This window comes from Vicugna pacos, chromosome 25 (assembly GCF_048564905.1).
Source record: "Vicugna pacos chromosome 25, VicPac4, whole genome shotgun sequence".
In the NCBI taxonomy this organism is placed as follows: Eukaryota; Metazoa; Chordata; class Mammalia; order Artiodactyla; family Camelidae; genus Vicugna; species Vicugna pacos.
The window spans coordinates 32,240,752-32,362,647 of record NC_133011.1 but is presented as its reverse complement, the minus strand read 5'-3'; the positions used below and the strand labels follow the sequence as shown (position 1 = coordinate 32,362,647).

Genomic DNA, 121,896 nt, shown 5'->3' with positions numbered 1-121,896 from the left:
AGCACTGAGACTGATGCAGACTTGGCAACGGAGCTTCACAGGCACACACCGGCCGCTGCGTCTTAGCTCCGCCGCACCGTGACTGCAGTTACGGATCTCATGCTGCCACGTGTGTGAGGGTGAATCCACCTGGCAGCTTGATTTCCACTAAAGCCCTTCATTATTAACTAAAGCAAAATAGTGAGTAAGGTTAATAAATGCAATGGCTATTATAAAAATGTACTTATACAGAAGTAATTTGATTATATTTTATTGCTTACATATGAATTGCACAGTGAATTTTTACATTTCAAAAATAACTCACTTCATTACATTTAGTACATATATTGGCAGGAATAAAACAAGTCAGTTCCATTTTCAGACAGGAAGAAGAGAAATACCGTGAGGAGGGGGAATTTAACTGCTGGTATAGTATTACGATTTTAAAAGATAATGAGTTCAGAAGTATTAAAGAGTATGTGAGAGTGTGTGTGTGTGTGTGTGTGTACACGTACATTCAGGTTAACTCCAATGACTCTATATAAGCAAAGACAACACAACACAAGTATAGGAGGAACATTTAAATGTTAACTACTCAATGTCAAGGAAAAAATGAATGCTATAAGCAACAGTGTACAGCAAAAAGAGAATGACTAATCGTTTTTATTGAGTTTTAAATATCTACAAAAATACAGCAATACAGTGAACTTCAACAAATCCTAGACTTTCAGTATCCAAACTGGCTGTAACACAGTGTGCACACCTATTACCTGCAGGGTCTGCTGCCATCTCCTGGAAGGGACAACAAACCAAAGAAAAGACGCACCATTTCTTGGCAATCACTGTGAACAAGACCAGCTCAGTACTCTAGGATATACAGAAGTCTACCGTGATTTAAAAACAACAACTACAACAAGAAACCCCCCCACAAAACCCAAATCAACCGTTACAAACAGAACAAGAGAAAGGTGTGATGTACACTAACTGAGATGCTTTTCCTTTACATGCTATACATGCATTTTTAAATCACAGAGACACAAATTTTGTAGAGCAAAGTTTGTTTTGCATGAGTGCAAATGAATATATATCTTCTTTTCTTATACTATTAAATTATATATATTTTTCATACAAAAGCACACAGTGTTAATCTATAAAATGACATCCAAGTGGATGATGATTGTTTTTGCATGTCCCCCTGCTTAGATTCTTTAAATGCACGATCAAAAGTTAGTATCTTTCTTTAAAAATACAGAGGAAAAAAAAGGAAATTAAAAAACATAAAACTTGGCCTATTAAATGGTGAAATATTTTATCCGATCAAGAGGCAAAGTTACGGTGACAGCGGCAGTGGGGCCACTAACCTCCGCAGGGGCGACTGCAGCACTACTCGGAGAACAATGCCCCGCCTATCCACGCTGAATAAACCGCCCAGGACGTCTGAGCATCGCTTCATAGGTTTAAAAGGCTAGGATCTTTTGCAAGATGTTTCAAGACAGCAGTACTTTGGTTTAAATTTTTTAAAAAATCTCGAGTATGCTTGTTCTACTATTATTTCCTTACTTCTCTGTTTCTACTAAGGTACACAAAGTAATAACATGCCATTCTTCACTGCAATTTTTCAAACAAAAGCAAAAGCTAAAAACTGAACTGTCTTTTGGGCTACAATGTTTGATATGTGTATTGTTTTATGTAAAAAGGAATCAAATCTGAAAAGGTAGTAGAATTATAAACAGATTGTTTTATAAAAATGTCCTAAGAGAATTTTATAAGAGTTGCAAAGAAAGTTGTTCATTTTTGCCGTGTGGTGGAATTCACTAAAATGTACCTAATTTTAAGAAACCACTGTAAGTCTGTCAGCACGTGTAATCGTGGTAGCTTAAATCAACCCAAGCTTAAACGATGATCTTTAGCACACTTGATTGCTAAAACCATAGGCACTCTTTTCAAATGTAATATCACAAATCCTGAACAGAGATGCATACAAGCTACAGTTCAAATCTTACAAATTAAAAGCCCATTTGGGGCACTTTTTGACTATGAGGACTTAAAACAGTGCACAATATAAAAATGTTAATTAATGTGCTCTTTATAGAAATCAAAAGGTACACATTCTTCACAGGTGAACTGGTAGCCATTTTAAATCTCGTTTTTTTCTATACTAAATATATAGCTCATTTAATTAATGGAGCCACAGCAAAATAGTACTATAATTTCAAAGCACAGTCTGTAAACTAATACATCTCATGATGTAGAAAATATTGCACAGTTCGGTACTCCAAGAGCAAGCCCTAAGACTCTCAAGTAGAATGGTCAAACTTTTGGCAGAAAACACAGTATTACAAGAACTAGACACTTTAAAGTATGGCGACTTTAGGGTCACAGTCTAGGAATATTACTCAGTAAATGTCATTACCATGAACAAGTTGAGGAATGAATGTCACTGTTACAGCAAACGGACAGATGTCTATCACAACATCTAAAACGTGGGGACAAAAAGCCACACAACAGATTTGCAGCCCCAAGGATTTAGAATATATTTGTATGTTTTTCCTTCTGCAGACAAAGAAACACAAAAGCAATTATAATTCTAAGCAGTTGTGTAGTTAGTTTAAGAATTATAATAGACACTTCATACATCTTCAACCCGCTAAAGGCTTAATTTTTAAATTACATTTTTGGGAAAAATGTTAAATATATTACATAACAATGAAATAATGTGAGACAAATACAAGTTCAATTTTAAAAGCCATCAGGAACCTCAAAACAAATGAACATGGCATAAATTTATCTTCAAAGGTACTCTAAATCATATAATATAGTTGCAAAATCTCTAATCTGGTATGCCAAGCATTTGGTTAAAGATACGTTCCATTACTATTTTCAAGAAGTATGTTAACACACATTAAGTAAACCCTGAAAACTCAGCGTGGCCCTAACTTTCAGGCTTTATGCTGAGGTCTTCTGGAGCCACTCAGTACACACATAGATCCGGAAACTTCATCTCGTAGACCGGGACAGACTGGTATTGGGTGTGCCCAGAAGTAATGGTCAGTGTTCCTGATGGACTGGGAGGAGGGCTGTAAAGGAAGAACAAGGCATTGTCGACAGGCGCGCTGAAAAGCTGTGAGGCCCTGGAGGCTCACTAACAAGTCTGTGTAACTTCTCTGCATCACGCGAAGTGCCCAGAACTACTGCTCCCTAGCCAGCAACCTTGGATAAGTCACCCAACTTCGATGTGCATCTGTTTCTACACTTGTAAAGTAAACATAATCACTGTGCACTTCTTAGGTCTGCTGTAAATATTAAATGAAAGAATGCACTTAGCACAGTGCCTAGAACACCGTAAATGTTCAATACGTATTTGCAGTAAGGTTCAATGAATACAAACTATCAGTTACAGTACCAGTAAGACAGAACTAAGTCATAATCCTTATTCTAAAATATTAACTCCATATAGTCATGACAGTGTGATTAAATGTAATGTGGTGTTCTCTAGCAACATTTCTTTCAAAAACATGAGTTATGGATTTGAATTTTTATTATTTCCACTCACTAGCTGGATAAACTTCAGCAAGTTACTTTACTTCTCTAAGCCTCAGTGTCTTTACCTGGAAAATGAAAAGGAACAGGATCTACCTAACTTTTCAGAACTGTGGTGAGGATTAGCAAACACAACAGAAATAAAGTAGGTGACACAGACCAAGCGCACAGCAGATGTCCACTATCACAGCTAACAGGCATCAGAGAAGTCGTGGATGGGGAAGGCTGCCCGCCACCGCAGTTCTGCAGGATCAAGCCATCAGCCACTGCAGTCAGCCCCAGTGGTGCACCAGGAGGGGGATTCAGGATGGAGAAAAACAGGAAGCGTTCTGTGCTTTGGCTACTGGCCCTAGACAGCTAAGATGCACATCTAAGGAGTAATTTCGATGAACCCAGATCCTTGCACTTTCCCATACACAGAAAAGCACTAAAATCATCAACCCGAGATGGCTGTTCTTTGTGATTAGCAGTCATCTTCTGATGTGTGACTACATGTTTTCTCCCCAGCCCCAGACACCTATACATCCTGGCTCCTCCCTTGCTTCTTGGGAGCAGTTCCTCAAAGTGATCTGCAAGGTTGTCCCTCAGGTCGTAGTTCTCAGTAAGGCCCCCAAATAAAACTTAACTTGCAACTTTCAGGTTGTGCGTAAAGCCCACGCCCAGCAACTCCCTCTGAATCTAAGGTGCAACATAGTACTGCCTGCTGTGGTCTGATTCTCTGTTCTGAATTTTTGTAAATGAGTGGTCCTCAACTTAGACAGTGGTGGCAGGAATGGTGCAAATGCCCAGGACAAGATGTTATACTGATGAAAACATGCCCTGCATATGAAGGCAGAAAAGATTGGAAGAAAAGCATCTAAACTAGAGCATCCACCTGCTTACTCTGTTGTCCATGGGGACTGAGGCACAACAGGCTCAGCTAATCATGTTGAAATATAAAAGATACAGCTGACGGAGAAAAAGTGCCAGAAGCACAGCCTCCATCTACGGCTCCTCTACTGTGCCACCTCACACACAGACCAGTCTCCACACCGAAGTCAATGTAAGAGCACACAGAAATTCTTTCCTTCACAGGAACCTGGAGATCATCTCTCCCTCTGTCACGCGCTTCATCACTTAATAAACCAATGCTAGACACCATATGTTTTTGGAGCATAAAATACAACTGTCCAACGGTATCCATGGGAAACCGGTTCCAGGGCTCCCTGTGGATACTAAAATCCGTGGATGCTCAAGTCCCGTATACAAAATGGAGCAGTGTTGGCACACGACCTGCACACATCCTCTCTCATACTTTAAATCACCTCTAGATTACACATGATAACTAACACAAAGTAAATGCCATGTAAAATAGTTGTAAATACAACGGAAGTGCTATGTAAATAGTTACCAGCAAGCAGCAAATTCAAGTTTTGATTTTGGGGACTTTCTGGAATTTTGTTTTGATCCACAGTTGGTTGAATCTGTGAATGCAGATCCCACGGGTACAGAGGGCCGACTGTAACTAACAACAGCACTCAGAGGAAGATGACTTGGGAAAACTCAAGGAAATTTTAATAATTCAAGTGAGCCATATGCACAGGTAGAATCGTTACTGCCCTGGAAAGAACTACGAGGTTGAACCACATAAAACTGTAGTGTTTGCAGGTCAAAATGGTTAAAACGTGTGAGAAATTAACTTGTTAAATATATCATTAGAATGACAGTCTTCCAAATTACTCAAATGTCCTTTCAGGACCATTTTGAAGGAACAAAATGATCTGCAAAATGAAAGCTAGAAAAGCTGGAAGCCCCCTGGGTAAGAAATGGTATCATTTCCAGTAAGCAGAATAACTTCAAGGACAAAGGCGCCTATCTGATCTTGCGTTTACCCTAAATGAAAAGCACAATTACTTGAGCAGCCACAAATGTACAGGGGTCTAACAGTTTCTATTTTGCTGTTTTATTGCTCTTCTAGGATCAAATCCCTTACCGTATGGTGAGTTCCAATATTTGAGCCAGTCTATCATGAAGCAAATTTGCCTACAAAGGAGAAAAAAAATGTTAAAAACGGATTAATTTTTTTCCCAAATATCAGTATGAAATAATGTAAGTGCAATTTACAGGACAAAGTAAAACTGTAACTATTCAGCTGATGGTGCAGAATGCTTCAATGCTTTGGTTTTATCTGTCTCAAACACTGGAACTTAATGTAAAGATTCTCTTCTCTTTCTTTCCTAGTCTCACTGGTAAAAACAAATCAACAGACATACAAAACAAAATACCCACAGCAAAATCACTGAAAATCACTGCAAAAGAAGTTTCAAAGCAACAACAATCATTAATATTTAGTTTGGGATCTGCCATCCCCATCGGCTTACGTTACACACAGAAAATCATTCAGGCTTCATAGCTACGCCTTCAGAGCTTTTAGTCCCTACCTGATCCATTACCTTGTGTTCCGCTGATTTGCCTAAAGCTTGAAGACTACCAACCAATTACCAAGAAAGTTTCTGCAAAATGAAACCCCACCCCCACCCCCTCACCATGTGTTCACTTACTTTGGATTCACACTGTGCTGCTATTTCTTCAAAAGGTGCTTTCTGGAATTTCTCTATGACTAGACGCCTCTTTTCCTTTTCCTGTTCTTCCATTCCACTGGTATCTACAGACATGTTTAAAATGATCCATTAAAAGTAATAGAGAATTTCATAGAACCTGGCTAATGTCCGTAAGAGCAAATGACCTATAAATCAAAAATAAGGATAATTTATAGGACCACTTGTATAGGGAAAAAAGCAAAAGGTGTAACATCCTTGAAATGTCTTAGTTAAGGCTAGAAAGCGCACATACAAACAATGTAAAACCTACACAGCGCAGACTCCCTCCGTCTCTCTCACCAAAAAAACGGGAGCAGGACAACTTCCAACAAGTCAGACAACTTGAAGGCCCTTCTTGAAGGATGATTCTTTTACTAATAGACATGTCTGTGTGTGTATGGGGTATTAAAAGTCTGCTAAACTTGATAATGAATGGCATAACCAAAATACAGATATAATCATTTGGAACCAACTTGCTTTAGCCATTTCCATTTATCTTCCACAATTTAAAAAGGGATTTTTAAATTTATCTTAAGATGATCTGTGGTCTAGCCAAAGTTTGTCAGAAAGTAAAATAATTAATGTCTATCTTTTTGATACCACTAATATAATAACTATGTCTATTTGCTTAGGAATATGAAAAGGCAGATAATTAACGGCTCATTTATTGATGGTCTGCTACATAACAACTTGGTGATTCTTTTTTTTTTCTTCTGGTCAAGAATTTCAAAAGATGAAATGCACTCTGTTCAAGGTCCTTCAAGCAAAGCTCCTCTTCAGGTGGACAAACTGTAACAATTAGCTAGTTCTGAAAAGTGGAAATAGCAGGTAGAAAGGAAATATGTGTTATTTTTTTCCTCTGAAATTGTGGCAGGTTAACAAAGTTGCAGCATTTATGTATTTTTTCTGAATACAGAATTATGATCATATCTCTAGTGTTCACTAGACCAGGGTCACAAGCTCCAATGTGCCAGAGGCCAGGCAGGAAACATAAATGTTTAAAGCAGGTCCGTAAAAGCAGTAGGAAATGAGGAGACCTGGGCAAGCTGCGCATACATCGCTACATCGCTGGGCTCTATTCAGCTTCTGAAAATAACACTTCAACCTGCAGGCAGCAAGTTTGTTTTCCATGCATGAGTCCCGCATTTCTCAAACCTTCTGGTTTCAAGACTCCTTTACACTAGAACAAATAACTGAGAAAGCCGAATAGCTTCATTTAGTGTATAATAGAGCCTTCGATATTTTCTACAACTACAACATAAAAATGAGAAACTTTCAAAATTTTCACTAAATTAAAAAAAAATAAAACCATTATATGTTAACATAAATAGTATTTGTTTAATGAAAAAAAACCTGTATTTTCTAAAATGAAAAATTTAGTGAACAGAATGGCACTGTTTAATATTTTCACAAATTCTTTAATGTCTGGCTTAATAGAAGGCAGCTGGATACTATCTGCAAATGCGTTCAGTCCACTGCAGTATGTTATTCTGGTTGACGTAGATTAAAAAAATCTAAGCTCACACAGCTATGTATTGGGAAAGCGTAATTCAGTAGCCTTTTCGCAAAACATGGCTATTTCCTCTTGGACACGACAACAAAACACGGCCAGCGGTACTTTAACAGCTGCAATATGGAATTTGAGACCCTATTAATACACTTTCTGTAACTGGTTACACTAACATCTACTGATCTGTTTCACAGTTTACGTAGAGCTTTCCTCACGCATGATTTTGTAACATCATCCAATGATCGCTTAGAATACTGCTCCACTGACTGACGCAGATCCTCTAAACGTAGATATTTCATTGTAAAATACTCTAAAAATCACATCTGTTAGTTTACCACAGATCTCATTAGAAAGGTCCTTAAATAAATATTGGGGAACTCTCAAACTCACAGTGGCAGATACAAGTTTCAAAATTCTAATTTTGTTCAAAAGTGCTAATTTTATCATTGGGAGCAAATACTGTCAGTGTGGCTTTTTTCACTTTAAGTGACAGCTTCACTTCATTGTCTATCAAGTACCACAAGTTTTCTGCCTTTTTTATTTTTTAAAGTAAAAATGGTGTTCCTTGTAAAAATTAACTAGTTCTGATTGTAAATAAAAGCAATCAAAGGGACGCTTTAAGTGTATTTCTCAAGGACATGCATTTGTGGGTTGAGATTTAATAGCTTAATCATTTATACTGACTCATCATGGACATTCTTAAGAGATATCCTGCTTTCTAAAAAAAACTGAGGGTGCGTGGTGCTGCAGAACATGGGGACCACCAGTAGAGTTTGATGCCACTGCTTTCATTCATGTTAAACAATGCAGTAAAAAGGTAAATAATGTCTTAGTATTATGTTAAAAATAGTTTTTGACTTGAAGGATCCCTTGAAAGAGTTGCCGCGGGGGCTCCAGGTGTCCAAAGGCATACTTTGTGAACCACTGCCAGACTGTAAATTCCTCAACATGCCATTAATTTTTCTACTATTTTTTATTGTTTTTTGGTTGGGGGAGGTATCATGCCATTAATTTTTAAATGTCTCAAAGTATCTTGGACATAATAGGTGTTCAAAGGTTTCTTACTAAATTCAACTAATTTAATTTTGGCAAATTTGGTATTACATTACAATAATGGATTAAGCTGAAAAAGGTCAGATTTCATTTCATATATGATGGGTACTAGAGTGCTTCACTTCCGTTGACAGTGATATTCTTATTCTAATATTTCCTAAAAATTGAGAGCTAATTCCCACTGTTGTGAAAGTCAATTTCCACCCTCTACTGCTTCACCAATTAGAAATGAACTGTGATCAAGGCATCGTTAGCCTAGTAGTAGTTTTAGTAATTTATATTAATACTTACTCGAAGAAATCATTTTAAAATTTTTAAAAGGGGCAAATTATATAAGATAAAATTTATTTCCATGAAGGTGAAAGGAGAAAAAAAAATCAGAGTAATATTTTAGGAAAAGATAAGTGAAAAGATTACAGAGTCAGCCAGTCCTGGGTATGAAGTTTGGGTCCAGCATTTACTAGCTATGTGATCTCAGGAGAGTTTGTTACTTTCTCTGCCTCAATGTTCTCCCTGATAAAACAGCAAGGATTAACGTGATGCTCTATCAGGCCTGCTGACGATTTTAGCCAGCTCCTTTCTCTTACACCAGTAGAAACACACTTCTAATTACACTACTATATGCCTGTTAAAAAATCACTTTATGTAATTCTCTCAGAATTTCTCAGAATTGAAAAGGGAACCCTCCGACACTGCTGGTGGGAATGCAGGTTGGTGCAGCCACTGTGGAAAACAGGATGGAGATTCCTCAAAAGACTAGGAATAGACTTACTATATGACCCAGGAATCCCACTCCTGGGCATACATCCAGAAGGAACCCTACTTCAAAATGACCCCTGCACCCCAATGTTCATAGCAGCACTATTTACAATAGCCAAGACATGGAAACAGCATAAATGTCCATCAACAGATGACTGGATAAAGAAGATGTGGTATATTTATACAATAGAATACTATTCAGCCATAAAAACCAACAACATAACACCATTTGCAGCAACATGGATGTTCCTGGAGAATGTCATTCTAATTGACAAAAAGCCAGAAAGAGAAAGAAAAATACCATATGAGATCACTATATGTGGAATCTAAAAAATCAAAAACAAAACAAAAAACATAAATACAGGACAGAAACAGACTCACAGACATAGAATACAAACTTGTGGTTCCCAAGGGGGCGGAGGGTGGGAAGGGACAGATGGGATTTCAAAACGTAGGATAAACAAAATTACACTGTAGAGCACAGGGAAATATATACAAGATCTTGTGGTAGCTCACAGAGAAAAAAAAATGTGACAATGAATGTATGTATGCTCATGTATAATTGAAAAATTGTGCTCTAATTGGAACTTGACACAACATTGTACAATGACTATTACTCAATAAAAAAAAGTTAAAAAAAAGAATTTCTCAGAATTTTCATCCACCCATCTCCCAGAAGAGGAAATACACTGACTATTTCTCATAAATCCATGCAGCCTGAATGCTGGCCACCAAATAAGGGTGGCATCAAAATACGTGATGCTATGCTTTCACAGTTCTAGAAAAGTCAGTCCATACAAAGGAAAATAATTGTCTACAACAAGACAGGACAATTACAAAAGCCTAAAGAATGTAACTAAATAAATCAATTATATATGTATATAGAAATCAACAGTATACATATTTGCCATGCTGCCTCTCTTCATTCTGGCATCTAAACAAGTACTAAGATAAAGATGAGCTAGCAAAACTTTAGCAGAGTTAACAGGCAAACAATAAAAATCTCACCAATCGCTTTCTTTAATGCTTCAAAGGTGATTTCTTCAGTGTTACTAACCTAGAGAAAAGTGATTTTAAGTAAAATAAAAGTTAGGAAAGGTCAATATAAATGACACCTTCACCTAGTTACAAGCCATCTAATAACTTTCACAAATGTTTTCTCTTCTTTGCGTTGGCTGTATTTTTGATTCTACTCCATGGTTATCAGATAATCTCCTCTTTTTCACTGGCTTTAACAATGGCTTACTGCGGCGGTTCCCCAAACAAGTCCACAGACCGGCATTACACTGGTGGCACTAGCATCCTCTAAGGCAATCCAATCAGCACTCAAGGCACAGATTACATATACACGCAGTTTCAGCTATGTGATAAATACTCCACATACTTTTTACACCCTTTAAAAGTTTGGTACCACATACGTTTTACAAATCAAAAATTAAGTTAAAATAAAATTAAAAGCAAGAATCACTCCTTTTGGAAGTGTTTAATGAGTACAGCTGACAGACATCTTAAAATAATCATACTCTGGATCTTTTAAGGTCGATCACCAAGTCTTGTTCTCTAGAAATACCCTTTAACTTGAGGTTTTCAAATCTCTCTCTTGCTTTGGGACATGTAAAAGGCATGAAATCAACTGCTATATAAAAAGTCAGTAATATTTTCTGTGGCACTAGAACATTTTCAGAAGGAATAATGTATGTGATTACACTAATATCTCTGGATAAAAGTAAAGAAACGATACACGAGTACTTGCCTGGGACTTCGGTCATTCCTAATTTTAGCTCATGAGCTTCTCTCTTGCTAAGTCTAAGGCAGTAAGACTAGTGAAGCCAAAAGACTTCATGCTTTGCACTTAGCTTCTCTGCAATACAAAGGCTTTAGCTGGAAATCAGGCAGCAAGGGTTCCACTACCTCAGTTTCTCTACTGAGGGTTCATATTTCTAGTTAAAGTCAGATTAAACCTGGGACTCTTCAGTTGCTCTGTTCTAGATATTTGGAGCAGATACACAAGATTAGGCCCTGGCTGGTTGATTATTTGCACCTAGAAGCAATCTAGTACTTCAAAGAAAAGCCCACTGGGGTTCTTACAGCTGGTTAAGAGCTTTAGTCCTCTGAGAAACAACTATAGTGCAAAAGAAAGAACACTGGAGAAGAAAGCAAGCCGGAATTCTTGTTACATATAATTTTTACTTATTACCTGTTTAATCCTGGCTAACTGAAAAGCTAACACATTTTATCTGATAATTCTTCTCTGTTTGTTCTTGTTTTCCTTAATTTGGATTATTATGATGCAATTTCCTAGCATCAAAAACATACAAGTCATTCTGTTCCTTCCTTTTTTTACCTCCTTCCCCTAAATCCCTTTCAGTCACTTGCTGGTCCAACCCATCCCCCACCTAGAACAGGGAACGCCTGCTCTCCCGCCCCTCGCCGCCCCATCTCCAGCCTGGCTGCTCTGGACCCTCGCTACCTCTCGTGCAGACTGTCACAAGCACCTCCTAACTGGCCTCTCTGCCTCCAGTCTCTTCTTTCCACTTTGGCCTAGTGACACTTCCGAGATTCTGTTCATGAAGGCACGGCTCCGATAATGACACTGCCCAAATTTCCGTGTTTCCCCACTTCCTACCAAAGTATACACAAAGCCCTCACTCAGCCTGGTGATAAAACCTTCTATAACTTGGCTTCAATCCTGTTTCCCACTCTTTCCTTTTGTGAATCCTATTTTTTTTGAAAGAGGAATTTCTTTTTACTAATGTTTAATGACTCATATTTTTCATACAAAGTAGTTGTTAAATACAAGCCACCTACTTCATTTGGTGCTCAAGCAAACTATAATCTGTTCCAAATCTATAGAAAACGTTGGCTGCGCTGGAGTTATGGAGAAACGGAGCAAAGGCATGATCCTAGAGGAGTGTCAACATTGCTTTTACTTTTTATGACTTTTGCCTTATGCGTGATCTACAGCTCTTACCCAGACTGTACCACACCCTTGGTCTTGCATAAAATCTACTGTTTATCTTTTTCTCACCAGACTAGCGGTACTGCCACTTGCACGGACACTTTGGTAATTTTACAGCACCTAGCACAGCAGGTTCTGACTAACATTAACTTGACGTGAGACATCCCGCTTTGTTAGCACACATACGGGTTTCTTCAGTTGTACTTGGGAAAAAGGCAGGAATAAATATGTGTAAAACAAAGATCTGTTATTTGTCCGAGAATAAATGACAATCCTTTTCAGCCAACAAGTGACTTCATTTTATATAAAAATTTAATATGTACTCAAAATTTAATATATATAGCCTCCTATCCATTCCCCCTAAGTCAAGCATTGACTATTACCTTTCAGAGAGAAGAACTGAGTCATGGTTTCAGGTTCTACTCACATCCACCATGCTACCAGCCAGGTCGCCGGTGCTCAGAGGGCACCAGAGATCAGACGCATGCCTGTGGCGCTTTATTCTGTCAGTCAAGCTGATTAGCTGATTATTTAATTTCAAGAGGCAGAGATGCCTCTATTTTACCCTTTATATTCTCAAAGACCTTAATCAAATTTAGGTATCTTTACACGTATATAGCGCAATTTTTAGGGAAACTCCACTAAGTGATTCACGGTGGAATAGAATTTGAATTGCAAATGTTAGAACTGACATACCTCAAGTGGAACAGGTATTTTAATAGGACATGGTAATAAGCTAAGCTATATCTAAGGAAAATGAAAATTTTGCTATGAGCGCCATCTAAACAATTTTCTTTTTTTAAAAGTTACAGGCTCTAAAAGCAGGTACCAGATATACCTGCAGACTATGTGGGATTATGTATATACAATTTCAAATAATTTTGATGAAATAATGTTTTTTCAGATGATAAACTTTCTTATTTGATTCATTGTTAGCAAACACACTTACTCTTACTTTGACATTTGTTATACCATTAACTGGTGAATACCTAATTGATGAGAATTTCTCCTGTCCATGCAATGAAGTTAGTTTTAGCCTAAAAGGTACTGTTATTCTGTCTTCTGGCATTTGAACAATCACTCCTAATATGCAAAATCAGGTTCCATCATAGTAAATGAGTTTGAAACTCCAATGTGCTCAAGTAAGTCTTATACCAAACTACATTTAACTTTCCAAATACTCAGCGTGCGGCATATTTAACTGAGGATTTACAGTTATAGCAAAGAGGAAACAATCAGATCTTTAACAAGTTAACAAATGTTTTAATGGACTTAAATGTAAAATTCATGTTCAAGAATCTTCCTCCTACATTGTCTTCATGCAAATGGTTTTTTCAGATCATTTTATCAAAAGACTGATTCTTCGCAACAGTTTGAAGTGTTACATACGCACTTTTAAAAGAAATGAAAATGGTTAACAAAAGATGAATGGAAAAATACCAGCTAATAAAGCAGACTGCACTCCTGACAAGTATAACCTAAGGCTTTGGATGAATTTCTCCCCTCAAAGGTAACAGCAGGAAATTTATGATCATTAAAAGACAGAGTTAGCAAAATATCCTCCCTGCTAGTAAGGAGTGTATAAACTAAAATGGCTTTGAAGAGGTAAAATGTAGGAATGATGATTTTTCTTGAGCCTTAAACTGGCAAGAAACTTTAAACCAACCTTAAAGCCCTAAGTCCCAAAATGAACACCAACTGCCTGTTCGACCATTCTGATGCTCTGCAGACAAGTTCTTAGTAAAACCGACTAATTCTACATAATAGGGAGTTAAATAGCATCAAAGATATGAATTAACTGGCTGTACCTTGGCCGCCAAATAGTTTTAATTCCTTAAGACAAATTAACTGACGGGGATTGGAAGTAGGAGGGAGAAAGGAGGCTGAGAAAGCATGAATTCAGACAATTTCCTTCCCCTTTTCTTATGTGGATATGCTTTTAATTATTTACATCGCACCAGTGAGAAATAATGAAATACCTAGCAAAGCAAACAATGTTAGGTAAACCACAAGGAGGAGGCTGACTTGACATCCTGGCATTTCGGCACTTTTACTTGATTATCAAAAAATTCTCTGCTGATGTGTGTGAATAAGTCCTAGAGAACACTGGCTGCTTTTTCTTCCTGCTTTTACCTTCCTGTAACTCAGGAGGGTACACTCTTGTGCTCTATTGAAAAGAGGAGAACATTAAATCTATGATGTTTCAAATAACTCCTGAAAGCATACATAGGTCATTGACTCAGCTTAACCTACACTAACTGCATTGCATTTACTATCACAGATGAGTAAAACATTTTTAAAAACCTTCATAGGTGAAATTTTGAAATTCTCTAAAAGTAGTGAGCATTCGGCTTCACATGAGAGTGTATAATTCCATTTATTCTCACAACTTATGTTTCATAAATCTTTAAAAACAAACAGGATCTGGAAGGCCTACTCATTTAATAACAGGCCTTGTGCAACATTTCTTTCTTATAAAAAAATCTTACAAAAAAACTTACTTTGTTCTATGATTCCTTTTACTACACTGAATTACAGTGTGAAATCTAGTGACATAACACATAATAATCAAGTTTCTGTATCTTTAGAGGTGCCTGAAATGAGTTCAGTAAAGTAAATTATACGTAAGTTCAAGGCTAAATCAGATTAATTTCTACTAACAATTTTGTTGATTTGGGGGTAGATCAGAGCTGTATTTGCTCCTGTTTAAAAGACTGTTGGGGGGGTGGTTCTTATAAGTTGATCTCAAGACAGTATCCTGTCACAGACTTTCAGCAACTTACCACATCATCAGAAGGAATGCTGTTGGGTAAAATATCCACCTGGATGGATACGGTATCCACAATACTTTTTCTTCTAGAAAGTCGATCTTCATCTAAAATAAACAAAATTTTCCCCATTATTTGCTAGTTAGAAATTGTATGTCATTTACAAATCCTTTATTTCAGATTTCAAAAATTTCAGGAAATTAAGGCAGACTGTCCTTTTTACTCTTACAAAATATATAAAGCAGTCTGTTCTCAGACTTTAAAATTTTGTGAAGCAGATAAAAAAATAAAATTGACGGGTGAACTCAGTTTAATACAGGTGACACTTCAACAACAGGGAGGTTAGGGGTGCCAACACCCGCACAGTCAGAAAATCAGCATATGAGTCAGCCCCCGTATCCCTGGTTCCACATCCACGGAGTCAGCCAACCACAGATCACATAGCACGAGCCGTAGTACGTACTGAAAAAAATCCTGTCTATGTGGACACGCCAAGTTCAAGCCTGCATTGTTCAAGGGTCAACAGGTGCTTTTTATTTTCCAAAAACGGGCACTTAGAATAGCAACATCAACTACTATTACCTAATACTTTAATAGAAAACAATAGTCAAAGTAACATCAAAATGATGAATTATGTAATTTAAATTGAACATATATATTCAGTTTAAATGAAAACTCACAATATTGCCCATATACCTCTCATTTTTCCACAAAACAGTGAATGCTGTCAACTAACTACAGTTTTATAGTAACAGTTTAGGAACCAATGTCTAAAAGTGTTCACTGTGCATTAAAATTTATGGGTTGAAAGAACTTGCTGCTTCAGCTAACAGCTCCCTCTCCACCATTTCCAGTCATTAGACTCCACCGGCTCTTTATCTTTCGCTTTATAATCCAACCACCTGTCCAGAAAAACTTCTTCTTCACTTCAGTGCTCCAACTGATCTACTCTTTTTCTCACTGTTGCAAACTTGTTTACCTGTTTGGTCTGAATTGCTCTGACCTTTAATTACCTACTCTTCTTAACCCCTGCAATTATAATCCTGCCCCAACCACTCTTTTTAAAGTGTTTTTTTCATAAAACTCCACTGTCTTCCTAATCACTAAATTCAACAGCTATTCCTCAGTGTATTTTGTGCTTAACCATCTCATGAAGATTTGAATTTTTTGATTAAAATCTCCTTCCATATGTTCTTTCTTACTTCTGCTTTCTACTGCAGCATGTCAACATCCAACAAATCCATTAAGTGAACAGAGGCATGTCAGGTGTTAGAGACAGATTGCTGAGGTACTCCATGCCCTCACAGAGCGTACAGTCCAATGGGGAAGACAGAAACAAACAAATGACTGCACAAATAATAAAGTATGACGGAGAAGTACAGAATGCTAGGAGGCCATCTTAATAATCAAGGCTACACCAGAAGAAAGGAAGCCACTCTGCATATCCCAATACAAGGATCATTCAGACCATGGTTAGATTATTAAGATGTATATAACTTCAGTCAGCCCTCAGTAGCCATGGTTCTGCGTCCATGGATTCAACCAACTGCAGCTCATACAGCACTGCGGTATGTATGTACTGAAAAAAAAATCTGCTGATAGGTGGACCTATGCAGTTCAAACCTCTGGTTGTTCACGGGTCAGCTGCACTGTGATTTTATTCCACTGAAGGGGTGAAGAATGAACTAAAAGAAGGCCAGCATAAAGAGACTGGTTTGTTTCTTACTGACTACTCCTCTCCTCCAAGGTGGCCTTCCATGGCAGTAATTAATGCTGTTAACCAGATACGGCAGTTTACCCTCTTTCTGGGCATGCAGTAGGACTGCAATTCCTGGTCTCTCTGTGGTTAGGAGGGACTGTGTAACCAGTTCTGGCCAATAAACTATGGGCATGTTGCAGAGAGGGGGTTGTCCCATCAGTTTTAACTCCAGAATATGGATGACAGGAAGTCACACACAGTTGGAGCAAAAAATAAATCTTTACTGTTCCAAACCACTAAAAACCTGTTATGCTCTCACAGCATAACTTGGCCAGGGTTTCTCAGCCTTGGCACTACCGGCATTTTGGGTCAGATGACTGTCGTTCTGGACGCTCCTCTGTGCGTCGCAGGGTATTCAGCAGCCTCTCTGACTTCTGCCCACTAGACACCAGGAGGCCTGCCCCAGCGGTGACAACGAAAAATGTCTCCAGGGTCAACAAACGTTCCCTGGGGTGGGCAAAACCACCCACGGTTGAGAACCCCTGACCCGGTCCATCCTGACTGATAACAGACCTTTCTAGAATTTTCCCTGTATGCCACCACCTCATTATAAGCTTCTTAAACAGCAAAACACGAACCACATCACTCACCCAAGCAATTCTGCCCATTGCTTGATGAAGTAAAAAGGTGTTCTGGGCTCTCCAGTCAAATCTTACCAACAGCAACTTCAACTGTCCCCTGATCCATCTGGTGTTCAAGGTAGATGTGCCCATTCTCCCGTCTCTGAGCGCGCTGTGGCACACCTGCCTCACATGCTTCTTTACAAAGAGAAACTCCTACTGGAAACACTTTTTATTACCTGCCCTTCTTTACATCCTCCCCACCATCCAGATTTTTATCTTTCAAGCCCTAGTTAAATATTATCTCATTTCCTTTCAATCTTAAATATTACTCTAATTTTACTTATCCTTCTTTCTTCCAGCTACAAAAATTTACTATCAGTTATGGTCCCTTATCACTCTTCAGTCATTTTTACCCTTCAGTCATCTACAGGGTCTTGAACTACAGACATGAAAATTAACGTCTTCTCCCCCAACTATGCAAGAAATCCAGTGATCAACTCTGTGTTCTGCATCTGTCATACATGAGTTACTCAGGTTCTGCTGTATGAAGGCTGGAGGTACCCAACAAATACATACCCACCTGTGACAGGTTACCGCATACTGTTCTGCTGTAGTTTTCAGGTTGAAAATATTTTACCTTCTGCACATGGCTATTCCGGAGCTAACCTAGACACTGTATTCTTCCTGTTTTTTCTTCACGATCATATCCGTTAATATAAACCACCAAACGTAGTGACCAAACATCAACAGAACTGCTACAAAATAGCATGTGGGCATCACTGCTGACTTGCTTCTACCCCCTAGGCAGGCCGACATTCAAGGTTTCACCAAAACCAAAATGAGGAATAAACAGCAGCCTGTTTCTCACCGAAAAACCCACCCAAGAATTTCTAGGTTAATATACAAAAGAGTCAAATTGAAGCCTAAGATAAAAATAAAAAGGAAAAGAGCGGTATAGAGGCAGGAGAGGGATCACTGAGGGCCAAAAATCAACAGAAGGGAGGCACAGTGGGCAGAGATTTAAGAAAGACTAGAAGTTTTAGTATATGTGTTGCCAAAGAAGCACAAGGAAGACTAGACATTTTAAAAGGGAAGAAACTGAAATTCAATAGGAAACTCTAACACTATATTCTCAGAAAGTTCTTTCTTTTGGCCTATAGAGCAGCCTATCTATGGAAAAGCCCAGACACAGCTATAATCAGGCATCTTGTACATCTACACAAAAGTAAGGTTTCCAAAACTGAGCTTACAGATGATAACTCCCCTGTGTGCATGGGCTGTCCATGTCTGTCCCTGACCTGCTTCTCAAAGTCTGCTGGAATGCAGCGTCACTGCAGCCTCGGTGGACTGCACCGTCCTGCCAGCTGGAGAGAGCCCTGACGCCATCTCAGTGTCTGACGCACGCACCCCCTTGCTTCCCTTCCCCAAGTTGGTTTGGGGCAGTCCCTGAGACTGCTCACTATGCCCTTTCCATTTTCCCATCCTTCCTCCTTCTCTTCTTCCTATAATCTTCTGTTCACAATGGTAAGCATCGTTTCTTCTTTTTGTTTTTAATTAGAACCTGGATTTGGGAGGCAATACTTGGAGAGAGCAAGGCCTAACTTCCTTCAGTGATGCTCTGCTGCCCCCTGGTGCATCTGTATATAAAGTATAACTGCATTCAGATGGAGACAACAGTCTGAATACAAGCACAACACAGAACTACATTAAATTACTCAGGGAACTTACTTAATTGTATATAATAAATCACCAATGTAATTAGGGTTACTATACCACCGAGGTTCAATTAAAAAGCTAACTGGGGCAGAATGAAATCTCACAGGTAATTTATCTACACGAAATTTAAAACGTCAGCCTAATGCTGACACTGCTTATATAGATATACTTTTTTGGTCCCATAGTAAAAAAATTTCATCCAGAGCTAATCATATTTATAAAATAAAAACAACCTAAAATCATTGTCACCACGGAATAAAAAGTCAGTGTAATATAAAAGACAATCCTTTATTTTTAAAACAAAACGGCTACCAGGAGAGATGGGAAGTATTCATGAAAACTTTTACAAGCAGATATTGGTTAGAAAACAATAAAAGCTTTGATAAAGTGGATAAAGGCACCCATGTGTTGTCAGTTCTTTTAAACAATAAAACAAATTAACAAAAATTCACAATGCCAACTGGAAAATTAGGACATCGAAAAAGTACTAATGCCATTCTTATATTTATATGGCATTTTGTAGTTTTTAAAAGTACTTTCATGTATATATCCCATTTGAGCAAAACGGCTTACGGGCCATGGCCTTTGCTTGACATATGAGGACATGGGGTCGCTGAGAGATGAAGGGGTTATGCTCAAGGCCACACACTAAGGCAGAACACAGCCATTCTATTTTCTTCCTCTTCACTTCCTCCTGTTGAGAAGCCACCCTCCCTGAAAGCTTTTGCAAAATTCCCTATACTGCTAATTTCAAAGTCTCTTTATAACCTCTAAACTCTCACCCCAAACCCAGCTCTGACCCCTGAGCGTCTACAGGGCGCCTTAGCTGGACGCTCCACTGTTTGTTCAAGACACTCAGCAAGAGGCTGAGCTCCCAAACTAGCCCCTCTTCGCTATTTATTTCTGTTAATACAAACTTCATCCTTCTATCATCCAAGCTTCAAAGCGACGTGCAGACAGCTACATTTGAAATACGTACTTTCTTCTTCACTTAAACCCAGTCACACTACCTATCCCTCCTAAAACAAAAACAAAAATGACAAAAACTGAGGAAACGAAGCAGCAGGCAAGCTCTGCTCTTCCTCCTGGTGCTGCGCCAAGCACCCAAGTGTCCAAGGTAGAACTCTAGACAAAATCTTTGGCTTTCTCCTTGTGCCCCCATATAATCAACTGCTTACAGATTCTCTCCTGCAAATTTTCTGGAGTCCACCCACTTTACTGTATTCTCACTGGTACCTCCTTAGTACAGGCCACTGTCATGTCTCCGGGGCATCACTGAAGAGCACTCTAAATGGCTGTCCCATCTTCAGTTTGCTAAATCACAACCAGAGTAATATTTCAAAATGCAACTCTTTATCACGCCATCCACCTGTTTAACATCATTCAGTGACTCCCTGCTGCTTTCAGAATAGTTTGAACAATTAACTTGGTTTTACAACTCCCAACCCTACTCCTCCAATTCTCTCCAAGGAGACTACATACGAACTCCTTGAAAAATCATGTTCTTGCCTACCTCTGCTCCCTCACACACGCCGCTAACTTCTGCATGAAACACAGTTCACTTGCCTAACACCTGCTTCAGGCTCAGCTTAGAAATTTTTTCCTCTGGAAGACATTCCTGTTCTACCAGACGTGGGCCAAATACTCTCCAAGGTGCTACCTGAGGGCCCCAAGCCTCTCTGATAGTACCTTTTAAGGCATATTGCGACTGTCCAGTTAAGGGTCCTATTAGAGACAAGCTGTATAATGAATTACCTTCTTTCCTGTGCATCCCCATCTTGGGAGACTGAGAAAGAAGTCACTCAAACCATCTTCTGTATTTTGTGGTCCAGATGAGGACCCTGGTTAGGGAAGATTACAAGCTTTGTGACAGAGGAGCCTCTACCTGTCCTGTTCATTCTTGCTGCTGTCCGCAGCAGCTGGCGCACTGTAAATACTCAGTAAATACTGTGCCCTCACAGAGGAGCACCTAGCACACACCTAGACACATACTGTTCAAAGTCTAGGTTAATTCGAGACAAAAGAAAAAGGCAATAGTCAGCTAACATTTATTGATCACTTACTGCATGTCAGTCACCAATACTTCAATAAGCTTTAGGCAGACCATTCTTTTCTCCTTACAACAAGTTACCATTATACTTCAACTGTCTGTCTGTCTTCCCCACCAGATTTTAATCCTTGAGGATTGGGGCTGAATCTTAACATCCTTCTACCCCTAAAAGTCATAAAAGTGCCTGATACATACTCAGTAACGTTTGTGGACTACATGAAAACATACATCTGGATCAATGTGGACGACTGAACGACCTCTGAGCACATGAAAAACAGTTGGCAAAGTCAATTTACTAAGTGCCTAACTGAACAGGCGTGACAGTGCATTCTCTTAATTCTAATCGAATTATTTAAGTTCAGCCTCACTATCCCCATTTGTAACAAAGATAAAGCTACCTTCCTCACCAAACTGTTTTGCAGATTAACTGGGAACACGAATACAAAGTGCTTATCACAGTGACTGGCACACAGTTAGTGATAAATAAAGGGCAGCCACTATTTTGATGATGATGATGGGTACACGCATGATAGAACAAACTAAATATTTCACCTTTTTCTTTTATATTAAAAGAATATACTGTCCTTAAATCCCCCTTTAAAAAATGAGTACCTATTGGCTATACAGCAAAAGGAAAATTTAATAACCGATTCTGACTCTTTCTGCATTAAGGCAGGACACACATGTCACAGACTGGTTCTGAACTATTAGCCTTTATAAAGCAGAAAAATCTTATTCATACGGAGGGATTTCTGTACAGTTATATAATTAAGTCTATGCTGAAATATTCAGAATTCTCCAGTCAAGGACAGAGAGGCATTAAGAAAGAGAACACATCTTTTGCAGAGGTGAAAGGAAATGGAAAGAGCAAACCACCTGTTAAAAAAAAAGAAGTATCATAATTTTCATTGTTCAGAGTTATAGAAACAGGCTAAAAGGAAATAACAAGGGGCGAAACTAAACTACAGCTACGGGGAAGGCAGAGCAAAATGACAACTGAACTTACGACTATGAAATACACAGGCCATGGCTCCGTTTTCTAGAGGGCAAATTGTACTCAGCTATTTTCCTAGAGGACAGGTGAGGGAAAGGGCAGGCCAAACCGACACTTGGATTTACCTTTGTACTTGTGCCTGGGTTTATGAGGTTTTTTGCCTGAAGGAAAGAGAGCTAAATCCAAATTATAAGAATGAAATACTTTAAAAGTTGTTTTAAAAGTTCTTTTAAAGTACAAAGCTCTACTAATGTTTTATTCTTAGCACTTTCATTTCCCCAAGGAACTCATGAAGACAAGAATTTTCTACAGTATGGAATTTAAAAGAAAATGCAAAAGCTTTCATTAACATCTTGGACTACTATGAATAACTATTACTGCAATAAATAGATATATTTTGGATCTGTGTTATGAAAAAGATAGTTATTTACAAAGATTATGCTACTTTCAGTGATTAATCCAGAAAACTACCTAACATCAAACAGTTCTCTTATAGAAGTATCGCCAAAGGAAGAACTAGCTCTTCTACAACATTTAATATTTATACAGTCATCAAATGAAAATGAATGTGTGAGACAGAAATTATTTTAGTTTTTAAAGTAAAAATGGAATGCAAGACATCATGCAGTTTTGCCTCGAAACAAACAGAATTATTTCAGGCAATGCAAAGAAGAGAAATAAATACATAATACACAAAGGAAAACATATTCTTAACTCAAAAAGTTGCAGGTTTCTTTACATAGCAAATAGTCTGACAAAAATTACCTAATTCACTGAGCTCAAAAGTCACAAATCACTAGCCAATTTTCACCAGTATCACTAAGGTAAACACATATTGCTTGAAGAGCAGAGATCTCATTTTGCTTCTTAAAGTTAGTATTATTTAGGATAATAATATATTAAGGATAATAATAATAATCACTTGAGGATTCAATTTGCTCATGATAAAATCACATATATGTCTTAAGATTTACTAAAAGTTTTCAAGAGCAAAATTTTAAAATAGAAGTAAACTCTCTTAAGCATTCGAAGGAGCTGTGATATAGTGCGTATACAAACATAATTAATTTTCACTGATAACTGGGCTAACAGAAAAATTACTGAAACACAATCACTAGGGTAAGAGTTCTAATCACCCTCCTCTTACCTGTTACTTGTGGCACATATGGCACTGACAGCCTCTCAACACTGTAGCCACTTCCTCCTAGAGACTCTGCAATTTTGTTGGTCAGGAAGTACACATTTTTGTCATGCTTCTCTAAAGATTTTGGAAGCCTGTCAAGTTGATAAAAACAAAAGTCATTCAGTATTATTTAAAGTACTGAGCAAAAATAAGTTAACATGTAAACAATCTAGACCAAGGCCTAAATATAAATATAAATGCAACTGAAACTGTAATGAGTATATTTTAGGTGGCTAATTTGAGCTCTTTGAAAACACATGGCATGTGGACCCATATATTAATATTAGCATTCTGCTGCAGTTCTCTCCCCAGTAATGCTCCAGTGGTGGTCAGTCTTACATTATTCTCCTGGTATTCACACAGTAAATGATGAAGAGGGCTAAATTCAGCTGTCACTTACATGCTAATTAAAAATCCACTGAGAGAAGAAAATAAAAATGGAGCTCACTGACTGATAACGAAGAAGATGTGAGTCAACTAAGTGATAGGGGGCACTTGTCCAAACACACAGGGTCTCATGTTCCTTTCAAACTGCTTAGTATTATCTCACACTGATGCTTTCAACACTAAACTGCTTTTACAGACCAAAAGTTTGAATAAAGTATTTTTCGTATATATTTTTGTTTGGACAGCAAGAAAAAAAATGCAGGTTTTAACATGATTTTCCTCATTACATTCTTTCTCCCATAATTTTAATATTGTTATCTATTACTGAGAGTCTTAAACAGGATATTGTACTCGCTTATGTAGCAGAACATGCTATATTTAAGAGAGGTATCTCTGTATTAAAAATAAGTAAGATAAATTTTTTGATCAAAGATCGACTATGTGTGCATTAGTTTATGTTTATAACGTACAAGAACTTTTAGAGCAAGAGAACAAAGTTAGAGAAATTAAATGACAGAAACATAAAATGATGAGTATGATAAAATACCAGAAACTTATTCTAACAATATTTTACTCCTTTGTAATCATCAGTGATTCGTTTCTCAAGTCAGTGCCCCTTCCTTAAAATGCAAAGCATTAACATACATGCACTTATCTCTGAAAATATGCTCTGGTAGAAAATAAGGGGCTTCCATAGTTCGAATTTCAATAACCTGAAAAATATCCAAAAACAAAAAACAAAATAAAAATGAAAAACCTCACCCACCAGGACCTTGCCATAAAAATTTAGAAAACTAAAAACACAGAAACAAAAACTAAGTATTTATAAGAAATACCTTCACTTTGTTTTGGAATTTAAGCTATGTTTAGAGCCCAAACACAGAGTTCATTTTGTTCTCACATTTACTATTTTAAAAAGTCAGCAGGTGACAAAATCACAAAGATACGATAATACAGGTTTAAGAGAAGATGACACATTACACTTGACTAAATCTACTATAAAGGGATTAGAAGATGCACTTTCTCAAATGCCGTTTGTTGGAAATCCCTTCCCAGGCACGAGGCTCCCCCCCACCCCCCAGCACTACCTTGTGCAGCACTCAGTCCCAATGCAATTGTAAGGTCTGGCTCCTCCACTCACCTGGGAGCAACTTAGAGGGCGACCCTGCTTTCACAGTATTTGTACCTCTAATGGCAGATGTCAAATATTCACTCAAGCATTTGTTTAATGAGTGAATGAGTTTTATTATTTAGAATGCACTAAACCCCTACATTTTAGCAAGGACTGAGATGTGCTTCCGATTTCATGAAAATGAGGTTCTTCCTGAAAGATGTCTTTAAAGAATAAAAATTACAGTGGACTTTTTCTGCCAGGTAAGTTAGGGGCTCTGAAGTGTATATTAAATCATGCAAGTAACTATTTAACGAGTTACTGCTGAAAAAGCTAAGTACAGTTGAATGATGTAGGACAAATTTCTGAAAGGCACATTAATTATTCAACTTTTGAGATCTAACTCAAGTAGATTGGCTTAAAACAGTAACAACAGTAACAATAACAAAAATAGCATAATTAAACAAAAACTTAGATACTAAGATTCACAACGGTTTAAAAGGAAAACAATTATATAAGAAATCACACGAAGTACCTAAAAGAAAATCACATATTCTACTCAACCATTACATAAAAAAAATTCTACTACAACAGGCATCAAAGGAAATATAAACACTAGTCATAGTTCTAGGTGGAGTTTCAATTTAGTCATTAAATGAAGAAGTCATGCATACTTTTACAGCATTATCTTAACCATTATCTACATAAACATCAAAATTAAAAATAATTAACACTGGAAGAAAATCCGCCATTTTTGTGTAAGAATCAAATTCAAGGACTTTCTTAAATACATTACCTTGCTAACGTGCTGGCAGAACGCAGGCACAGCTATCATCTGACTTACAAAGTTGAGGTATGCCGCGACCAGCGCCATGATCCCACACCGATGGAACATCGGCAAATTATCCTCGTTAATAATTGCACTGTCCTTTAATTAAAAAGACAAAAAACAAACACAGCTCACAGATCAAGGCCTTACAGTCCACTAGCATCTTCTCTACGATTATATTAGAAAACTGCACGTATTTTGGAATGCTAAGAAAAATGTCACCTTAGAAGAAGCTTTCTTTTAAAAAAATTCTGAAAGAATGCCCATTAACAAGAGACTGAAGTCTCTCAACTCAAATAGCTCTTCCTTAGAATAGCCTTTCCTAAAGGTGGTGGGGAGCAGGGGGTGTGTGGCAGAATATATGTATCAGATATATAAAAATAAACATATATACATATTCTCATTGCATACTGTCCTGTTATTATGTAACACTTAAACTTTAAACAGCTACATATATGTAATTCTTATTATTTAATGGCTATCTTCAGCACTAGACTGAAAGGATGGGCACCAGGACCATGTTGTCTTTTTCATCACAGTACTCCTATGGCCTTGAACAGTATTTAGCACACAGTCAATACTTATTCAACATTCGTTAAAAGATTAAATGAATGTGATCATAACCTTAAGTATTTTCGATTTAAAACTAGACACCTCACTTTTAAAATTCATGTCTCTGAATAAAGGCAATAATACTTTAAAGGTGGTGTCTAATTCATAAAAAGATGCTTTCTTAAATGAAAGGTTATGAAAGCATACCTGTAAAGCAATGGCTAATCGAATGAGATCAATGACCACTTCTTCATTGGCCAATTCAATAGTTATAAGAGCAAGAGAAGTATAAAGCAGCTCATAGTTTTTCTGAACATTGTCTTCCTCTTTACAGCCCAAATATATATGCCGATATAGTTGCTGCCCATTCTGAAAAGGGAAATGACAGAGGAAAAAGACTATTTTGCTTAAGAGTAGCAAGGCAGATTTTACACGTATATATAACCTCTTACAAAGTAGCTATCTTATTACATAGCTTGACATGGAAGAGATTAAAACTGATAATTGTATGGTCAAATTGTATTCCAATTATTAACATCAACAAATATACTAATATATAACTACAAACTAACACTGAAGACAAACTTGAACAAAAACTGCAAGTAAGAAACAGTTCCAGCGTAAACAATGAAAATGTTTTTAATAATCATTTGAAAAGGGCACATTACAGACTGATTTGAGAAAAACTGAAATGAATGGCAGAAGGATGGGAACCTTGGCAATGATAAAGAGTATCTAGTTGAGGGGAAGTGTACTCAGGTTTTCTTCCCTCCTGGTGAGGTGGGCTAGGAGCTGACCAAGCAGGAGAACCTGCAGGTCTGCACACTTTAGTACAAAGTGACAAAGGCACGTCTAAAGCCATCGGTAGGGGAGAGGCTGCAGACAAACCTTGAGGATTTCAAGAGGCTTCCCGTCAAACCAAACTAATCTACATACGTCAACAAAGAACATAAAGCCTTGCTGTCTAAAGCACTCCTGGGTATGGTTCCACCTGCCAAAATAAGATAGGTTTCCCCACTTCAAGTGTGGGGATTAACTCAGCGTGTTGCCTGGTCCTCAGCGTGAACTGTGAGCTGCAATGACTGGGAAACCTGAACGACCACCACGCTTCCTCCCCACTCCTCGCTGCTGCCCCGCCCGGCGTGATGTCACTCCTCAGCCTCAGCGCTGAAAGGCCAGAGCTCCCCAGGTGGCTGCAATGAGCGGCCTGGGGAGGAACAGGGCCCGCTCAATCCCAGGTGGAGGCGCTTGAGCTGAACACGCCACACCTGTTTCTCATAAGGTTCGTCGGATTCCTCACTTCAGAGGAAAGAACTGGGAAGACCAGCAGTCTTCTGCAGCCAGCCTGTCTGCAAAAGGTACGCATTTGCTCTGTTCTCTGTTTAAACGCACCAGGGGCCCATCCAGGTAAGGGGCCCGGGTCCTCCAGCTGTGCCAGTGGCTGGCGGGTTAGGTCTGTTTAGGTCTGTGGTTCCGTATTAGCAAGTGAGCAAGTGGTTGTTTTTGAGCTACAGGCACAGAGCTCTGCTCTCCTGAGTCCTCTTTATTTCTGAAGGTGATGTTTTGGTTTCCATCCTTCTGAATCCAGAGTTTGTCTTTCTCCCAAACGATTCTATGCTTTGGTGTGTATAACAACAGGCTGTGTACCGGGCCCTCGCCAATCCAGGAGTATTCTTAAATCCTGTGTTCCTAACGGCGCTAACCACCATTAAAGCGGTGCTTACGCAGGTCGGCGTTTAGACTTTGGTTCTTTACGTAATACAAGTTTATTATAAAAAAAATTATCTAATACATACACACCATATTAGATAAAATTAAAATCTAACATTATGTACTATAATAATATAGTGTAAATAGGTCTAACGACTTCAAAAAGCGGTTGGGCGTTATCTGGTAAGTCTGAAGAGTGTGTAAGCTATTAGTCAGCGGTCCCTCCTCTGCAGGTGTCAGGGAAGTGGGAGTTATATGCAGCCAACACATGTGCAAGAATGTTTCTAGCAGTGCTGTTCACCAACAGCCCCGAGCTGGAAATAATTCACGTCCGCCCGCAGAATGGGTATCTGAGGTGTATTTATGTCATAAAATACTATAAAGCTACACATATGAAGAATTTCACCAAAATAAAGCTAAATGCAAGAAAGAAAACATAAAAGAATATATAAGGTATGGGTCCTTTCACACAAAATACAAAAACTGCCGATACTACCCTGTTTTGTTTAGGGATACAGGATGTAACCCCAGGCGGCAGAACTGCAGGGGGAAAAGGCCAGGAGTAAAAGCTATAAAAGCAGGAACAGAGATTACCTGTTGGGGAGACGGAGCTGCAAACAAGACGGGCATGCGGGACGCTGTTAGTTGTGCTGTTGTTCACGGTAAAGTAACTAAAGCAGTAATGCCTGTATGTATAAATGTATCTCATAATAAGAAGCACTTTTTTCTCGCATATTCCTTAACTGATAAGACGTTAACAAGAGCTCTTTCACATGGGAACACTCTGCCAGGAAACTAGCTCTCGGAGAGCAGCCCCAGCAGGCGGGGCATGAGGTGCTGAGTGGAAACAGCTGTTTTCTCTTGTCTGGAATTACAGCTTCATTAGGCTATTAGGGATGAAGGGGCACTTCCCATGCAAACTGCAAGGGCGTCCTTTCCTGGGACAATTCCCCAAACTCAGACCCAGCGTGTAAGATGTCTCCAAAACACTCAGATGGAGTGGTTTCAAGCTGCGTAGTCTTCTGAGACATGGCTGCCTGCACACAATGCTGGCATCGCAAAGCCGAAGGTACCGTCCGTTCTAAACTGAAAGCTTTTTTTAACCAAAGGGCAGCCCGTGGTCCCCTGGCTATAAACCTAAGTTTTTTTTTTTTTTAGGTCTTTGTTGAAACTTCCATAAATGGCTAAAGTTGCATATAAAAAACAAGCAACATTTTGGCTGATAAAATAAATTGGAAAGTAAACGAAAAAGAGTGCTCCATTGTAAAAACAAAATTTGATAAAGGAAAAAAATGTAAAGATTGCTCCTAAAGAAAAATATACTAAAGAAATGGTTTATACTAATGATAACTTACCTGGCTAACAAGCATTTGTTATTTTAAATTACAAAATGGAAGCAAAATGAATTCAGAGAACAGTTTAAGGAGTCAAAGTTTAACATGGAATAATAGTTTAACCTTTCAGTTAAACCACTCTTTCAAACTGATTAGCTAGTAAAATTAAGCATGAAGAAGGATTATTTCTATCATATTAGATAAAATAAAATCAGTCCAGTCCCAAAGTTCAGGAATGCTTAATGTCATTATGTTAAAAAAATTTAATTATCAGTGAATTTTCAAAATTCATTCTGTCAATGATGATTAAAAACTCCTCATTTATGGGGAATAACTTCTTTGATTAACCAGATGGTATAAAATCCAAAAAAAAATCAAAGTTGGAAAGAATGCCCTTGCCCTATTATTAACCACTTTTTTCATATACAATACAGCTAAACTTGAAGAATTTTTTATTCACATTAATTTAGTAACAGTGATAGTTTGTAAATTATTTTTCAAATGAAATTTTTAACTTGAAACAGAGCAATCATTATTGATGGATAAGGACGGCAAAATAAAAGATGGTGACAGGAAGAAAGCACGTCTGACAAAGAGCCAAAAAAGAACATGGATTCTAGACACCTGCACCTGTCTTCCTAGGGGTTCTCTCTCTGTTGTTCTCTGTGCCTTTAAAGAGCAAGGCTCACCATTTACCCACCCAAACTGTGACTATACTGAGGACAGTCAGCACATATGTCATGTCTACTGTTGTCTCTTTCAGTGTTGAGCTCACTATCTGGCAAATACTAGGTGCTCAAGCTTTGGTTGAAGAATAACTGCACAGAAAGTTTATTTAACATGCTAAATAACTCTGGGTGCCATAATTTTCTAAATTTAACCCTCTGCCAACAGACCTAGAAAACTTAAGGAATCATAATGAAAATCTAGCTAAATACTACTTGCATGAGCAGAGATCCTGCCTACCTCACCTTTATAGCCCAAATCATGCAACAAACAATGCCCAATACACAATAAATACTCATTACATGAATTTATTCAATGGTGGTAAGTATTTTCAAAATCTTGACGCTCTATATTATTAAAGAGTCATTAAAAGTAGAATCAGTATGTGTTCTGGGGGCGGGGAGGAGTGCAGAGCAGAAATTACAGAGACATTTTACTTAAAGGAAGAAATTTAGAACTATTAAGCAGTCCCATCGTTTAAACGCAGGCTGGAGGAGGAGCATGAGGGATGCTGTGGTAACGTCAGGGAGGCTGCAAATGGCGGTTTCAGAGTTCAACTCCAAAATTCTGTTTTCATTCTAAGGTTACAGATCAATAGAAAACTACCTAATAATTCAAATGGTTATAACTTAAGTCATGCATTATTTTTCAGAAGATGATCTTACCTTTTTCATAAAACTTGTGTCTTGTCTACATATTTTTTCTCTTTTAATTTTTAGGTCAGCCACATCTGGTATTATTCTAGAGATAATCAATATATCACTTTTAATTGAGCAGCGTATTTAGTTATAATATCATGTCTTAAATGACAAATCACAGCTATACTTAGGAGTTTGACACTCATTTCAATAAGCATTTTAACTAAGCCTATGTCAGCCTAAATAAGTAATGATACTACTAAATTGCCGAGTTTAATTAAGCAGACCTGCATAATCTTGACTCATGTCATTCCTAAGTTTAAAGCAAAATCAAAATTCATGTAACTACTGATTACTAGCAGATAAGATGTCTTATACTGTATTAACACCCTTGAACATTTGCTATCTTAAAATATATTCATAATTAAATTGTTGCAATACCAATTAAATAAAATTCTGGACTAATACAACTTGAAAATCCTAGATTTAAAAAATTATAATACTCAAATACATTAATGTAGAAATCTGAAAGGGTTATCATTTGGCCTATTTCCAAATGGGGCATTACCTGATCCCCCGAAGCTTTGCCCTATTGTCATGGCGATCCATGAGATTATGCATTACTTCCAATACTAACTGTCTCAGTTCATAGTCTTCCATGAGGGAAGGTGACAATAAAGGATCCAGAAAAGACCCCGGCAGTGCAGTAACAATCGTCTTTGCTTTGTATCCAGAGGTTACCTGATTATAGGGAGGAAAAACAAAGAAACAAAGAAAAAAAATTTTGTCATAAGTCCTTCTTTGGTAAAATTCTCAAACTGTTTTACAAGAACTATAAACTTTGGGAAACAAGTATGAACACAAGCCTGAAGGGAAAACTACAAGGAAATTTTTAAGATAATGAGGATTTTACTGAATTTACAAAAACATCATTCATTAAGTTAATAAAACAAGTAACTGCATGTATTCGCTGTATGTCAGGCATGAATCTAAGCACTATGTGTGTATTAACTTTATCCTCACCATATTCCTGGGAAGCTAGGCATTAGTGAACCCCCATTATGTAAAAGAAAACTGAGGCCCAGGCCAAGAATGTATGGGATAGGTAGTCAGTACTAAATGGATTTAAGGAGATTAGGCAGCAAATAACACAGGTAAGACCTAAAAATTTTAAACTGGCAAATAATTTTTTTATTTTACATTAAGCAGTTTAGGTTAACAGAAAAGCATTATCATTTTGGAAAGCTGTATTTCATTTGTTATTTGATTTAACATTTCTAAGTGTATTCTTACCTTCTGAAGTTGGAGTTTTTAAACAGTATACACTTAAATGCTATTAAATAGTTTAACTATACCATGTAGACATTCATTTAGTTGACTATGTGGAACAATTAGGATTAGAGACAAAGCTATTTACTCAGGAAATTTATTTAATAAAAAGGCTTAGGGCCAAATGAAACTTCAGGTGGGTAATATCTATTTACACTTAGACGTTCCAAGTATTTTTGTAATCCTAACATTTATATTTGAATACATTACAGGAGAAAGGTGATTTTGTAAGTGAGCAGGGGAACTAGTGGATAATTGCTACTCACCCAGAAAAATTAGAAATATGTCCATATCTCACAACACATACAAAAATCAATAAGCTTCAGACCAAAGTTACAGTTGAGAAAAGCCAAACTTCAAAAACTTTTGTTAAGAAGACATAAACAAATACGTTTGTATCACAGAGCAGGCAAAACCTTCTCAAACAAGATACAAATAAAAAAGCACAAAACACACAGGAAAAAAACGATAAATCTGGCTGTGTCTGAGCCCAGGCATCTTCATCTACAAAATGGCAACACTCTCTGCCCTCTGCATGTTTCACCACCATTATGAGGGTCAAACAGGATGACAGCTGAACTGAGGAACAAACAGTAAAAGTAAAAGAAAATGAAAAGCATAATATTTAAGTATATAAACCACGGAGAAAACCTTAACATAAGTAGTAGTACCTTATAATACAACAAAAAGAAGCTGATAACGAGAAGCTACTCTTTAACCTCTTCAGTAATTTGTGTGTTCTTTACCGTCTTAAATTCCTTACCATAAGTAAAGATCTCAGCAACATTATCTGAATCCGCCTGGTTCCCAAATCCCTAAAACATACAAAATACTGGTATTACCTCTTAATAGCAATTAATATTTTTATTATATCACTTATGTATATTACTTACTGATTTTAAAACTCTATTCATATTAGCTAAATAGGTTTTATTTTCATACTAGCTAAAGTCATGGCTCACTTTATACTCTAAATTTCATATGAATTAAAGGGTTATATGTAAAATAAATCAAATTCAAACAAACAAAAAATTAAGCTATTGGCTCTCAAAGGGAATAGACCTCTGCATGTAATGACATAAAAAGTCAATTGTATGAATATATGACAAAACAACCTCAATGAAAAGACACTATAAATTGAAGAATACATCTATTGCAAATATAATTGACAAACATAATATCTATTTAATATGTATTATTAAGTATGAAACAACATGCCTAAATAATTCTTATATAAATAATCCTTCAAAAAGGAATTAACAAGTGAAAAAAGGTTGTCTAATTAATGGTGAAAGAAAAATATAAATCAAAGAAGACCATTATTTCCTATTAAATTAGCAACACAAAAATATTTACAAACTAAAGGTTTAGTATGTTGTAAAATCAAGTCAAAGCTATAAAATGAGGGGGCCAAAACATCTGATCTTTAAAATCACTTTCAGTTCTAGAATTCTAGAAATAAGTCAACATTTCTGCTACCCTGACAGACTTGCAGCTGTACCCTAAATATGTATATTTATAGAAAATGCACAGGCTAAATTAAATAAACCTTCCACCTAGTCAATATAAGAAAATTTGAGAATTTTTGATACACTGAAAACTGATTCTAAAAGCATGCAATGTTGCTTAGCAACCTAGTGCCAAAAAACACCACAGAACTTTTATTATTGTTGATTAAAAAGACAAAACATTTCATAGATTTAAGATGAAATTTAATCCAAGATTAAGTTCAACTTTATTTAGTTTGAGAACATAGGAAAACCACATACCCTAGTTGACTGATATCCAAAGTATGGGTGGACGTTCCAAAAACAGGTACTTTCCCCATAATGAACATCATGATTTCTGATCTCTGATAATCTGGTAGGTTACTTCCAAAAAATCCTGTAAAAATAACAAGGTAAGTTTAAAATAAATTTTACAAACTGAAAGATTTATTTTTCCATATAATACAAAGTCATAATGTATTTTTAACCAAAGCTTTCAACATGTGGTAAAACACTGTCTCTGCACTACATTTAACTCTAAAGATATTATAATTTCTTTGGCAAAAATCATTTCATGATGCACAATATGTGTTTAATGGACTAATACTTAGATAAAGTAATAAATGTTTGAAATTTTTTTGCGTACAGTTGACAGTGGCAAATCACCATCAATTTGAACTGACTGGAGTTTTAGAAAAAGGAAAAAAAAATTTTTTGGTAGTATTTCTGATGAAACTCGTATTCATATACTGTGAGCCTAAATTCTTGTTCTAGCAAGGAAGTCAATAATTAGGCCACTACTTTGACTTTACCAGGATTGCTAAAACATTCTAAAATGTCATTATAATGAGCCAGGTTTACAGTCCAACCCTTTGAGTTAATTCAATATATATAACTTCAACTTATTTACCATTTATCTGTCAGTTTTTCTCAGGCACTCTTGGGTTTCATGGATATTTTAAATTTATCTGCTGTAGTTTCTGGCGGATTACTTCCTGCTAATAGAAGACTTATGACGTTTAATTATCACTTACTCAAACTTTAAACTTTGTTGTTTCTTTGAAAGATCAGAACAGATATTAAATCATGGCTATTTTTGTTCATTTCTTAAAATGCAATGTAATCATTACAGAAACCTAAGCTTTTAAGAGTAAATCAGGTTTTCAATTTAATTCTTCAGCTTCTATTATTGGAGTTAATAATCTATTTATATAAATTCAATTTGTTATTTATCATTTTGACTGGATCTAGGGGTAAAACTCATTTCCCTTCTTCATATAGTCTAGCAATTAAAAATCTTATGATCTTAATATTACCTGATCAGCATAAGGTATATTATCTCAGCCAACACTTAAGGAGCACATATTTATGGGGTAAGAAACCACTTTGTATTTGGAGCCTCATAACAAACAATAGTACCTTATGCATCTAGGTTCACTACTGTCAGCATCAGTTTCCTCTCGTGGAAATGAGAATAAGAGAGGTTAAGAAATCACAAGAAATTACATAGCTAACATTAAGGCCTGAGGTGAGATCTATTCACTTCCAAAGCCTATGCTATTATTACTCTCAAGTTCCTCCCTATAAGGTAATTCTCAACTTTCAATAACACAATTAGATATGATCCTGAACTAGACACTGATTTTCTGTTCCAAGCAAGTCAGTTGTTACCAAAGGACACAGTTCCCGACAGGATCAACTCTGAGGACCTTTGGGAAAATAACTCAATCTCTATACCCACTGTCTGTATTTGAATTGCTGAACAGAAATGCTAATGAGCCTCCCCAAAAGAACAGAGCAGGGAGCTAGTTCTTGATTTAAAAGAAAGAACTTGGCCAACAGCCTTCTATCTTAAAGTGCAAAGCTACAGCAGACCTGTTCCACGTCCCAGGAATATTCACATGATCTGATAACTACATAAGACTGAGAGCTTTTGAAAGAAAATATTGAGGAAAGCAGAAGTGTGATTTAAATAAAAGTCTTACTCCCTGTCCCACTCTGCACTTCTGTTCTCTCATGTTCTAATCTACACATGTTATTCTGAATGTGTTATATCACAGGAATATTGCTAAAGTCTGCTGTGTATACATTTTATAACAACATACTAGAGAAACAATAAATATTCTAGAGTGAAACAGTAACACTGAATTAATTAGAAGTCACTAAAGCACTTAAAATTAATTCTGTGAAAACAAGATTAGCTGATTTGATGTATCATCTTAAAATATCACAGACACACTGAGCCATTGCCCTAATAAGGACAATTTCTATGCACACAATGAGACTGTAACTAGGTGAAACAGAGTTATTGCCCGAGGCAGATCAACCAAATGCATCCACAGGCAGGAATCACACGTGCATCACAAAGCCAAGCATAGGGCCTCGTGTCAGTTCAGTATGTTCAATAAACGGGTGTTGAATACGGATGCATAATGCATGTACGCACATCCACAACACTTTAGAAATAAACAAGGAGAAACTTGGTGTCAAATATTCCAAAGGACTAGCCCACAGGGAGGATACTGCCCAGATAAAAGGCATAAACTGAGCTCCAGAATAAATTTATATGACTCTCTTATTAGCAGAAACTACTAGTAACCATTAGAAATTAGGTACTAAGTCCCAGGAATACAATTCAATTTGGAAATTATCCTTGAAATCATGTAGTAACATTAAAATATGATCTGGATATTCTAAAGAAGATATTGGAAGAGGAAGATATTGGTTAAAGTAGGAAGAGTTTGCTTGCTTTAAGCTGTATTTATTTATATACTCTTAGATAATTTCACTTCCCAAAAAATTCTCATGGCTTTTTTTTTTTAAAGGAAGCTCTTTACCCTTTTACACTTTGTGTATAAAAAAGAAAAAAAAATTAAAAAAGCATAGGATATTGAAGCCCAAGTGTCAGTACTCAGATCCTGGTCTCTAATTCATTCACCACTAAAAGGAACCGCAGCTTCCTGGAGAAATGACTGATTCCAGGGCTAGGGCAGGAAGTATAAAATGAGCCTGAGTAATGAATAAGTCTGTGCTCAAAAGAAATGGGCAGATATTACAAACATATAGAAAATGGGGGCTCCCACTAACCAAATCTGGGACAATTTGAGCACCAAAATAATCATAATTTAATAAGTACAGAATAAAATTATGAAGACAAAAATATAAATCCATGAGCTTATACCAAGGTATTTAAATGGATAAATACACAGACAGGGAAGAAAAGGGGCTCTTCCTTACAACAGAACACCGAGTGCCGAGTGACAGCTGCGGAGGGAGCGCCAACTTTGAAAACCATCACTTTGCACCATGATGGTACAGGCTGGTTCAGGTAACAATTATGAATGGTTGCTAAATGCAGGAGGAAGTTTGGATGGAGAGCAGACTATCTGCATGGTCTGAAAGTACATACTCAGAGATTGCTTGTTGTTTGCAAGGGAAAAATTGAAACTGTGCAGCAGAGAAATAGAACACTTTGCTCAAAATGAGCATCGTCAAAAGAAGCAGATGTACACTGTGTATCTCTGTAGGTGATAATCTGAGAACACTACCACTTAGGTAGTATCCAGCCAGGAATGCATCACCTGAATTTCATCATGGGAAACACCACATAAACCTATGTGAGGACATTTTTTTTTTAAATGAGGGGTCAGGGGAACTATACTCTTAAGAAATGCCCATATCATAAAAGAAATATTCCAAACTAAAGGAACTAAAAAATTTCACAACTAAACGCAATATATGATCCTAGATTGGATCCTGAACCTAAGGAAAAACATACTATAAAGGACATTATTAGGTCAAATGACAAAACTGGAAAATGAAACTTTGATTAAAGTACTGCATCAATGTTATATATACTGCTTTTGATAACTGTACTCTGGTTACATAAGAAAGTATCTCTATTCTTTAGAAAAACGCTCTGCAGTAAAGGGCCATGATGTATATGCACTTACTATCCAGTGGTTAGGAAAGAAGTGTAGATGTATACATGTACGTATCTGTCTTTCTCTATGTATCTATTTATAGATGCACATGTATGTATATATACACATATACATGTATGTATGCATACACACACAGAGAAACAGAGTAAGGGAAGGAGAAAGACAGAGTCAGAGAAAGGAAATGATGAAGTCAACAGCATAAAATATTAACAGATGAATCTGGGTGGAGAGTGTAAACAATGATCTTTGTTGTATTCTTACGTTTGTTAATTTTCCAAATACAAAGTTTTTTTTTTAAGTCTAAGCTATTACTCACCTTTGACTAATGTACCGTAAGAGTCAGTACCTTCCAGGAAGGCTTTTTAAATCACTGTTTTACATAATAATTTGAGAAGTGAAACATCCTCACCTATTGTTTGGATGATGGCATTCTGCACGATCTTCTCATCGTTGTCTTTGGAACTTGTGTTGAAGTTGGCACTACCTGAAGATCCTCCCTGTAAATCATTCGCCTCAAATTCAACACTGAGACGCAGATGCTTCAACAGGGTGTTAAAGACTTCCAGCACTGTGGGTCCTGCAAATGAACCCTGATGTGAGCAGATACATTTTTCCAGTATTACATACTCAAAACCAATTCTCCTATTTCTCAACAGAGATTGCTGGATATTTTCTAAGTAGTTGAAAATACTTAATAATTTAAGAACTAAGCAGTTCATTAAAAAGTAAATGAGAAATTCCTAAACAAGAAAGTGTCCAAGCTAGTCCAGTACACATTTACTGGGCATCTCTGAGCAACGCACTGTTTGAATCTCTGGTAAAAACCACACATAATGTGTATATTCATATCAAGATTACCAAAAACTTTCCATCTATCTAATCTCGTCTACCAAAATAACATGTACTGGGATAGGATAACCTGACTGTTGGGTCAGAATCCATAGAACTATAATAATATAGTTCATTGTAGCATAAGAAATTTACTTTGCATCTTTTGGGGATGAAGAAGGAAGAATTTTGCCTCAATTATTAGACAGAAACTAGCCAATTTATGAACTTCAGGTTGACTACATTTGCTCTCTGTTTTCATTCCTATAAACACTCTGCACATGTTTCTGTCACTGCACCTATCACACTATATTTCAATCAGTTTTTTTTTTAAATTTCTGCCTTCTATTCTAGATAACAAGCTTCTCCAGGACAGGTAGCTATGTTCAAATACTTCTTTGAATGCATAGAACTTAACACACAGTACCTGACACATAACAGACCTTATTAAGGGAAGTGATTCAATCGATGTGTCACCTGTGTCTCATTTCATATTTCAAATTATATAACTCTCCAACTCAATGACCTGCTTCCACCTCTTTAAGTTAGGAGTAATGAAAAGTCCATATCCAAAATTCCCACTCTCATTTGACACTGAATGAATACCAGAATATTTCATTAGCTAATATACAGTTCCACTATGATTCTGAATAAAATATTAACTGATCCTGAAGCAAAGAAACCATAATAAGACTTTCCTCCTAACGTCAGTAATTTTATTATGGATCCTTCTGTTATTCTAATCACATGTGAGTAAAAAATCATGGTGTCTGACCTGTCCCTTCTCCTTGTGACCCCCTACAGTCAGTCAGTTATCAAACCCTTGATGATTTTACATTCCCATCCCTACTGCTGCCATCAAGGTCAAGTTCTTTCCTTAATTTCAATACAACGACCTGTTACTTCTAATGTGTCCTGCATTTTGCAGCAGAATGAATTCCCCTATGGCACATTTCTGATGAGGATTACAGTAAATCTTTAAAGAGTGTCAGTCAGCTGCAGAATTACACCCATGGCCTGGCCACAGCTTGAACTTCAAAGCCATTTCTCTGGCTCCCTCCAAACGGACACCACATGTCCCAGCCAAATGGGATACATACTATACATTTCTTATATCTGAACCCTCCCAAGTGTTTAGCATTATAATCCGTATTCAAAAATCTTTATTAGAAAAAAGGGGGAAGGAAAGGAGATTGATTTGAAGGGATATGTTTAACTGTACATTGAAGAAGTTTGAGAATAGTCATGTGAACCCAACTTTCAAGAGAAATTGTAGCATATTAAAAAATGTCAAATATTTTTAAAGAGTTTTCCATACATTTCTATACCTACTGAAAAAAAAAATTCTGACACAGTTTAATGAATTAAGAAAAATTTTTTCTGGCTGGTACTCACCTATGGAACCTTTAGCAGCAATGGCAACAGCCTCTAATAGAACCTGAATAATGCCTGCTCGGACTCGTGGAGAATCCTTTTTACGAGCATCAAGGTGTCCTAGAATCTCCTGGATCACATGGTGAGAATACTGAGCCTAAAAGAAACAAAATAGTACAAAAATATATGCACAATTATATGCATCCTGGCTGAATTCATAAGAATGATAAACTGTGTGACACTTAAACATCCAATTATAGGAGACTGGTACTCATGTCATGGAACAATATGTAGCCTTAAAAGCCATTCTTTTTAAGAATAAATAGGAATACCTGAGAATATTTCACTCTGGATACGCTGAGTGAAAAAAGCAAGTTGCAAAACACTATGTTAAATAAAATTCAATCTGTTTTTTTAAAAAGTATATAAGACTATAATTATATATGCCTTATTAATAACAGCCATCTCTGAGAGGAAGATTTATGAGAAGTTTTTATTCTCTTTATACTTCTCTAATTCCACAATGAACATTTACACACTCTTATAATTTGATAATAGGACAAAATGTTGTTAAAAAACATATTATGACATTTATAGTACTTCTCTCTTAACCAAACTAGACAAGTATTATTTCTTATTATGGACATCTAACAATGCTGAATAGTCAAACTCCATCTAATCAAGAGCTACTACAAAATGAAAATCTTAACAATGTGTACCTTGTTTTGATGAAATTTGAATCAAGAAGATATCAAATGATTTTCAATTTATAAAGGTAATTTCATCATATATAAATACATTTGGTCAATTACAGTAAATGACATTGGGATATAACTCTAAAAAAGCATAGCTATTAAAATATTTAATTCACCTCCAGTGAATAATCTTTTTTCTTTTTATTGATGAATAGTTGATTTACAGTATTGGATCGGTTTCAGGTGTGCAGCAAAGTGATTCAGTTTCATGTATATATATATATGTTATTTTCTATTATACAGTATTATAAGGTATTAAATATACTGTGTTACCATGCAGTAAATCCTTGTTGCTTGTCTACTTTACGCATAGTAGTTTGTATCTGTTAACCAACAACTATACCCATGAGTCATGAGTGGGTCTACCACCAAACTGGGGGGAAAAATACCTGTGGCCTTAAACTTCCCTGTCCTGTTTGCCTTTGAATAGGCCCTGCTGCCCTGTTTTCAGGCCAGTTACCTTTCTCTCCTTCGGAATGGGTGGTTTTATATTAATAAGCAGTGTCAAAACACACAGTGGCTACTCCACTCAAAAACAAAAACTTTCCTTCCATTTCTATCAACATAAACAATTAAATACCCAGGTGTTTCTGGCATTTCTGTCATAACACGTCTACTTTTATAACAACCCAAGGTAAAAACTAAGTTTGCATTTTCATCTTTAATTTCCGCTTCATTTAAAGCTATGTTAAAATAGAGGAAAGTCAGACACACACGCACACACATGTACTTGCACACGCAACCTGCAACTGAACTTCTTGACCAGGAAGCTGTGTGCTTCTGATATGTGAACTTTAGGCAAATAGAGTATGTCTTATGAACAGGATGACAATTTGGTTTATTGTCCAAACCAGGACACTTCAGAGTGAGTTAGAGTGCCGTTAAAAATTACATAAAGCAGCGCTATCCTAAGCAAACTGCAGCACATGTCCACAACAACTCAAGAACAATGTTAGGTATAAAAACAGAACACGGAGTGAAGGGAAGAGAACTGCAAAGTGTTACACTGCATACTGTACATTTTTAAATTCAGATCTACAGAGGTATCATTACCTATGCAAAACTTCACCCTTAACTTTAAAGCAATACTGATGTCTGAATAGCTGTAAGAAGCAGCATAATACAGTGATTAAGTAGGTAATCCCTGGAGTCCAGTTTCAAATTCTGACTCTGTTGCTTAATAGCTTATAGATTAAGAGAGAGTGACAATCTCTCTGCACCTCAGCTTTCCTCATCTGCAATATTTAGAAAAATAACAATAGTTATAGGATTGTTGTGGCAATTACATGAGCTGCTTTGTGTAAAGCACCTAAAATTATGTCTATCATATGAAATGTGCTCAATAACCAGCTATTATTACTACTACCATTTAATTGATGACTCCTGGGATTACATATTGCTGTAACACGAACATAATAATGACAGAAAACATATTCAGAAGTAACCAGGTGTCAGGTACTGTTCTAAGCATTTTACATGTATTATCACATCTTATCCCCACAAATAGTTCTAGGAGGTAGACTAAATTCAATCACACTGTGCACTGCACAATACAAATGAGGCAGGTTTTAAAAGGCTAAGTAACTTGCCCAAGGTCATGCAGAAACACTAATGAGGGCCTAGCTGTGAATCCCAGTCTGACTGCAGCCCAGCTCTTGATCGCAACACCTTATTACTTTAACAAATCAATTTAGTGCAAGAGGTAAGCTTAAAACGAAATTATTTTCCCTTTACCACAAATGCCCTATATATTTGAAACCGTCTAAAACTGTGTCTGTGTAATCCCTCAAGGATGTAAGTCCCAGGCGGAGATAGCTACTTTAATGTTCTATGGAGAGAGGTTGAAATATTACATATGAATGATTCTCATGTCAACTTTATGGTAAATGGCAACTAAAACAATCAAATCTATCAGAAGTTCTGATTGTATCAGGATCGTCTTATTAAACAGAAACTGCCATTCCAGTAGGTGCTACCATGTAGTTTTTGATTAATGTACTACGTAAAACACGTAAAAGCTCCTTCTAAGTAATGCTGTGGACCAGAAGTCGTTTCTTAAACATTTAATCCATAAATATTTGATTCCTTCAGCTTCTTCAACTTTGTAATTCATTTTACTTCTTGCAAAAAATAATTTTATCTAGTAATTAAATCTGACTGAGGAGGGCCAATGAAGAAATACAAGGCTACTGAAGACCAGGGAAACCGCCTTAATTATGTTCACAGATTGCCAGATTAACTTCTCATCTACTAAACTGAAATTAAATGAAAAGATCTTAAAAGTTCTTATCAAAGGAAAAAAAATACGTAACTATGTGAAGTGATGGATCTTGAGTAAACCTATGGTAATCATTTTGCAGTATATACGTGCATCAGTAATGCTGCACATCTTAAACTTACACAATGTTGTATGTCAAATACATCTCAATAAAACTGGAAAAATACTTAAAAATGACCCTTCCACATCCAAACCAGCTTCATAATAACTTACCATTTACTGAAAACCTACATTATGCTCGGCATGCTGTACTAAAATTTAATGTTTAATTTAGACCAAAAGTTCTAGACTAGAATGACCAGAATTTCAATTCTGACTTTACTTTCTACCTGTGTACCCTTGAGTGAGGTACCTGGCCTCTCTAACGGTCAGTTCTGAACTGTAAAAGGGGACAACAGCAACGTCGGGATTAAATGAGAGGAAGCAGGCAAGGCTACCAGCACAGTCAGAGGCACAGCAGCACCAGATAAACGGCAGCTTCTATTTCAAGGTAAAAATGAACCATTCAATGCACGCAGCGAAGTTCCCTTTTCAGAGAGGAGGAAACTGAAGCTGAGAGAGGCTAAATAATTTGCACAAGTTCTATACGACTGGTAAACAGCACCTCTAGGTTGCAAATCCTGGGATGACCTATACGAAAGCCACGCTGCTTCTCACTCCTTTTCTCCTTTATATTAATGAAGACTTTTTAAGGCATTAAAAATGTAGATGGTATTAAAAAAACCCAAAAAACCTAAAAGCCCACTTGAATTATGAGCTAACTGGGTCTGTTCACGTTTCAAGGGAAACCAAGGCTGTCCTCTGTAGTAAAGAATGCCTCATCATAAGGTTCTCTACAAACTAGAGGAGTTAACACATGCACTGCCGCATGGTAAATACCCAATAAATGTACCAGCTGTATTCTGCTATAAAAATATCAATTCTAATATCAGTTTATCAGAAAAATATAAATACACAATAAATGTATTTAATAAATGAACAATAAAGAGCATCATAAAATCATTTAGTGCTTTTTATTGGATGTATTTTCATCTTGGCAAAGAAGAATATAAGTGGTAATAAAGATAAGTGAGATAAAGAACTAAGTTACAAGCATATTTTATATCCTACAGTGTAGTGTACTTCTGTCTGAGGACATGCTTATTGATACAGAACCAAAATTTCTTATATAAATCCTTACCTGAATGGAATACATTATAATTTTAAAGCAGTGAACTGCAAATTCATTGGGATCCCATAATTTGTGATGATCTAAATGCCTGTAATTAATAATAAGAAAATTACTCTAAGAATTCCTTATTTTATTACACTTTCTCCTCTAGAACCTTCAACAATATGCAAAACCTAACAATCAAATGAATATTATCTAAAAGAAAGTCCATGTTTCCATTTTCAGAACTATGATACATATTTCCCCCAACTGCCAGATCCTTTCATAAAACAACAATAAAAGGCTAAAATATATTTATGGATGATTTTTAAATACTTAGATGAGCCGGCAAGAAAGGAAAGTCTCTCAATCCAAACTCTGTAAGAAGGCGAGAACCTGGAGAGGTAAATGCACACTGAAGCCAACACCTGTCTTAGGCACATCTGCAGACTCTGGCAGCCGTAGCTAGTGGTCTAAAGGGTGGTATACACAGGAGACTGGAGAGAGGCAAAGCTTAGGGTCCACCTAGGAAAGCTGGCTATCAGATCAAAAATACCTGCATCAATGTAAGACCTCTAAAAGATGACACCCTGAGTGAATCTGGGGGGATGTTCTATTTGTAGAAGGCCGTCAAGAAGCTTGTCTGTAGTTGGTCTTGGCTCCGTGGGTACCATAAAAATGAAGTCTCTCTGGAGAATTCACCACACACCCAGAAACCCAGGCTCTCACTTTGGCTTGACAGAATTCACAAGTATCTGTGTGGCTCAAAAAAACTAAAGATAAGAATGTAGTTCAAAGTGGTGCCTGGATGACACTGAATCTGTGCAGTCAAAAATCAGAAAATCCACATATGACTTCATAGCCAGCCCTCCGGATCCATAGCTACTCCATATCCATGGTTCCACGGTATCCACAGACCTGCATTTGGATCATGCAGTACGTACTGTAGTTTGTATTTATTGAAAAAAATCTGCATATTATTTCAAACACGTACTGTTCGAGGGTCAAGTGTATATTATAATTACGGTGAATGTCAATTATCCATCAAGTTTCTAAGGACTAGGACAGTTTTATTCATGTATATATTCCCCAAAATAGCTGGTACCTTACTTGCAGGGGACATTTAATATTTTATTAGCTAATTAACTTAGTAACTTATATAATTAACTATTGAACTAACATTTAATTAAATTAGCTAACACACACATGATCAACATATAATCCCATTAAGTTCTACAAAGAAAAGAATATGGCCCACTTTCAAGGTATTCAAGTAACCAAGTGTGGCTAAACTTGGTAGCTTCTTCCTTCTAGACCAGCTCTTTAGATTTTTAAGGCTTTATAGATTATCTCTTGGTTAATAAGAATATTAAGATAAAAACTGGAATTCTGATATTAAATCAGCATGTCTGGACACTAAAAAAACAGATCTGCCTTTAGTTTTATTTGACATAATTTTGATTTCTTCTTAGTAGCATTTTCATAAGCCCGCAGTCTTTATTTAAATAGTAGATCTCAATTTTTGGTGGTGGTGGGGGAAATCCCTTTGAAAATATAATTCCTTGATTCTTAATTTTCTTGTAACTAAAGGTCAACTTTGAACTCAAATATTTGCCCTAAATAAAGAATTCTGGATATTACATTTAGTCTACTATATACATGCCATAAAGATATTATTACACTCAGGAAGGAAAAAGGACAAGGCAAACGATTAACAAAAGAAAAACTAACAAAAATATCCAGAAATTACACAGAATATTGTATAGATCTATCATCTCAAGACTGCGTTAGAACTGAGAGGCTTGACCAGGTTTGAGAGACGTCTACGTGGAGAAACTCAAAAGTTCACAGATGTATTTTGCTTGAAGGGCAGCATATAAGTACCAACAAGATATTTAATATTCCTGCTCTGATCAGTCACTTGGTATAAGATGAAATTTTCTCAGAGAAGTGAATGTGATCTAAGGCAGTCCAGCCCTGGCAAAAAGCAAGCTAAGAAACAGAAGCCAGGGAACAGGAGGAATGGACCACAGAAGTTCATAAAATGAGATCTCTCATACCTGGACGCTCTGTTTCGGTATTTTACTGGTTATATGCACTTCAGGTGTGAGTATAAATTCTAGTTAAATGATGCACATGATATCAAGGACATGACTGTACTTCATATTTAAGGGGGAAAAGAGCTAGTAAAGTGGTTGAGCCAGTGCTCAGACGGATGCGGTCTGACTCAATTCTGTACTCTTCCCACAATGCTAAAGTGGTTCCATTAGTAACTCACTCACGTAGGTAAGGGTATTTGTCCTCTGTAAGCAAATTAAAACAGAATTAGACAGCACAGTCGCAAGTAACCAGGAAAACACCAACTACTTACGCAAAAACTGGTCTCACAGCATTATTCATGTTCCCAAAAGTTGCCCGGCCCAGCAGTTCTCTGAAGCAGTTTTCAGCCAGCACAGCGGGATTCTCCTCTTTGTCAGTGGCTGAAGGAGAAGGAGGAGGGCCTATGCGACTAAAAAAGACAGAGAAAAAGACAAACGAATGAAAAGAATTCTGACACTAGTTTCACCAGTTAAACAGAAAAAATGTTAGCATGACATTTTCTTTTTATCCCAAAATAACTTTAAAGCTTAATTCTAAGTTCATGAATTCAATACCAGTAAAGTTAATCACATAATCTTTCAAAATGGGAGAAATTCAGTTACATAACTTGTTTCTAACTAATAGAATGTCCTTTCTAAAAGCAAAATACTCAGCAGTTGCTATTCTGTTAACTTCCTACAACTTCTCTATATTTATAGCAAAATCCTAGTAAGGACATGGTGTCCAAAGATCATCCAGATTAACTGTCAGGGAGCAAAAATAAAATAAAGTAAAAAACTACGGCACAGTCTGAGTAAAAAGTAAAAATTTAAAAGCTAATTCAGAAACTTGTATAAGTAGATGCCTTCAGTAGATACTATTCATATTTTAAAACATCATTTTAGACTAATGTATTCATGTACAATAATGACAAAGTGCTTATCTGTGGCACTGGGATAAGACCATCAGAAAACACAGTTCCTTATCTGGCAACCAATGGTATCAGCATCCCTGCATCCCACCTGTGCTCATCCTGTACCTCCACTGCCGTAATTATGGGGAATCAGTTCTTAGCTAGCGAGGTACCTTTAGAGGAGTAAATATTTCAGACAGGAAAACTAACCTCAGCCACAATGCCAAGAATAGGAAAAATATGGTAAGTGCTAAAATATATCAAGTTTCACACTTTAGAAAAGGTTTCCAAAACTGGGAATAGTCAATTCCAAGGAGTCAAGCATAAATACTTTCTGTAATTGCCATAAATTAAGATAAACATATTAGGTACTTGTGGAGTTACAAAAAAATGTCATCTTTTCACCTCTAGACCACTTTTATTTTGATATTGCACAGATAACCATCAAAATCGTAAGTAAAGTTTAAAAAATTTTAGAACTACAGAATCAAATATCTTTTAAATTTGTGTTTGGATCTCCCTCTTTAAACTGCAAGAATCAGGAAGATCAAGATAATAAGCTAACATGGAGAATACTGGGTCTAAAATTTGATTGCATAGTATCTCTGTGTAAGGCAACAGAAATGTGGGAAGAAAGCATGCTATGGCATTTGAAAAAGCAGAATGAAGCACAGAATTCTAAGTTGAACGGGATACTCGTAGGGGGAGGGGCATCAGCATATACTCCAAACCAATATTCTATGCCAAAATATCTTAGAAGAATAAATAGGCAACAAATAGCCTAATATTTTTGTTGAAAAATATATATATTGAATATTATTATTTTGATTAGTACTAACTCTATGAAAAGGCATGTTGCATCTCTAAAGCATAGTAAAAGTTCGGTTATACTCTCTAATTCTTACACTTGCAACTTTAAGTAGTATTAATTCAAATAGTAATTTGGATGCTCAATAATAAGCAGCAAGTAAAGTGAAAATTTGTTCTGAAAGAAATAAAATCTTTAGGGTCAGAGTAAGAATCTGTGGGCTACTAAGCCTAATGTGATCACTAAAAGGTGAACAATTTTTTCAGAAAGGACACATACTTAAACTCACTCAAGTCCACAAGACTATTATATACAGACTACTAGAGCCAAAAAATTCTTATCCTAGCCAGCAAACACATACACAAAAGTAACACAGCCCCAACCCTGGTATCCTTATCCAATACCTGTCAACCTCTTCTGTCTTCTGCATGTTAAACAGCAGGGATGGAACAATTTTATCCATGTGCTGGGGTTCCCAAATGGTAGCCCGAAGTTCATCATTAACTGTTTTGCGAACCACGCCTTGAATACCTCTGATTCCAGCAATTCGGATTCTGTGGAAAAAAGAAGAAAAATTGAGTCACAAAGTTACTTAAACAATTCTGCTTGCTTAGCTAAGAGAATGGATGCCAAACAAATACTGTTATCTCAAGTCAATAAAATAAAAATAACACAAAATAAATACAAGAAACTAAAATCTCAAAAACCTAAGATGGACAGAGATATGGCAATTCCAACAGAGGCTTACTTTTAATACCACCTTTTAAAATCAGCATTTAAAGTTAAAAAGGACTGTAAAATATAGAAATATCTGGTCTACCAGTTTTCAATAAAATAATTTAATCAAAAGAATTAGGTTCTCCTAAGAGGATGATAATAATTCAAAATAATGTGAACCAGGTTCTCTCCCATTTCTTGCCTAGAAGTCTCAGAAGCTGAGTGAAAACAGGATTTCACTGCTCCTGAACACCCTTAATACTTCCTTAGACTTTTCATTCTTTGTTTCTCCCTGAGAACCTCTTACTTCCCTTAGTCCCCCCAAATTGAAGACTAAGCTGGATGCTTTAAAGGGATGACAAATAAGAACTATCAAAATGAATTGCAGATAACCTCAGTCCTATACATACATACACATCTGTGTGTACTGACATAGACACATTACTGTGTGCATATGGGACTTAAAACAGATGGAAAGATAGATCATGCTCTTGCACTAGAAGAACCAATATTGTTAAAACAACCATAGTATCCAAGGCAATCTATACATTCAATGCAATCCCTATTCATTACAAATGGCATTTTACACAGAGCTGAAACAAAAAAAAAATTAAATTTGTATGGAAACACAAAAGACCCCGAATAGCCTAAACAATCTTGAGAAAGAACAAAGCTGGGGGAATCACGTTCCTTGACTTCAGACTATCCTATAAAGCTACAGTAATCAAAGCAGTATGGTACAGGCACTAAAACAGACACATAGATCAATGGAACAGGACAGAAAGCCCAGAAATAAAACCACACATTTATGGTCAATTAATCTACAATAAAGGAGGCAAGAGTATACAATGGAGAAAAGACAGTCTCTTCAATAAGTGATGCTAGGAAAACTGGACAGCTACATGTAAAAGAATGAAACTAGAACATTCTCTAACACCATATACAAACATAAACTCAATGTGGATTAAAGACCTAAATGTAAAACCAGATACCATAAAATCATAGAGGAAAACACAAGCAGGACACTCTTTGACATAAATCGCAGCAATTACTTCCATCCTAGAGTGATGGAAATAAAAACAAAAATAAACAAATGGGACCTAATTAAGAGTTTTGCATAGCAATGGAAACCATAAACAAACGAAAAAAAGAACCTACAGAATGGGAGAAAGTATTTGCAAATGATGGAACTGACAAAAGATTAATTTTCAAACTATACAAACAGCTCATACAGCTCAATACCAAAAAAGCAACTCAATCAAAACATGGGCAGAAGACCTAAATAGACATTTCTCCAAAGAAGACATACAGATGATTAACAGGCACAAGAAAAGATGCTCAATATCATTAATTATTACTAATTATTATTAATGCAAGTCAAAACTACAATAAGATATCACCTCACAGCAGTCAACAGAGGCATCAAAAAGTCTACAAATAATAAATGCTGGAGAGGGTATGGAGAAAAGGGAACCCCTAAACTGTTGGTAGGAATGTAGTTTGCTGCAGCCATTATGGAAAACAGTATGGAGATTCCTCAAAAGACTAAAGATAGAGTTATGATCCTGTAATCCCACTTCTGGGCATATAGCTGGAAAGAACTCTAATTTGAAAAGATAATATTCATACTACCATTATCTACAATACCCAAGACATGGAAGCAAACTAAATGTCTATCAACAGATGAATGAATAAAGAAAATGTTGTGTGTGTGTGTATATATATATATGTATGTATACACACACGTGTGCACACACAGAGAATGGAATACTACTCAGCCATAAAAAAGAATGAAATCCTGCCATTTGCAGCAACAAGAATGGACTTAGAGATTATCACAGTCAGTGAAGTTAAGTGAGACAGAGAAAGACAAATATCATATGATATCATTTATATGTGGAATCTAAAAAAATGATACAAATGAATTTATTTAAACAAAACAGAAATGGATTCACAGACATAGAAAACAAACTTATGGTTACCAAAGGGGAAATCAAGGAACGAGGGGAGGGTTAAATTTGGAGTTTGGGATTAACACGTACATATTACTACATGTAAAAGAGATAAACAAATACCTACTGCATAGCAGAGGGAAATATATTCAACATCTCGTAATAACTATAATGAAAAAGAATCTGGAAAGGAATATATATGTGTGTATAACTTAATCACTTTCCTGTACACCTTAAACTAACACAGCACTGTAAATTAACTATATTTCAATTACAAAAAAAGTTATTAAAAAAAAGCTTATTCAGCTTACCCTGCACTGTTTCCAAAAGCTATAAATAGGTTTAGAGAATGGAAGATATGGGCGAGTGGGTGATATTGCTTTACAAACCCATGGGGAAATCATGCAGGCAGTCAGGAGTGGCAGATGGAGAACGGGATGCGGCAGTAATATGACTCTGAACAGGTGAGAAAGTGAACTAGGGGACAAGACAAATTCTGCCTTTTACAAAGCTATGTCTATTCATGCTTCTTTTTAAAACATAAAGAAAGTCTTGAGAGACTCCTCTGCAGCTATCACAAGTGGGCAAACCTAACATCACTACAAAGGTGGTATCTGCAAGTCAAATATTTTAAGACAATTGTAACAGTTATCAGCCCCATTTCCTACTGGCCATGCCCCCTAAGCTTTCTTTGATAGTGTATTGCTAAAAATAAAGGGGTTGATAATAAGTATGTAAGTCAGAATCTAAAAGGGAATATAAATATTCCTGAAGAAAACCAAAAAGGCTTTTATTTAAGGCAAAGAAGGAAAAAAAAAATTAAGCCCTCTAAGTATCTTAAAGCATTTTAGTTTACTCATTAGTTTTATAGTGATTCAAATGAAATGCTACTTTGAAATATTAATTTTCATATAATAATAGAAAGTCCCAGATTTAAGAAAAGTACTATGAAACCTTTCATTTACGTATAGACATTTTCAAGTTTCTTTTTGTGAACATTAACGAAAAATGTTGTCAAAATATGTTCAGAAGACAAGATCTTTCACTAGGGGGCGCTAAATACCTAAAAATCAGATACCTATGTAACGTTGAATTTTTAAAATGCATCCTTTCATAAATTCCACCATACTATAAACATTTTTCATCTACACTGGTTTATATGTGAAATTCACCTCAACCAAAAATTGGGAAATCCCTATGTGTAGTTTATCAATCTTTATAATACTAAAATAAAACTACTACCTTCTGGATATTTTCTACATTTTAAAAGAAAAAAAAAACGTTACAACCTTAAAAAAAAAACAAACCTGCCACCTTATTTAGTTAATCTTTATACCTCTTTGCCCCATTAACAAGTTATTGCCAATCTCTGAGAACAGGGAACAGTTTCATAAAACATTTTTTGAATATCCTTTAGGGAGAAAAAGAGATTTTAGCAGCGATTGGGAGAAACAGGAAGTTTATTATTATAAGACAGTTATAGTTATCTCTATCTTTCTAAGGCTTCACGCTTATAATAAGGCAATAACAGCAAGATTCTAAGTGTCCTGTATCATACCAAGGACAAATTACACTAAGAGCATCTCAGAAAGAAATAAATCATATCTGAAAACTATTAAATTACCTCTCAGCTTTCTTTCTCCAAATTAATTTTTGCACTTGTTTTTGTTTGTAAACCAACACTGTAGCTTGCATATTAAAAGCTAATTAGTTACATTTCTGTATATTCCCTTATTTTAAAAGAAAAATAAAAATTACAAAACTTGCTAAATCTTGACTATCAACTGCCCACGACAACTCTCTGAATTCAGGTTAGTTTCTTTTTAAGTATATTATGATAAAGCTCAGACTACTTTCTACGTTTACCAGGGTCACTTTGAGTTTAATTTTTAACTTTTAAATAGATGTCAATCTATTGACTGTGTTTGCAGATAAGTATTTGATTCCAGATTATAACTAGGATATATCCAGAAACGTTTAAAAATGCTCAAATCAGTTGTCATGACAACCTCAGATAAACCATAATCCAGTAATATTCATTCACTCATTCATTCATTCATTCAATTTACATACGTATTCATTCAGAAAGTGCTTACTGACAGCCAGCTGTGTGCCCAGCACTATTAAAAGTGCTAGTGACACAGGAGTCCTCAAAACAAAGCCCTTGCTCTCCAGGAGTTTATTCCAGAGGAGAGAAAACAGAAAATGAGAAATGAGAAGATAAAGCTTAACTGGGGGTGGATGGGAGGGTTGATATTTTTAAATAAAAGGTGGCCAGGGTAGAACTCTCGTGGTAAGGTGACATTTAAGCAGAAATCTGAACAAAGAAGCCAGCTGGGTATCTGAGGAGTTATTCCAGACAGAGAGACCACTCAGTCCAAAGGCCTGGGGAGAAGTGTGCCTGACGCGTTCAAGAAGCAGCAAGGAGACCACGTGGCTGGATTAGAGGGAAAGGAAGAAATGATAGGATGACAGGATCTAACACTCAGGTCAGGTGAGCATAGAGGGGCATTCTGGGTTACAGTGAAGACACCAGGTTTTATTCTGAGTGAGTCAAGAAACCACTCTCAATTTTGCTGCTTTAGTCGGTTCTTCTAAGAGCAATGAAAAATTGTACACTGGGAATAAAGCACATATTTTCCCATCTCCTTTGGTAACCATTATGTAATATATAAACACAGTATTCATCAATAAATCACTCTATGACTGTAAATCATAAAGTAAAATTATACGTACTCTGTTCGAGTTTCTGGATCAGTATGACAGGAATGACACATGGCACTGAAGCGAGACACAAAAAAATCATAACGTCTATGATAGGACGGTGTGTCTTCTTCAATATTTGCAAATTTGACAAACTAAAAAGAAAAACAGATTATCATCTTTTTGAAAATGTGGAACAAATACATTTACTTTCATTCATTATTTGTTATGTTGACAAGAAATAGTCAAATAAAAAGCAAATGAAATGTGAAATATCATAAATGTCACATACATACAAAAAGGGAATTTTTAATCATGAACTTTACAAGGTCAAGGATACAGCATTGTAAATGTTAAATGTAACTTTCTGATGGAGTTTCTTTTGAGTGAGCGAGCCCACTCTCTAGAAGGAAAGGCCTCACTCTCAAGCTCTTCTGCATTTCCTGGGTGCCGACAGTGCTTCAGTGATAACCTCAGGCCCAAACCTGCAGGGAGTTTTACTTCTTAAATCATGGGGGGAAAAAGAAAAACTTCACACTTATGGCCAACTGAGTTTTTCTGTCGCTCCATATGATTGGTAATATCACAGGTTTCACGAGTAGCAACAAAAAAAGCTAGAGATGAAACGCTCTAATCATCGACATCTGTACTGGCCGTCCACATGCCCTGACCAGGGCACCTGCCTTTACCAGGTAAAGACACTCTAAGAAGAGTTAATCCTAGTATGCTAATTAAACTTAAAATTAGTTACAGAATAGTTTTACTCACAGAATTTGTTCCGAGAACTTGAAGCTTCGGCTCCCCTGATTCCAGCAGCTTTGCTACCATATGAAGAAAGCTTTCTACAAATGGCTTGATGCTTTGCGAATGGCAGGCCATGAGAAGTTGGTCCAATGCCTCCATAGCAATTAAAACATACCTAAGTGTAAGAGAACAATCAGGTCAAAGCGTCTCTAGCTCCCTTAATTCTCCTAAATGCTTTCCCTGGAATCATTAAAATAAGTTTATTTAAGTGCATATAGAAAGGCAAATACAGTGCCTTCTAAGTGAAATCCTAACCCTCACACAACACTAGGGATCTTAAAACAAAATGACTCTCATGTGGGAGTACACAAAAACTACACTGTACGACTCCCATTTCCTCCTTCTCACAAAAAACTGCTTCACAGAGTCTCTAACATTACCTTTGTTTATATTTTTCTTTGTAGACATGAATACTTTCCATTTCCTAACTTTTAATCATACTTCTTTGCATCTGACTCAAAATAGTTATTATTTAAAAAGTGCCTAAAGAGGCAGCCCAGCTTCGCGAAGGCTCTCAGCGCGCCGCGGCCCGCAGGCACCCGGCACGCGCCCGCCCCCACCCCGCCGCCACGATGCCCAAGAGGAAGGTCAGTTCCGCCAAGGGGGCGGCGAAGGAGGAGCCCAAGAGGAGATCGGCGAGGTTGTCAGCTAAACCTGCTCCTGCAAAAGTGGAAACGAAGCCAAAAAAGGCGGCAGGAAAGGATAAATCTTCAGACAAAAAAGTGCAAACAAAAGGGAAAAGGGGAGCAAAGGGAAAACAGGCCGAAGTGGCTAACCAAGAGCCTAAAGAAGATTTACCTGCAGAAAACGGAGAAACTAAAAATGAGGAGCGCCCAGCCTCTGATGACGCAGGAGAGAAAGAAGCCGAGTCTGATTAATAGCATACACCTAGTCTTATCAGTGGTCCCTGTCTCCCTTCTTGTACAATCCAGAGGAATATTTTTACCAACTATTTTGTAAATGCAAGTTTTTTAGTAGCTCTAGAAACATTTTTAAGAAGGAGGGAATCCCACCTCATCCCATTTTTTAAGTGTAAATGCTTTTTTTTTAAGAGGTGAAATCATTTGCTGGTTGTTTATTTTTTGATACAACCAGAAAATAGTGGGATATTGAATATGGGAGGCTTTGATTGTCTTCAGTGTCAGCTTAACATTCCATAGATGGGGGTAGTTTTTATATCCTGTAATACAGAGAGCATAATTAAATCGCAATTTGGAGTCAGTTGTGCATTTAATGTCTTGAACACTTTAAATTACTTCTCTTCCCATGTTGTTTTTGGTAGAATTGTTTCCTAAAGCAAACCACTCCTTGATCTTGGCTCTCCTCGTCGGAATTTTGTGCACTCTGTAACATTTTTGGTTGTGGTAGTCCAGTTTCCTAGTAACTTTGTTAATGTGCTATGAACGATTGAAAATTTGAGTGTGTAGTGTATATGATATTAAATTGTGAATTGGTGGGACTTACGATGTAACAGCATATCAACATTGGATGATACTGGTACTTGATATCCTGTTAAGGAAAATTTGTTTCCAAATTTTCAGCTGGAAAGTCACTGGAATAACTGTTTGGAAAAGAATCACAACTACATGAGTATTTTAGATTTTTGGTATGTGTGTTAAGAATTGTGTACAAATTGAAATGTCTGTACTGATCCTCAAAACAACCAATAAAATCTCAGTTGTGAAAGAATTTCTTGAAGCACAAAAAAAAAAAAGTGCCTAAATTTCCAACATCATCTATTTGTATTTGTAAATACGCGTATATAAGAGTATCAGCAACATTATGAGGGAAGGCATCATAAATTCTACCTTGTGATCATCAGATTTTAAAGCTTGTACTAAAAATTAAAATTCAGATGTTAGATAACTTTGTTTCAACAATCAACTATAAAAATATTTGTATAAAGGCTCACTAAAACACTCTGAATGGTAATGCGGAAGTAGAGAAAGTCAATATATTGCTTGAAGAGCAGAACAGTCTAAGAAGCGGCAATATGGGAAAGTATTTATAAACCAAACCGCAAAGCGACTACTGTTCAGGCACAGAGAGTGGATTAAGACAGTAGGTTTACTTATAGGTAGATGTGTAGCTAGCACAGTTCAAATCAGCATGCTTCCATCTTCTGAACCTTACTATCTGAGCCTAACATAGTTCTCTTTTATTGGTCCTCTGATAGGTTAAAACTGGAGCTCTATTAAAAATCAGTTGGTTAACAGAATCTGTTTGTTTTTAATTTAGAGATTGATTTTTAAATTACAGTATTGCACTGACAGACTAAGGGAATCAATTTCTACTATTTCCATTAGGGAAGTCTCAAAAATTAATGGGTGCTTAAACAACTCTCTTAACTAACATGAGTTTATTCTTAAGTCTGACTGCCAGGGAAGGGATAACAGCTATAGCACCTGCCTGGAATCCCACATTTCCTTGTATAATATTACAATGTTTTATTCTCCACATATTACCTTTGCCTGACTAGATAGCAAGATAATTTAAAGGATGATTTAGCTTAAGAAGAATTTTCCAGAGATACACTATAGCAGCAGTTAGTTTCCTTACCCAGAACGATGTCTGACAACATCCCTGCTCAACCTTTCGGCCAGGTAAGAACCAATTCGATCCAGCTTCTCTGGAGCAGATACTGCATAGAATGTCAGTTTCTCCATGTCAGCTTTAACAAGGCCATCCTAAAAGGAAAAAGAACAAGTGGAATAGGGTATATTTATATCTATATTTTCACGCTTATTTTTTGCATTTCTAAGTGTTTCCCCTTTTTTGATTGGTGATTAATCCACATTTATGCTAAACCCTCTTGGGTATAGCCTCTTTGGTGCTAATATTCACCATTCTGGATATGCAGAATTTTCAAAAAGTTAAAGAAAAGTTCCATTTAGGGAAAGCATTTAAATATACCTTCATAAGTAACAGATTACTCTAACACCATCCTTTATAGAAAAATAGTTCAATTCAGTGCAAGCAGTTAGGGAACAGGACCTAATTTTAGTATTTGTAAGAAATGGTTTGGTTATTTTTTCCTCTCAGTAGAGCACTCCTTGAAGGAAGGGACTGTGACATACAGACCCCTGTATTTGGGCATCTACTGTTGGATGCATTTTGCATATAACATAAGATTTTTTGTTTGTTTAATAAGTTAAAAATAAGAAATATAGTCAGTTGGGTTTATGGGTGCCATATGTATGCAAGGTTCATGTAACTCTTTTCTTTTTCTTAAATCTTATTTTACAGACTGCTATTTAAATAAATATTATCTAAGTACTTGGCAAAAATAAAGATTCTTTCTGTAACCATTCTCTAATTTACCTGCAATCACTCCCATGATCAAAAGCATTCAAAGCTCCCTCACTGCCTGTAAGTCAAAGTAGATGCCTTGTCTGTCATTCACACTCCTCCATAATCTGGCCTCCGTCTTATCTCCAGGAACCATATGTTCCAAACTCCTCAAGGAAGTGATCTAAATATTCAGTCTATTAAATGATATTTCTGAAATTTTAAACCGGACACTGTGCACGAGTGTCACCTACCACACTGCAGTGAGGCTGCAGGAACCTTCACTTGAAGGCTCTGGACCTCAAACGTGCCTCTCACTTCACCATGCCTTACCTCTCACTGGCAACAAAGAGACTAATCTCTGCTTCTCCAGATGGGGGACATCTTTCAAAGCTCAGCACATCTCATTTCTCCTGAGAAAGCTTCACAGAGATTGTCAACCCACAGCGATACCTCTCTGACTGAAGGGCAGGAACTTCACCATCTGTTTTACTTAACATTTTACCTTCTGATCTATGCATTGTGATTTAATATTTAGTATGCTTTTGCTTTATAGCAATCAATGGGTGGAAAGTTCCTTAAAGGCAAGTATCATATCTTATGGCATTTTATATGCCATAAATTATACAGGCTATCTGGCAGCCAATATCTTTAATCAGTTAGCCTCCTCTAAACAGCTGAATTTTTAAATCAGGTTTGATTAAAAAAGAGATCTACTGCCCCCTTCTCCTTGGGAAAGGTAATCCTCTGCCAAAAATAAAAAATAAAAATGAAGTGCATCTCATAAATTAATGTTAAGGTAATCAAAAGGTCTCTACAGTTGGCTACATTTTATAATAAGGCAAATTCTGGAAATCAAACCTATTTAACACTTTTTTTTTGTCCCTATCTATTGACTAGACTGAGTCTTAGAAAATTTAAGACAGTGTCAAATCAAAATCATTCAAATCCAGCTACGTTGAAACCAGTAATCTTCCACAATGAAGTAACTTATAAAAAATTTAAAAAAACATTTAAGTAAAAAGAGAACAAACTCTGCCTGGAATATTCTACTTCTTCTTCTCAATTCTCTTCTGCAAACTGTGTTGCCAACCCTATTTATTCTTTGGATCTTAGCCTAGATGTCATTTCCTTTAAGCTTTTCTTCTCCCAAGCCCAAATCAGGTTATCATTCCCACCTACCCTAGCAGTGGCCTGCACTCTCTTTCTCTATCACAGCATTCTGGCACACAATACTGTAACTGCCAATTTACTTGTCTATGGGCTTGGTGAGAGCAGAAGACCATGTCTGTATTCACAGTTCTATTCTTGGCATTTCGTACAAATAATCTGGCATTAGTTCATAATGTTTGATAAGTATTACTTAAATTTAGGAACTATCTAGACTAAAGAGCATCATCTGTCCATCATCCCACATTCATGCCTAGACTAAGAAAAGGATCTGAAAATCAGACAAGCAAGCATGGTCGTTTAAAAGTAAAAAAGGGAAGTATAAAAATAGTAAGGTACATGGTAAGATATGGGGGTAAAAGTAGAGAAATGAAATTAGGGAAACCTTAGGGAGGTCAGCAGGGGGGAAGAATGGGTCAGCAAAGAGAAGGATCAGTAGATGTAGGTCAAATTACTTTTGGATCTTCAGGGAATATGTTGTCCACCAGGCGTTTGTAGCGAGGACGCAAAGCAGAACAGCAACAATACACTCCTGTTCAGAAAGAATAAAGTCACAGAGTACAGGCATTATTCACACTGTAAACTGACCCAGAAGTTCACGTTTCTGAATATTTACGGGATACTTAAAATAAAGGGAAGAAGTTCAAATGGCCACAAATAGAAAAAGGTGTGCAAACACAATTATTAAGAAATGAAAATGTTAAAGTTTTCCTCCCCTCCCCAAAGACACCAGGTAACACGAGTGAATTACTCCAAATCTGCAAACCTAATTGTTCTGGGGTGTGTGTACACACACACACACACACACACACACAGAGCCTACCAAACTGACGCTATAGAGCAAATACATAATTGACACCCCACTTACCTCCTTTCTGATCTCACCTCCTGCTACTCTCTACATCTCCCTACCCTTAACCTACCACTCTTCCTGCCTGGCCCAATCCACTCAGCTCCAGCTACAATGGTCTTAAAGTGGCAGTTCGCTCATAGTATAGCTGGTGAAAACAGTTAACACATGTATCTACATGATACATCGTATGAGGAACACAACAGAGGGAGAATCAACCTCTGTTGAGGTTGGAGTCCAGGAATTTCAAAACATGCTCAAAGGCTGCCCTATGTATTTTCAGTTGTTGACACATTGGAAAGAGTCATGAATTTGGATACAGAAGACCTGGGTTCATTCCAATTCCTTCACCTCAGTGGCAGCATGATCTTGGGTGGCACATTGGCTCCCTGGAAAGAACTACGTAAGTGGAAGGGCTCTGTTGTCTTGTCCTGCAGACTAGTAACTTAATGGGAATGTTGCTCTTGAGCCATTATAAAATTATTCCCATGATTTATGAAACTGGGGTATGGGTATCTCCATTTGTATGTATTTAGAAAGCAAAATATGGTATGAGAACATGTAAGCTAGAAGTTCAGAGAACTCAGATCTAAGCAGATTTCTACTACCATTTTCTCAAGTAATGTTATTCAAGAGACAACTTCTCCAGCTATCACTTTGCTCATGAAGTACACGTCACTCAGCCATGCAGTCATATACATGTCAGCTGAGTGCCCAGCAGGCCAAAACATGTAGGACTGTATCCAGATTTGCAGTAAAATGGAGCCATTAAGTACTGATAAAAACAAGACAGAACTAAGATGTGTACAGCATTGTTAGTGATTGTAAAGCACTCTGCATACATTATTTAACACTTCCAGCAAGGTACTATTATCATTACCACTTTACAAGAATGGAAACTAGCAGAACTGACCGAGTAACTTACACAACAGCAATAGCTGGGTGAGAATCCAATGTTTTGACTCTGAAACCTCATGTTCTTTACACAAAACCACAGATATTAGTGGTCAAATCAATCAACATCTACATATTTCATCTGCACCTACTATGTCCCTAACACCATGCTAGATGCAAGAAAGTATAAAAGATAGTGAATAGTTCAGCAGTATATACTTACGCACTATATGCTGATAATATGAACCATTATCCATTGTTCAGGATGTTTTCTACTTTAACAGAAGAAAAAAATTCCAAAGAGTCCATTAGGGGATTTTTTTCAGACTAACACCAAAATAACTGAACTCTTTTTAAAGTCCAAAAGCAAAACACAGGCCTGACTATTAGAAAGAAAAACAAGGGTAAGAGCAAAGTAAGCAGAAGTCGTATCTCTGTGTCAACTATTTCTAATATAAAAAGACTTCAGATGAATGTTAATACACTGAAATAAATTAAAATCAAATATGTACCAAGTGATTAACTTATTCAGGGCACTGAGCTAGGTATTGCAATGATGAGAGAAGCTTATAACCTGATAAGAAGATTAAGATGAATACTTTGCTAACACTAATGCAAAGCCAAATATAGTAAATTCAGATTGCTATTATGACAGAGATTGGCAATGGAATTGAAAAACAAGTCCCAGGGCTTCAAGTTTTCTGTCAGAATGATAAATTACCTAATTTTCAATAGGTAAGAAAAGATTCCTTAATAAGCTATTAAGCTTCACTTACACTGACACCTTCTGATATTATGCACTGCTTTTACAGTTTAAAGAGGCTTCAGAAAAATGGGGACTTGGAATACACATAATATCCAGTTCCCACTTCCAGGAAGCTTAGGTCTACTGGGGGAGACAAATGAGTGAAAACACAAAATGCCCAGCAGGTAGCAAGGGGCTAAAGGGCAGGGGCCCTGGAGTTGGACAGACCTGCGGTGAACCCAAGGTTTCTCACTGCCCTGCTAGGTGCGCAGGTCACTTCCTCGTATCTAACCTGTTTCCTCATCACGTAAATGGGTGTAATAATGCCTCTTCATATTTACTGGGAAAATTAAATTAGATGTCAAGTTCTTATTAAGGGTATATATCATATAGTAAGCATTCAATGAAACGGTAGTTATTATTAGTAATGCTCTTAAAGTACTATAATCAGGGTAAGGAGAGGTGCTTGAGATAGTACTCCTAACAGCACGGAAACCTCTGCTGTGAACGAACCGTCTAAAATTCAAACAAATCTCACATACGCTTCACGACAAGCTTTTGGTGACAGTATCGGCACCAGCGGGGTAGCACTATATTCTGAACATCACGTGTGCAGCACTATACTAAGCACTTTACCACCTTATTAATTTACTCCTACAGCAACCCTCTGAGGTGGTTATTATCAGCTTTGTTCGATCAAGGAGGAAACAGAGGCTTAGGACGGCCCATTTGTCCCACATCATACAGCTGGTAAGCTGAGATTCCAACCAGATCTGATGACTTTAAAGAGTAACTACCATGCTAGATTCAAGTGCCAGACAATTTCTAAATTACTTTAAACATTTTAGCTTTCCACAAACCATGACCAATAAACATGACTGTAGGAATTAGTCTGACGAACAGATGAGGAATGTGCTGCCATGGAGGGAAATTAATGGTTAAGTGAGTTTCTCCAAAAGGTCCAAAGCAAAACAAAAACGCCTTCTTGATCACTTACTGTACAAGAAAAGCTACCAACTATAAAGAAGATAGATGAAGTCAAGTTTAAGAACTTCAATATAAAATGATAACATACTGAAAGCAGTGTAAGGTTAAAATGACTGGCAACAGCAACCACAAAAGTCGTAACTCTATCGGCTATTTTAAGTAAGAGGATACTGTACTTATAAACATCACGAGAACAAGTAAAACAAAATCACTGGACCTACTCAGGCACAGAAATGTGGGTGACTCCCTTGCTGAAGTCAATTCATAGGGCTTTTCAAGTTCAGCTGCCGGTACCTGAACATAGTCCTTCATGTTGTAAGAGACGCTTTTCTCGTTCTCGTTGGTCTTCCTACTCGTAGATCCTTTCACCTACTGTTCAGGAAGTGCCAGTTCACTTTACTTGTAATTAATTAGCAGAGAGTACTAATGTAACTTACCTAACTTGCTGTGGACATCAAATATAAAGCTATCAAGAACCTGATATTATCCATATCAAATTCTGCTGGCAAGGCCAAATAGCTTAAACAAGATACTATGAAAGTATTGCATTGCTAGTTTCATAGAGATTTGCATAGTTTAAATAAGAAACTTATAATTTATATCTTTTTTCCTTAAAGCATTCCTTTAATTCCTCCTCATCCTAGCTTTCTGATTTCTTCCCAAAAAACCCTCACTTTTCAACCTCTTCCTGACTTTCTCATTTCCAAAGGAAAAAAGGGCTAAGCAGATCACAGAAAGACTCGAGCAACTGGCCAGTCTGAACAGTATGAATTCTTCCTTTAAATTTAATCCTAACACATACTGAAGAAGGTAATCCACTATTCTCCTGTAGCATGTGGAATTCAGAGTCCTACTTACAATATAGCAGGAGAAGAAACAGGAAGTACCAAGCAGGTAACTAAACTATGGGAAAATGGAACAAGGGCATAGCTGGAAAGAAAAACTATAACTAAAAAAAGTGCCAAGCTGCGTATTACGGTAGTGTGCAGACAGGCTCACGGGGTAATCTGTTCAGTAAGGCTCTCTGAGCCTCAGTCAGTAAAGAGAAAAATCCTTCTACCAATCTCTCAGGGTTCAGGGTACTAAATTAATGTAAAAATTACCTGAGCTGTAGAAGCTACTCTAAAAACTGTGTGTGTGTGTGGTGCGCATGCTTCTAAAATTAACCATTTCTTCTTTAAAGACACACAAGACAATCCAATTTCTTCTCCTTAGCTCCCCTAATACCATTCTCATGTGGATTCACCAGTGTCTTCTAGTCCTCACCTCAGGCAGCAGTGAGATGTATTGACCTCTAGCAGCCTCCTTCTTTGATAGGAAGGTGTTAGAACTAATTTCCAAACCGTCCTGACCCAAGAGGCATTCACAGAAGGACCTGAGCAGCTGCACAGAAAACCTCAGGGCTGAGCTGACAGTGGCATGTATGAGGTGCATGGGCACCCAAGGGTGCTGGGAGATCTCTGCTTAATGGGGCCAATATTCTAAGTGGTTGCTCTGCCAGTGAGTACTTCTAGTTTGTGATGACATTTGCTTTCCTATGCAGCTCTATAAATTCGAGGGTTTGAATAATTACTAAAGACCCCTTTTAAAATAAGCTACTTATACTTTCAACTAACTGTATCACTCAGTGATAATTTAAATCTAACTAGAAATATTAATGTATCCATTATTAAACTATTAATGGCTTTATTATTAAACACCACCATGGCACTGGGTTCTGGAGATAAAACTATCCTCTAAAACAAAAACAGTACATTACCATCACTGCCACTGAAGCTGAAGAATGCTTAGATCTTATAATGGGAACCAACTGTATGACTTTAAATTAGGTTTGTTTCATGATCTGTTAAAGGAGAAAATAAGAGTATCTATACCTCCTACATAACAATTACATTATCTCAGTTAATTCTCACATGTAATGTATTAGGAATTCACGGGCATATTTAGGACTTACTAAATTTCATCCTTCAATGGGAATGGCTAAGATTACTGCATCTTGGTCCTTGTGCCATCACTGTATATTTCTATCATAGCACCTCTAACAAATTATTGTATTTATTTATATACACATCTATTTTTCCTACCAGAATATGACAGCGTGGTTTTTCTGTTAGAAGATTTTAAAAATTCATCACTTCAATACCTCTAGCTATGTGGTATCCAAAGCCCTTTACAAAAGACTCAGCATCACATATATATTCTCTTCAAGGTTAAAATTAAGTCTAGTTACTCAGTCAGTGAGTGTCAGAACAAGACTTCAGACAATTGCCAGATTTAGTCATATTACAGTCCCGCTCACATATACCCCTCCTGAGTACCACACACATGTATACTATATTTAAAGGCTATACTACGTGTGTTATTCCTACACTTCAACGTGTGTACAAGGAGCTGTGTTAAGAACTATAGAGTATGCAGAATAGATAAACAAGATTACACTGTATAGCACAGGGAAATATATACAAGATCTTGTGGTAGCTCACAGTGAAAAAGAATGCGACAATGAATATATGTATGTTCATGTATAACTGAAAAATTGTGCTCTACACTGGAAATTGACACAACATTGTAAACCGACTATAAAAACAATAAAAGTAAATCAATAAAAAAGAACTATAGAAGATCAAAAAGGTGGCTATTTACTTGAAAAGACAAAGTTTAAAAATTAAATTTTAAAACAAGAGTTGGACAACAGTTGAAGACAATGGGGTATCCAATGTCAAATGGACCACAGGGCCACAAGGGCCACAGAAGTTCAGAGAGGAAAGCGCTTCCTTCCAGCTAGAGTGAAGAGAAACTTTACGAAAGACATGGGGCTTGAGCTGAGGGCCTTCCTGAATGAAGAATGAGTAGACTGAACTCTAACGATACACTGAAGACAGTGAAGGACAATTACAGGCAGATGGAAGAGGCAAGAATCACTATGGAGAATGGCATATGAAAAAACCAAAATGGGTTTTCTAGTGACCCAGAGCTTAGAAAAAGGACAGTAGGAGGTGGCACAAAGGAAGCATCAAAAGGGTCTGCTGACTAATTAATCAGATAGAGGTCAAAGAAAAACGGGAACAAAACAGTCTTATCTTCAGGAAAGTGTTCCTTTTAAAAGGATTTTAATCCATTAGAGGAGTATTTTATTACATGGTTCTTTCCGCATGCAATTCTACACCTTTTCTCCTTTCGTTCTCAATTTCACTACTTGTTCTTTACTCCCAAGCACATCAACCTTACAGAAAAGAGGACAATAAAGGCAATAAACAGAATTAAAGCTCTAATTCTTTTTTAGAAGAGGGTCTTCCCAGTGCATTGCAATACTTGGCTCTACAAAAGATATAATGCAGACAAAACTCTGGTATGCTTTTTAAAACTACTCCGAGGTAATGTCTGTAAGAAAAATACAGCTTTTTTTCCGAGTTAATTAGTGATCAGTCTATACTCAACACCTCTTTTTTCCCTACTATTACAATATTTAAAGAAAAAACATATGTTAGACATTGTCCTACTTGTAAATAGTCAATTTACAGATGTCTACTAGACTTTATTGCATACGATCATACTAAACCGAAAAAATTAAGTATTACCCAGCAGAGTTACCCAAGGATAAGAGCAATAATATACTGAATAATCCTGACTTTAAAAAAATATAATCCTGGAAGGCTGCATTCGAAAACCTTTTGGAATCATCATACAGAAAAAAACTACTACAAATATTAAAATCAGGAAATACAGTTCCCTACTTATTTCATCTGATGTTGGCTTAGTTTGCAAAACAAACAAGAAATGACCCAGTAGATGACACAGAAACCAGAGCTGCAACCAGGAAAGAAAAGTACTCACATCCCTGTCCCTACTAGAGTCGGGACACGGCACACGGTTCTTCCCTGCTTCTAAGACTGTGTGACTGGACTCAGCTGCCACAGGACTTCTTCACATGTGCTCAGCTGGCAGCTTGGAAGGGAGCACAGCCCTCCTGTGTCCCCATCTCCGGAGGTAAGAAATTAGATGGGACAGAACTGAAAATGGCAATAGTATGCGATTCCCTTTTTTGTTTAATATATAGAATAGTGATTAAATATCCTCTACAATCATGTCAATAGTACTGTTAAGAATTACAAAAGGATTCACATTTTCTCCATGTGTAATTATTTAAAAAAAAAAAGCATGAAGCAGGTGAGCAAAAACTTTCTTCCTGAATCCAAACCATGGTACTGATTATTATATTGCTAATTACTTTGCACAATTAATATTTTTCAGGGAAGGACAGAATTATGCAGTGGTCAAAGATAAATTTAAGAATCATGATTAAGAGAGGAAAAAATAGAAGAGCATAAGGCAAATCAGACTATGCAGAATTTATAATGGAACTGAGAAGGTAAAATGCTAAAGCACTAATGTGTTTTAAGAGTCCTATTTAAAATACAGCCTAACAAAAACTCTGACAAAAAATCCTCTAATCTTTAATAGGAGATTTAATACTCAACTAGGGAAGCAGCTGGCAAAGTAATTGAGGGCTCTGACAGTTTCCATCTCTGGAGTATATTTCAACAAATCAATCTTTGGAGCTTTCTACAAATACCTATTTTCCAATTCTCAGAGCGAATCTTGGTAAATATGTAATTCAACAGAGCTAGTCAAAAAGTACAGGAGTATCTTACTTTAAGAAGAAAATGTGTTCTTCAAAGATAAACAAAAATTAAGATCCATGTATACATAAATGACTAGGAACAGTTTCCTTTAATATGGAAAAGAACATAAGAAGTTGAACTTACAACCTTCCCTTCAGTGAGAACTTCTTGTAAAGAACCCTTAACGTGAACAAATGTTCATGGAAAACCATGGAATACTGTTTATGTTTCTGAAAATTGTTTTTGTTATATCAATGCCTACACATAAGCTAATGTTCCAAGAATTCTCTCACACGTTTACAATCCACTTTAAAAGGGTAAAAAATTCTTGAGACAGTTGAAACCTTCTATAGTTCAAATATGAGATTTAAGTTAAAAATTCCACATAAGAAAACACAAACATTTTCAATAAAAATAAAGATGCTACTAGTGCTACTTGTCAGAGGACACCAAAACTTCAAGGTCTAGGAATCCTCACATTAGAAATCAAAATACAGAAACAGCCATTAACATTAACACAACAAAAGATGAGCCTGCAAAGCCCCAGAAGGTTCTCTATGGACAAATGAAGGCAAGAACTCAATCTGCATATCACTGATTCAGAGGGCTCTAAGGCCCAGGGGTGTTTAGTAACTTAGTGTCTCCAGGGTGACCGAAGCCACTATCAATAATTATGCTAGGACCAAAGGAACAAATCTTGGCGGTCCCAGGCAACCCAGGACCTAGCCTTATTCTACTTACTCTTAGACTGAGTACTGGGACACGTCTGAAGGCATCAAACAAAGCAGGCAAGTTTTCAACTATAGTTACAAAATGAAGAAAAGCAGCAACAATCCAGCCAAGGAAGATAAAGAGAAAGGTAAGGGGAAAAAAGAAACACAGAACACTGGTAAAAGTAAAAATAACAGTAACTGAGGGGTTTACCTGGCTTTAATTTTTCTGCTGTATAATAACTACAATCTACAAACTACAACTGGGTATATCAAATAACGCAATAATTTTTGTTATTAGCTGGTAAATTCTCTATATGCTTGTAATTAAATATTTTATAAAATGCCTACTACACTCAAGGTACTACGCTAGGGACTGTGAGATGTGTGAGTAATTCACAAAACTGGTTCCTAACATCAAGACCTTTAAAATAGAACAAGATTATAAGAAATCAATGTTACGGAAAACAAGAGAAGTATTCCCTTATGAAAAGTAAAAGACAGATGCAAATGAAACCATGACAAGTAACTGAATTCACCCTCAGTCTCCAGGTAGAATTACATGTACCTAATTATGCTGATTTTTCGACCACAAACATTATCTCTAGGGGACAGTTACAACACCCTCAGCTTCCCTAACTAAAACGACACTCGCAAGTCTTCTACTTTTACTATGTGAATGTGTTTATTCTCCTATGATAAAAGGTTACCTCATAAGGAATCCTACCTAAGCAAACTGTTTCCACAGTACAATACTTTCCTTGGTGTATATGAGCATCTGAAAAACAATCTCCCGGAGTATTTTTTTTTTTAATTGACTACTCCCTGGCCCCACCCAGGACACTCTGAGTCTGTCTCTGGAGATGGGATACCAGAATTCCTATTTCTAAAAATCACCCCCACTTCCTACTATGATCATTCAAGTTCTAGGGAGCAACCATTTCCCTTGTATAATGCTTTAAAGAACTAAGTATGTGATTTTTTTCATAATGTGTACTTTAGGTACTTGGGATATCACACGTACCTAAGTTATGCAATGGATTAAAAAGTTACAACACAAGCTGCGCCTTGAGCTCAACAATGACGGGTACTTGTGGCTGCGGGCTCTAGACCTTCCCAGTTACTCTGAAATGCTACCGCCGTACCTCCCTGTAGACCAGATTTCCTAAGCAACTTACATAAAAGAATACCTGGCAGCCCCATGCTGGAAACACATCAGGTACTGCGAGTAAAGGAAAACAAATGATCATGGTTAGACTTTGCACATTTTTCCTAAAATATGAGCAGAACTTTGAAATTTTCCTTTTTTCTAAAAGACTGCTCTCGTATGCTTTTCTGTATTTCATGCCACTGTGTCCTTAAAATTATAGTCCTTGGGGGGAAAAACATTATAGTCCTTGGGATTTATTTTACATGCATTAGCTAAAGAATGAGCTATACAGTTTGGAAGATTATTCTATTCCTCTGTCCTACCTTTCCTAGAGAAAGTTTCTGTTACAAGGAGGAAGAGTGACTTATTTTACTGGTGAGTCTGGACAAAGAGTGGGCTTTAAAACATAAGCTCCAAATATGTATCCTAAGCGCTTACACAATGCCCAGCACACAGGGCGAATGCATTATCTGTTGTTGAATGAATGAATGAACAAGCAAACTCTCAAGGGTTTCGCTTTCAAATCTGCATTCAGCAAGTCACTCTTCCTGCCTCTATGTGATACGTGTATTTGGGTGTGGAGGTCTGTCTCCACGTGGCCACTATCGGGTTAACCAAGAAGTCTGAGTCAGTGTCCTCACTGCAGAGGGCTGGTGGTGCATCTGCTCTGCTCACCTGGAAGTGTCCCTTAGACACACTGTTGGAAAGCCTAGATTTGGAGGGAAAGTAAAGCAGGAAGCCTGATGACAGACGTAAGTCAAGCCACATTTTCAGACCCAGTTTTACCAGTAATAAAGCTCATATTTTGACTTATATCAGACTGGTTTTTACATTTCTCTAAATTGGTTCCAAACTCAGAGGGAAACAAAGGTACAACTGCTACAGTCTTAAAATCAACAGATATAAGCATCTCAGAAATATATCTGATTGGGTAAAACACATACATAACCACATTTACTCTTTTTTTTTTAATTGAAGTATAGTTGATTTACAATCTGGTGCACAGCATAGTGATTAAGTTATACATATATATAATGTTCTTTTCACCATAGGTTATTACAAGCTATTGAATATAGTTCCCTGTGGTATACAGTAGGACCTTGTTGTTTATCTATTTTATTTATAGTAGTTTTTATCTGCTAACCACAAACTTCTAATTTATCCCTCCCCTATCCCTTCCCCTTTGGTAACTATAAGTTTGTTTTTTATGTCTGTGAGTCTTTTTCTGTTTTGTAAGTAAGTTCATTTGTATCATTTTTTTAGATTCCACAAATTGGTACTACATGAATTCTTTTAGCAAGCTCTTCATGAGGCCTGCCATGTCCGGCACTGGGCTAAATGCAGTGAATATGAACACAGGCTGCAGTGTCTGGCCTTCAGTAGTAGCTCATCGTCTGGGGGGAGGGGATGATCACACACAGAGGGAACTGTAACTCCAGCTATGACAGAAGCTATAATAAGACGTTGCTGGGGAAGAAGAGCAGTGCAACCCAAACCTTCCTGCAAGAGGTAATGACTGAATTAAGTCTTGAAGAAGAAGTAGGAATTTGGCAAAGCGATGAGGATTACCAATCCAGGTGGAGGGTGACACATGTTAAGAACAAGAATGCAGTTTTAATTTGCAAACAAGCATAAAGTTCTGCAAGATGATGGATATAACCAGACAAACTTGGAGGAAGCAGACTTGGAAACCAACTAAATATAGAAGGTAAAAAAAGAGGGAGGAGTCAAAAATAACAGGATAGTTTGGACAAGTGGTTGGATGGTGGTGTCCAACAATGAACAGAGGAAGATAAATTTTGGGGTGGGAGGAGGGTATCAAAAAGAAACAATAAATTTGATTTTAAATTATTAAATTTAAAACATTAAATCTGAGGTAACAAAACTGAAAGTGGGACATCCAGTTGTAGGTAAGTGATTTGGTCTAGAAATAGAAATTTAAGAACCAAAAGCATATAAATGATAGCAAAAACAACTGTTTGGAGTAGCTAAGGCTATCAAACGAACATAGGGTGGAATTAGGGAGAGAATCCTGAGGAAAGCAAACATTTAAAGGATGATTGACAGGAGGAAGTGAAAGAGAAGACATCTAAAGAAACAGGAAGAAAACTATTAAAAGAATAGCATTAGAGGAAATAAGAGTTTTTCAAATCCTTCTACAAAAGTACCAATTAAATAGATAAAATAAATAACCCTAAAAAAAAAGACAGAATAAGTAAACAGAAAAAGAAATTAAGAGCATTTTTAAAAACAAATAGACATAAAAAAATCTCAGATTTTACAGTAATGTAAATTAGAATTTCAAGATGTATTAAATATTTTAACCAAAAATAAATTAAAGCAGTGGCAGTTTCAGAATATCTGAAGTGAAAATCACTGTTCTATAGACTCTACACTTGATGTGGGAAAATAGTAAAGAGATTAATCACATAGTTTATAACAATTACAGGTTCTTATTCAAAATACAATGATGGATAATATGAAATATCCCTTAAAAGGATCTAGTAATATATTTCATTACTATTTTAATCTATTTTTAGTAAGATGTCTCCCATCTGAAATACAGAACTAGATTATGTTCTATAATTTTAGTAAATAATGAAGGATAAAATAATTGGTTAGAATGAGATAATCACAAAACGAAAGTTCTACTAAAATAAAGGTTGGAAGAGCACAATTTGTATCTGCAGAACCCTGACCCTTCATTTGGCATCTGGTGTTGAAAACATGATTAAAAACAGAGGTTTCTTCTTACAAGATCAAGAATTGGGCTCTGGTCTTAGTCTAACAGTAGATACAATGTTACAGAAGTTTCACACTTAAGAAAGTCTTCCAAGATTGACTTTCAGAGAACACTGTAACTAGTTAGTGACTAGTCAACCAATCAAAAGAGGTTTATAGGGTGCCTACTATATGTAAAGTGCCAGAAATACAAGATGTGTGTCTTCAAAGTCCCTAACCTATACAAAACAGAAATAGACTCACAGACAGAATACAAACTTGTGGTTGCCAAGGGGGTGGAGGGTGGGAAGGGATAGATGGGATTTTAAAATTGTAGAACAGATAAACAAGATTATACTGTAAAGCACAGGGAAATATACACAAGATCTTATGGTAGCTCACAGAGGAAAAAAAGTGACAATGAATATATATGTAAGTATGTATAACTGAAAAACTGTGCTCTACACTGGAATTTGACACAACATTGTAAAATGATTATAAATCAATAAAAAATGTTAAAAAAAAGTCCCCAACCTAAAAGGATAAAAATTCAAAAAATTCTAGTTGTCACACTGTATTTTTCACCATAAAAGCCAACTTGAAGATTATTGTTGCAGAACTTAAGTACGTAACGTCTGGGAAATTATGATGAACAGGAAGAAAAAGGGTTGGGAATCTATAAGACTGTCATAGTTTTGAAATACCACATCCATAACTGTTCTTTCTCTTGCTTCCATGTATCACATGGTAGTCTGATTTTCATAAGGGCAGAACTATGTCTTAAGACTCATCTACTTAACTATGCTATTTTTATCGTTTTCATTGAATTTTCATTTGTTCATCTATGATTTCAATTTCCAGTAAGTGGAGATCAGAAAGTGCAAATCAACAAACTTAACACCACCCACTAACAAAATTATAGAACAAATTAACTGAAGTTTTGTGAATTCTTAGTAAACCTATTCTGATACCTAAAAATATGTCTCACTGAAAGCCATTTTACTTTGTATGTGCAGGATTATAACCAAGTAACCCACACTATAACCAGGTAACCCCACTCTGATTTTAGTGCCCACGTTTAGTAATCACCTAAAATAAGAGTATTAAACATTTTCTTCAGTATTTTTCAGTCTAGGGTATGAGAACACTGTCAGGGGCAAAGTTCTTGAGTTTGGAAAACACAAACCTAGACGAAGATTTCTAGCCATTGCCACAAGATCCTGAATTTAGCTCTTTTGCTTAACGATTCTCTAGCTTGGACATAAAAAGGCAAAGTTCGGCATGTTGCATTTTTAAAGGCATTGGCAAACTACTGTAAGAAGAGGGCAGGCTCTCCTCAGCTGTTCCTTTCCCCAGCCAACTTACTCATTCCCTGCCTCAGCCTGGCATCACTCCTCAAGGAAGCTGTCCCTGATGGCCACCTGAGGCTGGGCAGGGCCCACCCTTCTCTGCCACCACCACCACCATCATCGGTTTAAATGCCCTAGTTATCTACTTCTCTTAGAGGTCTAGAAACTCCTCAAGGGCAGGGCTACGATGTATTCATTTTTGAGAGATTCAGCAGGGACAAGATATTGCAAGGGTAGGATCCGGAAATGTCTAGAAAGAACGTCTACAGTTACGGACATTTTCCCTTTCTGTGAAAGAAAAATGAAACCTTGAAATTTTGAGTCCTCTTTGATATATTATAGTAAAGAAATCTTTTGTAGTTTAAATCGGCTCTAGTCAAAATGCTACAATAGAAAAAGGAAAGTAAGAGCATTTGACTCTCACACTTAAAATGAAATACATAAAAAGTTATACAGAAAGTAAATGTTAGCAGCTGGTAGGTATATAGCTTAAAATGTAATTTTTAGTAATTGGCATCATGTGTATGCCATGATACTTCATTTTGTGTAACTGTATCATAATAAAGCTTTAGGCTTTACTCATCTCATGATCATACAAAAAATTAAGATAGACAAATATATTTTATTTCTTAAATTTCATCATCGTTAACATGGTTCTTGTGTTTAAAATGTGTTGCCACAACATTATAAAAAGCAATATTGTATCCATTTGATCTTAACTATACAAGACAGCATATTTATTTATGAGGAAGTTATATAGAGTTGAAATCACAAAAGAGACAAGGGGCCTTTAAAAACATAATACTTTCTCAAACTTTGTGACTTGTACATCGCATCTGTGGTCAATGAACCAAGCTCTGAAACAGTTACTAGGATTAGTATTTGGACTAATACTCTACCCCATATGTTTCACAATTTTTAAAGCATGCATAATTTTTAAGCCATGCTGAATATCAACATTATCCTGGTGGATTAATTTTGTATACATTACTGTTCTCTGTTTTAGCAAAATTTGAGGAGGGAGAGTATTTTGTTTTGTTTTTTAAAGTTACTTCCTCCCTTCTGACACAGGAAACAAATTTCTTGTTCTTGAGAACTCCATTCAGACTTTTGCAAAAGCAAGTACATGTATCTGTATCATTTTTCTGTTTTTGTGTTTTCATATTTAACGTCCTTTGAGATCAGATCAAAATCATTTCTTCATAATAATTTTTATATAATTCTCTGGATGCTCTTCATCCCATGTCAGTGGTCAGAAATGGGGTATAATGCATTACCAGCCTACAAGAGCTAGGTAGGTGTCTTACTGTCAACTGAAAGGAATTTTGCCTTACTTCATGGATTCTGCAAAAATGAATTGCTGTTGGGTAGACAGATTGTGGTACAATGTATCTGAAGGCTACTAAATACAATTCAGATTGCTTAACAAAAGTCTTCATTCTTTTGGTTAAAAAAAATTTAGCACAGAATGTATTATATAGTAAATGTTAAAATATTAGGTATTATCCAGGTAAAGGACCATGTGAAAAAGGGACTAGGCTGTGATGCCCTCAAGGGACAGAACTTGTATAGAACTAGTCAAAATCATAGAGAATTCCCTAAGAGCTTCCAAACAGGATCATCTGTCAGTTGCTGTCCAGAATCAAACTAAAGGTTAGATTAAGTAATCGAAGATTCCTTCTAACTCTAAATGCACATAACATTCCAACTCAATTGCAAACAAATATTAATGAATACCAATTATATGGAAAATACTACACAAGATATTGTGGAAGGTACAGAAAAGACCAGCAATACAAACTACTATTTAAAGGACTCATATGCTTTGATACTTCCCTCCTAAATCAACTGGCCATGCAGGTTAACAAGAAACTCCACTGAAGTTCTTGGTAAACAAAACACTTTATGCTAAAACAGATGAATGTTTAAAGTTCAAACCTAGACTCACAATAAAATCCTTTTATTTCTCCTCAGTTGTCTGAATGTGGCATTTCCAATTTGTGAAAGTTAAAAAAAAAACTGACATCTTCTAGATGCCTTTGAAAAGGCTGTGAGGTTTATATAACACAAAGTTAACACAGAAAGAATAAAAGTACACAACATTTTATTGTATGTCAGATATATATTGAGAATATAATGGAAAAGGTTATTAAAATTGTATCCACAATTAGACAAATTATAAGCTACTTCATTCAGAGCATACCCACAAAAACCCAAATCACTTATTTTACAAAATACACGTGGCAAGTTTAATAGCTTATTTTAGCTGCACACACACACACATATATTTAAAGATTTAAAAAGCAAAGTAAGTTATACTTTACCAAAATAAAGAGTGCCCCAATTTACTTACATTTCATTGATAGGCTCGTCTTGGAGGTAAACCTGGACATAATCTTTACTTTTTCAGTCTTACTTTCCCAATAAAAACTGTGAATATTCACCGCTCTCTAATTCAGCCCCAAACTATTTCATTCCCATGCATTTATTTGCTCATACCATTCTATACGTATAGAATATCCTGTCTTTATGAAAAGTACTATAGATAAGACACAATTAGTAGTAAGGTAACACACATTCTAATTACAGAAGGCTCCTGGAAGTGAAATTGATTGTAAAGTATAAAATAGTAAGTTCAACAATTTCAAACGTAACTCATAACACTGAGTTGGTAAAGAAAGTATGAGACAAAAGGCACTTTAAAAAAGAGTGTGTAACAAACTACCTGAAACAGAACAAAGAGTTGAAAATGAAGCATAATTCTGTACCTGGAAAACCAAAGTAATGGGTTAACAATCAAGATAGTTGGAGAGTTCTGAGTTGTGAGGCTCAAGAACATTAATTTGTGGTAACAAAGTTGTCCATTTACTAGTCAGGAATACTTGGGAGGTTAAAGAGGGAAATTAAAAGAAGCTAATTTTTTAAGGCAATACACAAATGATGCAGGTTGAATTGTGTTCCCAAAAAAGACATGTTGAAGTCCTAACCCCAGTACCTGTGACTGTGCAGAGTTTTTGCACACGGAATCAAGTTAAAATGAGGTCCTCCTGAATTAGGGTGGGCTCTTAATCCAAAGACTGGTACCCTTATAAAGAGAAAGATACAGAGGCACACAGGGAGGAAGGCCACGTGAAGAGAGCAAGAGATGAGAGTCATGCTGCCACAAGCCAAGTCCCAGGCTTGCCAGCAACCCACCAGAGCTACAAGAGGCGAGGAAGGGTTCATCCTTAGAGCCTTGTGGGGAAGGACGGCCCTGCCCACACTTCAATTTCAGACTTCTGGGCTCCGGAACTGTGAGAATATTGTTGTCTTAAGCCATTCAGTTTACAGTAACTTGTTACGACAGCCTCGGGAAACTAATACAAGTAAGATTTCACATAACATGTAAACCAGCACATTTCGTATTTGCTAGATACTAGCTATGTACCATTCCTGAAACCAGGAATTCAAATGTCAAAATGACTGTAAGTTAGCCCCCAGAGAATTTAGTAGCATACCAAATAACTGAGCCCTGAAAGGAAAGAATTTTTGCTCAATTCTACCAATTTTCCTCAAGTGCTATATAAACTTCACCTTAAGTTTCAGTAAATGAATATTATGGTTTTAGTAAAAGAAAAAGTGACTATGCCATCAGTTTACATCAAAGTTTAATAAATAAGCATGGTTTAAAAAATGGAAACATTCTAAGTAAAAAAAAAAAATCTGTTCCACTTTCATGTATCATATAGCCAATTATGGGCTGAACTCAAAATTCATATGCTCAAGTCCTAATTTGGGTGCTTCAGAGTGGGATAAAGGTTTTGCAGAGGTAACTAAGTTAGGATGAAGTCATTAGAGTGGACTCTAACACAATGTATCTCGTATCCTTATAAAAGGAGGAAATTTGGAGACAGACACACGTACGGGGAAAACTCTAGACGAACTGGCCATCTACAAGCCAGGTCAAGAGGCCTGGAACACACCCCTCCCTCACAGCCCTTAGAAGGAACCAAATCTGCCAGCACCTTGATTTCAGACTGCTGACCTGCAGAACTGTGAGACAATAATTTTATTGTTTAAGTTACTCAGTTTGTGGTATTTTATTACAGCAGCCCTAGTAAACTAATAGAACATCAAATACTAAACCCAAGTTCCCTAAGGCACAAATTCTGGCTTCACAGATATAGTGCAAAACTGAAGGTCTAACCAAATGGCTAGAGGGCCTAATCTATCCCAGGGATACCCCATTCTTATCTATTCCTTATCTGACGGTCTGATTCTTTCAGAATGCATTCAACAAATGCATTGAGTATCTACCATATTCCAGATTTTATCTTCCTTAATGCTCATTCATAACCGTGGGAGGCAGGTATCAACATCTATAGGTTACAAACAGGGAATCAGAAAGATAAAAGTAATTGTCCAAGGTCACACAACTAGAAGTGATGTGATGGATCTACTTAAGACGCTGTGCTCTTAACAGTTGTATACTGTACTGCCTTTCTGAGATGCCTTGTTTCTAGTAATCTGAACTGTTCAATATGGAGACTAGAGCCACACAGTCAAAAATATTACACGGCTGCCAAAAGATTATCTTGTCGTTACCGCAGCTCTCTAGGTATAAAAACCGAACTAGACGGTAGAGAACGGAGAACTGACACCCTGCCTGAGCACCTGTCACATTACAAAACCTGCCACTTCCAGAAGTTATCTTCTCTTCCTATTCTAGGTTCCTCTGAGCTCTAAAATGTCCCTAAGAGTACAAGTACATCATGAAAGGAAAAATGAGAAGCTTCTGTTACGCTGTTAGAGTGTTTCCACAAAAAGTTACCAGTGAATTCCCAGCATACCAGATAACAACCAAGAGCTGTTCGGAGCTCAACCACTGGAAAAGGGGAGGAGAGAACTCCATTACTTTACAAGCGCACAGCCAAAGAACTGCAGCTGAGGGCGTCTTAACGCTTTCCTACCCACTGTGCACACTGTGAGTTTCAGCTTGCGACAAGAAAGTACTCTCAAAACGAACAAGGAAAACAACAGAAGCACTAATACGTAAACTTTCACAAAATTCTAGTAGCAAATCCACACTTAAAGCAAGTTCCAATTTTGAAGGTACAGCCCAGTTTTTACTTTGTAAGGATGGGAATCCTTTGCTTTATTATATAATTTGGGCATGTAGAGGAAAAAGTCCAATTAATTCTCCCTTCCACATATTAAAACACTTGTTTGGGGATTATGGATGATTTCAGATTTTAAGCTTAAAAATATACTGTGTAATTTTAAAATCACCCCCCCTCCCAAATTTGATTTACAGTAAAGAAGTTTAAAAGAACTGGAATTTCAGAATCTTGCCACTTAATATCTTTAATTTTAGCAAGTCTCCTAACACAGTGCAATTTATCAAATTGGGAGTCCTACTGAAGGAAAATCTTGGGGTAAAAGGAAACTAGCATTTCACAGCTGTAATCACTGTTTAGGTAATTCGTTGAGTTTTTGTTTCACATAAAAATCAAGTCTTTCTATATATACTTAAAGCAAGTAAATTTCATGGTATGCAAATTATGTATCTCAATGAAGCTCTTTCAAAAAATCAACTATTTCCATCAGTATAATTATTGTGGCCTTTAATATGTATTTGCAATACTAAGGTCACAGTTTAAAATCCTACTATTACCCCATTCTCTACAATGAAAACCTGGATATGAAAAAAAGATAAGGGTGGGGTTTTCTGCAGTTTTTTAGCTAAGTTCTTTAAAAAGAAAAAAAAAGTACCGACAAATCCAATTTCTGCTTAAAGGAGCTCAGGCACTGCAGACAAGGGAAATAAACCTTTAAATCAAAAGATATTAATTTGTCACCATATAAAGAATCCACCATAGGCAATGACTAGGACCTTTCTCAGTGAACCAGATTGGTTTGAGTTATTTTTCATCAAAAATCCTCTGAATATTTCAGAAGCAGGATACGAGTTATTTCAGGCAAAATTCAAAACAGCATTAAAATTCCCCAACTACTTAAATTTTAACAAATTTTTAGTCATTAGTCACAGAGTAACAAAAGTGTTAAATTGTGGTGAGGTGGGGTAGGGGAGGGACAGTTGGTAACTTCCAAAATTATTTCTAGAATAAATACATTCAATATACCAACAGCATTGATTCTTCTTATAGATTTCACAACACCCACAGTGTCTATGCCATATGCTGAAGATTTTCATTTGAACTGAGATGATTAAACTGTCTGATTAAATAGTAAAGGAAAAGACAGGCAGCACTCTAATTGTGTATCTAAACTGAATACACATTTTTATATTTCTATCTGAAGTTCGAACATAGCAAAAAATAACAAAGGATGTGCTGAGTGGGCCTAGCTAAGTAAAGTTTTAAAAAGTAAGCTACGAATTTAAACCTTCAAGATTCAGTGCTTGATAGTGTCCCCAAAACTTCCAACTAAAGCATAGAGACTCTAAATATTTTGTATCCATTTCAGACGTGAGACAATGGTGACATAATGCCAAAAGCCTAAGACTTCTTTAAATTTTTAAGTATTCTTTTAATTTATTATACACACACACACTTTTGGTCACAGTAAGCGCAACTGATTTTTATGTTAATCAAAACTCTAAGAAGGCAATCGAATCTTTTCTAACAATCTTTTTAATGAATCATAAGCCAAAATCTGATGCTACCCGAAGATTTCAATGTATTACTACATTTTTCTCAAGTTCAAAGGTAAGACTTATTACAACTAATGCATGGAAGAAAGATAAAAACACAGAAACTTTCTGTGGCATTATGCATAAAAGAAGAACCTGGAAATCTGTATACATCTGTAGTATTCATTTTATTACTGCAACTATAAAAAGAAAATTGTTCACCCTAGAAAATTAAAAAAGAACAACAAAAATTATCTCACTCTCATGCAAATACTCAGACTGTTCAGCAAGGATGAATACAGTGCGATTTTGGATTTAAAAAATTAAAAGTGGAATCAACTGCCATTCCAGCAAAAGCTCAGAAGCCAAACCACACAATTATACTCACCACTCCCTCATGCTCAGAACCACTGGATACAAAGCTTTTAAAATTGTTTAGCCCTTAACCAGCATGTTGCTGTACCCTGTCAGGGCAGGCAACAGAAAAAAGCAGCAATATTTCTATGCTGCTAAAAAAAGAATGCAGCCTGTTTACTGCATCACATTGAGTAAATACGCAGAAACCAACGGACCAGGAGGAGAAAAAAGAGGAGTCTCGGCTGTCTGAGGGGAAGATGTGGTGTGGAACACGCAGGGAGCTAACTGATGCTCCCAAGTGGCAGCTCAAGTCTCTCAATGCCCCTCAGTTCTGCTTCCAGTTCCTCAGCAAGTTTACATAAGCACTGTATCTGCTGCCAGCAAATCATTAAATTCTTCCACAAATACACACAACAGTGAGACGCAAAGAAGACGGCAATGGGATAAGTTACTAAAAATTCAGTTCTGTATGAAATATTTTAGATTACATATGTGGAGCTGCCCTAACTTCTACTTGCAAATTGCACAATTTAGCTTTGTATACCCAGGAGTTAAAGGACAGTTTATATCCTGTCAACTAAGTATAATTTGACAATCTCTTCCCTCAGCTAGGAAGCAGTGAGTGACAAGGCAAGTTAATGACATAAGCAGAGGATAGCACATCCTATAATTAAGACACGATCATCTTTAAGGCCCAAAGCTTTAAAATAAGATTTTTTCCCCTTACACTTCATATATGATCATTGTCAAAGCATCAGATCCAACAGTAAGAGACTGCCCAGATTTTTTTTTCTTGCTACATTGAAACATTTCAAGTGCTTCTCTATAAATGAATAGCCTGTCATTTGAGTCTTACCTAGTTCTTGTCATGCAAGCATTTGTTGCAATGGTACTTGTTTTAACAAAGTTTTACTTGCTCCCTCTTTGGTTCCTCTGTCTATTTGACCCTTAAATGCACATGTTCCTCAAGGATCTGCCCTTAGCATCTTTATTTTCTTTATAACCTACCCTTTAATTTCATCCACTGTCATTCCTACAAATGTACTCTGGAAGTCCTTTAAGGCACCACACATTTATCATCTCCTAAAATGGACTCACCTTCCATCTCAATTCTCCCAAACTGCTCATACTCCAAAAAGTCCCCGTATCGTACCAGAGCAGTTCATCCAAATGATCAAGCCTGAAATCTGGGAGTGAATCCTGACTCCTTCTCCCTCATCCCCTCACCCAATTAATCTTATGAATTGTACTTTCTCAACAATATTCATATCTGTACAGTGCAATCCATCTCACTATCATCCAAGTCCAAAGCCCACACTCAGACTACGGTACTTTAATAACCTCTAACTGCTCTCCCTCCAACCTCTCTCATGTGTTCCCATAGCAACCTATGTTTCTGTTTTAGTAATGTGAGCCATTCAACAAATATACACTGAATGTGTACCATGGGCCATCCACTGCATCAAAAACTATACATACAGTGTCAAATGAAGCAAGTACTAGGTGCTTGTAAAGCTCCCTGTCTGGTCAGCACTTGTCCTGCTCCCAGACTAAGCTTCGTGAAAGCAGAGATGATGTCATGATGCCTGTATGTCTAGTAAGAGGTCCTGCTGTGTCCTCAGCACCTATGATTAACTGACATGCAGTATGTGTTGCATACGTATGTGATGATTAAAAGACAAAATTACCAAATGCACATACAGGCTTAAAGTCTTCACCTTTCCTAGCACCAACGACTTACTCCAGCTGGCTGCAGATTACTTCCACGCGTATGACTCACCTTAAACATCTTCCCCAAACCCACACTTCTCCTAAGACTACTCAAGCTTGAGATGCCACCTCCCACTCACCTTCTCCTTGCAGTCTTTCTCTGAACACCACAGCACGGTTTTTAGGGGGCGTGCCACTTCCTTCTTCGTGCCATAGCCACATAGCCATCTATCCAAAGGCCTATGAATTGGGTAAACTTTTAAAAACTAGGGACTGCTAGCAATACCCTGCACACGCAGGCACTAAAATAATTTGCTGAATGAGTAAGTCCCTAGGAGAAATCCAACAAGAAAATAAGAAAGGCTGAAGGAGATTATCTATGACCCCAAGGGTGTACTGACGGTGCCTATGACTGAAATGGCTACAAGAAGAGATCAGACAGCTCCGTTCCTGGAGATCACCAGCGCAAAAACAGGTGAGACACCATCAGCTCAATGGCTGTGGTTTCTTCCTCTAGGTTCCTAGGCTTTTGACTCTAAAATATCTTATTTTTTTGTCAGAGGGCATATTCTAATATATAAGACCATAAATTTTAAACTTTTTAAAAGTAGCCAACATTATTTCCTTCCTGAAATTGAATGCAAAATCTTGCCAATAAAACATAAAAACAGAGCTATCCCAGTTGAAGCTGGGTCAGATAGAGGCCCACCTGCTCAGTCTCTTCAGTATTCTCTCCACACAACAGGCTCTAATCTACCTCCTTGGAAGACATTTTGAAAACTTTAGCTCTAAAGGCAGCTCAAACTTTCCCTGTTCCACCTTCCAATATGGATCAAGAACAGCAGGGAACGCTCAGGAACTGACCATGAGAGCCCTGTGCCAGGGAAGGGAGCTCTTGTGAAGGTGACACAAGCAGACCTGACCCGGGGCGGACATCTACATTTCTCCCATCAATCTCCTGGACCTGAACTGCTCCATTTCATGAAGATAGTACAGTAAGACACACCTAGGACAGCTTCCCACAGGTGCTCCCGTTCTTGGAAGACCAAGCAAAGAACCAGGATGGAATCAAGGGAAAAGGTAACATGGAGCACACAAATCACTTAAGTCTGTTTCTGATCTGGGCTGTGAACTGAAGAAACTGGGCCTGTGAAGTTCACATAGCCCAGCCGGCTAAGCGAATGGGGAAAATCCATAGGGACTTAGACCCAAAATTCCAGCTATTATGCAACTGCCTAGAGCACCGTTCTCTGTAGATGTCCTTCTGGAACCAGGTGCAGCCAAGGGTAACAATCCAAGAAGCAATCATCCTGTCCTGACAACATGCTGATTCTAAAAACATGTTCATAAAGTATTTTTCTTTAAAGCGTAATTACATAAATACTATCACTTCTAAATATCCCTGAGAGATATTATCATTTTCCAATTAATGGATCAAATAGCTAATAAAAATACTTTAACTAAGTTCATAAATCAATTTATGTCAGATGTCATAAATGGACCACTCCTTTTGACTTCCAGGCCAGTCCTTCAGTCCGGCCAGCACATTTTACAAAGTTTATGAGGCTCTGGGAATTGACCTGGGGTCAATTGACTTGAACACCTTATATTTCATTTTCTCAGCCCAGTAGGAGTGAGATCCATTTAAACGTCAGTGCAACAACAGCAGAGAGAACTCAGTAGCAAATTGCCCAGACAGCTGTTCAAAAAGCCAATTAAATAGCAGGGATGTGAAGAATACTTAGAATTCTCCAGAAAACCTGTGCAGCAGAAATACCCTGAGTTCAGGTAATGAAAAGAAAAAGGTACAGCTGAATAACTCACCAACTAACAATAAAACCAAAAATAATGGCATTTAGGAAAATGAAAAGTCCCCTTGAAGACTTCAGAGCCAAAGGTTTAATGCCTATTTTTAGAATACAGCAAACTCTTAATTCAGAGGTACAATGAAAAAACCTGAGTAGTGATTCTTTCTTTAATAAAAATTAGAATCATTTTATCTAATAATACGTAAAGTTAGAGAGCAGTAAATAAATACCCAGGAGGGAGAAGATGACAGCCTACATGGAAAGGGGAAAATTAATAGTAGCTCCTGCTTGATTTCAGGCATATGCAAGAGCAGGCTCATTTCAAGAACGGAATGAGTCTGGCAAATACAAATGATGAGAGAATTCTGACAGGTTTGACATATTAATCATAGGAGGAACTGCCAACATTCATTTTGTGATCATACTTGTGATCATCCTACAACACACAATCATCGGGGGAAGAGAACCCGACAAACTCCCAACAAACTAAACCCACACAAAGTGAGTCATCTCAACCTTTCGCGTTTTCATAATTGAAACCACCACTTAATAAATCAGAAATCATTTCTTCCTCCTTTCAGAATAAAATACCAATGACAAGAAAAAAGACCCATTATTTTACTTCCTAACTAGAAACCACATAATTCACCAACTAGTGCGCAAAGTCATTCACAGAATTCTACACGTGCCATCATCTAATAGTAAAGTCATAGCAATCAGAGAGTAAATGCACTGTTTTCCTAAGCCAGACATATATAAGACATCAGTCAGCGCTACGTGATCAGAAACTCAACATTCTTTTCTATGGACTAAAGGGAGAACCAGTTCAAGGCAATATTTTAATGTTTTACTTCAGGTTTTGGACAGAATTATGAAACTTTTGAAAAAAATTATGCTGAAGCTATTAAAAAAATCCTTAAGCATCTTTTTCTGATTTAGATTATATGCTAACTGTAGAAAATCTGGAAAACACAAATTATAGAAAGGAAAAGAAAAATAATTCATAATTTCAGCACTTTCATAAGAATCATTTTTAAAGCCTGCATGACATTTTGTTGCAAGGATGTTCTGTAATCAGTTTGCACCACTTTCCCATTATTGGATATTGAAGCTTCTGGGTTTTCACTATTTTATAAATATTACCATGTAGATATCTTGGTGCAGAAATCCTGATGCAGTCTATGCCTTTAATCATTTCTTAAGGACAGATTCCCAGAAGTGAAATTCCTGGGTCAATGAGTATAGGCATTATTTAAGTACTTGATAAGACATTGCCAAGTTAGTTTTGAAGAGTTGAACCGACTTAAACTTCTGCCTTTTCTACTGTACCTCACGGCCACCTTTGCCTGTTATTGTTAAAAAGTCTTTGATCATGTGATAATCCAAAAATGATTTCTGCTTTTAATTAGCATTTCTTTATTAGTGAAACGGAACCATGTTCCCCCAAATCTTTATCAGTCAGTTGTACTTAGACTTTTATACGTACAGATGTGTGCTTCAACCATGGAAGTTGGTGGTATTTTGCTTTCTGATTTGTGGAAGTACTGCAAATACTGATTTCTTATATTTGATATTGACTTTGAATACTTCCTCAAATCTTTAGCCACAGATTTTTATAAAACTTCCATTTCATACCTCTCTATCCCCTATAAGGGCAGTATAAGTATGTAGTTGTGAATACCCATCCAGTGTTCAAATGACCTGGGCTCTAGGTCTGAATGGCACACGTAACCCACTTGGTTTCATCTTTCTCTAAATGCCTGGATTAAGTGTTCTTTTTTTGCTACAAGATCCAAATCGATTTCATTTTTCCCTCTGAAGTTTCTCCTCTGGTGATCCTACAATTCTTAAATTAACTCTCTTCATAAATATCGAATTTAGAAAAGCCTTACTGAACATTCACCTACACTGTAATTCAAAGCTTTCAGTAGGCTAGCAGAAATATAAGAAAAAAAACAATAAACAGGATGTAAAAAAATTAGGGAGAAAGTTAAAATGTAGAAGAAAGAAGTACTTAGAATGGCACGATATATTTGGGAAATAAGGATATTCCTCTACAACCTGAATTACAAACCTTCAAAGAACAACTGCCACTGTGGTGGTCTCCACTTTTCCGGGGGATACATCTCAGTGAGCCTTAAAATCTCTTGAAACTACATGCAAAAACTCTGTGTGAAAATTTGCACTTTTCTGGCACAATATAATTCTGGCTTCCATCAGCTTCATAAAAAGTTCATTTTGTAAAAATATTTAAGAACCCCTAGCCTAGACAAACAGTGCATGTCTTACCTACTGGTCCACCCTTTCCTCCTTAAAGCGTGTTGGAATTTTCTGTGCCCTCTTCTCCATTTCTGAGATTATCAAGGACCTGTTTCTTCAATGATACCAATAAACCTTTCTACTACCATTACAGGATAAAGGGGTACTCATTTCCTACACAGGGGCTCCGCCAAAGGAGATAGTTACTGACATAACAAAAAATGGAGTTTGCAGTAGAACTGGTGTTCACACAGAAACACTGTATGATTCAGAAGTACAGTAAGAACATCTTAGTAGTGACTCCTGCTTTAATAAACACTGGAATCTTGCTATCTAGTAATATCTAAAGGTAGATAACAACAAATAAATATGCAAAAGGGAGAATATGATAGACCACAGGAAATCACTTTTGTCCACTGAAATCCAGCCCACTACTACAGAAGCCCTGTAAATGATACTGGATCAGTCCACACCAAAGCTGAACTACGTAATAGGTAAAATTTCTCCTACGAACAAGCATCTTCATTTGACTCAGGAAAAAAAAGGGCCTCTACCTCCCAAAACACCAAAAGTTTTCTTTCCTTTTAGAGGAATATATGGGTGAGGGAGGGGACAGAGACATGCCATTGACAATCACAGCCTAGAAAAGCAGAGAAAGATGGCTGCAGCTGTTTGTTTAAAGTTGCCCACTCCAAATCACCCGAAGTGGGAGTCTAGGCAGATCCAGTTCCCTCAGAAAGCTGGGCTTCCTCCTCTCACCCATTCCTCTACGCAGGTGCTATAGCTGTGGGACGTGCTTAGAACTGTATCAACTCCTGAGATGGAAAAGCGGGGTATGGGGAGAGGGGAACCTGTCCACTCTGGCTCCCCAAAGAAGCCCGACAGGGCAATCCCAGTTTAGAGTAGGTAACAAATAACTACCGACTGGGTTGGGCCTGCAGGCTGCTTGGGCCCCCAGCTTGAGAAGGCATCTCTGGGGAGCAGACTGTAGGGGCCCTGGATGGGAAAGCAGGCCAGGCTGTGGGCGCAGCTTGGTCTCTAACATTTAAATATTTAGACCAGGGACAATTCATGCGCCCCTTCCCCAGACTTTTGGCAATATCTAGAGACACTTCTGGTTGTCAAAAGTTTGGCAGACAGAAAGGATTACAACTAGCTTCTAGTGGGTAGAGGCCAGAGAAGTTGCTAAACATCCTACAATGTACAGGACAGCCCTGAACCTCTCAAACAAAAAATTATCCAGTCCAAGACATCAGTACAACAAAAATTGAGAAACCCTGATTTGGACTATGATTTGTAAGCCTCTGCCTGTAGTTTTGTCTAAGGCCTTGCAAATACTTCAGGCAGGTCTGCTAAGAACCTAATCATAAACTATAAAACTTTTATAGCACTATTTTTAAGGGGAAAAATTATTTTGGGTTATGGTATCCAAAGACTAACTTCTCTGACTCTGCTTAGAGTTCATTTGTTTATTCAACATTTACCAAACACCTATTATGTGATCGGGCACAGTGCTAAGCAAAAGTGACAGTGTTAAAAGAAACTGATAGGATCTGACGACTGCAGACTCAACTCCTGCCTGGCTCAGAGGGGTGCAGTATGAACAAAGAACTGGGACTACGAAGTCAGACCCATCCAGTTCCAATTCCAACCCTTCCACCTACTGTCATTAGGCATGCTACTTAACTTCCCTGAACTTGAACCTCTTCATTTCTATAATTGGTCAAACAGGACCTCCCTCAATGTGGGAGATAATTAATTCCTAAAAGCACAAAGTATATTGCCTGGTGTACAATCAATATTCAATAATTAATTCCTATTGCTAATAGCAAACTTTAAGTTTTTATAAAGTAACCAGTAAGTTGGAAATTGCTAATATGCCTATAAAATAGCCACTAACTGTGACTGTGACAGCTGGAGCACAGTTTTACCCACATTAATTGCATGGCATATTATCCTCCAAATTCCGGCTCCTCTCTCCTTCCCCAACCTTACCTCCCACCACCCACCTCATCTTCAGTGCAGCCCTATGGCCCCATGAGTGGGAACAGATTGAAAGATGAGATCTGGTAAAACCAAAACAATGTCAAGCCAAAGGTCACTGTGAGGAAGAAAATTCTCCAGCTATAACTCTGGCAGTATACATAGGTGCTGGATGGGAGAGGGAGATGGGGAAGAGGGGCAGGGAGGCAGAGAGAATGAACAAACACAAAAGGCTCACAAGCCAGTGATAGGACAAGTTTACTTGGAATGTGTTTCCAAACGGAAACACTTCAACCAGCATCCATTCTTCACTTCACAATTCATCTATATTCTGCACTTCTTGCATAAGAATGGATTGAAAAATAAGTCAAATATAATTAGCCTCATCAATGGGAAAAAACCAAACGCGAATGGACCACATTACCACAGCCTAACAAATGCAGCCAGATATCAATGCCAATGTCTAAATGAGAAAAGAAGCCATTAACCACAAATTACTGAAAGTATAATTTAACAGCAAAGAATGGTAATGAGCAGCAGTTTCCCTCAGCCAATATACAGTAAGTTTGCATATTCAATAAAAGAGCACAAATTTTGGACCTGTTTTGAGATAAGTCACCTGCCAGGTAACGAATCCCTTTCATATAATAGTTTACTACAAAGTTCACGTCTGTACCTATATAATCAAGCATCTCTCCACTAAGCACACCAGCAGCATCCCCAGCCTCCTTTGCAAGCCTCCTGTGATGTCAAAGGAAAGGCAAAAATGTTAAATTTTCCTGTAAGCTTACACATCTGATGTCTGCTCTTTTTTGTTTTGGTGTAACTCCAGGGAAAATTGTTTAAAAAGATAAACTATTAGCAACTTAGCTAGGGAAAAAGAAGCATTATCTATGCTCATTGTGATTAGGAAATATAGGGGCCAGATCTGTGTTCAAGTCCTGGTTCCAGCCCACCTGTGACCTTAGCCAAGTTACTGAAACTCACTGAGTCTCAGTCTCTTGATATGCAAAATAAGATAAAATGATTGGATTAAGAAGCTTGAACATTTCTTTCACTCAAATTCTGATTCAGGGTTTGAAAATCTTCAAGATCAAAATGTTTCCTAATGGTCCCTTGAGCGGAGGAGGATGATACAAAGGCCTTTAGAGAAATGATGTGATAAATTATAGGTTTGTAGGTTTGAAAAGATCGTTTAGTGAAACAGTCTTGAAATCTGTGCTTAGGGATTGTTTCAAACTACTGCCTGAATATAGAGTGACATGACCACGGAATTGTTCCTGTGTCCTAGCAACTTCCTGTCAGGCATCCTTCCAGGTACCTGCTTTCTAAAAAAGAGTCTATGGATCTCCTGAATAACTCCCATGAAGCGACTGTAAACATTCACGAAATAAGCCACCACTCAGCCTTCAGAGGTATAGCCTGCTCCACTGGATTCTACTCACCAATTCCAGTTTCAAGGACTGAGAGTATCAATATTCTAAATATGCAACAAAACAGCAAGAGTAGAATAATTCTATTACTTTGCAACAAGGGTCACTTTCACAATCATGGAGTCTGAAAGGCCCCAGTGATCATCTTCCACCCTTTAATTTTACAGAAAAACATTATATTTATTTCACTAAACCCTTAAGGATTAACTGGCAGAGCAGGTACATGAGCCTCTTACCTCACTTGACATGAAAAAGAAAAAAAGCTTAGCTTATTTAGGAAGGGCTTTCTTCCTAAAAACATCCCTAAAGAAAGCAATAATTTTGCTGGAAATTATTTATTCTATATGCAGACTTTCTGGGAAGTACTCATGTGCACAATACTGTCCCAGCAATTCTGGGGGTTCTGGCCACAGAAGGAGAGTAAAAGGCAGTATGAACACTGCTGACTTCGCATGGGTACCACCATTCGGCACCACACTTCTAAGCAATCACAGAAATTGTGCTGTCATAAATATTAACAGCAATGACAGACAACTCAAATGTTTCCCTTGCCCTCCACTCAGGTCATGAATACTGCATTTTTAACAATGCAAAGCACACTATGGCTCATCCATACATCATTTCGCACTGTAAATCACGCAATTTAAAAAAAAAAGTTTTCTATATCTACTCTGCGAAGCTAGATAACCTTAGAACATTATTAAATTTTTGTTTAACCGCATAGGATGCTTATATTTACCATCTTACCAATAAATACCACTTGAAGCCTTAACGTGTTTATCCCCTCCCCTTTGCTTTCTCAGAAAGTAAAAGATGAGCACAGTGCTAATTCACTAAATAACATGAACATGAATTTAGGAACAATAAATTGGCGATGATAACGATGACAATATTCCTCGGGTCCAGAGGAATAAAATTAAAATACAGACATATGTACTGGATACAAAATCCAAGAACGTAAGTTTAAGACACACAGTACTGTTAACAAAATCCACCTTACTTGCACACATATGAGGAGTTCTTAGTAACCTTCACATAGTTTAAAAATTTGCTACAAAATTGCATAAAACTTTGTAATATCAGGAGATAATTCCTCCCTACTCACCACCAGACAAAACATGCATTTGAGACTGACCTGGAAATCCAGTGTCCCATATGTCTACCAAAATAAGGACAATGAGGAGTTACGAATTCCAAGAAATATGAGCTAATTGGAAACATACTGACAAGGGTTTCAAGATTCCACAGTGTGGAACACTTGCTTAAAAGAGCCGTACTTGAAAAGAATCCGAAATCAATCATTATCATGCTTCTTCACATATCCAGACAGGCCCCTGGGTTTAAGGTCACAATGCGATCCTCTGGTTGTTTTAAAATCAGTCGTTAGTAGTGTTGTAGTAGTACCCTATTTGTCCAAAATGCCTCCACTATCCACCGCTTTTCAAACTTTAGGGACCCTCAGTAACACGTAGGACATGCAGATTCCGGGGCCCACGCTCTTATTCAACTTGCCCAGGGAGGAGCCCTAAACTGGAATTTTTAATCAGCTGCCAAGGGATCTGAAGCAGGTGGTCCAACATTCACACGACAGGGCATCTAAGCCCAACAAGTTCCCCAAAGAGCACCTACTTCAACCACCCGGACGTGTTACAGACGGGAAGAAAGTCAAGGCTGCTGGGACTTCGGGGGCCGCGGGGAAGGGCGATGCCTGGTCCCCGAGGAAGTGGGAAGGCAAGGGCGATGGGCCGGAGCTATTTCCACTTTGCTCTGGAGAGGGCTGGGAAGAGAGGAGGACTTTGAAGTCCCACAGGTCTAGCTTACTCCCAGCTCTGGCACTTACTAGCGGTGCGATTAACGCCGGGGCCTCGGTTTCCCTGTCTGTGCAACGGGCTCCCAAGCCACCCCCCGGGGAAGGCTAAGCCGAAACGAAACTAACTCGGCCGGTCGCGGGCACTTCCTGGCTCTCCCCAGTCCGGCCCGGCCGCCCCGCCGCCCCGGCGGACCGGTGACACCCGGAATGCGCGCCGGGCGGGCCGCCGCCTCCCAACGCTCCCCGCCCGGCCCGACCCTCGGCCGGCCACTCACGGGTAGGCATGGTGACCCCGAGCCGCGCTCGCCGCCGCGCCCAGGCTCAGTGGGGCCGCGCAGGGCGCGCCGATCGCACCATGACGGGCAGGCGGCGCCGGGCCGCGGAGGCCGGGACGAGGCGAAGGGCGAAGGGCGGAGGGAGCCGACGCGGACCCGCGCCTCACGCAACGAAGCCGGCGACAGCTACCACCGCCGGCCCAGCTCCGCGCCGGACGACGCGTTGGGCGTCCGCACGCCCTGACGTCAGCACGTCGCCGGCGTCCCGGCCCCGCCCCCACAGGGCGGCCGCGCTCCGGGATGGGAGGGGCGGCTTTGCGGGGCCCGGGACCGGGGGGAAGACAGCGGGGAGGACGTCGCAGCGTGCACGACTGCGCGCTTCGTTCGCTTGCCAAACCTTCGTGATTTGAGTAACATTCGTTTTCGTGAATCCTTCTCCGAGGTTTATTAGCAATATTTGTTTCTTCCAGTTGCACCACTTTATGAGGCTGTGAGGATAAGCACGATGGCCTTGAGTGCATCGAGTCCCTGCAGGCTTTTTCTGTTACGAGCTATTGAACTCGCAGTGCGTTCGGGTTCTCGGAAAACATGATTCATTGGAGACGCACCGAGGTCATCCGGGGCGAGGGCTGCGCGTGTTTTGAGAGGACAGAAAATGTAATTTCCTCTTGCTCTCCCGGTGACTTTCAGAGAGATTTTACGCCTCAGTAGTTAGTTTCCTCCAGAGGGGGCGGTTTTGTCCACTTGACTGAGTCATTTTTCTTGACTCCCTGAGTGTCATTGATAATTGATGTGTCTGATAGTCACAAGACCTAAGAGGGCACTTGAAGCCTAGAGCCTTCAGCGACCCACATACGCTTTTCTAGGCCCTGTGGCTCTGGACAGCCTGTATGGAGAAACAGAAGGAAGCCACAGAGGGCTAAAACGGTGTTTCTCAAAGTGGCTCAGGATCCTTTTGTGCCTGAATCACCTGGGAACCTGTTAAAAAGTGGAATCCTGCCTTCTGAGCTAAGCCAGGTGGATCACACATGAGAATGATTCAAATACATGCTTAAATTTGAGAAAATTTGTCCTAGAGGGTGGGTCTAACTTTCTGGTTAAGGAAAGATACTGGGCAGTACCAAAAAGAGAAGAGAAAGAAGGTGAATAAAGGAGGTGGGAGGGCTTGAGGGAAATCAGTCTTTGGATGGACTTGTAAGAATGCAGAATTTGATTTAGCTGGGGGCGGGTGGAGGGCAATTTAGAGTGAGTCACAGAAATGGCTCATACGTGCTTGTTTTCCACCGTCAGACTATATACATTTCAGAAAATGGCAAAAACCATATCCTTTTCACATCTGTGTTCTCCTGCCTGGCACACAGTGGAGGGCTAGAGCATGTTAATTTAATAGTTATATAAATAAAGTACCTATTTATTCAATGGATACAAAAACCAAAAAACAGGCAAAATAGAACTAGCTAATGAAGAACTTTATATGCAGGCTTGGAATTTGTCCTCTAGGAAACCATTCGAGGTTCTCTATAAGGACGGTAGCATTGAAGTATCAGAAACAGGGTTCTACAGAGCAGACAGCATGGGAGAGAAACCATGGAGGGGAGGCCTTGATTTTGATACAGAAGAGTGTGTTAGGTGCCTAATACTGGGGGCTGTGGAAGAGAAAAGGGCTGAATCTTACTGCAGAATAAGACTCCCTGGGGTTTGTTGGCTGCTGATTTGAGAGCCAAAGCGAGGCATCTGTTAGTTACATAACTCCAAGGTTGGCGTAAGGAAACGGATGGTGCTGGAAGAGCAGTAGACAACTTGGGAAGGAAAGCTGGTTTTTTGGGGGGGAGAGGGTGAAGAGAGGATGTGAGTTTCTCTTTTACATATTAAGCTTCAGGTGGCATCCAAGGGAAATATCCTAGTGAATAGATTTGAAGGCAGCTGGGCATAAGGCTGAAGGCAGACAGAGGGATCTCAAGGAGGGAGATTTGGGACTCTTTGGCCCAGGGACAGAAGCTGAAGGCAGGATTCAGAGAAAGCCTGCTGAGGGAGGGTGTGGAGCCAAAAAGACAGCGAGAGGAGATCCAGAGGGCACAGTGCCCCAGAAGCCAAAGGAGGATACGATTCCAAATGAGACATTTCTGTTTACATTGTTTGAAAACGATGCAAATCCCAGAAGCCCTGAGATAGTTTGGCCCTAATGGGTTTGGTTTTCTGTTTTTTGGTTTTGTTTTTTTTTTTTTAATTCCTTTGGTCTTTTGGTTTTGTATTGTTGGCAGAAAAAGAAAAAAAAAATCAGCAGCCAAAGATTCTGAGTAAGGAAAGACAGCTGAAAGTCAGAAATAGTAACATCATAATTACTGGATCCCATACACCACACCTAAGTGTTTTCCTAGTTAGTACATATAGGCTTTTGGTACCACCCAGACCCCCTTTCTCTGTCAAATCCTTTAGATCAAGTTCTGCCTGTGTGTCATGCCACCTCTCCCAATTTCTGAGAGGATGGATTTGGCCTCCACTTCCTTTAGTACGTCAGCTGAGAGTGTTGGTCTATCCTGGACTTTTAGTGAACATCCTTCCCAACCCTTCTGTGCCAGTTCTCCTCCTTGAAAGCCAAGTTTGGAGTGGTAGGAACTGGGTTTTATCCCTCTCTGTGTCCCTGCATTTCCCAGCTCCTTGCTTACTGTGCTGGGGCCAACAGTCGACACAAAGTTGAGCCGCACGGTAGAGCCCTCTTCCAGAAAGGATGCCTGCCTGATGGTATCATTTAAAATGGTATTAGATTAAAAGATAAGTAAATTTTTCAAATTAAAAAAATTTTTGTAAATGGTATTAGAAAGATCATTGTCAACATCCTATCAGAGTGTTAGCTTTTAGCCCAAATTGCCCAAATTAGCTCTGCTTCCAGTTTAGTCCAGTGTTTGTTCCAATTTCTAAATTGGGCACTGAGATGATTCATTTTTAATTAGCGCACATTTTAGTGTTCAAAGGTAACTGCCAGCAGATTTACAGTTTATAGGAAATAACCATAAGGATATTTACTTCTCCCAAAAGCTTATTCCCAAATGGTCATAGTGATGCAATTGGATGCTCTCATTACTTAATTTTCTTTCTCACTAAATATTTATATCAGCAATCTGCCCTTCTTGTTTCATTCCGTTCCACTCTATTTCTGCCATTGCTTAACAGTGACTCAGGGCTTTCCAGTTCTTACGAAGGATAAAAAGCACAGACTTTGAACTGAGAAAACAAGGGTTTGAATCCCACCTTCCCCCTTACCTGGCCTCTTGACGAACTTTGACCTCTCTGGACTTACTTTTACTCAGTCTCAAAAGCAAGACCTTTCTTTGTTGTAACGTTTTGTGAGTTCCCTCAAGGCAGTTGTCCTGAGACCAGACTGACCTTTGGAAAGATCGGGGAAGCTTTCAAAAATACCCATCCCCAGATTCTACTCCCAACTTTCCGATGTCATTTGGTCTGCAGTGTGGCCTAGGCCCAGGCGTAGTTTAAAAGCTCCCCAGATGTGTCTGTGGATAGCCAACGCTGAGCTCCATTCTCTTAGAAAAGACTTGAAGTAGGATGAGGCTCTAATTAAGAGTCTCAGACATCTCATCAGGCCATTTCTGTTGCCAGTTAAGCTTAGGCATTTGAGATCATTACTCTGAATGCCAGAGTAATTTTCTCACTACCATCGTAGCCAAAGTGGTTGGAAACACACATGAGAACAAATGAAAAAGAGAAGCCTCTAATCCAGAAGGTCGTTCTCAGCCCCTTCCATGCCAACTAGGACACTGTGCAGGGCACACACTCCTGATTGCCCCACGAGCCAAACGTCACAGTCATCTGTGCTTTATTAAGAGAATTGCAAATGGATAGGGAGCAAAACCCCGAGATAATGAGGTGAAGTGATCTTGATTAAATCAGACAAAACCGCTGGAAACGCTTCCTGAGAAACACTATCATTTAGAACAATTAGGGGAAAGCACTGTCTCTCATTGTTATTTACTAAAATGCTAGCTAGCTTTAGCATCCAACACAGCGGGTAGAGGATCTGCTAAGAGGAGAGGGGGAACAGCTCCTTCAAACATGATGGTATCTAGGCAGTGAGGTCCTTTACAAGACTTTGATGACAACTGGAATCAAACTATTTTTCCTGTGGTCCCTCTACATGGAACATTATTAGCTTCTTAGTAGACATTGGAGGAAGAGAAGGAGGCAGGGAAGAAGGGGGGTTAAAACATATAGGACATGAAGACAAGAAGCAAACACAGGTAAATCAAAGTATTAGAAGAGGCTCTTTGTGGTGTAAGGAAAATATCCTCAGTTTCTTCCCCTGGCTGCGTGCCCACCCTTGCAGTTGACTTTGGGGCTCCTCCCAAAAGAGGTACAGCCTTTCTCCAGTCCTGGCTCTGGACTGACCTTGCAACTTGCTTTGGCCAATGAGACAGTTGACAAACACTGTACAAGCAGAGACTTAGAAAATGTGAAGAAACCTGGGCTGTGTTGGAGAAGAGAGGCCCCAGTCATCCCAGCCGTCCCACATGAGGCCACTGTAAGCCAGCCAGCCCCAGCTGACCACCAGCTACGCGAAGATTTAAGAGTGAGTCTAGCCAAGACCAGCGCAAGAATGGCCCACCTGAGACCAGCCCAAATTGTCAACACACAATGGCTTGAGCTAAATAAATTGTTGTTATTTTAAGCCACCGTGTTTGGGGGTGGTTAGTTACACACCCCATAATCCCTATTACCAGTTATCACTTTAACTATCACTGACTAATCTTTATCGTATACAAATAATCACAGGAAGTATAATTTATCAAGATCTTCCTATGTGCCAAGTGTTAACGCTAAGTACCTTCCATGCATTTTTTGATGAAATGCGCACAAAACCTCTGAGTAAGTAAGTTTGAGTACCCCCATTGCTTTAACACTTGGAAACTGAAGCTTGGAGAGATGAAATAGATCTCCAAAGTCATACAAGTCAGCAGTGGCCCTGGAATTGGAACTCAGGTCTGCCCATCCCCAAACCCAAGCTCTTCACCACGGACCGTGCAGGCTCAACTGAAGAGCAAATCAGAGCCCCCAGAGGAGATGCGTATTTAGACTCTTCCAGTTTCTTTTCACTGTCAGGCCCTCCAGGGGAAGAAGCAAGTTTTCCATCTGTTTCAGAGACCTTAGATGAAGCCGGTAGGCTTTGTACTGGTTCTGCTTTTATAAGATAGAGGCTGAATTGTAGTCTCCGTATAGTTTTCTCTCTCGGGAAGAAGATAGAAATAAGAAATTGTGATGGTTGGCTATTGTTTTCAAATAAGTCCTGCCTATGTCAGCGTTCATCTTTCTCAGAAAAAATAACTTTGAAAATAATGTATCCAATGGGATATGCAATGCTTGTGAAATTCCTATGAGAGATCTTCATCCATAAATTGTACCATCATGGTCTTTAATGTAGCTACTAAGTGAGAGATTGTGAGAGAGAGAGAGAGCTGCCTATTAAATTTGCCTCAAATAAGGTAATAGGGTTATGGTGAGAGAATGTCACTGCTAATCATATTTACCTTGAATCATGAATGTAGCGGGGCAGGGTAGGGGTGGGGAGTTTGTTAGAAATGAAGGCAGAACATTTTACGCCTTTGAAGGAGAAACCCAGGTGTAGACAAACCCTGTTTATATCCAATCAAATGAGAGAGAGAAGGGGCAGACCTGCTTGGAAATATTGAAAAAACAAAAAGCAAAAAAACCCCAAAAAACAAACACCCTCACAAGCAGGTGGCTGAAGCCAGTGTGGGTAATTCTGTAGTTCTACATTTTGCAGCTTTCCTCTTAAAGCGTATGCTCCCAGTATTGCCCTAGACATGATGATAATCAGCGGGGACGCTGATTGCCCAAGAAGCCAGGCACAGTACTCAGAGTATCACTTAGGCTCGTAGGTTTAGTTGCATTTCTAGACTTCACAGCACACCTGGGAGGTGCATGTTAACATTTTGTCTTTTTGCAACCGAAGTTGCTGAGGCTGTGAATGAATTCTCCCTGACTCACTCTCTCACTATACTTTTGCAAATTGCTCAAGCACTTTTTACCGTCCGTCATTAGGTCTTTAATCCACACTCCGTGGAAAAGAGAGGGAAGTCAGTGAGTTCAGGGCACCAGCCATGAAATGGTTGTCTGGAACAGACTTTGTCGTCTGGTTTCACTCACTATGTCTCCTTTACGACAATCCTTTCTCTGCAGGGGGATAGCATGCTGATTTCTGCCATGTGAGGCTTTCAAAACTGGATGGGGGGGTAGTTTGCAAATATTAACTACTATATATAAAATAGATTAAAAAAAATTTCTATATAGCACAGGGAACTATATTCAATATCTTGTAGTAAGCTTTAATGAAAAAGAATATGAAAATGAATATATGTATGTACATGCATGACTGGGATATTATGCTGTACACCAGAAATTGACACATTATAACTGACTATACTTCAATTAAAAAAAAAAAAAGAATGAGGGAAAGGACAGGAAATGGATGCTATGAGCCTCCATTTCCTGAGCCTCTCTGTCAAGGTCTAATCATGTCAGGAAGGATCCAGATCAACTAAGGAAATCACCTTTAGGTTGCCAACGTTCAATTTAAATTGCAACTAAAAGGCATTTACCAATCTTGGAAAAAGCAGGAAGGCAGTATCTGGATTGCTTTTATCTTGAAACCTTTGAGTCAGTACTCTGTCAGGAGTGTGGAAAAGTCAAATCACAAGAGACTGCATGTATCTGCGGACACATCATCCAGTAATTGCTATACACACAAGCTGATGCTCCAGAGAAATGGAGCAATGAGCCCCTGCAGACAGCATCTTTTGTACCTAATCATTTGCTTTCAGTCTTGACAATATTCGGTGGATGTTTATGAAAGCTCCCTATGGCAAACAAATAGAGAGCTTTTAATTACAACATTAAAATGGGGAAAAAACAGGCACAGAACCCAGAATGGTGTCTCCTGAAGTGAACACAAGATCAGAATGCCCAGTGAACCAAAGGCAGAGCTCTGAAATGGTTTTGGAAAAATGAAACAGTCTTGGTATTCCCTAAACATAATTTCGTGTGATTTGGCTTTAAACTGTCAGGCAATTATCTGTGGAGTGGGTAAACAAACAGAAGCAAATGCTTTTTAGAAGCAGTTGTTAGATATAAATATTCAGTTCAGTTTGACTGACATGTATTGCATCCAACTTATTGTTTTTATTTTGTTTAAACCCCAATCTGCCTAAAAAGCAATTTAAGCAGGAAAATGTATTAGTTTCTCCTCTGTGCAAAAAATAAAACCAGTTTCAAGAAGGGGGCATGGGTTCAGAGAGGGAATGGACCCCCATCGTCTAAGATACTTACCATGTGGAAGGAGAGGAGAGATTGTATGTATCAGTCAGAGTTCTTAGTTGCAAGAACAAAAGTTATTTGTTTCAGTTATCTCTTGCTGTACAATAACTACCCCAAACTTAGTGGCTGAAAACAACTTACTGTTACCTCTCACGGTTCTGTGACTGACTGGGCTCGGCTGGGAGGCTTTGGCTTGGCATCTGTCACGTAGCTGCGGTCAGATACTGGCTGGGCGGCAGTTCTTTGTGGGCTTCCTGGGCTGGACGTCAGGATGGCTCACTCCTACGGCTGGAACTTGGCACTGGCTGCCATTGGCAGACTCGGCTGTGGCTGACAAACTGAGTGCCTACTCTTGGGAAGTTTAATTCAAAGCAAAATCTTCTCCCAACCCAGAAAACCTCTCCACACAGGTGGTAGAGAAAGAACATAGTTTTATTCTTGAATAAACATTAAATCAGAATTTGATGTACACATCGGAGGCAACCTGCTAGGAGACTGCAAAGATGGAGAGAAATCTCACCCTTTTAGATCGCTCAGCAGGTACAGCCTATTACACGCAAGTTCACAAGATAAACCATAACCAGTCTTCAGGTAAAAGGACTCGATGACATCGTTTGACACATGTAGTTCATCCTGACATCACTCGGGGGTGACCATCTGTGTTCACCAATTGGTTTTATCCAGAGGAATAACAAGCTTGTGATACCTTTATGATAGGAGATTGTTTTGCAACTTGGAGCAAGGTGTCCACTCAAGACTGGCTCCTACCCTCTCACAAGAATAGAGTGAGAGAGAGAGGGAGAGAGAGAGAGATGCTATTTCTTGTGATGTGTACATTTCATTCCTGGGTCATAAAACTGACAAAAGACCTGTCTAGTTTCCTACATCAGTGCTCTGAGGGAAAGAAGGGAGGAAGAGAAATGTCTACTGTTATTTTCAACAGGGACAATTAAGACTTTTCTTTTAAATTTGATTTATCCTTACCCTATATAGCCTCTCCAAGTGACTTCAGCTCACAGCACGGCAGCTCTGTTCCAAATGGAACTTTCTCAGGAGCAAGCATTCTCAGGGGGACAGGCAGAAGCTATAAAGTTTCTGACGACTTAGCTTTAGAAGTCACACAGGGTCACTCCACCTCATTCTGGTTTGGGTGAAGCACAGGGCTAGCTCTGATTCAAGGGGATGGACAACTCCAGGAATTGGGGCTTCTCGGGAGGTCATCTTTGGAGACCAGCTACCATGTCACGGTTGTAAGTTTGAACAGTAGAGTGTGTTAAAGTAGCAGGTAATATTGAGACAACACAGGAAAGCATAAGACTCAGGCTTGGAAACTGTACATTCAGGAACGGCACTCAAACCACAATACGAGTCTTATAAGCAGACCCCACTAATGTCGTGCCGGGGCACAGATGCAGGATGCTGGCCCCTGGAGGTCTGAAACGCTACAATTTGATTCCTAAATCTCTCTGGAAAAGTAGATTCCATATGCTGGTGGCCTCCACCTGTTGCTTATTTTTGAATAGACATCGTATGCTGCTGTATCTGATTGGTGGAGCAGAGGTCACACGGCTGAGTCTTGCTGAAGAGGAGGATGGAGAATTTGATTTAGAATTTTTTTGTAATTTGTTCATTTAATCTTTTTAGCAATAAATAAAAAGGTTTCTTGCCATCTTGTGGGTTCAACCCATTTACTGAACTTAAGAAAACCTTTCTTTGCCTCAGTATCCCCGCTGGTTGCAAGAGGAATGTGAACTGAATGTCCTCTGAGATTCTTTCCCACTGATCAATGAGGAGATCTTTTTTTTTGAAACACCAAAGAAGATGGGGGAAAAAAAAAAACCCAGGAACTCTGTCTGTTTCACTGTGAGACCAGAAGGGGGCAGGGCACAGCCATTCAAGGAATGCGACAGCAATTAACATCAAAATGGTGAAAGATTCAACCCCAGGAGGCCTTGAGGCTCAAGATGATGGGAGATTTGACTTCTAGCAGACCTAGAGCTGCATTATAAGCCCATTGTAATGTAAGCATGGTGAATAACATGCCCACAGGCACCATGGCAATCCTAAGGCTGGCCACAAACGGTCAAAGGGTGAGAAATGGCCAACTCCCTGGGAATCCCAGCCCCTTCCCCAGGCTAGTTAGACTGGTCCTTCCTCTTATTAGCATATGAAGCCACCAAGCCCATAGAGACAGGCAACACCCCGCCTTGCTGCCTCCCCTCTCTCTCCCTCTTCAGAGACAGCCTGCACTCTGTCTATGGAGTGTGTACCCTCTTTAAATCTGAGCACCCAACCCCCACACCTTGCAGCCTTTCTCTTGCCTTTCAATGCATCTCTCTGAATAAATCTACCTTCACTCAACCGTGGCTCGCTCTTGAATTCTTTCCTGTGCGAAGCCAAAGACCCACACTTGGCGGGGCATGTCCTAGGGGCTCAGCCGAATCTTGGAACACAGCCCTTCTCACGCCCCACATCTGTTTTTCCTGCATCAACTGTAGACTGGACAGTTATGAGGCCATGGCTTTCTTGTGCTTTGCAGGAAATCAGGATTGTCAGAATTTCTGATTATCATAACCTTCAAAAATAGAGGCTCATTGTTTTCTTCCCATTCCAGGCTCAACAAAATTGGGTCTGATTAAAACGTTATAGGCAGTAAGGGACCCTTAAGTAATTCTTATCATCCCTGCCGTTCGCTACGTTTTTCTTCTGAAAAATTTTAGTCCATATTAGAGCTATTTTTTCCCTGTATTCCTTAATAGGTAACTTGCAAAATGTTAGGAGAGATGGTTGGAATACTAAAGAGATGTTGAAAACCCTTTATTGCCCTAGCCTGCAGCAGGAAGTTCAACAATAGAATGTCTTATAATGATTCACTGAGAGCGGCTGAACTCAATGGGAGCATCTTTGTAGAAGTACAAAAGCCTAAGGGCATCTTTGTCATCAATATATTCTCACCTTCGTGTGAATAAGAATAAGGAATAAAACCACAATAATGAGAGGCCAGCCCCACGGCGTTTTCACTCTGAAGGATATCTCAAAGGATCCCCTTGAAGATATCCTTCCAAACCATGCATAAGGATATTTTTAGACCGCCTATATATTTGTAGATCCTGCTGCAATATTATTGTACTGTAAACAACAAACATGAAACTTAAGTATGGTTCAACAATGAAAATCTCCAAACTTAATACCAGAATAAAGAGAATTTATTGAGAATGTTAGGATTCAGGGATGGTCTTTAAATGTTTCCTTCTGTTCTCTAGCAGGAGACTTGGTGGTGGGGATAAAGTTGGTAGGAGGAAGGAGTCCGCATCACCCAGAAGTGCTATCAATTGCTGATAGTAAAAGGTAGGATTTTAATACAGTCCCAGGAGTCAGCTACTTTTCCAGAAAAGCATATGTTCAGAATTTTAATAGATGTCCCATAACCTAGTGATTTTTCAAAAAAGCACATTGCTTGGGCCTCCTGGGTGACTCCCTCTGGTTCAAGCTGGTCAAATCTTTTCAGAAAAGCGTATTCTTCTTTTACATTTCTCTTGTGACAGATGTTTAGTGAACACCAATCATGTTCTAGACACTGTTCTAGGTACTGGAGCAGTAGGAGCTCAAAGTCTAGTGCGTGAGAAAGATAATAAATAATTAAGCATCTAAATGAATCATGCAATTACAGATACCTATAAGCTACAGTGAAAAAAGGAAAGAAACTACTAGCATTGTAACATTTTAGCCTCTTTTGTAAAAGAAGATTTCACTACTCGCTTCAGTGAATAATGGATGTAAAGAACCTGGACATACTAAAAGAATACACACACACTCTCACACTCACGCACACACGCATACACACACACACGCACGCACATGCGCTTTTGTGATAGTGAAATTATCTTAGCATGAAAGAGAAGCAAAGGGTGAACAAAGTATCGAATTTCTGCAATCTAGTTTTTGAGGGGCAAGATTCAAATGGCTATAATTCACCAAGATCCTGCTGAAAAGATATAAAAGGATGCACCAGAAATGGCCTTTGACCACCTGGATGAGAAGGCCGTCCTCATCACAGTCTTCATTCGCCAGGGAATGGAGAGCATCGGCCCAAGGAATCCCCTGCTCTCCTGCCTGAACCCACCTGTGTAAAGGTAGCGATCACTCATTGCACATTTATCCCTTAGAGGCCACAGAGCTGCTTTCTGAATGGCACGTGTCTGCGGGCCAGCCTGCGTGGACCTCCACTGCTTCCTCACGGTACTTTGTTGAATCTGGAATCTCTCTGACCCTTGTTGCCTTTGCCGGCAGCAGGTGGATCGCCCTGAGCAAAAAGAAGCAGAGGTGGATCTTTGAAAGGCTCTTTTAAAGGAAGACAAGTGGGGACTGCTTGTCTTATCCTTGCATTTTACCCATGGATACCCATGGATAACAAAAGTTGGGGCCCGCCATTTTGCTGTCATTAGAGATAAGCCATGTTTGCACAAAAAAACAATGCCAACTGGAGCACTTGAGCTGTTTTTAAAGACCACTATTGTGGTTGCTTAGCCCTTATCATCTAAATGCAAGTGTGGGGCGGGGAGAGCATAGCGAGGGAGAGCAAGACCGTTGTAGGAGGACTTACTGTTGCAGGGTGTCCAGCAGCCACTGCACAGTTTGGCTTTTCCAGCCAATCTTGAGAGTCTCCAGGAGGTCTCTCGTGTTCTCACCAACGCCGTCATCTCAAGGTCCACGGAGTGCCAGCCGTGCTTCACCTGCTCCTGGCTGTGGGTGGTGTCTACATGGGAGACTCTCATTTCCGTCCCCGAGCCCATGGGAGTGACGGGCTCCACCGTGAACCACGTGATGTGAATCACTTGACTGGGATGAAGCCGCAGCTTTGTGCTACAGCCGTTGGCTCTTAGGGCTCGTGTAGCTGGGTTGGGATGACAAAACTTAGGCAGTAAAAAGATTACCTGGCCCAGAGGAAAGTACGAGAGCAAGGGCACACCTGAGGTTGTTCATTGGGTTCCTCTTGAGAATGAAGGAAGGGAAGGTGAGCCAAAACTCAGATGAAAGCAGAAGAAAACAGCACCAAAACCCCACCTCACCCAACCAACCAGCTAAGCAGGTAAGTGCCCGCACCAAAACCCAGTATGTGTATGACTGCGTTCATGTAAAATTTTATTTATGTACACGTACATGCATTAAAAGATTAGAAAACAGATGCAGACTGGTCTCAATTGATTTAATTAATTAATTAGCTAATTCCTCCATCACAATCTCTTTCCTGTGTTGTATTGAGATTGGGAGGGGGTGGTGGTCTAAGCCAGACAATAAGCAGTATAAATAATGCAAATCTACACTATTTCAGATGCTGGCAAGTTCTGTGGAGAAGGATAAAGCAGGGGTGGGGTGGGAAATAGCGCAAGGTACCTTAATTTTTAATTGGGACATCAAGAAAGGCCTCACTGCAAAGATGATATTCCGGCAAATCCTAATGGAGGGGAATGAGTGAGTTACACGGATCTCTTAGGCTGAGAAAAGAGCAAGTGCAAAGGCCCTGAGGCAGCATCTGTGAGCGACAGCAGAGGCGACAGGGAGATAGGAGGAGAGGGAGAGTTAGTAGGAGATGAGATCAGAGACAGAATGATGATCCTGGGGGAGGTCAGGCAGGTTTTTAAAAACCTAGTTTAAACACTTTGGCTTCTAGTCTGAGAGCTAAAGCTATTAGACAATTGAGGAAGGGAGTGCCAACGTCTGATTAAACTTTTCACTGAGTCAGCCATTGCTGTAAAATAGAGGGGGACGAGGGCAGAAGCAGGGGCTGCTGTTAGGAGGCTCTTACAATAATCCAGGGGGCAGGTAGCAGTAGCACAGAGGTGGTGAATGGAACTGTTTTTCTTCCTCCTATAGACGTTCTCTGCTGCTTTATTGACACAGCAAATTATGGCTTCTCCACACCGCCCTGAATGACACGTCCTCTTTCTTCCCAACTGGAGTCCACTGGTTCTCAGTTCTAAATTCCCAGCTCAGGCTGGGTAAGGTGTTCACTCCTAGTCCATCGAACCCTGGCTGGGACGGGGGGTATAGTACAGACAGTGCAGATGTGGGGGCCCCCACTTTATCCTGGGTTTGGTTGATACTCTTAGATATACCTATTAAACCCGCAGCCTAAACACGTCTTCCGTTCTCTCTTTTTGCCTTTTCCTGGCCAGCTTTTTAAAGATTCAACCCAAGAGACTCCCCTGACTCTATTCTGACTCTCAGAGGTGTGTATGCTCTAGGCTCCCTTCCCCTATTCTTTTTAACTTGCTGGCATGTTGAATCATTCTGTACGTTAATTGTCTGTTTGGAAGTTGAGCCTTTGAGTACAAACTGTATCCTCTTCCGCAGTGCAGTGTCACCAGCACCTACCTAGCCATAGTGGGCACCTAGCTGGCGTTCCTTCATTATTTTCACATGTAACTAGAAATAACATTCCTCTTAGGTTGAGTGTTTCACTTCCACTTCTTTTGGTACGTAGTATAGTGCTGATCTCTATTTCTTTTGGTTGGTGAAAGAGCATGGATTTTGCAAAGTTCCTCAAGGGAAAATAGCTCCTATGTAGGAAGGCACTAGACTCACAACGCTAGGTGGCGCTGTAGGCGAGGCATAAAGATGTGCGGAGCATTTTCCTCCACTGGACTGAGTGGAGGGGAAGAAGCTTTTTGATTTTCACAGCAGATTTCTGTTTCTCCTCATCTGAAGTGTTGCTGTGATTGTCGATCAGGACTTGGAAGAATCTGCAAATTCCAGTGTCAGGGCTGAGACGTGTTTAAATGTATGCTTCCAGCCTGGAAAACACAGGTGCTGTTGAGAAGTTGTGTCTTTGGGACAGAAGAAGCCTAATCTCTGTTAACAATGCTTTCTGAGTCCATTAGAGGCAGACAAGCCGCCGATTGCCCTCATAAAGCACAAGAATAATCTTTATTGCTGTCTGAAACAAATGCCTCCTGGACCTGCAGTTCTGGCCGCAGTCTGAAACAGCCTCAGCCTGGTCTCCAGTTTCTAATTGCAGTTCTGCAGAGAAGGGTATTTGGGAAGGAGTTTGCTGTCTCCACCTGGGATAACCTGCTCATTCTTTGGGACGTTTGGGTGACCTGTGATAGCTGCCACCCGCTGACCTCTTGCGATCATCATGCATCTGGCTGGCGGGAGGGACAGTAGCCGCAGTCCTCACTGCTCCATGCACACCCATCTTTTCCCTCAGTGAAGGCAGATAGGAGGTGTTCACCCAAGAAAATGCAGCACCTCCTTCTTTGGGATGTAGCTCAAAAGTTGCTCTTCCAGGGAAACCTTCTCTGAAGTTTCTTTTGTAATAGGAAATCACATGGAGAGAATATTTGTAGGTGTCACGCACCACATTAGGTTTTTTCCAAACACCTTAGACTGTTTAATCCTTGCAGTGCGATGTGGTCTCTGTCACCAACCATTTTCACAGAAGAAACAGATTCAGAGAGATTTAAGGTAACGTCTTAGAACGCACAGCGGAGAAACAGCAGAGCTGGAATGAGGACCCTGGCTGTCCAGCATTGTATTTTAATATTTGTGTCAAGTTAATCTCTCCCTTCTCTGTTCCCAAAGAGCTTGGTGTTTACTCCCATTGTGGGAATTGTTACGTAGCTTCTGCCTGTGCTCCCTACCCCTTAGCACAATCGACAGAGTAACACATGCCTTCTGTTTATCTTTGCCCGCTGAATGCCAGCCCTCTGCAAAACTAGACGCCTTTGCGCCCTGCCCTCTGCGTTGACTGCCTCTCTTTGCAATTTCTGCAGGGCTGTGATAAATGGAACCCTCAAGACCCTCTTACCCTCTTTTTTCCTTTCCCAATCCATCCTCCCTCTCTCAAATCATGGACTGAATGACTGCATCATTTGTACTTGGCAATGAATCAACGGCTTATACTTCAGCCCCAAATATGTTTTAGCTGAGAGAAATTCTCAAATCTTTCCGTCCTGAGAAATGTGGAAAGCTAGCTGGGTGCAGGCTTCAGAACACTGGGTGGCGCTGCTCCTCTTCAACTAGGATGTCGATGAACAGCGAAAGGTCCCTCTGCTTCCCCGAGTCCTCAGACCCACCCCCAGCACCCTGCACAGTTTGCTCATCCTGTAGGTGCAGACATTTCACTGCATTTACTGCTGGCTCTATTTTCTTTCTTCCCGTGAGTTTTCTTCATGTCGTCAAAGCATTTTTCTAATGCCCCCTGGTGTGTTTCTAGCGTTCTCCTCCGACCCCCATTAGTCTTCCAGGTAGACTCCTCTCTTTAAATTCCGTTCTTCTCCAGAGCACATTCTGGGACCTCAGTGATCATTCATAATAATGATGCATAGAAAGTATGGATGGAGCCTAGAAGACCATTAGATGTGTCTGGAGGAGCAGGCAAGTCTCTACAGAGAGGACGGTGCAGAACTGGGCATGGACAGATGAGGAGACTTCATTCTTTCTTTTGTAACTTTTTTTTTCTTTTAGAATGCTCTATGCTTTTTTTTTTTTTTAACAGATGAGAATACTGAGGTTCACAGAGGGCTTAAGTCCAGACTTAAGATTGTGAAGTTAGGAAGTAGGGAAACTTCTACTGATTTCAAGTTTAGTAAGATCTTCCACCATCCATCCATCCTTCCTTAGAAGATTTAAGTCCTGACTTAAGCTTCTTAAGTAATTAAGAAGTAGGACACTTCTATTATACATTTAATGAGTTGCTTCCACCATTTAGTCATCCATCCGTCTATTAGCTATTTGTTGAAGACCTACTATGTGTTACTCCTATATTCTGCACTAGATATATAGTAGTGGACAAAAAACCAAGTCCCAGGGAGTTTGCATTTTAGTGAGAGAGAGAGTGGGGTCAAACAGTAAACAAAAACATCCAATACACAGTGTGTCAGGGAGTGATAATGCCCCACTCGTGTGTGTGTGTGTGTGTGTGTGCCTGCGTTCCCGTTATGCGTGTGTTATCTGCCCATATGTCAAGGAGGTTAGGGTAGGGAAGACACACATGCGCTAACCATTGTCATATCCACATTCTCCTAACCTTGGTAGTAACTGCTCTTGGAGCAGAACATGGAAATCACTCATTAAGAGCAATTTCCCAGATGTGGGTCTACTTCCTTCCTTCCACCCTTTTACTTCTAAATGAAGCAGGAAAAAATTCTTAGAATCGAGATTTCTGCCAGTGGGTTCTCATGAAGATTTCAGCGTGCCTTACCAAGAACATGTCTTCGCCGATGACTTCATTAGAGCAAGGGAAGTGGGGGCGAGGTCATTGCTGGCCAAGAAAACAAATCCTTATCGAAAACAAGTGTGTCTTTAGAAGAAAGCCGTGGGGCATCAAAGTGGTGGGAGAGAAGACCGGTAATGTTGGGGCATAAAATTGGACAGGTCTTTATGGCATCCTCAGGCAACATGGACTCGCTGGTTGTCTTAAAACTGGGCGGGGACCTGTTCTACAGATAGACGATCTGGAAGTCATTATGGAGGATGAATTGCAACAAGACAAGAAGGAAGGAAATAAGGCGGTCTGGATGGAGTGGAGGGGGTACATTATATAAAATGACTAAATTACCTTTTTTATGTCTGTGTGAGAACACCTACTCTCTTAGCAAATTGCAAGTATACAATCGATAGGGTGCTATTAACTAGAGTCACCGTGCTGCACATTGGGTCCCCGGAACTTGTTCACCTGAGAACTATGTGAGGTGCTCAACCTGTCAGTTCACTTGACTGTGAACATCACCACCCAGCATAGATGCTTGTCAAAGTGTCGTGTTATATACCCTAGGTATATACAGTTTTTGTTTGTCAAAGCTACTTCAGTAAAGCTGGAAAAAAAGATTTTTAAGAAGTGCATTTAGCAGAACTTGATCACTCCTGAGGCGAGTAACTAGTGTTTATTGAGGAGTTACTGTGTGCCCAGGCTTAACGCACCTGCCACTTGGTCCCTCGTCATCCCCAGAACAATTCCATAACATAGCTACTCTTACAATCCCCACTTACAGACGTGGAAAAAGTTTCAGAAAAGTTAAATCAGTTGCCCAGGAATTCATAGGTAGGAGGTGGAGTTGCTGCGACTCAAACCCATATATCTGGGTCCAGAGCTGCCCCAGAAGGAGACTTGGGGGCAAGGCAGAGAGAAGGCAGGGAGAGAGAGGGCAGGGAGGGAGAAGGGTCAGGGAGGAATCTTAGATTCCCAGTGTGAGATGTAAGGTCCTCTGGTAGAGATGGTTCTAGATTATTGGCGCAATCACTTGACATTCTGTACTTTGGGTCCTAGATTAAGAACAAAATACAATCAACATTAACATACAAAGACCCTCTACTTTGCCCCCAAAACTCGTGGTGAGGTCACCTGCCATCGGTTATCTCAAGCCCCTGCCTCACAACCTGTGATCAGTTCTCTGCTTTCCTCCAACTTTCTGCTGATTTCTAGAGACCTGTAATCTGCCCGGTCACTCCTGCATCTGAGCTTTTGTTCCTGGAAGACTCTCGGTCTCTAGCGTTCCCCTTTCTGTGGTCGTTCGTTACCCACACTGACTCAGATCTCCCCAGATAAGTATCCAGTCACACAGGTCACTTGTGTGACTCTGGAGGCTGGAGGCTGCCTCAGTTACTTTTACTGCGTAACACGCCACCTGGAACTTAGTGGTAGAAAACAGCAGTCATTTTGTTATGCTCATTGGGGTTTATTTAAGTCAAGAATTCAGACAGTGCACTGTGGGGATGTCTTCTCTACTCCCCAGTATCTGAGGCCTCACTGGGGGTCACCCAATGGGCGAGGGGGTGGGGGCTGGGGCATCTGGGAGCATCTTCATTCCTATGTGTGATTTAAAGGCTGTGCCCAGCTTTGGGGGACTGTCCACCGGGGTACCTTCCCTTGGCTTCTTCATGTGGCTGTTGCTTCTCCCAGCACGATGGCTGGCTTCCGAGAGGGAGTAGTTCCAGAACATTTGCGAGAACCCGTTAGAAACTGCAAGGCCTTACATGATTCAGCCTCAGAAGCCCCACTGCTCACTGCTGCTGCTCACAAGTCTGAACTTACTCAAGGACAGAAAACCTAGACCCTGCCTCCCATGGGAGAAGCATTAAACGATTTACAGCCCTTTTTTTTTTTTTTTTTTACCATCAGAGCACGGACAACAGTGTGGTCATGGAGACCACAGAATGTTCAATTTTATGCGCCCTTGTTCTTAAAAGTCTTCTGACATCTCTCCTGCCAGACATTCCTCACTGGACACGTCTCTCCCCAGGCTCCTTCCTGCCTCATTGCGATTCCCATTTCCCACACATTCCTACTTACTTTCACTCACGCATCTGTGAGTTCACGCTTCTATTGACAATAGCACCAGATGCAGTTTTAAGTGTTAGAATTTGCCAGTGAATAAAAGATGCTAAAATCATTTTTTTTCTTTTGGAGCTTATATTCCAGGGAGAGGGAAGCAAAATGAATAATAAAAGTAAAATAAGTAGATTTTGGAAAATGTTAGGCGGTAGTGCTACATGAAACAGAAAGTGCAGAGCATGGTAAGGAAACGGGAAAGTGAAGGGGGCAAGTGCCACTTTGTGCAGGGTGGTCATGGTGGAACCTCAGTGAGAAGGTGGCACTAGGGTAAAGACGTGTGGGAGGTGGGGGTATGGGCCATGCACCTGTCTGAAGAAGAAGAATTCCAATGGAGGGGACAGCTAGTACGAAGTCTGTAAGGTGGGGGTAGGTCTGGAAAACTTAAAGGAGGACAAGGATGCCGTGGTGGCTGGGACAGAGAGAGCAGACAAGATCAGGGAAGTAACAGAGGCCCAGACCACGGGGGGCCTTGCAGAAACTATTGTAAGAAATCACTAGGAATTCAGAAATTGGGATCCCCAGGGGGAATGTTAAGCAAAGTTGAGATTTAATGACAATATTTAAAAAGATCCCCTGACTGTTGAGAATAGCCTGAGGGAAAAAGAGGAGAAGAAGGCAGATGAATTAGGAGGTAGCTCTGGTCTAAAACATAGGATGCTCTTTCTAATCTCACAACCTCCTGGGGGTAAAAGGTGAGGAATAGGTCAGATCAGACATGTTCTCTCCGACACTCCTGGAGCTGGGACAGAAGTGAGATGCTCCTTGTCAGCCTGCGGGCCTGGGCAGGACGGCTGGCTGAGAGGTGCTCAATGCCTTCCTGTCACAGGGTGGAACAGGTCCCCCGTCTGTCTCTAGATGGGGGATGGGTTGGTTTTGGTGCCATGTTGGTCCTAGCCCATCTACCACGGGTGTCTTCTGTGTCATCACAGTCCCTCCTGCCAACCAGCCACAAACACATTTCAATCAGAGTCCTGAGTGAGGGACAGATAATCACAGTGCAGGGAGCGAGAACTGTCGTGGGGAAATGCACACAGGGCAGTGGATGGAGGGCCTCTCCTGCCTGTACAAGACCCAGTGATGTGACAGCTGTGACATTTTATTACTGCAATAGTGATTATGTGTGTGTATCTCATTCAGTCCCTGGGCCAACACAGTAAGGAAATGACTTGTATTATTAATGACTGTAATTATCAAAAAGTGGAAGAAGAAGTGCAGGAAAAAAAAAGAAAGTTGGGATTTAAAATTCCTGCACAAAATGATGAGGGTAAGATGAGCTTTAATACCACTCTCAAACCAGCATTATAGAGGTGTTTCTTGAGATATAATGCCTTTCCACACACTGTCTGATTGCTTTATATTCCTGTACAAAATCTAATGCTTCAGAAGATGTGTGATTTTTCAAATGGGTCTTAAAAAAAGATATATAGCTACACAAAATATAGCTAGGCAGTGTAATGATAAATATAAAAAATGTAGAGTTAGCTCAAAAGTTTCTGAAGCTTTGCAAGAATCTGATGTAATGAACCAAAATGACCTTCTTCATTTTCTATCATTTCCCTCAAGATGCTAATGTTTTAGATCTATGTGTAAATGTTACATGGGCTCTCTCATTAGGTAGATATTTGCTCCTTGATGATATAAAGGTACATTTTCCTCCCAAATTTAATATGATTCTATTGCAACCATGACCGATGAGGAATAGTTCTTAGAAATGGGTGTTGTCAAGTGTTCTTAGGAATGTGACATCTCGTTATGGGGAAGAAATTGCCAACAGTCTTAAAAGTATAGACTCAGAAGGGAAAATGTCAAAGGCTGTTTCTCAGGCTACAGTATTAGTAAAAGTCACAAACTCAGAGCTTCAAAATTCTCATAGTTCATTTTCTAGTTTTCTCTAGTAGCTTGCAAGGCCTCTTTCAAGTGTTTAGCTCATGCACATAAATATCCAGACAGAAGAGTACAAGAGTTTGCCATCCACTGTTCTCCATGCCTAGGATGGGGTGTCCATCCTGATTTTATCACACGGAAGTGGACTGCTGTTCAGTATAAAGCAATAAGGCAGTAATAACTCCATAGTTTCTCTTTGCTCCCTTGTGTCAGTGACCAATTTCACAAAAGGCAGCGGTCAGACCTAGTTTTCCTTCTTCCTTAATGTATCTGAAATAACACCAGTATTCAGCCTATACTATTGCATTTTCTTCAGGGGTATGGAGGAAGACCACACAGTCTGCCTCTGTATCCACAGGTTCCATGCCTGTGGGTTAAACCAATGGTGGATTGAAAACATTCAGAAAAAAAATCCTAGAAAGTTCCAAAAAGCAAAACTTGACTTTGCCACGCTGGCAACTATAGCATTTGCATTATAGTTAAAATGATTTACATAGCATTTACATCGTATTAGGTATTTTAAGTAATCTAGAGGAGATTTAAAGTATAGGGAGGTTCTGCCTAAGCTATATGCAAACACTGTGCCGTTTTATACAAAGGATGTGATCAGCTGTGGAATTTGGTATCTGCGTGGAATCCTAGAACCAATCCCCTCCAGGTACTGAGGCGTCACTGTATTTCCAAATTTCCCTTGCAATTCAATTGAGGCTATGTGATTGAGTTCTGTACATCAACATGTGTGCAAAAATGATGTGTGAATGAGAAATATTGCAAACTGTTATTAATAAACAAGAATGCTGAAGCCATCAAGTCATCAGAGGCCACCCCACCCCCACCCCAAGGGAAGACAAGCCTGCAGCCCAGCCTCTGCAGCCACTCACAATGGTGCACTCTGAGGGGACTGGCCCTAGATAGCCAGGTGCTGGTCAAAGGACTGAATTCAATGAGCCCAAATATTTACTTCCTCCCATGCATAGAAAAGCACTAAATTCTTTAACTTGAGATGCCTGGTTAAAAGATTAACAAGTAATTGGTTAATTACTTGGTCTACCTGGTCTTTGTTGTAAAGCTCCTATATATCCTGGCTCCTCCCCTGCCTCTTCAGAGCTGTCCCTCAGAGCCATCTGAGAGGCCGTCACCCCGGCTCGAAGGAGTTCGAGTCCTCAGAAACGTCCACCAAATGAAACGCAGCTCTCAGCTTTTAGGCTGTGCATTTATCTCAGTCGACAGGTGTAAGCCGTATCTAGCCACATACCCCCTATCCATGTCTTCCTCTGTTCTCTTTCTCTTCCATAGAAATTGTTGAAGACGGTTGTGCTACAGGATGGACGGAACCTGCGTACAAAAATGCCTGTGAAGCAGAGCTCCCTGCCTGCTGTACTGGATGGCAGGTGAGCAGATAGAAGTAACTATTATATTCATCCCCTGACTTGATTTTTGTTACAATGTTTAGTTAGTTCTAATATATTCGTGTTGCCATCCCTCTTGTTTGTACTGTTTGGAGGAACTACATATTTGAACTAGCAAATTAATTGGATTGTTTTCTTTTGGTAAACCACGTAGGGGAGGTACAACAGCTGACGGTCTGGAGCTGGGGATTAAACTAAATATAAAGATATGGTCCCGAGGCTTAGCAGTCATGGGTAGATACAGCCTCCTCCCACTACCCGTCCTTGGTCCTTCACATGTGATTCAGTAACATCCAGTTATTGGCTGTGTCCCCAGGAGCGCCGTAGGCTGCATGTCCCAGCATCTGAGTGCCTCCATTCCGACCCAGGTGGTACCTGTCTGACCTCCAGCACTCCACGTGGGCATTACCCCCTTCAGGAAGCCTCCTCTGACCCACAAACTGACAAAAGCTCTTTCTTCCCTCTGTGCTTTCATTGCACCTATACTTACCCCTTATCATTAAACTTGCCTGTTTGCATAGTAGACATTTATTTATATCCTTCCAGTAGGCTAGGAGACCCTGGAATGGAAGGTTCCTGTTTTATTTATCTCTGCAATCCTAGGGCCAGCAAATGCCTGGCATATTGGAGGTGCTCAGTGAGTTCTTATGGAGTCTAAAAGCAATCTCAGAAATAGAACAACGTTTAATGTCACCTACATCTGTGGACGAGGCAGCATAAAGAATGGGAGAATAAGAGGATATGACGTAGAAGGGTAGCTGCTGGCTCTCTGTTTTTGGTGTAACGAGGGCCTCAGCTTGCTCCCAAACTGGAGTCACCCTGTGCAGACACACCTGATCGTGTCTAGCAGCCACTTGAATGAACCCAAGAGCATTCTCTTGTCATGACAGAGACACGATGTCTCTTGGGGAAGACATCATTCCGAGCAAGGACAGAGTGTGGACAAAGGGTTTTTGTCTGGAATACAGTGGTTTGCCAAGGCGGGCAGCGTCCTCCTGCAGAGTGCCCGTGTTGGCCACTCAGCTTGCTCGTGGCCGAGCCACCACACTCCTGTCTGATCCCGGGGAAAGGGAACTGGGGATAACACTTGAAAGAGTTGTTTCAGCAGAAACACCAGAAGGTGTGGCGTCCCTAAGGCTTTGTGGCTGCCGTGACAGAGTTGCCCAGGACCTGGGAACTTTGCCGTGGTGAGTTACCCTGGAGCACAGCACAGACTCAGCCACGTGCGAATCGAGCCGAATTAGTGTTCATCTCAAATGGAGGAGTGGTGGCCAGGGTCACCCTTTAGTGGGCGTTCACAGAACCACGGAGGACGTAAGGCAGCTTCGTGATGGTTTCATGGCCGGAACAACAGGACTCATGAGAGCAGGAGAGAGGAACAAGGTGATCCCCACGGCAGCCTGGAGGATCACCTGCGTGTTTGTGAACGTCTGAGGCATCCTAAGCGACACACAGGAGGACTGGGCAGGGAGGAATTCAAGTCAGATGGGAATCTCATGACCGTTTGTGAAGCAGAAATACACTATTTTATTAGTGCCGGGATGACCATGACATAACCACTATCTGGTATGGCCTGGGGAAGTCTCGGTTACATTATAAGTAAGTGGGGTGCGTTTTGATCAGCAAGGTTAAATTTCCCCAAGGTCCAGTTGGGACATCCCACTAGCAATGACTGTAAATGATTCCTGAAACTTGGGGGAGGTGGGCAAAGTGAATGAAAGGAGTAATTTAAAGTCCATGCTCATGAAAGAGAGACAGAAGAGTGCAGCCTGATAAGATCCATCAACGTGTCAGACTTAGAAACAAACAAACCAACTGAATATCTCACCAGAAACCAATTTCTAAGCAGCCATAAAAGCACAGGATTTTGGGTGAAAAACAGCAGGACTTTGTAGAGGGTCGATATCATCAAGCTAGTCTGTTTTCTTTCTGTGACGGAGTGGTGGAGAAATTGAAACACAGTCTATTTGATTGTGCGAAGGCTTTTGATTTTTTTTGATGAGAATTTTTCTTCAACAAGGAGGACCCTTCAACGGAGATTTTTGGAAAGCCTCGTGCAGGTGCTTGACAATAGATACACTCTGATAACCGGTCTCCAACTGTGAGCGATGGAGACTTGTAGGAGCAAAAAGACACGTGGGCAGGTAACTTAAAATCAGCGTTAACAGGCTTTAATCCAGTTATGTGCAAAGTACTTTGGGAGCACAAATCTAGGGACCCCAGAACTTTCTGAGGTGGTCTAGGAAAGTTGCCTTCCAATGAAGAAAACGTAGGTGATAGGAGTTTGATCAGAGAGCAGGACTTCAAAGGTAAGAGAAAAGCCTTCGTCTTTGGGGAAGAGGTTTCGTCTTTAACACTTAACACACTCACACGAACATGCAAAAGGCTCCAAAGACTCCCTGGAAAGCACTATCATTTTCCTCCAGGTCCTAAGAATTTGGTCTTTGTAACTAGAGAAATGGCCATGGCTTTCAGTCCAAGAAAATCACGTGGGGATGGTTAGTAAAAGACAAAACAAAGACTGGTACACCAGGACGCAGTGTTGTCCTAGACTTCTTACCGTTTATTTGATTACCACTATTATCTTAGAAATTCACATAAGAAACCGGTCAACTCTGTAGACAGCAGCTGCCAGTTCAAGTCTTTCTGTGTTGTCTGGTCGACCACCCGTGCCTTGCTTGCTAGAAAATGTGAGAAAAGGGTATCACATGTTTCAGCTGATCAAGGAATAACTGTCCGGGGGACACTCTGTGTGACAGCTGTCTAGGCTTGCAGAAATGACCTAGGAGAAGCCGATAGAGACGCTGGTTGGGGATTCTGGTGTCAGGGGACATAAATAGATTTATCATCCTGCCAACAGAGCCCTCACCTCCTCATTTCCATGCTGCATTTTGGTGAACAGACGGCAGACCTATTGGCTCTTGTACTGTAATGGCTGGAACAGGGTCATGTGGGCAACTCACCAGCAACCCCTGACAAGCAGGGACGTATCTTTGCTGTGTGTGGGCGGTGGGGTGTGTATCATCCACAGGCTCCCAGGAAAGCAGCTCTCATACTCTGCTTAGACAGTGGACCTGTGAATCCGGCCTGAGTCTACCTGAGCAGGTGCAAGAGAGCAGGAAAGACCTTCCAGGTTAGTGGTGCTGCTGCCTTATCCTTCCGCTGTTTGGCATCCGAAAGTGTGCGAGTTTCCTCTGCATCACAGCCAGGCGGCTGCTGCCCCAGCTCAGGCTTTGTCAGATCAGCCTGAGGATGCCAGCAGCAAGAGGCTTTCAGGTGCCCTGCTGCGGCGAGAGCTGAGGAGGGAGGAAGGGGCAGCCACTGGAGCGAAGAAAATTCATGTTGATATCCAACTGCACTGGGACTGCTCAATATAGTTCCACGGGCTTGCAGTGGAAGCCTTGGACGGAGCAAGGGATTCCTCAAATTAAGAACTTCACATTCATGATATGCTTTCAGTAGTGACCATAACTCATGTATGAGATGTATGTGCACCGTATTGTGTAAGTTGGCTCTGCTTTTCACAACAGCCCTTTATGGGACTTGGCTCAGTTATTTTCCAGACAAGGAAACCTAGCCTAGAGGTATGCAGAGATGTGACCATATCACACAGATAATAAAAGAGCAAACCTAGGATCTAAGTCCTGGTCAAGGCTGTCTGATTTAAAAGTCTGTGTTGTTCTTGTAATCTTCTCATCAGCTGTGTCAGGTAGGCAATATTTTATCCCCATTTTACCGATGAGGGGATGGAGGCTAAAAAAATCCCATAAAAGCCGGAACAGCAAGGACTAAGGCTAGAGAATTTTTACTAAGCTGGATTCCCAGAATGCCTCGTCGCGCCTGCCTACCCAAGTCACACCGAGAACAATTTTATTCTTTCCAATTAATATCGAACGGGGTGCTAAATAAATGCTCAATATTGACTCTGTGACTCACTGACTGGCTGCCGTATCAAGGGAGAATGGACATTCTTTTCTTTTCTGGAGGCTGATGGAAAAGAACAGACGAGGCTCCTTCTGGTTTAGTGTTCGAGTTGGGAGATGAGAAAATGATCCCTTGTGTCCTTCTCCAGCCCCCAGACTCGATGATTCAGAACCACCTCAGGGACGTGTGATTCCTTTTTAGCCCATTTCTTTAATTAGTCATTCTGCAGGCCTTCTGGGTATCACCCCCAAATTGCGATTCTGTTCCAGGGAACTTCAGATTACATAGTCCTTTTAGAAACTTTATTGACTTTTTTAATTGAATCTTTACAGATTTTTTTTTTCTCTTTTGGTTCACACACATGAAAACAAGCAATGAAGTGCCATTTGTCTTCTGTTTTTAATCTTTACCAAGCATGGAGAAGGAAAGAAAAAATATTTTATGAAAGTAATAAGCTTTCCTGGGGCTCTTGCTAAGGGATTTATTTTTCTGCTTCAGAGGAAGGGCCCATTCCTCCTAACGGAACTGCCCATTTGACTGCTCACTTCAAAGCTAGCTCTGTGGACCTTTATTGTACCTTCACCAAGAACTCCAGAGAAAGCTACATTTCGTTAATCTCTGTGTCCCTGGCCTGCTAGGGGTCCCTTATCCCCAGGCACAGAGGTAGCAGCCATTTCCCGCTGCTGGGTTTTCAGACTTTCTGCTGATGGAGACCACATGTCTGTGCTTTGACGCAGAGTGACTGTGTCCAGCCTCAAGACCATGGGATAGATTCTTTTTGCTGAATCCCAGGTGCTGGATTCAGAAGTAAGAACCTCTGAGACTCACTTTAGGAGTTTGCACAGAGGGGCTGCCCAAGTCTGTGTTTCTAATTCAGGAACTGGATTTTACCACCCAATCGTTTTTCTGTCAGATCTGGGGTCTTATCCTGTACTAGTTTCCAGTGGCTTCCTAATGTGCCCATAACAAATGACCATGGACTGGGTGGTTTAAAACAACAGAAATGGATTCTCTTGCAGTTCTGAAGTCCAGAAGTCCAAAATCAAGGTGTGAGCAGGCCACCCTCCCTCCAGAGGCTCTAGGGAAAAATCCTTCCTTGCCTCTTCCGACTTCTGTGGCTCCAGAACAGCATCACTGTAACCTCCACTTCTGTCTCCACGTGGCCTTCTCTCTTCTCCTCTGACCTAATAAGGATGCTTGTCATTGGACTCAGGACCTGCCTGGGTAATCCAGGATGATCACGCCTCGAGATCCTTAACTTAGTTACATCTGCAAAGACCCTTTTTCCAAACAAGGTCCCATGCACAGCTGCTGGGGCATGGACATATCTTTTTTGGGGGCCACCATTCAACCCACTGCACACTTTTAGATAAGAAAAAAAGTAAATATGATAAGATGTATGTTACGGAAAGTGTCCAGGGAAAGAGATTCAGAATTGTGTCCTGGCCACGGAAGAACATTTGATTCCTCTCAGAAAGTCACCTGCCATCTGGTTCTGCATCTTCATCTTGAAGATGTTCCTGTCTCGGGAGATCAAGTTTCAGGTGAGGATTTGGTCTGAAAACCTGGACCCAGGAGTAATCACTTATGTGTATTCTCTTCAGCGACTTGGGGTTATCATGTTTCCTAGGTGAGCTCCGAGGCTGATCAGAATGAACTGGGCTTACAGAGTTCTCATATCAGGGTGATATAAGAAAGGACGTATGAAGACTAAAATTAGTTGCTTGAAAATCTAGTTAAATTACTTGTGTTTTAAAGTGTGCAATTTACAAACATACGTTCCCTTGTATTCTCTGTGGCACAGTGTTACCTCCAGTCACCTGTACCTCCAGGATCTGCCAAGTCTGTAACTGGGCACGGTGGGCATACCAGGGCCTGGCCGTTCCTGCCTGACGTGGAGCTCCTGTCATGTGCAATCACTGTCCTGAAATGTCCTGTGGGTTGGCTCAGGCTTTATCACATCTGCACCATGAATCTTCAGTTCCCTCTGCCCAGTCTTGCTCTCCAACCTTTAACCCTTCACAGGCGTCACCCTAAATAACCTTCTTGCATTCCTAACTCTGGTGCAGCCTCACTTCCTGGAGGGTCCAGTCAACACCCCCAAAAGTGAGAAACTCAGTTTTAATCCTCTTAACTGTAGGGTTTGTGACCATGGACCTAAGAACATTAATTGGCTGGTGAAACATATTCTTTAGGTAAATTATACGTGGTATTTTAATACTGCTCAAAAGAGACTGCATTGGTGTAACTATTAGGTTGCCAAAATGTCACTTAAACTGCACTACCAAAGAAATGAGAATGAAATGACTTCATGATGAATAAGGCAAATTGTATGATGCATGTATATGAAAATTAAATTATAGAAAGAGTTGATGGAATAATACTTGGGACTAGAATTTAGAAGAGAAAAAAGTGAAAGAGAACGAATAAAAGTTACGCAACCCCAAGTATTTGACGAGGTGGCGTCTAAGAGGGACCCTGACTCTGACCCTCGCACAGCGAACTGGACCTCAGCTAAGCTCCCGCTGTGCCGTTACGTGGAATGGGGGGCTTTCTGAGAAATAACACTGTGAACCACAGCTTCTGGGAGGCTCGTGCAAGACAACCCCGCCCTCAAAGGCAGAGTTCACACAGCTGGCCTTTCCTTCCAGCACTAAACGCTGTGTATCGCCTGAACACTACAGTGGTGGCAGGAGGCAAGATTATGAGAATTTAGGTCTGAAATAATCAGAAAGCACTTCACTCAGCAGCATCTCACTACTTTGAGCAGAATTTGGCACATTGACCTCTTTGGCTCACCAGCATACCCAGGCGGGGATGCTGTTCATCTGGTTATTTCGAGTATCAACACCACCCTGACCAGACTGGCATTAAGCTAATAAAAAATGAAAATAGGTATATTTGTGGTAATGATAACCCATTCTCTTTCTCTCTTTCTCTCTCCTTTCCTTTTTTCCCCTCCATCCCTCCCTCCCTTGCTTCCTTCCTTCTTTTCATCTCCCTTTCAACTTTTAGAAGTAAGTTCCAGTCCATTATGTGAATTCACTTTCAACAAACCTGGGCCAGTAGGGCAGATACCATTATTCCTAGATTGGCCAAGAGAGATTGGACTTCGGCCCAAGGTCACAGAGCTGATTTGCGGCAGTCTGGACAGGGACCAGGTCATCCAACTTTTGACTGGTATTTAAAGCAGTAAAAAGCAGTGAGAAAATACAAACAAACGAAAGCAAACAGAAACCTTGGAGCCAAGAAACAGAGATTCCAGTGGCGGCTGAGGTGGTAACTGCTGTGTGACCCTGGGCAAGTCACATCCCCTCTCTGACTTTTATTATTATTATTATTATTATTATTATTATTTTGCACCTGCCATTTGAGGGAGACGTAGCAGACGAGCTGTGAGTCTCTTCTGTCTTGGTGGAGTCTACACTAGTGGCTGAGGGTGGAGGCAGCCTTTCTCCGGAGGAGAGTTCGTCGAAGTTGAGGTCATTCACTCTCCTCTTCACCCTGCGGAGAAGCATTTGCTCCCCACAGGCGTTTCCGTTCTGTGCCCCCAGAGTTCTGAACCTTTGGAGTCAGAACTTCAAATTCCATTGCCACTACTTTCTGGCCATTCCAAATTCCATCACCTCCTTGGGCTTCAGCTTTCTTGTCTATAAAATAAAGAGAGTAAAACCTGTCTGATAGCTTATGAGCATTCAATATAATAATGTCCCCAAAAACATAATACTTATTTCCCATAACCAGGCACTGTTTTCAATATATTTTATTGTCATATTTTTTCCTAAAGTGTGACACATCCAAGCGATGGGAGGGGAAAGGATACTCGTCAGTAAGTGACCATATGTTCTTTGGTTTAATAATTATATACTGACTTTCTATTGGTGATTATCTAATAAAATTTCCTTTTAAAATACTTTTAATTAAGTAAAAATCACAAGTCAACCTATAGAAAAATCTAAAGAAAATATTTAGGAAAAAATGAAAAGCTGTGAGGCATTACCCTAATGACTGAACTTTGACAAACACTGAATGATCTCATTCAACTTAATTTTCATAAATTTAATTTAAAAAGTGAATGATATAAGTGCTATTATGTTTTTCTTATACATAAAAGCGGGAGGATGAGCTGTTTAAATATGGTGGGTGAAACACTGTCACGGTGACCACTAAAAAAAAAAATGATCTGTCCTGGGAAGGACTAAGAGAACATAAACAGAGATGACACAGAGATGCCAATCAAAGTTCAGAAGCTGAAAAGCAGATGAGTGAGTGGTTTCTTGGGGATCACATCAGAGAAAGCTGAACACTATGTGTCCGTAGAAGAGGCAGCCAAGAAAAAAGTCAATTTGTGCCGTTGAACCTTGGCTGGAAAGCCTCAGGAAGTAAAAGCTGCAGGTAGCCTGGTTGGAAAACAGGAAGATATTTTCCTTTCTTTTTAAAAGAAGCATTTGGGTTTGTTTCATTCCCCTCCTTTCTAGCACAAGAAAGTTGGCTGTAAGCTCTCTGGGGGGGTCTTTAACCGGAGGGATGTAACTCTGGAATATCATGCTCGGCTGAACTCAGAGGTGCTGGTCTGAGACAAGGGGAGTAATGTGAACGCTTTCATCCTAAACGGTGAGACCTCAGTCCACTACCGGCTCAGTTGTGAGGATGATGAAAGCCAGGCTTATTTCTCTTAGGCAGGGGATTGGAGAATTTATCTATGGGAAAACTGGGTCTCCTTCACAGTAACCGGGAGACAGTGACATGTGAGGGTCCCAGGCCCTCCCTCTTCTCTTTGCTAGTTCTCGTCCACCTTCTCCTGTGTTCTTTTCCCTTGTCTCAAAGCACACCTGAGCTTCTGACCTTTTGCCAGGCTCCAGATGTGCCTTCTTGGGTGGGTGTCATGGCCTCATCCAGCACCTGGCACGGCCTGTGTTTGTACCATTTTTCACAACCAGGTGATTTTTCCTCTTAAATTTAGGGCTGGCATTTGTCCCATGTGAAATCTGAACTCTGCAGGGTATTATTTTTAGACCTATCATTTTAGGAGAAGGCAAAAGCCCTGCTCTCTCTGGGTGGATTTCATGAATCCACAGGCATATAGAGACGAAAAGCACTGAAAGGTAGTTCCACTCTTGAGTGAGTTAACAGCTGCTTGGCTCAGCAGGTACATTATTTTGGTAAATTAGGAGGAAAAACTCCTTTTTTTTTCCTGATAACAAAAGTAATAATTCTTTCTTGTGAAAAACATAGGAAATACAAAAAAGCACAAGAGAAGAAAGGGAAGCACGGGTAATGCCACCTTCTGGAGATAACCAGACTTAACTCATTGGTGTCTGACCTTCCTGGGTTTTTTATGTGTGTGTTCACATATATGACTCTTTGGCAAAATTAAAGATATGCCGCATATATTATTTTATAACCCTTTGTATTAATATTGTATAAA

The 121,896-nt window shown here is 39.1% G+C and overlaps 1 protein-coding gene, 1 long non-coding RNA gene and 1 pseudogene across 6 annotated transcripts; 1 reads left to right on the top strand and 2 right to left on the bottom strand.

The window, feature by feature from the left end:
- Positions 1-234: 234 nt before the first annotated feature.
- Positions 235-90,756, bottom strand: EFR3A (EFR3 homolog A). 4 transcript variants are annotated; one of them, XM_072949728.1, is made up of 23 exons: positions 90,573-90,756; positions 58,734-58,810; positions 56,380-56,507; positions 53,785-53,935; positions 53,050-53,171; positions 48,049-48,198; positions 46,216-46,353; positions 43,875-43,953; positions 39,683-39,818; positions 37,869-38,036; positions 33,798-33,912; positions 32,792-32,843; positions 31,268-31,440; positions 30,727-30,802; positions 26,499-26,660; positions 25,707-25,838; positions 24,445-24,512; positions 23,377-23,504; positions 15,163-15,254; positions 10,429-10,477; positions 6,060-6,163; positions 5,492-5,541; positions 235-3,056 (listed from the first exon to the last, which is right to left on the bottom strand). In XM_072949728.1, exons 1-23 carry the CDS (start codon positions 90,580-90,582, stop codon positions 2,951-2,953), a joined length of 2,466 nt encoding a protein of 821 aa, XP_072805829.1. In that variant the 5' UTR covers positions 90,583-90,756; the 3' UTR covers positions 235-2,950. The 4 variants fall into 4 exon arrangements, 3 of the variants coding, with proteins under 3 accessions (XP_072805829.1, XP_072805830.1, XP_072805831.1); XM_072949729.1 differs by lacking the exon at positions 90,573-90,756 and adding an exon at positions 65,589-65,729; XR_012064225.1 differs by lacking the exon at positions 10,429-10,477 and having other exon boundaries at positions 2,968-3,056.
- On the top strand, positions 54,310-55,506 carry LOC116285397 (non-histone chromosomal protein HMG-14 pseudogene; annotated as a pseudogene). Its single transcript, XR_012064039.1, has one exon. The product of XR_012064039.1 is annotated as a non-histone chromosomal protein HMG-14 pseudogene (transcript).
- A 26,000-nt stretch (positions 90,757-116,756) lies between the features above and the next one.
- On the bottom strand, positions 116,757-120,002 carry LOC140689159 (uncharacterized). Its single transcript, XR_012064038.1, has 2 exons — positions 119,832-120,002; positions 116,757-116,872 (listed from the first exon to the last, which is right to left on the bottom strand). It is a non-coding gene; the product is annotated as an uncharacterized lncRNA (long non-coding RNA).
- Between the last annotated feature and the right edge of the window lie 1,894 nt (positions 120,003-121,896).

Coding starts and splice junctions, on each gene's coding strand:
- EFR3A (XM_072949728.1), bottom strand. Junction 6,164..10,428: donor AGCATTAAAGAAAGCGATTG/GTGAGATTTTTA, acceptor ACATGTCTGTAG/ATACCAGTGGAATGGAAGAA. Junction 3,057..5,491: donor ATATTGGAACTCACCATACG/GTAAGGGATTTG, acceptor CTTCCTTTACAG/CCCTCCTCCCAGTCCATCAG.